The sequence below is a fragment of the Acanthochromis polyacanthus genome, chromosome 8 (assembly GCF_021347895.1).
Source record: "Acanthochromis polyacanthus isolate Apoly-LR-REF ecotype Palm Island chromosome 8, KAUST_Apoly_ChrSc, whole genome shotgun sequence".
In the NCBI taxonomy this organism is placed as follows: Eukaryota; Metazoa; Chordata; class Actinopteri; family Pomacentridae; genus Acanthochromis; species Acanthochromis polyacanthus.
In genome coordinates, this window is record NC_067120.1 from 35,052,567 (window position 1) to 35,196,745 (window position 144,179).

General features: G+C 37.6%; 4 protein-coding genes across 5 annotated transcripts in view; 2 read left to right on the forward strand and 2 right to left on the reverse strand.

Moving 5' to 3' along the window:
* Positions 1-463: 463 nt before the first annotated feature.
* Positions 464-64,005, forward strand: fa2h (fatty acid 2-hydroxylase). The gene is made up of 7 exons (XM_022202613.2): positions 464-851; positions 43,864-43,995; positions 52,585-52,727; positions 54,309-54,409; positions 55,698-55,870; positions 57,714-57,966; positions 62,194-64,005. Exons 1-7 carry the CDS (start codon positions 570-572, stop codon positions 62,259-62,261), a joined length of 1,152 nt encoding a protein of 383 aa, XP_022058305.2. The 5' UTR covers positions 464-569; the 3' UTR covers positions 62,262-64,005.
* A 15,346-nt stretch (positions 64,006-79,351) lies between these two features.
* ano10b (anoctamin 10b) lies at positions 79,352-104,566 on the forward strand. Of its 2 annotated transcripts, none has more exons than XM_022202614.2 (16): positions 79,352-79,487; positions 79,559-79,621; positions 84,906-85,141; positions 88,546-88,719; positions 89,212-89,349; positions 90,037-90,153; positions 90,341-90,457; positions 91,463-91,801; positions 91,893-92,075; positions 93,331-93,386; positions 93,466-93,540; positions 95,363-95,527; positions 96,534-96,725; positions 96,815-96,952; positions 98,471-98,587; positions 98,671-104,566. In XM_022202614.2, the coding sequence occupies exons 3-16, from the start codon at positions 84,913-84,915 to the stop codon at positions 98,692-98,694; spliced, it is 2,064 nt and encodes a 687-aa protein (XP_022058306.1). In that variant the 5' UTR covers positions 79,352-79,487; positions 79,559-79,621; positions 84,906-84,912; the 3' UTR covers positions 98,695-104,566. The 2 variants fall into 2 exon arrangements, with proteins under 2 accessions (XP_022058306.1, XP_022058307.1); XM_022202615.2 differs by having other exon boundaries at positions 79,562-79,621.
* Positions 104,567-105,792: 1,226 nt separating this feature from the next.
* Positions 105,793-134,373, reverse strand: snrkb (SNF related kinase b). Its single transcript, XM_051951652.1, is given in 6 exon segments — positions 105,793-109,985; positions 109,988-110,126; positions 112,637-112,778; positions 128,286-128,680; positions 131,694-131,997; positions 134,148-134,373. Coding segments are annotated over 5 exon segments (1,695 nt in total). The 5' UTR covers positions 131,930-131,997; positions 134,148-134,373; the 3' UTR covers positions 105,793-109,202.
* Positions 134,374-139,763: 5,390 nt separating this feature from the next.
* LOC110956874 (probable E3 ubiquitin-protein ligase HERC4) overlaps positions 139,764-144,179 on the reverse strand; it is a 22,675-nt gene continuing 18,259 nt past the window's right edge. Inside the window, exons 16-23 of the mRNA XM_022202617.2 lie at positions 144,008-144,163; positions 143,788-143,928; positions 143,533-143,702; positions 143,062-143,125; positions 142,902-142,972; positions 140,575-140,758; positions 140,238-140,340; positions 139,764-140,166 (exon numbers count right to left, since the gene is read on the reverse strand). Of these exons, the coding sequence (XP_022058309.2) occupies positions 139,949-140,166; positions 140,238-140,340; positions 140,575-140,758; positions 142,902-142,972; positions 143,062-143,125; positions 143,533-143,702; positions 143,788-143,928; positions 144,008-144,163 (1,107 nt within the window). The 3' untranslated portion in view covers positions 139,764-139,948. The remainder of the gene's footprint in view (positions 140,167-140,237; positions 140,341-140,574; positions 140,759-142,901; positions 142,973-143,061; positions 143,126-143,532; positions 143,703-143,787; positions 143,929-144,007; positions 144,164-144,179) is intronic.

A 144,179-nucleotide genomic window follows, 5' to 3' on the forward strand; every position in this document is an offset into this window, starting at 1 on the left:
GTTTTATTGATCAGGAAGTGATGACGGACGACATGACAGAATCTTTAAACAAACAATGAAGCAGTAATGTCACCGTTTTATTGACATTAATGTTAATTATCTGCGTTGACAAGTGTTGATCTGAATATTTAGTGTAAATAAAGTTAGTTTCTGTTGTGTCGCTCGGACCTCTTTTCACTGCGACAGGTGGATAAGACGGTGCGTTCATTGCACAACTAGAAAGTGGGGAATTATGAACGTCTTATGTAAATGTGAAATTTTCTCGCATAACAGAGTAGGAAAGTAGCTAAGATTGACTTTGTGTGAAGAAAAAGTTCATAAGGAGTGTATGTTGTTGAGTTTTTAAGAGGTTTTGGAGCTAACTGAAGTGCCTATACCGGGGATTTCCTCTTGCATTATCTGTTTTCCGAGCTATTGAATGCCCCCGCAGGCTCCGCCCCCCTCTCCGGACTTTTACAGTCTCCGGGTGTCAACGGCAAAGTTCAAACTTTGAGTCCCGCATTCAGGCACCGGACGTCCGAGGAGTCTCTCTGCTCGTCGCTCCATACTTCCGTAAGTCTTTCGGGAATATGTCTCCTTCCACGTCGCCCCGGTTCTTCACGAAGCGGGAGGTGGCCCGGCACAGCACCCCGGACTCCTGCTGGGTGCTGCTGGGGACCCGGGTCTACGACGTGACCGCCTTCCTCCGGATGCACCCTGGCGGCGAGGCGCTGATACGCAGCCGCTCCGGGAAGGACGTGAGTCGGGAGATGGAGGGACCCCCGCACCGGCACTCGGAGAACGCCCGGCGGTGGATGGAGCAGTACTACATCGGGGAGCTGGACCGGGACAGCGGCGCCGAGGAGGCTCAGGTAAGGGCCGGGGAAGGGACACACCTGCCGGGCTAATCTAGCTGACCGCTCCGGAGAGGCGGAGGAGGGGACACACCTGGAGCGACACCTGGAGGTGTTCAAAACTAATATCTAGTATTAATTTAAACAGTTTCTAATTATTTTAATAATTAAAAAAGAACTTTTATTGTTTATTTAACTCACCCTGAGGCTGCAGAGCTGTAGGAATAATGTCCTCCAGATAAGACTTTGGCTCCTTTGGGATTTAGTCCAATAAAATTACACTATTTACAGAGATAACTTTTAATTTAAATATTAATTATAGTCCCTGGAAAGAAGGATGTAGGTTTACTTTCAATATTGGAAGGAGAAATAGTTTTTGCATTGTAGAGCATCTGTAAAAAGTAGTTTCTTATATACAAAAATGCAACAACAAAAAAAGGATTTCATAACATTTTTTAGTGTGTAGTTAATGTTAGGCTGTTATTGTATCACAAATAAGCAAAATACTGTTGATTTTACTGCATTTTTTTTTTTTTTTTTTGCATTTAGGCCATGTTGGATAAGGTCCAGATGTAAAACCACAGTATATGGACAGGCCATATCTGGATTAGACTGAGGCTAAAATGTCTTTTAAACACAGTAAAAGTGCAAAAATGAAGATTTCCTTACATTTTTTTTTGCATGTACTTAGTATTAGACTAGTTTTGTATCTACATCACTATATATAGATGGCTTTAACACTTAAATAGTTCAGCACAGATGGGATTCTAGTTTGTAAAATCTTTATTATATTGGTGGAAAAGCAATGAACTGGACAGTTTAGTGCTTTTTTTGCATGTAGACCACATTTGATAAGGTCCAGGTGTAAAACCACAGGTCATATCTGGATTAGATCGAGGTTTAAATGTCTTCAAAACATGGTAAAAATGCAAAAAAAATAAAGACTTCATTCCATTTTTTTGTATGTAGTTAGTGCTAGACTAGTTTTGTATTTCTAACACTGTATATAAATGGCTTTATCGTATTTACGAATAAGCTAAAAACTGGAGAGTATATTTGCAAAAATGCAAAAATCTGTTGACTTCACTGCTTTTCTTTGGCATGCAGACCACACTAGACCAGATGTATGTGTAAAACCAGTTTATATAGATGCTTTATCACAGTCTCTGACTTGTAAAATCTTCATTATATTGGAGAAAAAACAACTGTTGATTTTACTGCTTTTTTTGCATGCAGACCACAATAGACTAGTTTGATATCTAAAATGACTATATATAGATGGTTAAATGCAGTCTCTGATGTTTCGAACCTTAATTATTTTTGAAAAACAGCAATAAAAAAGGTGATTTTTTTTCTGCTTTTTTTTGTCATGTAGACCATTAGACCTGGTCCAGCTTTAAAACCTTTGCACACTATTCATCCAGACTTGGTCTAATGTGATCAACATGCAAACAAATTAAATGAAATCTCTCTTTTGTGCACCTTTATAAAAAATACTGTGTTTTAAATACATTTTAGCCTCTGTATGCAAATCTAGTCCAGATGTGAGCAGTTAGTAAACAGCGGTTTTACTTTAGGACCTGGTCTAATGCAGAAAAATCCAGTGAAATGTCCCTTTATTTCAATTTTATTAACGGAATAAAGCTTTAAAAATGTGAAAGAAGGTTTCAGGTTGTATCTAAAATGTCTAATGTGGTTTTACATCATTAAAATATCGAGAATCAGTCGATCAAAAGTGAAGTTTCCCTTGACTTATCCCTTAACTGCTGAATCGTTGTACCAATTTGCACCTTTTCTGCATTGATTTCTGGGTAAACTATCTTTATTTACGTAAAGGAAACCGTCAATTTAAGCATCAGTTGACTCTCCGTAATAAACATGAACCTATGTTGGCATTTCACAATAAATTCAGTGTTTGAGCTCAAAATTCATATTTTAAGAGTGAAAAATGACCCGGTGCTACAGAATTATTGTGATACCTATACAAACACAAATGAAGAACCTATTTTAGGGCTTTTTTTGAGGAGAAAAAAAGCACAGAAAAAGCCCTTAAAAACTGCTGTGTGATTCTCAAACTTATGTTGATAATTGATTTGTCATCAACTATTAAATTAATTGCTACTTTGTTGATAGATTAGTTGATTTGAGTCATTTTTGAATAAAGCAAAAGTCAGTATTCTCCGATACCAGTTCTTTAAATTTGAATAATTTCCTTTTTTTTCCTCGACTGTGACCATAAACTCAATATTTTCCCAAAAATCTCACTGAACTGAAGCTGATATCTTCAAAAGTTCTATTGTTTGAGCAAAAATCCCAAAAATATTCAATTAAAAATGATTACGGGACAAAGAAAAGCAAACAATCTGTAGATATTTGGCATTTTTTCCTCTATTTTGGGTTTTAAAAGAACTGGACCTACCAGTTAAACCAAATTAGTAATAAAATCAACTTATTTTATCAGCTTAAAATGTGAATATCAACACATATGAGCTTAAATCTTGTATTCAGTAGAGCAGCAGTGATTAATCACTTGACAAGTAATAATCAGCAGTTATTTTGGGTTTGACTAATTTTTAGAAAAAAGAAGCCAAAAATTCTCTGATTGCAGCTTCTTAACTGTGAATATTTTTGTGTTGCGGTGACAAGAAGAAGGATTTTTTTCACAGTTTTCTGACAGTTCACTGCCACAATAGGTTATTAATGAACAGAAAATGACAATAATTATTAGTTGCAGCCCTGCAGATGATTTGTTTAAGTTGGAGATCACAAAAAGTGACAGTTTAAAGTAAAATTCACCTCATAAGATCATATAAAACACCCTGAACGGACTGGAATTGCGTCCAGTATTTAGTATTTGTTGAACCGAAGTAGAAACAGAAAGCAGCGTCACGCCTGCTTCAAGTTCCTGCAGTGGAAACTAGTTTTTATAATACGATGATTTATTAATCTCACAGTGTGGAGCTTTGCTTTGTTACAGCAGCTAAGTGCAAACATTTAAGAAATATCAGCAGAAAACTAAAAATAAACCCCAAAAAATCCATAAGTTCTAGTTCAGATTGTTCCGTACACATGGAAATAAGAATATTGCACATTTATATGCATGTTTTAATGGAAGAAATCAATGAATGAGCTCTAATGTCATCTATAGCAGTCCTGTCAGTGCTTTAATACAATCAGATGACAGTTATTTTTTCTAAAAAACTGCAGCGAGAAATGTGCAAATACAAAAACATCGTAAAAAAAATAGTATGTGTGGGTGTAAAACCTATAAGAACAGGAAGATTACAGCTTACTTAGTGTGAAAATGTTCATATTTACACGTTGCAGTTGAATAAACGTGTGCAGCTTCAGCATGTATGAAGAATCTCCAAAAACTTGCAGATATTCATTCTAACAGAAGATAAACTGCTGATCGACGCTCTGGATGTGGAAATAACAACATCACACTGTTTTAGTTCAGTGCATTAGTACAGCCAGACAGCAGCTTTTTTTAAAGAACTACAGTAAGAAATGTGTAATTATTAAATGGAAAAATCTAGTATAAACTGTATTTGCAAGTGTGAAACCTATAAAAACAGCTTAAAAACCACTAGAAAAGCAGCAGTTAAACTCATGTTGCTGAACTTTTATGGAAAACAGTGGATTATATTAATGCAAAATGTGCAGATTTACAGGAAAGAAATGTGTAAATGCAAAAACTCTAAAAAAAAATCAAAGATAGAAGTATAAAAGCTATGAAAACTGAGATTACAGCTTACTTGTTGCATTATGAATGGTGTAAAAGCAACAGTTTAACTGATGTGGCTAACCATTTGCAGAAATAAAATGACTCATAGTGGTGAAAAATTTGCAGATTTGCAAGATGCGGTTGTGTAAGCGTGTTTCCAGGCAAAAGTTGCTAAAAATGTAAAATATTTCCAGATTCTTTTCAATCTAAAAGCCGCTAAATTACATTAAACAGTCCGACACAGTTTTTTTTAGTTCAAAAAAGTGCAGAAAGAAATGTACAATTCTAAAAATATAGTAAAAAATATTATGTACACATGTAAAGCCTATGAAAACAGTGAGATAGCTAAAAAGAAACGCTATAAAAACAGTTGTTTAGTTGATATTGCTGAACATTTCTGAAGAAATAATGATGTATTTGTACAGATTTGCAAGCTGCAGCTGTATAGACATGTTCCCAGGCTCGATGTATGAAGAAACGCTGCTAAAAATGCGGATATGTCCAGATTCTGTCCAATTTAACAGCCAATAAATTTCATTAATACTCTAAGATGACAGTTTTTTATTCAAAAAAAGTGCAGAAAGAAATGTGCAATTATAAAAATATGGTCGATTTGTTCCACGTCCCCACAGTAAGTGGTCGTGAACGCGGGCCGGGCCGCCGAGGCACCCCGCCTCGACCGCCGCCCTGTCCACTTTGCACCCGACCCCTACGGAACCCTCTGTGAGTGGTGAGCCCACAGGAGGGAAAATATTATGTACAGGTGTAAAAACTATTAAAAACAATGAGATTACAGCTTATTTGATATATTAAGAACAGCATAAAAGCAGCAATTTAACTGATGTTGACTCATAGTGCGGAAAAATGTGCAATTTGCAAACTACAGTTGTATAAACATGTTCCCAGGATCGATATAGAAAGAAACGCTGCTAAAAATGCGGATATTTCAAGATTCTGTCCAATTTAACAGCCAGTAAATTTCATTACTACTATAGGATGACAGTTTTTTATTCAACAAAGTGCAGAAATAAATGTGGAATTGTAAAAAAATATCATGAAATGAGCAAGTGTACAACCTATAAAAACACTACAATATCTTATCTGGTGTGTTAAAAGCAGCATAGAGACAGTAGGTAACTGATGTTTCTGAACATTTACAGAAATATAATGACTCATGGTTGTGAAAAATGTGCATATTTGCAATATATGGGTTAATATATAAAGAAAAGTCGCTAAAAATGTAAAATATTTCCACATTCTTTGCTGCTAAACACTCTGGAGGTGAATATAACAGGATTGCACGTATGTATGGATGTTTTGAAGCTGCTGCTAGACGTTCCTGAAGTCTGCAGCGTGTTTGAAACGTCTCTTGGTTTTCGTCTCGCTGTGTTTGGGTTTTAAAGAGGAGATGAAGCTGCTCCTGGTGAGTTATTATCTGTCAGTCGTGACAGGATCTGGGTTTGATGAGTTCATTCCAGACGTAGCCGGTCGAACGGGGTTTAATCTCTTCAAAGAGAAGCTGAATGACTCGTGTTGATTATTAGAGAGGATTCCCTGTGGAGGAGCTGAAGCTGCAGGTGATCCGGTGGACCAGGTGTGCGTTTGGAGGTCTGACCTGTTAATAAATGATGCAGGAGATGAGAGAGATCAGGACAGAAGCAGAAACTGGTTGGTGTCGCCCCAGCAGGACGAGAAACGGGAGAATCTGTGGGAAACTCCTGAATGAATCCACGCCCAGCTTCAGCTCTCTGGGCTGCAGCACCGGGTTTTGCATAAATCTCTTCCCGCCAGAGTTCATATTTACATGGCTGCCCACTTTCTGTCGCCTCCTTTACGCTGCTGGTCGCATCTCGGAAAGTTTGACCCGCTGCAGAAACAAAATCCTCCTCCACCCTGCACTGTAGACAAACAAATGCTGCTTTATTTTAGGGTTTTAAATCAAATTTGATGAAAAATTTACTGTTATTTTGTAGTTTTTCAGATAATAACTAGTTAAATTGCAGAAAGAGCAATAATTTCTATTCATCATAAAAATAAAATAAAAAAAGCAGACCAAAAATGTCAAAATAATGTCCACAATTATTACTTTATGTAATTAAAACATGTAATTTTTTTCATTTTATTTTTCAATATTTAAATTAGCAAAAGAGAAAAAAGTTATCTTACAGATATTTGTGGAAGAAAATAATTACAAAATAAATATAATACAATAAATAGTAATTTCACAGTGAGTAACGGTGAAAAGAAAAAATAATTAATTTAATTAATTAATCCTTCATAATAATATTTTTGTCTGATTTAAATGCAGTAAAATTGTGTAATTTTATGAATTTTATGATCAAAATTGCAAAAGAACAAAATTATTTATTTATTTAATTAAAGATTATTTTACAGACTGAAAGAAAAACTACACATTTTAAGGACTGAAAAATGGTAAATATTTGAAAAAAAATCTTTATTGACTGGTTTTCCTGTTTTGATAAATTCCAAAAACTAATTTACATGTTTACTATACGAAAAAGGTTAAAATTGTAAATAATCTCCACATCAAGAATCTGTATTTTCAATTGACTAATTTGTTGTTTTATGTTGTTTCGCCGTAAAATCTGCTTAAATAAATATATTTTATTTATTTATTTTATTTGACCGATTTTCCCTGTTTTGTAAAATGACAAAAAAAACATTAATTTACATGTTAACTGGAAAAAACAAAAAACAAAGCAGGCCACATGTAAATAATGTCCACAATTAATTATTTTATTTAATTAAAACACTATTTTTTGCTATATTTAAATCAGATAAAAATTCTGTCATTTTACAGATATTTGCTGTTAAAAAACCCCAAAAGAAACCGGCCACAGTTAAATAATGTCCACATCAGAAATCTGTAATTGTTATAAATGATAATCTGTCTTTATTCAATGTGTGACTGTAAAAATCACGTAACATTTACTGTATTTTAATCGGTTTTAAAATAGATTATTTTATGTATTTTATTTTAAGATTGTAATTCCAACAAATTTTCCTTCTTTTATTAAGTTACAGATCAATTATTTGTCAAATCACCGTCAAAAAATAATAATTTATGCTTTAAATGTAAAAACGGAAACGGCCAAATTTGTAAATAATGTTTACATTAAAAAATTTCATCTTTAAAAAAAGCAACTTGTTTTTTTACAACGTGTGACCATAAAATGACTTTCATTTAAATGAGCTACAAACATTCTTTTTTAGTTATTTTCCACAGTTTTTGAACATTTCTGGCACCTTTCCTGCCAGATTTTCACTTTTTTTTGTTACAGATTAGTTTTTTTTAAAGTGTGAAGCTTCTAGCTGCTAATGAAGCCCCATACACTCTTTTTTTCTCTGTCAGCTGTTAGATTTGTGTTTATTCGTGCCAGTTTTTGCGTTTTGTGGTGAAGATGTTAAATTTCTCACCTTGTTTCTGGTCAGAGTTTGAGCCGTTGGTGGTTTTTCTTTCTGGAACATCAATTTTTCCCCCTTTTTACTGAACCTTTCTATAAATGAGTCAGCGCTGAGGTCATTTGGTGTTTTTCATCAGACAACAGGTTAAAAATGTGTCACTGGGATCATGTTCTGATGATTCCATTTAATCTTAAAGGCGATAGACGTCGTGTTGACTGATGCCGGGTGTGAAACTAAAACATTTCTGAGTCACCGGGACATTCTTAGTGAAACATCAGCTTTATGTAATTCCTCCTCCAGCTTTGTCTGCAGGACGAACAGCAACTGCTTTCTGTTTCTAGTTTTTGTTCTCCGACTCCTTGACCTCCCTGCAAACATTAAACCGGCTCCTCGTTTTGCTCTTTAATCATTGGCCTGATGGCTTTAAATAGAAATGTCAGAAACAGGATGTGAGTTTGAGCCACTCTCTGTTTGTTCTCGGTTTTCATCCAGCAGAAAGGTCAGCTCCAGGGCTTTTAATGTAAAATGTTGTATAAATGAACCTGTTTTGCATCAGATATCTAGAGTTACAGCAGATAATAGTCCAGTGGTTCCTTCAGAGGATCGAGTTTCAGCCGAGATTTAAAACGTCATCAGTCGTTAAATCTCTGCGTTGCGGTGAATCGTCACCGTGTTGAAGTTATTTTTGCAAATCAGAGGTTTGTAGTTTCTCTTTGAACTTTTTCTGTTTTCCAGGCATTCAGATGTTTGCTGCTTTAAAGCTGTCAAACATTTGAAAGAGCTCATATTGTAGTTCATCTCCTGTCTGCTTTGCATAAACACGGCCTGCAGTTCAGCCAAAAATCGCTGAATAATTGTTGTGTAACTGTTGGTCGCAGATGAGTCAGTCATAACTTCTTGGTTGCGCTGAAGAGCACAGAATTTTTTGTTTTTACCGAATCTAGTTAGTAGAAAATGTTTATTTTTCGTGAATTTTTAAATTGAGACATGTAGAATAAAACAATTTTAATGAAATATGGTTGAATTTGGTCGACTTTGCTACATTTTAAAGCAAAATGTGCTTGAATTCTACTTTTATCTGCAACAAATGTGGAACAAAAGTAACATTTCTTTGATTATTTATTTTGAAGATACTGAAAAAAATAGAGTCAGCATGTACAACTGTTTTGCAAGTGTCCACTGGTGTTACCAGCTCTGGAAAATACTGTAGATATTTAACGTTTTTTATTTGTTTCCATACTTGTCCCATATCTGCTTTGCAGAAACACTGCCTGCAGTTCAACCAAAAATTGCAGAATTTTTGTTGTGTAACTGTTGGTCGCAGATGAGTCAGTCATGGCTTCATGGTTGCGTTGAAGAGCACACAATTTTTAATTTTTTACAGAATCTCGTTAGTATAAATAATTTATTTTTGTTAAATTTTTAAATTGAGACATGTAGAATAAAGCGATTTAGATAAAATGTTATGATTCTATGGTTGGATTTGGTTGACTTTATGAATTCTACTTTTTGCTGCAACAAATGTGGAACAAAAGTAACATTTATTGTTACTATAACAGTTATTTATTGTACAAATATTAAAAAAACATCTAGAAATTCATTTTTCAAATGGCCACAGGTGTTACCAACTCTGGAAAATACTGTAGATATTTAACATTTTTCATTTCTTTTCTTGCTCTATGTACTGTAAATACTGCCTGCAGTTCAGCCAAAAATCCCTGAATTTTTGTTGTATAACTGTTGGTCACAGATGAGTCAGTCATGGCTTCTTTGTTGCGTTAAAGAGCACAGAATTTTTTGTTTTTTATAGAATCTGGTTAGTAGAAATAGTTTATTTTTGGTGAATTTTTAACATGAGGCGTGTAGAATAAAGCGATTTTGATGAAATATGGTTGAATTTGTTCACCTTACTACGTTTAAAGAGGAAATATGCTTGAATTCCACTTTTAGCTGCTGCAGATGTGGTTTTAAAGCAGTTTTTAAAGCTTTATGATTTTAAACTGATGTGTATGCAACACTTTTCTCCAGATATTTAAGGGAAAGGCAGATTTCAAAGTTGATTATAAACGTGTAATATCTAGAGAACCTGGTGATAGTAAGGATTTATGCAGCATTTTTATTTAAGATGCTCAGAGTGCAAACAGCAGGAGATTAAATATGACACTACAATAGATGCTATCATAGTAGGCAGAGTGAAAAGGAGGAATTTGACATTTTTGGAGCCATTGTTTCCTGCTCCAGATTTTCCTGGAAATAGCAAATCTTTCCACAAGAGTGAAGGAACAACTGACAGACAGAGAAACACTAGGGGCAGGAAATAGAGATGAATCGGTCAGTTGTTTAGTCAATAAAATGTCAGAATATGGTGAAAAATGCGTCTTATTTTGTTTACAACTCAAACATCTTCAGTTTACTGTCAAAGAAGAGGAAAGAAATGGGAAAATATTAACATTTAAGAAGCTGGAATCAGAGAATTTAGACTATTTTTCTTAAAAAATGGAATCCGAGGATTTAGACATTTTTTTGTGAAAATTACTCAAAACGGATTCAATAATTGACAAATAATTGATTAATCATTGCAGCTTTAACTTATCCTTCCTCATTTTCTTATTTTTCTCTTAGTTTTTGCTTCATAGTCACAGCTGGATGCATAAAAACTCAATCTTGTGTTCTCTTTAATTGGTTTAGAGACAGAAATGACATTCTGCTGCTCATACTGGATATTTAGCAGCTCTTTATACCAAAAAATACCAGAATTGATCTGGTTTAGGCAGAAATCTATACATGTTCTAGGCATAGTAGACTGTTTGTGAGCAAAGATGTCTATTATTTTTGAGTAAATGGCTCCAAAATCAACAAAGCATTGACTTTTTCTCACTTTCCATCATTTTGCCACTGGTGTTTTTCCTCTCAAACCCCTTTAGGGTCCAATAAGATCTCCTTTATGCAGAAACCTGATCTGGAGAATCAAGCAGAGCTGAATTTACGACGTGCATCAGTAGAAAAGGCCTCAGCTTGTAATGTGTCTGAGGGCAGTTTACAATCAAACAGAGCTGCTGTTTACACCGTCAACAGTCAGCTGGTTCCTATTCGATGCTGATTGTCTCCCATTCTGCACCACATTTTAAAAACTGGGAAAACGAAGCCGAGATCTGCTCAGTTTGTCCTTTAAATAGACATTTAATCAGTATTCAGTGTGACCACAGAAAACCAAAGTGTCATACGCTTTGTTTTAGCACATATCGTGTTATATTGGTTCTAAACTCAGCTGGTTTTAGTGAGACTTTTTCAGAAATGACAGCGTATGTAATAAATTATATATTCATTCCTTGTTTCTACGCTTTAATTTGCTAGGTTCTGTTTTATTTCACCTCTTTATTCTCTTTTTATCTTCCCTGATGTTTGCTGCTGCAAAGTTTTTGGGTTATTTTCTCCAATTTGGCACAACATAATCCAACTGTTTTAATATCCTGAGCTGTTATTTCTGTAGTAAACTGAAAAAAATCTTGGTTTACTGAAATCTTTTAGCTGATCGATTGGTTGTCGGGGGAGGGGGGGGAATCTGCATATTATCTCCAGATAAACTAACTTTAACTGATAAATTCAGTTAAAATCCACTTAAAAAGTGAATATTTGCAGCATTTTATGTCATTCAAACCAGATTATTTTAGACTGAAAAGACACCAAATGCGCATATTTGAACTAAATATACAATAATTGTTCTATTACAATAGAAAATAAGTAATACATTTTAAAAAATACATTTAAATAGATACATGTAAATAAATAAAACATAAGTATATTTAAATAAATACATTTAAATAAACAATAAGTAAATACATTCAAATAAATAAATGAATTTGAATAAATAAAATAAATGCATTTTTAAAAATAAATAAATGCATTTAAATGAACGAATAATACAGTTAAATAAATAAATACATTCAAGTAAATAAATCTGTACTTTTAAATAGATACATTCAATTAAATAAGTAAATTCAAATAAATAATATAAATACGTTTAGAAATAAGTAAATACAATTTAGAAATACATTTAAATAAATACATGTAAATTAGTAAATATATTGAAATAAATCAAATAATAGATACATTTTGAAAAATACATTTAAATAAGTGCGTGCAAATAAATAAATACATAAATCCATTGGAAAAGAAATCAAATAATTCAATTTTTGGAAAAGAAATTGAGCAAATAATTACAGTTAAATAAGTTAATTGATTGATTAATTTAAAAAATAAATAAATACTTTAAAAATAAATTTAAATAAATAAATAAATACATATTAAATAAGTCAATAAATAAATACATTTAAAAATAAATACATTTAAAATATATTTAAATAAATACATTTAAATAACTAAATAAATAGATACATTTAAAATAAATAAGTACATTAAAAATACATATAAAAATAAATACACTTAAATCAAGGGTAAAAGGGAATAAAACAAACAAAATAAATAAATAAAATATATGTAAAATAGGTTAATATATCACCACAGTGATAAATACTGTTTGTTCAAAACTGACCTGAAAGTAAAGGAGGTCATCCTGTATGATTTCTCTGTGGACTTTATCTTCTGTGAGTCAGAGTGTTGAAGGTGTGCTCTGGGTTTGTAAGTTAAGTAAAGAGAAACCTGCTTATCCTCGTCATCAGTGTCACTGTAAAACCTGCACCTTTGTTTGCTCTGCCTTCGAGCCTCTTTGTCCTGAAGGAATCGAACCGACGCTGCACATCTGGGATGCAGGAACGCTCCGCCACATTCTTTGCCTCGTCTCCGACTTAAAATGTAAACGAATTCAGCAGCTTTGGCCGCATTAACGCGCAAGAAGAGCGGTGGTGAAGCGGAGGAGATAGTGGACGTATTGTTGAGTCACAAATGAGGGAATGAATGAACAGCGGAGGCTCAGCAGGACTTAAACGTATGGAACATTTAGAGCAGCAGACAGCGGGGAAATGTGCAGAACGAAGGCAGAGAGAGGAGCAGGACGGAGGCCGTGATGCTGGCGCTGATACTTTCTGAGGATGGAATGCTGGAGGGCGAGCGGGCCGGACGGCTGCAGCTCAGGAATGCAGACTTTCATCAGCGTGGATCTTTCTGTGCTCAATGATCGGATTGTCCTGATTTTAGAGGGCAGAAGAAGAAGGAGGAGGACTTTTAGTGCGACGTCAAGTTCAATATTAACACCAGCTAACTGCCGCAAAGCAGTAAAATGAGGTTGTTTATTAACCGTCTGAGCCTCCAAGCACTTTCTGGGCGTTTTCCTTTTTATCGCTTCTGTCATATTTTCATTCACCGTGACCTCAGTTTCCTCTGCAGCAGAAAGTCCAGCAGCTCTGTGGAAACAGAACAATCAGGGCTGGAAGTAGTGGAAGATTTGTGCTGCAAAACAAAGCAATAATGCCACAAATCACACAAATGAAAGTTCAACTTCTTTGATAATTTATTTTACAAAACTGTGGAAAAAACAATGTACATTTACATCAGTAAAGTTAAATAAGTAAATTTAAATAAATAAATAAAATGTAAATTTAAACAACTAAATAAATAAATATAAACAAATAAATAAGTACATTTAAGTAAATATATAAATATGTGCAATTACATAAATAGATAAATAAATGCATTTAAAAATACAAAACAACATACAAACAAAATGAAATGAAATAATTACTTAAAAAATAAATGGATTCAAAAAATAAATAAATGTCGATAAATAATTGAAAAAGGAAAGACATTTAGGTAAATCAAAAATAAATGCGTTTAAATAAATAAGTAAATTTAAGTACTTACATATGTAAATTAATAAGTACATTTATATAAATAAAATTAATATATTTATAAAAAATAAATGCATTTAAAAAATAAATAAATGTAGATAGAAAAATAAATACATATATTTGATTAAATAAATGAATAAATAATAAAGACTTTTAGGTAAATACAGTTGTGCTCATAAGTTTACATACCCTGGCAGAATTTGTAAAATGTGCTCCATTCTTTAATGAAAACATGAATGATCAGAGCAAATACAATTGCATGACAATAAATAGCTTTGTCTGATCACCAGCCCTAAATGAAAGAAAATGTTTCCATTGACAAACACATTTGCTAAAAAATAAAGGACAATATTTCACAAATTTGGCCAGGGTAGTAAACTTATGAGCACAACTGTAGATAAATTTTCTTTAAAGGTAAAATAATTAAAAATAGAATTAAACAAACAAAATAAGAAAATCAATAAAATATATAAATAAAGTAAAAAAGTTTTTTCAACACTGGAAAAATGGTGATGCTACATACAGTAGTTATTTAACAACTTACATTTTTATATTTATTTCCATCCCCATCTCTGCTGTGGTCTGTGTAAACACTGCCTGCAGTTCAGCCAAAAAACGCTGATTTTTTTTCTCATTACTGTTGGTCACAGTTGAGTCATTGTGGGTTCTTGACTGTGCTGAAAAGTGCAAAGCTTTATGGGTTTCTACAGAATTTTGTTAGCATATATTTTTTTTTATTTTTGGTGATTTTTTTATTTATTTATTTTTTAAAAAGAAGAGAAATATTGTGAATTTCAGTTTTGATCACAGCATGAGTACTTCAAGGACCGTTGGAAAGTTGAAAATTGGTAGATTCTTCCGGTTTGTACAGCTTCTAGCTCTGATAAGTGGTGTAATTTAGGTGATTTTATTTAAAGATGACACACTTTTGAAGCCCTCTGGTGGGTTTTTGGGGTCAGAGAGTTGAGGTTTTTGCCCCTGCAGCTAATTACAGGCTTGGACTCGGCGCTATCGAGGAGCTCCATCAGAGCGAACACGTATCGGAGTGTCTGAACTCTGAATCATCAGTTTGTCCTGTTCAGGTGAACCGCCGGTTTTACGGCTCTTTAGGCTCTGCTCTCGGTTTGTCGCCGTGGTGACACTTTACCCGGCGCACTGTTTACCCTCGCTGCCGTGGCAACTGCAGACACTGCAATTAGCGCTCAGGTGCAGGCCGCAGGTGGCTCCGCTCATTGCCACGGTAACACCTGGGAAAGAGAGGGAGGGAGGGCGAGGCGGAGGGGAACTGGCTGGACTGTCAGAGAGGACGGAGCTGATTGTGGAGCAGCGATAAAGTCTCGTTATTAGTTTCTGTCATTGTTCGTACAGAGATAAACCCAGAGGCAGCAGCTTGTTTAGTCATCCTTACCCAGAATTCATTTCACCGCCGTGTTTTTTTTCACACCTGCTGGTCTGTTGGGGGTTTAGGGTGTTTGCCAGAAGTCAAAACATAAAGTAACACTTCATTAAACTTCTGCTAATTTGTGTTTACAATGTCGTAGCAACAGGTAAACTAATAGATTCTTTTTACCATTATTTTTTTATTTAAATGTGCTTTGTCTGAATAAACAAGGAAGATAATTAGCTTTTTTTTTTTTTTTTACAACAAAATGGAAAAACAAACAATACTGTGTTGTTAATGGGAATATCCCAAGCAGTTTCTTTGCTTTTTTTTTGCACTTCTATGGAACCAGAACACCCATGAAGAAGTAGAGAGAACTCGGAAATGTCTTCTTTTTTTTTTTGCAGTTTAACACAATTATAAAGCCAGAATATTTTTTAAAGTTGAATTTCTTTAATCATTTACTGCAAAATGAAAAAAAAACACAGTAATCATCGTGTACAACATTTTCTAGAAGCGCCTACATATGTTAAGCTATTGGAAAAACACAGAGTGACTTTACATAGTACACATATTTACTACTTATATTTGTAATTTGTGTCCACACCTCTACTTTGTGTAAACACAGCCTGCAGATCAGCCGAATATTTGCTGAATTTTTATCACGTGACTGTTGGTTGCAGCTGAATTATTCATGGCTTCACGATTGCACCAAGGAGTGCAAAATTTTTTATTTTTTGCAGAATTTGAACAAAGCAAACTATATATTTTTAACTAATTTTTAAACTAGACATGTAGAATATTGTGGATTTTATGATGTTAAGCTTAGATTTGAATATTTCTTCCGACTGAACCTCAAACAGAAGTCAATCAAGGACTGTCTGAAATTGAAAAATCAAACAAATTTTAGTGTATTTATAGTTTCTGGCTCTGATGAATGATGTTACCACTACTAGAAAAACAATAGTGACTCTACATACATCTCATATAGATATTTTACTACTTACATTTGTGATTTGTTTCTATTCTGTGCTTTGAGTAAACACAGCCTGCAGTTCACCTGAATAGTTTCTGAATTTTTATAATGTGACTGTTGGTTGCAGCTGAGTCATATATGGCATCACTGTTGCAACAAGAAGCACACAATTTTTCATTTTTTGCAGAATTTGAATAAAGGAAATTGTATATTTTTTATGTATTTTTTTACGAGACATGTGAATATCGCGATTTTAAGCTAACATTTGAATATTTCTTCTGGATGAACCACATATCACACAGGATTCATTCAATGACTGTCTGAAAGTTAAAAACTCACCAATTTTTTCAGTTTTTACAGTGTTTTTCTCTGATAAATGGTGTTACCACTGCTATAAAAATATGTCTTACTACTTGTATTTGTGATTTGTTTCCATACTTGTCTCCAGTCTGCACAATGTAAACACAGTCTGCAGTTCAGCCAAGCTCAGGTGAAAATTTGCTGAATTTTTACTATGTGACTTTTGGTTCCAGCTCAGTCATTCATGGCTTCACATTTGCAACAAGGAGCACAAAATTTTTCGTCTTTTGCAGAATTTGAATAAAGAAAATTGTATATTTTTGATTAATTTTTTAAACGAGACAGGTAGAATATTGTGGATATCATGATTTTAAGCTGAGATTGTTCTATTTCTTCAAGTGGTAAAACATTTAAATTAATATTTACAAAGTTTTTATTATGTGACTGTTTGCTTCAGCTGAGTCACTCATGGCTTCACAGTTGCAACAAGGAGAACAAATTTTTTACAGAATTTAAATAAAGGAAATTGTATATTTTTAATGATTTATTTTAACAAGACAAGCGTAAAATTGTGGATATCATGATTTTAAGCTTGTTTTTCAAACTGATTAATTCAAAGACTGTCTGAAAGTTAAAATTCAACATGTTTTTCTGCTTTTACAGCTTCTGGCTCTGACAAATAGTATCACATTGGCATTTTTTAACAGCATTAACAGGTTTTGGGGGTTTGTTGGTGCATGTTTGTCTGAAAAACTGCTTTCCCAGCGAGTATTTCTTGGCGTGGCTGTTTGCATTCAGACTCGGTGGATACGACAGGTTGGATCGTAGCTCGAGGGAGGAAGACGCTGACACACACTCAGGTGTGCTGTTGCAGGAAAACAAACAGTTGGAAGGTGTGGAAGAAACAAAAAAGACACACCTAAAGAAAAGACAGGCAGCCTGGAGGAGGTTTGGCAGCCGTCTGTCTTCACATGAGTCTGGAGGAAAGCCTCGGCTGATGTAGGAGCTCAGAGGGAAGAAATAAATCAGCGTCTGTGGATACCAGGGGAGATAGTTGCTGCATTTTACCCCCCATTGGCCCTGCATGTTGCTAAAATCACCCCTTTGTATTGTGTTACCCAGCAAAGTATCGGATTGTACGTGCATTTAAAGCTGCAGACTGAGAAGATTAACGTTTCAAACATACAATTAGGCTAAAGTTAGCAAAATCTGTGCAACTGAGCTCACTTTTTTCACCTTTTTATGGTCAAAATGCTCAGCTAAAAGCACTAAATTCAGCTTTTTTCGTCATAATTCCTACAAATATGAATAAGAATGAGATAATACATGAAAAATAGTTGCTTTTGCTGCAAATTTTAGCACCACAGAAGGTTGGATTTGTTCTTCTGTTTTGATATTTTTGAGTTAAAGCACGTAAGGTTAATAACAAGAAGAAATCTTTATTGAAATTTCTATATTTTTGTCCTTTTTTCCCAGCAAATTAAGCTTATTTTTCAATTTTGCATCTCAAAATAGTGCAAAGATGGTTCATGTCAAGCTAGTAAGTTTATTTATATGTCACCGGATCACACACAGAGGTTATCAAAAAAATGAAATTAAATCAAACTTGAAGTAAGAATTGAATTAGTAAATCATCAATTGTGCAAACAGGTTGAATAAAGTGAACACAGATTTATAGAATAATTAAAACTAATTGATGAAAACAGTTATAAAAAAAGACAACAGATGAGGAAAAGTGGCCTAAATTACCTGAAATAAACAAAAGTGTAGACTAGTTTATTAAGCGTAAAGGCAGTTCAGACCAGACTTTATAATAACACTGAATACATAAAAGCAGTGTAAATATAAGCTTACTTCTTGAAAATATGGACATTTGGAGCAGCTGGTTCCAGCAACATAAAGACTGAACACCATTTCACTTTGTCTAGTCTGAACTCTGGACACCACTGACTGACCAGGTTTTAAAGATAAGACAAGAATTTATTGATCCCTCATTGGGGAAAATTACACATTACCTCAGCTAAATGCAAAAGAGGCTTTGAAGAAGCAAGAAAAGAATTACAAAAGTACAATAATCCTGAAATAAAGATATAATAAAGACGATGTACAGTTTCTGGGCAAACATATCCAAGCCTTAAATTAAATCCTGATTTTACCAGAACTGTGTAATTCCCTTTTCTAAATGAGCTGTTTTAGTGTCTGCAGCTTTAGATGCAGCTGAGTTGCTATTAGCCCCGCCCCCTTCAGGAAGAAAACTCTCTCTGTGCAGAGCAACAGGACTTTCCTTTGCTTCTCTCTGAAATATATCGACAATTTCATATCACAGCTGCTGCTTTTAGCTCGATTTGTGCCGGGAATAGACCCAAGAAAACTAGTGGTGCAACGGATCACTAAACTCACGGATCGGATTGGTCCTCGGATCAAGAGTCACGGATCGGATAATTTTTCGGATCAGCATGTCTATGACATATACACATGTCGAAAATATTCGGAGCACGTCTCTTCCCTTTGCCTTCGACCCACTTCGGCTCATCCCGTCGTGTTCGGCTCATCTCGGCTCCTCCATTCGTGTTTGTTACCACCACCCGAATGGCCGGGTTCCTGCCGACTCTGATGTCACGCTTCACTTCGTTGCATAAACACAAGACAAGATGCTGAAGACCTCCGCTGTTTGGGAATTCTTCAGTTTAACTGAAGACAAAACGAAGGCAAAATTTGGCCCCGTGACCAGACGAACAGATCCGAATATTAGGGCGGTCTCCGCCACAAGCAGCAGCCCCCGCTGCCGCCGCGGCCCCCACGGGCTGTTTCCGCCACAAGCCCCGCTCCCGCTCCCCCCCCCCCCCCCCCCCCCCCCCCAACCGATAACGATAATTGGAAAAATGGTAAATATTAGCCACGATAATTGACCAGGCTAATAATCACTTTATCCTTAAATATAGTTTGAATTTGATATAATTACATTGAAATTGTTACCTGTGTACCTTTAATAAATGGGCAATAATGGTGAAATCTGAAGTGAATCTTTTTTAAAAAATATACAATTAGAAATGATCCATAATTATCATATTGACTGAAAAGAAGCATTTTATCATGATAAATTTTCAAGCTACACCCACCAGCACTGCTGAAAGGTGATATTTGTTGTCTTTAGTGTCCACATCTCTCCTTTTTTGGTTTATCCTCGGTTTACGGCGTTTCGTCGCTACGCTGGAACTGGTTACATGGAACTGCTTGGCAAGCGGATCGTACAAATACATCGTCATGCAGCACTAAGACGGCCTTGTTTACATTCGCCAGTTGTACACCATCTTGAATTGTGCTACATTCACGAACGTTTTGCCCTTCATTATGGCTCCCAAGCATCAGTCAGACTCTTCTGATGGCAGTGCTTCAAAGAAAAGGAAAGCCATCTCCATGGAAGTGAAATTAGAGATAATAAAACGCTAAGAACAGGGCGAAACACTGACGAACACCAGCATTATTAGATCAAGTTGTAAAAAAAAGTGCAACCTATTCTGTTATCTTCTTGTAAAATGACTCTTACATGCATGAAAGTCGTTGGTATTCGTGAGTTTTCTGAAGAACTGATTGATGCCGTGATGCACGGAATGGCTTTGTTTACATTTTCGCCGGCGTTCCGACTTACGGTCGACTTACGGTCGACTTATGTTGATCTGTAGGAACGGAACTCCCTCCTAGTAATCTGCCACTTGTGATCTGCTTATTGCCTGAGAAACCTGAGAATCACACAGTTTATCTGCATTTGACCCCTACTAACCAGAGCTCCTTAAACACGATTAATTAATTAGTAAATGCACCTTTACGCTCGGGCTTGATTGAGTCTTTTAGATCAGATTAAAGAGCCTTTTTCTGGAGCAGATGTTGCAGAGGGAGGTCGCGGTGTGTTTACACGGCCCTCAGGTCACCAGTCAATGTGTTGAGGTAACACGACACTGGTGCACAAACTGGCTACGCACTGCCTCTGATTCTGGCACACACAGAAACCTACAACATCCAGACAGAAAGAGGAATCTTGGTCATTCTGGTTCGACTGGTTCTCTGAGCTGTTTTTTCTGCACACATTCACGTCATCGCCCTCACCCACCTGCTGCTGCCTCTAATCACCCCCCTTCCATGTTGAATTAAGCTCCTCCTCGTAGTGAAGCTTCCTCAGTGTTAAACATACAGATACGTACAGTTAAACCTTGTGTAACGTTCTCATCATACAGCCGAGGAGTTGTTTACATTCTGTCATTAGGACGGACGGCGATGACAGACAGGAAGTGATCTGCATGTCAGATCATCAAATCTGCATTTGTCAGGCTTTAGAGGAAGAAAATGATCGCTGAGCTACAAAACTTTGTGTTTACACTCTGTTACTCACTGTTTTCCTTCAGATAATTTGACAGGAAAATGTTTTTTCTCAGAGCAGAAGAAGAATTTGTGACACATTCGTTAAACGTCAGACATTAATCCAGGGCTTTTCCTGCAAAAAAAGAAGTTATTGAGGGTTTGGACAGCATTACAAATCATAAGAATTAAGAAAAATAAGCAAATATTAACTGTCAACCTGTCACATTTTCACTACAGTATGAAATCCTGCACCTCTATGGGAACAGAACAACCATGACTAGAAGGAGAGAAAACTCAAAATTAAGTTTTGTGCAAAAAAACAAAGCCGCAATCCCAAAAATCACACAAAAAATCAAAAAAGAAAAGTTCGGTTTCTTTGATTATTTATTTTACAAACATTGAAAAAGTCTAAACATTTTTTAAACATTGGAAAAAATGGTGACAAAAGATAATCTACTATTTTTGTTTACTTTTTGTATTAGCACTGCCTGCAGCTCATCCAAAAACTGACTCAAAAACACCTAAATTGACCACAAACTGACACAAAATGACTACAAACTGACACAAAAACACCAAAATTGACCACAAACTGACACAAAATGACTACAAACTGACATAAAAAGAGTACAGAAACACAAAATTGACCATAAAATGACTACAAACTGACACAAAAACACCAAAATTGACCACAAACTGACACAAAATGACTACAAACTGACATAAAAAGAGTACAGAAACACAAAATTGACCATAAAATGACTACAAACTGACACAAAAACACCAAAATTGACTACAAACTGACACAAAAACACCTAAATTGACCACAAACTGACACAAAATGACTACAAACTGACATAAAAAGAGTACAGAAACACAAAATTGACCATAAAATGACTACAAACTGTCACAAAAACACCAAAATTGACCACAAACTGACACAAAATGACTACAAACTGACACTAAACACCAAAATTGAACACAAATTGATACAAAATGACTACAAACTGACACAAAAAGACTGCAAAGACACAAAATGACCACAAAATTACTACAAACTGACACTAAACACCAAAACTGAACACAAACTGGTGCAGAACCACCACAAACAGATGTAAAATGCCTAGAAAGAGACATAAAATGATTATTTAGACACAAAAATGACCACAAATGAGCTCAAAATGGCCACAGATGCAGCAGATGGTGTTTCTAGTACCATTGCATCTCTAGTTTTTCCTCCTTAGTGTTGTTACATTCTGCTCTGGTGGGGAAATTGTTGGATTTATTTTATTTTTTGCATCATAAGCTCTTGACTCTGCTCTATGACGTGCACTCAGGTGACTTATCTTAGGATTTGGTGCTCTATAGACAGGATTTAATTAATTCAAATGACTAACAGACAGGGAAGCTGCCCTTTGGCCTTTTCCCGTCTGTTTCCTGGGTTTGTCCACATTCCTTCTAATCCTGCTGTGGCTGCTTTGGGAGCAGTGGAACATTTCATTGTGTAATAAGACGGATCACAGGTGGGTGCAGGTGAGATTGCGTCGGTGGTTCAACCCAGGCGGTGCGGTGGAGTAATCTCTGCCTCATCTACTGTGACAGAATTCAACCTTTACTCACAGTCAGGATCTTCCTGATGTCATCCTTATCCAATCTGAACAGCAGAAACTAATGAATGAGGAGCGTGATTGGATTTTTAGTGCTTGTCGAGAGCAAAATTGAGCTTTTTTTGGACGTTCTTAGCTAAAAATTGATCTATTTAATGAACTAAGCCTGCTGCTGCCGGCTGTATTTGTCTATCAGCGCTGCCATCGCTGTTTTAGTGCAGATAAGACTAAACATTGACAGGTGCAGATGCTGGTTACAGGCTGTACTCTGAGCACCTGATGAGATAAACAGGCTTCCTTATTGCACACAGCCCTGCTTTAAATGATTTAAAAGTGTGTGAAATACATCTGTAACCCTAAATAAACTCGCTTTTTGTTTAGAGAAATGTAGATTTTCTGTAAAACGTGTGATGAAAGCATGACATGTGTGAGCCAGCAACAGTTTTTAGCATTTCCAGTGTCATTGAACTCTCCGTTGAACTTCAGCCTGCTGTTTCCATGTTTCCTACTGACACACCCTCACAAACACACAATTCCTCACTCTCGGCTGTCACAGAGCCCAGTTTTTGTGCGTGAGTGTAATTTTAGATAAAGAAACGTTAGAGATAAAGGCTTATTCACGGTTTCTATGTCGATGAGGATCCAGAGACTCATCATCTGTTGCTTCATAACTCATTATTAAAGGAGCTGCAATAGAAGTAGCTGCTGCTGGACTTTAGAGAGGTTTTGGTTTGTGGACATTTCCCATTATTGGCAACCAAACACAGTGTGAAGTCCCTAAAATCTCCAGATGTCTTGTGTTATGTTCATCCACTGTGTTTGGGACAGAAATGCAACAAACTCTAACTGCAGACGGATTCATGTCACTATAATTAACTGTATTTAAACTATATTTTATGAACTTTAAAGATATACACAACTGTTCAAAAGTTTGGGGTCACTTAGAGCTTATTTTTTAAAGAAAAGCATTTTTTTTCAATGACGAAAACAATGACGGATTTACAACTTTCTGGCAATTCTTAAATCACTTACCATCTCCTTGGGAAAAATAACCAAAGTAAAAACTTTTAAATGTCATATTTAATCAAATTTAATCTGTGTTTCATGCTGTACTGTTAATTTAGTACCACGTTTACAGAAAAAAAACTATTTGCACAAAGTCAAAAATCTGGACAATTCTCGACCGCATTACCCCCAAAACCCACTGGTGGAACTGAAAGACGTCTTTTAAATATTGCTAAAGTTCTACCATTTATCAGAAACAGTAAAAACACAAAGAGAATTGTAGATTTTTTTTTCTCCTAAAAATGTGTCAAAATGAAGGGACACCAGAAAATGATCATTTAAGGAGCTGTAGTCAGAGAATTTAGACTTTTTTTCCTTTGAAAAGTCAAGTCAAGAAATCAAGTCAAGAAATCTTTATTGTCCCCGCGGGGCAATTTTTGGTGCAGCCAGCAGCAAAAACAACAAACAATCCAGCACAATTAAATCCAATATGCGACAGTAAAATACACAACAGGAACAACAAAATAACAGTAATCAGTTAAAATGACATAAGATGCAGAGATGAAGAGAAAACCCAAGGAAAGTTAAAATGACCACAATGCAAAGTGCATTATAAAGGTGTTAAAAACGGTTCATTATTGAGAAGGCCTTAAAATGCCTCAAAATGAAAGAAAAGCAGAACATTTTCAAATTTATTGAGCTGGAATCAGAGAATTTAGACTTTTTTTCTCCTAAAAATGACTCAAAACGAAAGAAGAATGAGAATTTGGCCTTTTTATTCTTTGAAAATTACTCAAAATGAAAGAAAACCAGACAATATCCATAATTGAAGCGTAATCAGTGAATTTTCTTTTTTTTCTCCTAAAAGTGAATCAAAATGAAAGAAAACCATGTTGCTCTTGTAAGCTAATCCACATTAGATGCTGGGATGTGTTTCGTGGAGCTGCAGCTTGTTATTGTGGACAACACATGGATATTTTAGTCACGCTGCGCTCGGACACGCCCGACATGAAACAAGAGCAGCGAATAAGAAACTTGAAACAAGTGAAACTGAAGCCGCTTTCTGGGTTTGAAGCTGCTGAATCTAAAATCACCAAGATCCTGAGTGAATGAAGCGTTGGAGACCAAACGTAGCGGATGCTCTGGCCTCGTCACTCTTACAAAAGCATCGTATCTTTATGGACGTAATAAAAGTTGGCTCAGTCGACCCTCCTCTTCTGTAACTGGAAACCAGACAGGGGTTATGAAAGCGTTTTTTTCCTGCTCTAAGGTCACCTGAAGCCTCCAAACCCATCAGAGAAGCTGCTTCGTCACTGACTGTCACACAGAAATGCAGGTTTGGCAGGTTTTGGTGCCAATTTAAGACCAAAATCCAGGAGTGGAGTTTGTATCGGAGCCAAAACCCAAATTACAAGCAGGGAGGTTATTTGATTTTTGAGGTTGAACCACCGCCCTCCTTTGATCAGAAAATCACAACCGAGCATGAGCTGGCCTGCTTACAAAGCAGCTAGGTGGAGGCTCGACCTTCGTCCCACACTCAGTCCGTCCACCTTTAGTCCCGACAATCTGCTGGCGATCGTAAACACTCAGTAATAAAATGCGGCAATGGAAGCACGTAGAGGCAGCTTCAACGGAAAACAGGCCGTTTTTATGGCGGGATGAGACACAGTTTGGTTTTTTATAGCAGCTTGGGGCACGAAATCGAAGCAAACGGCAAGGAAACGAATCGAATGGCGAAGAAAGTGAAGCGCTGAGAGGAAATTTTAAGTTTCAGTCCACAATGTGCCATTCTGTCAGGGAAAAATAACCAAATTAGAAACTTTAAAATGCCGTATTTAATCAAAATGAATCTATATGTCTCATTTAGTACATTCAGTTTAGTACCAAGATTGCCAAAAATAAACACAAGATTGTGTCAAAAATCTGCGCAGTTCTTGACTGCATTACCCTCAAAACCCATCAGTGGATTTGAAAAATGTGATGTCTTTTTAAATATTACCAAAGTTACACCATTTATCAGAGTCAGAAACAGTAAAAACACAAAGAGAATTGTAGAATTTTCCAACAGCCTTGAACCCTGTATCTGCGATGTGCCGTTCTGTTGAGAAAAATAACCAAATAAAAAACTTTAAAATGTCATTTTTAATCCAAACTATTTCGCATCCAGCTTCAAAACCCTCTGGTTTATTTCAAAAGGCATGTTGTCTTAAAAAAATCCCTCCAAATCCTGACATTTATCAGCGCAAGAATCTGTAGAAGCGCATAAAGAACTGTCGGATTTACAACTTTCTGACGATTCTTCAGCAACAATTTTATTCAACCTAAACGTTTACTGTCATTAAGGAGGAAAGAAACTAGAAAATACTGAACTTTAAGGAGCTGTAATCTGAGAATTTAGACTTTCTTCCTCCTAAAATGACTCAAAATGAAAGAAAACCACAAAATATTTCACTTTAAGGAGCTGTAGTCCGATAATTTGGACTTTCTTCTCTGGTTAATCTTTACAGATCTACTTCTCAGGTTTTTTGGTCCTAATGTGGACACTAATAGATAATAATGAGTGTAAATGAGTTAAATCCGTCGTCATCGTCTGACTGTGGCCTCAGTGTGTTTGGTACCAGGACTCTCAGCATCGCCTTTGTTTTCTGTCTCTCTTCTCTTTTTTTCTGCTCCTCGTTTCTCTGAAATAAGACGATTCAGTCGCTCTGATGTTTTGTCCACAGGCGTCTTTGAATGCTCAGTTTGAAGTGTTTCCATCCCATTGTAAGAAGCAGCTCTGAAGCAACAATCAGATAAATAAACAGAGTTTTCATGAATTTTCAGCTAGGAAATTCATTAAAACAATCTGCAACTGTTGAAATGCTTGTTTTGAGTCATTTTCTGTGAAAAGAACGTCTAAGTTCTCTGATTCCAGCTTCTTAAATGTGAAACCTTCTGGTTTCTTTCGTCCTCAGCGACAATAAAAGGCTTTACGTTGCATGAAGTAGTTGCTGTTCCCCTTTCATGAAGTAAGAAAATACATTTTTTTTAATTGTTTTTTTATTGCTATTAATATTTATAATAGGAAAAAAGGCTTGAGTGGACTAAAAAGTAGAGAGGCATTGAATAATCAAATAACATTACATTAATCTCCGATTATTTTAACAATCAGTTGGAGTGAATTTTCAAAGAGAAAAAGTTCAAAATCTCTGATTCCAGCTTCCTAAAAATGTATATTTTCTAGTTTCTTTCCGTCTCTATGACAGTAAACTGAATATCTTTGGGTAGTGAACATAACAAGGGTAATTTTTTTAAGAAAATGTGGAAATTTTATGCTTAGTAATCCTTAAATTTGAATATTTTCAGATATTTTTTTTCCCCATTTTGTGTAATTTAGTAAGAAAAATATTCCAGATTCTCTGAATGCTGTTTCTTCAACTGGAATATTTTCTAGTGTCTTTGCTTCTCTGTGGCAGTAAACTGAATATCTTTGGGTTGTGGGTGAAACGATAGTATTTCTTAAGATTAAAAAAGTCCAAATTCTCTGAAACAGTTACTTAAATTGGAATATTTCCTGGTTTTCTTTGATTTTGAGTCATTTTTGAAGACAAATAGTGTAAATTATCTGATTCCAGCTTCTTAAATGTCATTATTTTCTGGTTTCAGTAAATACATTTAATAGACTTAGTTCACATGATGAATGTACATTTACTCCTCCAGCATGTTTTTATGTTCATTTCAGCTTCAGAAGTGTGAATATTTTCTGGTGTCTTTCCTTTTCTGACTGTGAGCTGAATATCTTTGGGTTGAGGACAAAACAAAAGTAATTTTTTAGGACGGAAAAATCAAAATTTTCTGATTACAAAACCATAAATTTGAATATTTTCCGATTTCTTTTCTGTTTTGTGCCATTTAGTAATAAAAATAGTTAAAATTCTCTGCTTCCAGCTCCTTAAGTGTGAATATTTTATTTATTTCTTAATAAACTTCTTTCCTCCTCTATTTATTTATTTATATATAGATTAATACTGTTGAGAATGTTTTATGTGTGTTTTTCATTTATGCATTTAAGAAGCTGCAGTCAGAGAGTTTTGACTTGTTCTTAGAAAAATACTTAAAACGAAGGAAACCGGAAAACGCTAATTTGTAGAAAGATGGAATCAGAGAATTTTTCCTCTTAAAAATCACTCAAACTGAAAATATTCTGGGATTGTATTTTCAAACCTAATAAAAATGAAAAACTATTTCATGCAGCCCTAAAATCTTCAGTTTATTGTCACAGATTAGGAAAGAAACCAGAAAATATTCACATTTAAGAATCTGGAATCAGAGAATACGGACTTTCTCTCTTAAAAAAATGCCTCAAAACGAAAGAAAATACTGAAATTTAGTCGCTGCAGTGAGAGAATTTTCACTTTTTTCTCTTAAAAAATGACTCAAACCGATTAATTTAACAGTTAAAAACTACAGGTTTAATCTTCACAATTCTACTTGTCAGGTTTTTGTTTTCCTCGATACCATTTCAGACACTTAATTGATCATTAATAAATATTCCCTCTAACAGCCCTCTGACTTTGGATTTCAGTGTCAGCATTAAGACAAATCTTTACATTTATGCACCAGAACAGCTGCATGTTGTTGTTTAACTGACTGAATTCACATTATTAACACACATTTCCACCTCCGGCATGCTTTCTGTTCATTTTTAACAGTTTTTTTTAACAGCTTTTGTCTCTGGTGTTGTTGATAAGTAAAGAGGAACTCACCGTCCACATGTTCCTCTTTGCTGCTCCAGTTTGTCACATTTAGCCAAAGTCACCGTGAGGGCTTCTAGATTTTATTGATATGATTGAAAAGAAAACAGCATGCATGTTCCTTATTTCAGGGTAACAGAAGAGCTTTTAACGCTTTATTAATGCGACTGCTTCCACACTATAAACTCAGTTATAGAGAATATTTGTTATTTATTGAGATTTTTTCACTTATTGAGTGCTCTGTGAAGTAAATCCATTAAAACCACATGTAAGCTGTTGTTTCAGTGAAATGTTGTTAATTCTAAGAGCAAAAAAAATCTACATTTCACAAATTTTCATTCATTTATAATTGATCATTTACATAAATAATACTTTTACATGTTTGCTTTGCACTAAGTTGAGGATGCGACATGGCTCAGTGGGTAGAGTGGCCGTCTTGTAACTGGAAGGTTCAGTCCTCGGCCCGTCGTGCTCATGTCGAGGTGTCCCTGAGCAAGACACCGAACCCATAATTGCTCCTGGTGGGTCGTGGTTAGCGCCTTGCATGGCAGCTTCCGCCATCAGTGTGTGAATGTGTGTGTGAATGTGTGAATGTGACGTATCATGTAAAGCGCTTTGGATAAAAGCGCTATATAAATACAACGATTTACCATTTACCATTTAGGATGCAGTGAAAAAGTTAGTAGACGTGAGCATTATTTACTATTATTTTACAGATTGGGCCTGTTTTGTCAATAAATAATCTAAAAAATACATCTTCATACTAGGGCTGGGCGATATGACGATAGATATCATCTGGACGAGAGAAAATGTCTATCGTTTTATGTGAAGATCCTATTGTTTATATCGCAGTGTCGCAAAACACGCTTTATGGCAGTATTTTACGTCACCGACGTGCCTTACGACAATCCCATTCATTCATTGAATTTACCAAAAATATGCTATATCATGATGTGTATCGTATCAGGATATAAAATTTTGGTCATATCGCCCAGCCCTACTTCATACTATAAACAAAATATATCTTAACACTATAAACACTATATGCCTTAGAACTATTTTATAATGCATATTAATACTACGGGGCTGCACACTGGTGTAGTGGTTAGCACTTTCGCCTTGCAGCAAGAAGGTCCCGAAGGTCGAGTCCCGGCTTTCCTGGGATCTTTCTGCATGGAGTTTGCATGTTCTCCCTGTGCATGCGTGGGTTTTCTCCAGGCACTCCGGCTTCCTCCCACAGTCCAAAAATATGCTGAAGTTAATTGATGACTCTAAATTGTCCGTAGGTGTGAATGTGAGTGTGATTGTTTGTCTGTATATGTAGCCCTGTGACAGACTGGTGACCTGTCCAGGGTGTCCCCTGCCTTCACCCGAGTCAGCTGGGATAGACTCCAGCACCCCCCATGACCCTAATGAGGATAAAGCGGTGTATAGAGAATGGATGGATGGATATTAATAATACAAATTATGTGTTAATACTATAAAAGTGTGTACAAATACTGTAAAATACATGTTAAAACTATAAAATACATCTTAAAACAATAAAAAGTAAGTATTACTACTATAACATGCATATTTATACTGTAAAATACATCTTAAAACTTAAAAAGGTATGTCTTAGCACTATAAAATGCTTATTAATATAATAAAATGCGTCTTAAAATTAGAAAATACATCTTAAAACTATAAAATACAGCCTAAAACTGTAAAAATAAAGTACATCTTAACACTACAAATATATATTAATACCATAAAATACATCTTAAAACTATAAAATATGTCTTAAATCTATAAAATAGTATGTTTTCATGCTATAAAATACTTATTAATACTGTAAAATATGTCTTAAAACTATAAAATACATATTAATAGTGTACAGTGCATCTTAAAACTGTGAAAAACTACATCTTAGCACTATAGAATATGTATTCATCCTATAAAAATACATCTTAACACTATATAACATGCATTAATACTGTAAAATGCATCTAAAAACTCTAAATTGTCTTAAAACTTTAAAAAAAATACGTCTTAACACTATAAAATAGGTATTAATACTATAAAATACATCTTAATACTACAAAAAAGTAAGTTTTAGCACTATAAAGTATGTATTAATACCTTAAAATGCGTCTTAAAACTATAAAGCACAACTTGAAACTATAAAAAAGTACATCTTAACACTATAAAATATGTATCAATACTATAACAAATGCACCTTAACACTTTGAAATACACCATAAAAGTATAAAATGCATCTTTACACTTTGAAAAGTACATTTTAACACAATAAAATACATCTTTAAACTGTACAGTTCTCAGCTTTTCCTGCTTGGTTGGTGGAATAATGTTGGACAGAGGGACTTTTCAGTGTCAGGAGAAAAAAAGAAGAAGCTGGTTTTATTTCTGTTTGTTTTGTCTTTCTGTTTGTTTGACGTCTGCGTTGCTCTACATTTAATTTCCTCAGTGAAAATATGGAAGCCCACACAGAACACCACATCCAGTCTTCGTGTTGCAGCACATTCAAATCAGAAACTGGCTGTGGCGCTTTGAAGTAGGTCGAGGAACACGTTTGTTTGTTTGTTTGCTGCAGATACACGGCTCCTGGAGACGTTATTAATCTCTGAACCCGTGACCGGCTTCATTATGTTTAGGAATTAAAACTGAGATCTGCGCTAATAAATCGTAGTTAAAGATTGATTCGACATGTGAGAGTGGAAGCTATAACCTGCAGTGTTTGTAGGGGACTTTATTAAGCGCTTTTAAGGCTCTCATGTGATTTTCGGCACTAAATATGTGTGTTTTTACTGTTTAAAGAAGTTAAAATTCACTGTTTATTGTCACACAAACACAGAAGTCGCTTTGGATTTCTGCCAGAGCTTTTATTTCTGATCTTCTGATCACAGGTGAAGCTGTACAGCTGTAAATGAAAGTTTTTCTGAATCTTCCCAGTCGTTTGAGTTCAGCCGAGCTCTGATTTGATGAGGAACACTTTGTCCCGTGGCTTCGGATTTCCCTAATGAGCTTTTTTTCACCTTTGCATGCTCCATTTCCAGTTTAAAAATAATCAATGCAAATGCAAAAGCTGACGCGGAAAAGTTCACCTGCAGCTCGCCTCGCTGTTGATACAACAAGAGGACGTGTTTCATACGAAGCCCGCCTTAAAACTGTCATTACTACTTTAGATTTGTCCTCATTTGAGCATTTAAAAAAGACAAATGACCAGGTTTTCTCTGCAGATTTGAAATAAACTGATGAACTGTTGTCTTAAAATGGCAACTCCAGCAATAAAAAGTGTTCAGACCTCTAAACTAAATGACAGACAGGAGAATGAAACAGTTTTTTATCCATTAAACCTCGGAGATATCACCATATGTGGATGCAAATAATGAAATACACTTTCATTTACTAGAGCTGCATGCAGATAACTGTCTACTAATACTAAACAATAAAATATGTCTTAATACTATTAAAAAAACACATCTTAACACTATAAAATATGCAATAATAGTATGAAATACATATTAAAAATACATTTTAACACTATAAAATATGCAATAATACTGTAAAATATATCTTAAAATTATTAAAAATACATCTTAACACCATAAAATACATCGTAAGACGATAAAATATGTATTAACACTATAAAATCTGTCTTAATACTCTCAAAAATGCTTCTTAACACGATTAAATACATCTCAACATTACAAAATATACTATAGAATGTATATTAACACAATAAAATACGGATTAATAGTATAAAATCTGTCTTAATAATATAAAAAAATACATAATACTATAAAATACATCTTAAAACGATTACATTGTACATTTTAACACCATAAAATACATCTTAACACTATAAAATGCATCTTTATACTATAAAAAAAACATTGTATGACTAAAATACGTATTAATACTATAAAATATGTATTAATAATACAAAATACATCTTAAAACTATTAAAAAGCACATCTTAACACCATAAAATACATCTTAATACTATGAAAACTTCATCTTAATGTTATAAAATATGTCTTAAAATTGTACAGTTTTGAGCTTTTCCTGCTTGGTTGATGGAATAAGGAATAAAAGTCGGTCTGGATTTACAACCCAAACATCACTGCAGAACACAATGAGGCACAATATTCATTTTTTTTAAATATAACATTTGTAGGCCAAACTACAATAAAAATCCTTCCAGAGTCACCAGAACATAAATGGATAAATGGGTCATTTTCAAACTTCTGCTTTCACTCTTACACTTTAACAGAGTATGACATCATTACGCCTCAGTTTTAAAGGACAAACAATCTTTCTGGTTGTCCTCAGGAGCGGAAGATCATCTGTTTTATTACCTTTTGAACTTCTTCTTCCTCTTCCCAAAACCTGTCGATGCTCTGTTCTGTTTTGCAGAGTCACACAGTGTCAACACACAGAATGCACAGGAGACTATCTGTAGTTATGCTCATTAAGGACAAGAGAAACAAGCAGCTATTAAGTAAAAGTGGGGTTTTGAGCGTCATTTTTAGAAACTATGACGTTAGCATGCATCAGTTATGCATCTACAGCATGTAAACTGCACGTTTTTACCATTATTGTCACTGAAATGAACCCACAGCTGCTGTTATGAAGCGTAGAATGACGTTTTCTGCTCTCACATATGTGGTCTGAAGCTCGTTTAAAGCAGCATAACTGATGATATCTGTCTACTTAACACCATAAAATACATCTTAACACCATAGAATACATCATAATACTATATAAAATACATCTTAAGACTATAAAATACGTATTAACACTACAAAGTCTGTCTTAATACTATAAAAAAAGTCTTAGTACTATAAAATGCATCTTGATACTAAAAAATACATCTTAACACATTAACTACATAGTAACACCATAAAATCTGTCTTAATACTATAAAAATATGTCTTAATGCTATAAAATACATCTTAATACTATAAAAAATTACATCTTAATGCTATAAAATACATCTTAATACTATAAAAATACATTGTAAGACTGTAAAATACGTATTACTATAAAATATGTATTAACAATACAAAATACGTCTTGAAACTATAAAAACACACAGCTTAGCACCATAACATACATCTTAATACTACGAAAAATACATTTTAACTACTAAATGCTTATATAAGACTATACAGACTATAAAATCTGTAAATTCTATAAAAATGCATCTTAATACCATAAAATGCATCTTAGTACTATAAAGATTACATCTTAAGACTATTAAATATGTATTAACACGATAAAATCTGTCTGAATTCTATAAAAAGTATGTCTTAATACTATATAATACACATTGGTACGATAAAATACATCTTAAAACTATTAAAATGCACATCTTAACACCATAAAATGTGTCTTAATACTATAAAATACATATTAACACACGTAGGATGACCTCCAGTATGTTTTCTGCTCACATATGTGGTCTGAAGCTCGTTGGAAGCAGCAGAACCAATGTTCTCGTCCTCCGCTGTTGTGATGAGTTGATGCAAACCATGCAGTTCCTATTTACTTGTTTGTTTCCACTGTCAGCTCCTTGGAGAATAAACCTGGGAGTTGTCCAGCGGGTTCGATGAGCTCCATCAGGCCGTTGTGCAACGCATTCGTCTGTATTTAACAATCCGACATGTTTATGTTGCACCAACCACGGCTTCCAGAAATAATAAATGAGAATATTTATCATTTAAATCAGTTCATTTATCTGATGGTGTAAAAACGAAGCAGGCAGCAGCAGTTTCTTTCTGGATTTAGTTTTTTTGTTTGTTTGTTTTCTACATTTTAGCCACTAAAAGCAGCATCAAAGTGAATCCTAGTTGAGTTAATTTAGCCATAAAACACCAAAAATGTCCGGTGCTTTGTAGAAAAGACAAGTTCTTTGTCTGATACGTAGGCGAGGCAGCGCTTGTGGTCGAATGGCAGCTAGTTCAGGAACTACTAGCAGCTACAGCCGTGTTGGAGGTGTGAAGGAGTTTGTGGTGGATGGTCGCCTGCAAAGTACATATTGTTTCCAAAGGCGGCTTTTAAGCTGGTTCGTGTGGTGCATCGAGTTAATGCAAAATACTTAGCCCCAGTAAGGAAACGGGCAACAATCACCTTCAAGAACACACAATAAAAAAACTAAATAGAATCATTTTAAACAATAATAAACCAAAAATACAAGTGTAGGACATTTATAGTGCAGAAATAAACTCCGCAAAATGCACCAAAGGAGAAAAGTGCACTGGAGAGACATTTAACACTATAAAATACGTATCAATACGATAAAATCTGTCTTAACATTATAAAAAATACATCTTAACACTATAAACGACGTATTAATACTCTACAAAATACATCTTAATACTATACAATTCTTATTAACACTATAAAATCTGTCATCATCGTGCTCATGTCAAGGTGTCCCTGAGCAAGACACCTAACCCCTAATTGCTCCTGATGGGTTGTGGTTAGGGCCTTGCATGGCAGCTTCCGCCATCAGTGTGTTAATGTGACGTATCATACAAAGCGCTTTGGGTACCTTTCAGGTATAGTAAAGCGCTATATAAATACAGACCATTTACAAAAAAATACATCTTAGCACTATAAATTACATATTACCACTGCTCTTAAAACACCATAAAGTACATTTTTTAAGGCATCTCACAACTTTTTTAAAGCTGAGATTTAGTTAAAATTTGAACAGAATTTAATTGAGGAGTTTATGGGCTGTTGGAAAATTGAAAATCGGAGGATTTTTGCTGGGGTTTTTTTGTTTAGATGTGAAAGTGGCAAAGTTGGTTTGTCTTTACAAATATTAGGAATTTTTTGGTTTTTAAATCAAATTTCTTTCTTCTTGTTCTTCGAGATAAGAAATAAAGTAGTTAATAATCCATTTAATGATGCTAAATTCCTCTTACAGCTAATTCTTGCTATTGGTTCGAGATTATAAAATGTTGATTCAGTTATCGATGATCTGACACCAGGATTTGTACTTTAGCCTCATACCTTTATAATCAAATGGAGCAATAACTCCCTTCATGCTGCGTTCATTTGCATCTGGCTGTTTACTCTCCCTAAAAGGTGATAATGTGAGTTTATGGGACTGTAGCTGTTGAGGATGCAGATTTTTTTATGATATGACTTCCAGGGAGCATGTGCAAGTTGAATAACAGCGGACCCAGAATCGAAATCCGTGGGACTCCATAAATCTAAATATATTGTTGTATCATATGATTGCCACTGTGAGTAAGACAAAATCAGATTAAAAATTTGATTTGAACCAACTGAAGACTGGACAAGATAATCATACACATTTATTCTGGTTCAAAATAAGCATTTTAGACTTGACCATGCATGATCGTAAAAACAAAGGTGCTTATTTCACATAAATCAGTGAATGCGCCTTAATCTTTCTGACCATTTTATCATCTAAAATGTCAATACTGTTGGGTAAATACGACTTTAAAACTGATTAAAAACATTGAAATGTAATTTTTATTTTCAATATTTATCTCTTTGTTGCTGGCTAACACCTGTTTGGAGAGTGTCTGCAGGCTAAACAACAGCAGACCTAGAATCGAACCTTGTGGTACTCCACATCGCAGTACTCTGTTTAGATTTCTAATCACCACCATAAACAAGTTAAAATACGATTACAGTATGATATGAACCAACTAAGGACTAAACAAGATAATCCTACACCCTTTATTTTGTTAAAATGGGTCATTTAGAGGGTGACTATGTAGCACAGTTAGCATAATTCATCTATATGTCAAATGATCAGTGTGTGTACCCAGGCGGTCGCACATCGTCAACAAAGTCACCAACCTGGAGGTGACATAAACAGGACCGCTTTATGAAAAACCTCTTAGTAATTTAAATGACCCTCTGCAGAAGCCTGATGACGAGCTGATCATTTGAGTCAGGTGTGTTGGAGCAGGGAAGCATCTAAAACATGCAGGCCAGTGGGTCCTGAGGAACAGGGTTGAGAACCATTGATCTAAACAGACTACTGTGACGTGTAGGATTATCTTCTCCAGTCCTCAGTTGGTTCAAATCTAATTTTTAATCCGATTATAACTTGTGCACAGTAGTAACCACACGTCACGGCAATATATTAAGAGTTATGGAGTCCCACAAGATTCGATTCTGGGCCCCCTGTTACTCCACCTGATAAAGGAGGTAGTGTCATCTTGTCCAGTCCTTCGTTGGTTAAAATCATATTTGAATCTGTTTTTATCAGATTGTAAATGGCGATTATAATTCTAAACAGACTACCATGACATGTGGAGTTCCACAGGGTTCGATTCTGGGCCCACTTAACCTGCACAGGCTCCACCAAAGAGGTGCTAGCCAGCAACAAACGTACAAAAATTAAAATCAAAAACAACATTTCAATGATTTTGACTTGTTTAGTCTATTCAGTTGTTTTTAATTACTCAAACATTATTGACATTTCAGATTATAAATTTGTCAGAAAAACTGGGAAAATGCATAGATTTAGAGATAAAACATGCAGGACCCACTGTCCTGCATATTTTAGATGCTTCCCTGCTCCAACACACCTGACTCAAATGATCATCTCGTCATCAGGCTTCTGCAGAGGCTTGATGACGAGCTGATCATTTGAATCAGGTGTGTTGGAGCAGAGAAGCATCTAAAACATGTAGGACAGTGGGTCCTGAGGAACAGGGTTGAGAACCACTGGTTTAGATTAATAATCTTCACTGAAAATGCCTAGATTAAAAATGTGATTTAAACCAACTGAGGACTGAAAAAAATAATCCTACCATTTGTTTCTGCTTTAAAATAAGAGTTTTATTGGACGCTATGCAGAACAGTAAACATGATCGGTCAGGTAAAGGCAGAAATCCATGCATTTTGCTGTTATTTCTGACCATTTCAAGTGTCTATTACAGCTGGGTAAATGAAACCGCAGTTGACAGAACTGGTTACAAAAATAAAAATGCTCTTTTAATTGTCAATAACTGTCAGTATTTTGATTTGTTACTGGCTAAAACCTCTTACAGATACGACCAAATGGGGAAAAAAACAGCTACGTTTTGATTCACACTGGTATCAGCAGGACAACAATTGATGTTTTAAATGAATCAATATTCAGACAAATGTCATTTAAGTACATCTTAGTGCAGTATTATGTCACCCCAAATGCCTTTTTTTTGTTGTACTGCCTTAGTAGTTTGTATTTTGGCTCATTTATTTGGAGCATTTTGAAGTTTTACTTTGTGGTTGGGCTTCTTTGTAATCCCACGTGACTCATTTATTTATTTTATTCTTGGTCAGTTGGTGTATTTTCTGCCTCATCCAGACCACTGGATCTGTTTCCAAACAGGATTCAGGATCATTGTGCTTGTCGCCGCCATGCGTTGCTAAATTAAAACAAAACAAAACAGGTCGCTCCTCCCAATCTGACGATGTTGGGATTGTATTTACTCTCCCAATATGAACCACACCTTCATTGATGCCATGGACCTCGAGTATCCCCTTTGTGATGTCGTATGTATAAAGTGTGTCGAGGTGGAGCTCATTAAACATGTCGTTGACTCACGTAGGCCATGGCTGCTGCTGATACAGAGGGTGTGTTTGGTGCTGTAAAGCTCTATCGCTGCTTGTTTTGGTGTGTGCGGTCAGAAAAACTATTCAGTAGAAGTGGGTGATAGTAGATTATTCAGTGCTGCTTTGTGTTGCTAAGTGTGACTGATCCTTTTCTTATTTTTCTGTCTTTTTATTGCTTTTTATCCTTTTTTCGTCTCTAGTATTTAGTGAACATAAATTGTGAACATTTAAAATTATACTAAATCTAAAACTTGAGAAAGGCTTCGAACCCCCAGGCAGTTTCAGGACGCTTTATCGAATACAAGTAGAAACAAAAGTTGAATTTTGTTGATTTTTGTTTTATTGAATTGGAAAAAACTGGAATCAACACATCCAACGTCTTTTCCAAGTGCCCACATGTGTAACCAATACTGGGGGGAAGAAGTGCTGGCTCTACATATTATAGATATTTTAATATTTACTCTTCTCATACTTGTCGCCTATCTGCTCTGTGTAAACACTCCCTGCAGTTTAGCCGAATAGTCACTTAATTTTTGTGACACGACTGCTGGTCGTAACCAGGTCACTCCTGACTGAACAGTTGTGGTAATGAGTGTAGAATTTTTTTGTTTTCTACATTTAGTTTTTGACCAAAGGTGTTTTATTTTCGTGGAATTTTTAAATGAAGCATACACTGCCTGCAGTTCAGCCGAGTAGTCACAGAATTTTTGACACATGACTGTTGGTGGGGGCTGCATAGTGGTGTGGTGGTTATTACTTTCGCCTTGCAGCAAGAAGATCCCTGGTTCGAGTCCCGGCTTTCCTGGGATCTTTCTGCATGGAGTTTGCATGTTCTCTCTGTGCATGTGTGGGTTCTCTCCGGGTACTCCGGCTTCCTCCCACAGTCCAAAAATACGCTGAGGTTAATTGATTACTCTAAATTGTCCGTAGGTGTGAATGTGAGTGTGATTGTTTGTCTGTATATGTAGCCCTGTGACAGACTGGTGACCTGTCCAGGGTGTCCCCTGCCTTCACCTGAGTCAGCTGAGATAGGCTCCAGCACCCCCCGTGACCCTAGTGAGGATAAAGCGGTGTATAGAGAATGGATGGATGGATGGATTTTAAGCTAAGATTTGGTGAATTTTCATGACTGCACATCACACACAGTGAGTTCAAAGACAGAAAGTGGAAAACTGATGATATTTTCAAGATTCAAGAACTTTATTGTTATACACACAGCAGAAACACAGTGGTTACCCTGAATAGTGAGAAATAAAATAAGATGAAATTAAAAGAAACTAAAAGAAAAATAAATTAAAATACAAATAAATAAGATAAAAATAGTTAAAAACAAATTATTTATGCAAATGTTAGCATTTTCTGCTTCATAGATCAAAAAGAGCTATTATTTTTTTATTTTTTTTAATGAAAAATGTATGTATTTTATAAATTGATTTGGATGAAATATCGAATTTTTTTTGCTGCGATTCCGTTTGTGGTTCCATTTGTAATGTGACTGTTGGTGACCGCTCATGGTTTTTCAGTTGAGTCAAAAAGTGCTGAATTTTTTGTTTTTTTACAGAATCTGAATAGAGTAGACGGTTTATTTTTGGCGATTTTTTAAAAAAAATATTTTTTTCAGATTTGGTTTATTTGCACATAACACATGATTAGTTCAAAGACAGTCAGAAAGTGGGAAATCTGGATGGTCTTTTCTGCTGTATAAATAAAAAAAGTTATTATTGTTTTGCGTTTTTTTCAGATGAGACATGTAGATATTTTAAAAACTGATTTTGATGAAATACTGAAATTTCTAGCCAAGTTTTGGTTACATTTTCTACCACAGATGAGTAGTTCAAGGACTGTTGGAAAACTGAAGATCTAATGAGTTTTGCAGTTCCTGCCTCAGATTTTTGTTGTAATGTTGAACGTTGTTGTTTGTTTTTAAAGACAACTTACCTCTTTAGATTTCAAAATGTAATTAAAGACTGTTAAGACCTGTGGCTTCCTGTTCAAAAACTTATAATAACTACAGTATGTATAACTATATATAAACAAAACCTCCAACGATTGTTACCAGCATGACCGTTTTATAGCCTCTATATTTATAATCATAATATAATATTATGTATTCAGCTCTAACAACCTCATACAGCTGCAGTCATAAATGGATTCCACGGAGACTTAACGTCGACTTTATCAAGTCTCTGTGGGATTAAATGACGAGACTGATGACACCGAGTCGACCTGAATTTATAGAAGAGAAGTTCTTTTAAATGACCGGAACAACCTCCATGAAAAATAGATTTAAAAACTGTGCAGAATTTGACATATAGTAAGAGAATTAGTGCTATTTTAAGGTAAAAAGGGGACACAGTGGATGAGGTTAATTGATAAATACAACTATTGAGAGCAATATACTCATTATTATCTGTATCATTATGGCATAGAGGTACACGGTGTTCTTTGTGGTGATATTTAAGATGTTAACGGGTCACATAAGATCGCTCCTGTAAAAAAATAAAATGGGATTAAAGAAATATTGATCTCGTATTACCAGACGTCAGTTACAGCATCAGCTCTGTTGTTTCAGGAAGGATGAGACACTTTGTTTTTGTTTTAGTTCAGTGTGATAATGGCGGGTGTAACGTTGCCTCTGCAGGTGTTGGATTGCTGCCGTGATGTTAGCAACAAACCATAGCAGACGTCGCGTCTGAAACCGACCAGCTGATGAATATTTCACCACGGGACTCGTAGGATGTGCAGCAGCAGCCAGCTGTACCTCAGAGACGCCCCGGTGAATTATATTTAGTAGCTCTCATGATCCTTAAGACGATAATTATCATGGATGAAATTGTGATTCGTGATTTAAATGAATCTTTCTGTTCACTTTATGCCACTATTGGAGTCTTTGAACGCAACGTTTTGGCTTCAAGTTGTGCAGCTCTACTCTTTAATTTGGCTTTAAACCAAAACGGAGCTCTGAGGTTCGACATTAACGCCAGTAAACGCTCATCTAAACGCAGTCGGTTGGATTTTAGAGCTTAATTGCGTTGAGATAAACGAAGCAAAAATGATGGAAAACGTGATTTAAATATGACTTCTCTAATGGTTTCATCCATTTTTATGAAAATGTATCGAGGTCCGCTCAAATAATTATGAAAAACCTGCGTCTGTTGTGTGTTTAGTCAGACAAAATGTCAAATAGGGAAATATTTTACTGTTGTTTGTGTTTTTTTGTAAAAGAGTGCATCAATATTCACTTTGCAGTTGCAGCTTTGCCTTTAGCTGAAACGTTTCCCATTTTTCAGTGCAGAGCTGCATCGGTTCGTCACAGTTTGCGCCTCTTGAACTAGTTTTTGTTATCCCCTGCCTCCATGAAGTGGAAAAGGGGGATATAGGTTTGGCCTCCGTCCGTGCTTCCGTGCGTCCGTCCGAGATGAAGGGGACAGCTTTTCTCGGAAACTATTACAGCTAGCATTACAAAATTTAGTGTGTAGCTTCACACCATGGACACCTTGATCCAGTTAGAAAATGAGACCTGTGCGATAACATTTAACAGAGTTATGGCCCTTCATCACTCTTTTGGATATAGACTCATAGACATCACATGTGGCGGGGGATATTGATGACCATGTCGTCTTGTTTGTTCAGGCTTTGTATATTTTGTCTTTGACCAACTTCGACTTCATTTGCATGAAGGAAATTGTGATTAATGATTTAAATGTTTCTTTCTGTTCACTTTTTGCCACTATAGGAGGTACTGGAGTCTCTAAACGCATCTTTTTGGCTTGAAATTGTGCAGCTCTACTCTTTTATTTGGCTTAAAACCAAAACAGATGAGTAAACCCTCATCTAAACACAGTTGGTTGGATTTTAAGGCATAATTGCATCGAGATAAACAGTTAAAACTGAGCAAAATGATGGAAAACGCAGAAAAAGTGATTTAAATATGACTGTCTTATGGTTACATCCAGCTTTTTTTAATGCATTTTCATTAAACATGAAAACATATTGTGTGTTTGTCACAAACAGAAGGTCAAATAGGGAAGTATTTTACTGTAGTTTGTAGTTTTATAGCAAAAAAGTGCATGAGTACTCACTTTGCAGCTGCAGCTTTGCCTTTAGTTGACACATTTTCAGTACAAGCTGGACTCTCTTTAGATTTTATTCATGTGTTTCACTGCAGATCTGCATCCATTCATCACAGTTTGTGCCTCTTCAACTAGTTTTAATTTATTCAGGCTTTGTATATTTTGTCTCAGACCAACTTTGCATCATAAAACAATCAGACTTTGCATATTATATCATGCATTTTCTCTTCTCCTGTGTATTTTTGCATCGATATTAGGGATGCACCATAAAATCTGCATCATAAGGAAAGTTTTTAAAGTGAAATATCTAAAATATCAACCTAAAATGGGCATTTATAGACAGATGATGTCTGTCAGGCTAAAAGTGCTTTGCTTTGAAAATGTGAAATATAAATAAAAGTTTTCCACCATTATTTAGCCCAGTTAACGTGCACATGTAAGAACTGTCTGTCCGTGGACTTTCACAATAAGAGCCGGTATAATAATATTTAGGAGAGACTTGAAGCTCTGCCTTCTTAGTATGATGGAAAAAAACGTGCATATATCAACAGTGACCAAAAATTAGTTGGAAAATATGGTACAACTTTATTAGTCCTGAAGGAAGTTCTTGTTGCTCAGAATAAACAAAATGACCTAACATGAGAAATGGAATGATGAGAAAGTTGAAAAACGCTAAGATTTAAGTACGATATGTTCCTAAATATTTTTAAAAATGCTAAAATAAGACAAAAATAGAACATTAAAAGTAAAACTGGCAATTATATGAGGTAATAAGTGACATATTGCAGCAGAAAAATGACATGAAAATGAAAACAGTGAATATTAAATATTGTGCATTCCTAATGAATACAGGCAGCTTGCAAAAGTTAGTTTAATGCATCTGTTTTTGCATTTTGCATCCTTAACTATTAAAAAAACAACAAGCAAATCTAAATTACAATATTTAATTACAGCATTTTGTAGGTAGAAAAATAAATTATACATTTCTGTCATACATTTGAATAAAAATGCTTTAAAAATATCGATTTTCTTGAGTTTAACCGACTGATTTGTTATATATTCATGCAGATAAGTTCTACACAAAACACCGTATTGTCCTCTACTGAATCTACAGCCGGACAGAGGATCCTTTTGTGGGTTTACTTCACGAAAACAGTTGGATTTTTTGCACCATCATGCTCTGGTACTCGTTGCTGATGGTACACTGTGTGGTTTTTAACGTGGATCATGTGAATCTCGTATTTGTCATGTGAAGATATTAAAAAAATCCAGTCTTGACTTTCGTGCCATTTCTCCCCAAGAAAAAACCTGACATTAAATGTTGAATAGGCGATCTGGTGCAGCAGGTTTCCAAACTAAACATGGCGTCAGAGCGGCGGTTAGTGGATTAGTGATAAACAAGGTGAATAAATGGTGGCAGGGAGGCCGGCTGTTGGTGTTTTTTTTTAACCATATGGAGGTGGAAAATGTGTCACTATAACTAGAATAACTCGTTGGTGGAGCTTTTACTTTCAGCAGCTGGAAAATAAACACTAAGTGTTCTGTACTTGTGCATCTTAATGCTAATTTGTTGAGCAATATATGAACACATCTTGTGTTCATATATTGTGGCTCAGGTGGTAGAGCAGGTCGTCCAATGATCAAAGGGTCGGCGGTTCAATTCCCACTCTGACCTAGTCATGTGCTGTTGTGGTCCTTGGGCAAGACACTTTACCCACCTTGCCTCCAGTGCTGCTCTCACACTGGTGAATGTTGGGGTGGGTGTAGCGTGGCGTGGCGTGGCGTAGGTGTGGATTGGCAGCCACGCTTCCGTCAGTCTGCCCCAGGGCAGCTGTGGCTACAAATGTAGCTTACCACCACCAGAGTGAGAATGTGTGAGTGAATGAATGATGGATTCATTGTATGCCTGAATAGAAAAGCACTATATAAATCTAATCCATTATTATTATTACATCTTATCTTTCACTTTTGCAAACCAGAATGACTGCAGCTTTATTGTCTTGCAGAATCAACACAACATTTATGTTTTTGTCTCGTTTTTCCTGCAGACTCTGAGAGAGAGGAAGCAAACCAGCGACCAGACGGACGGAAAGACGGCAGAAAAGACGAAGCTGGACGAGGACGAGGACGAGGACGAAAACTCTCCGTACAGCCGCTGCAGCTCCGTGGATCTGGACAAGGTGTGTTGTGTTTCCACATCCAGCTGTTGAAGTTGGATTACGCTATGCAGTGGACAGGAATGAGAGCAAACATGCGAGCATGTTTGGGTGATCGGGAATGAAGGAAGAGCCGGAGTCCGACCGGTTGTTCACCCGCCTCGATCTGAAAAAAGTCCATTTTTGTTTGCAGACTGTGAGGTTCTCACCCGGCAGAACAAACGGGCAAAACACACAAAAGAAGACAAAACAACAATAGTGTTTCTGGGAAGTTTAATCTAAGCCAAATCCTAAACTGTCCCTGTAAACCTCTAAATCCCCAAATTCCACCAGGGCAGCTCTATTTTCTGCTAAAGAATCGAAAAAATTACACCATTTATCAGAGCCACAAGCTGTTAAAACTGAAAGAATTGTTAGATTTTCAACCTTCTGGCAATCCTGCTCATCTGTAAAATGATGTTCTACGGTGAAAATTGACCAAATCCAAGCTTAAAATCGTGATATTTCAGCAAAATCGATTATTCTACGTCTCATTGAAAAATTTGCCAAAATAAAGCATTTACTCTGTTTAGATTCTGCAAAAAACACAAAATTTTCCATTTTCTAGTGCAACTGGAAAGCCTTTTTCAACTCAGCTGTGTTCAGCAGTCACTTGACAAAAATTCAAGAACTTTTATGCAAAACTTGGTTGAACTGAAACAATTTGGTTTTTGGTTGATCCAAATTCTGCAAAAAAACACAAAAATCTGAGCAGCCATTGGATGTGTTGCGATCATGAAAACATTAATTGTCTTACAAGTAATGGTGATCTATTTCTGTTCCTATTATGCCTCTGTTGGATGTATTAAATGCCACCATTTGGCTGCCAATTCAGCAAATATTCTTCTCCCACTTATGCAACTCTACTTTTTGAAGTGGCTTAAAACCAAAAAGCGCCCACAGTGGTGCTCTCAGATTGAACCGTGCGACTAAATTCAGATTTTAAACTTCCCAGCAATCCCTGAACTGCTTATTTATGTAGATTGGTTTTAAAACTTGCTCAAATCCAAGCTTAAAATCGTGATATTTAATCAAAACTGATTAATTCTCCATGTCTCATTTTAAAAAAAATCACAAAAAAATAAAGTGTTTAGTCTAACCAGATTCAGCAAAAAACACAAATTTCTCCATTCTCTAGTGCCTTTTTCGACTCAACTGTGTCAAACAGTTATGGGGGAAAAGTTCAGGAACTTTTTGCTAAACTGATTTGAACTGCAGGAAATTAAAATCAAATTAAAAACATAAATAGTTAAATATATATATATATATATAATGCATAGAGTCACCGTTTTTTTCCAGTGTTGGTAACACCGGTGGACAATTGGAAAAGTGCTGTACATGTTGATTCCTTTTTTTTTTTCAGTTTTTGTAAAACAAGCTATCATAGAAAATCAGCTTTAGTTTTTTTTTCCTTTTATAATTTATGGTATTAAAACTGTGCCATTCTGCACAGACGACAAACTGAATTCTACTCTAATCCTAGTCATGGTTGCGCTGTTTGGATAGAGATATAGGACTTTATATTGCTGTAAAAAATGAGCCCACAGTGAGTTAAAATGTGACAGGAGCTTTAGTTTCAGCATAAATTTGAATGTACACATTTTTTTGGACAAACTGTTACATATAGGGGAAGACAATTAGAATAAACAGTAGCATGAAGGATTAAAAAAAACTCAGAAAAAGAACAATTACATGTTTATATTGCCGTGAAAATGATCCAACAGTGAGTAAAAATGTGACAGAAGCAAAAAAAAAAAAACGCCCATTAATAGTGTTCACCAATGCTAATTTTAGGATAGATTTGAACGCACACAATTTTTAGGACAAATTGTTAATTATAGCAGGATGAAAATCAGATAAATAGCAGCAGAAAAGACGAAAAACTACAAAAAAGAACAATTACATGTTTATATTGCAGTGAAAAATGATCCAACAGTGAGTAAAAATGTTTCGAAGGTTAGTGAAGCACAAACAATTCTTTAGTAATCTTTAGTTTGCCATTTCGTCCCTGTGACCTATACATTCTTCGGTGTCGGTTTAAGTGTTTATACGTTCCTGTAGGTGTAGAAATCTCACACATGCACAGTGACTCATTCATTAATTTCAATCCTTGTTGTGTTTTTCCACCATCAGGCCACATACCGGCTCTTTGCACGGCAACAATGTGCCGATGACAGATTCGACTCGTCCGTCTGGCTCAATGGGATGCCGTTAGCTTTTCAAACCACACCTTCTCTGCCCTGTTACCCTCACAAAGCCTCCACAGCTATAAAATCGATTTCCATCTCCATTTTTACACGTCCGGGTGTCGTGGTAACACAAATCCTTCACCTCGGACACTCCCTTCACGCTGTGGTTTGATTTCAAGTCTGTGTGGTGCTTGAGTAACTCAGCTAATTTAAAAACAAGAGACGAGACCGACTGGTAAGGCAGGCTCGTATTTTCCTCCTCCTGTGCATTTCACCACATCTCACCTGGGTTGTGTCACGCTCAGGTATGCCAGGTATGCCTTCATGAGAGCATGTGATCGACTTTCTTTTGTCTTTTGTCACATGGTAATTAAAAAAAAATGAAACTGGCATCTTTATCTGGCCTTCCTGTGCGAGCAGAGTTCAGCCAGAGACATTTTCAGGACAAATGATGACTTTAAATTACTGTATTAATATTTAGCAGGATTTCTTTTGCGTATTTATAATTTGGGACCCAACATTGAGCTCAAGAGGCTGAATTTTGAGGGGCTGAAACTGCTTAAATTAACCAAATCTAAGCATATATTTTATCAAAATACATTTTTTTCTATGTGTCTTGTTTAAAAATTTGCCAAAAATAAAGCTTTTGCACTACATAAATTCTGCAAAAAACACAAAATTCTACAATCCTCCATGCAACTGGGAAGCCATCATTGACTCAGCTGAGTCCAATGGTCATGTGGTAAAAATTCAGCAACTTTTGTGCTAAGTGGCTAAAATTTGAGAATTTTACACATTTTCCGACCTGGAAAGCTGTTTTAAGTGTTCAACATCTCCCGAAATAAACCTCCCACAGCCATGCAATTTGACAGAATTTTATCCGGTACATGTAAATTATTAAATGGCTCCAGCAGTAGCCCAAATTTTCATTATTGGCGCTTGAAAATGCAAAATTCTCAATCGAAGTTAATATTGGGGCCCCGAAAAGTTCCTATTAGTGTGTGTATGAATTTTTTCTACATGTGTCTTTTAAAAATTTTCCAAAAATAAAGTGTTTGCTCTAACCAAATTCTGCAAAAAACATAAAATTCTACAGTCGTCTGTGCAACTGGAAAGCCATCATTTACTCAGCTGAGTCCAATGGTCACGTGGTAAAAATTCAGTAACCTCTGTGCTAAGTGGCTGAAATTTTGAGAATTTAACACATTTTCTGACCTGACCTGGGAAGCCATTTTAAGCATCTCCAGAAGTAAAACTCACACAGCCATGAAATTTAACGAGGACACAGACAGAATAGCTTTCAGCTGATCTAAATTATTAAATGCCTCCAACAGGGACCAAAATTGTAATTTTTGGCTCTTGAAAATGGAGAAAAAAGTGCAAAGTTCTCCATCCAAGTTGGTATTGGAGCCCCAGAAAGTTCTTGTAACTGTGTATATATGGATGTTTGCATATTTTCTACTAAAAATGCAGCCCTATTTCATCAACTTTTAAGGTTTCCAGCTTCAGTAGAATTTGTGGCAAGCAAAGATTCAATATTTTTGCTTTTTATCTCTTTGTATATGCAAAATTACAAACTGTTTTCTTGTTGTCTTCATGTTGAACTTTAACAACATATGTAGCTGATTTTGTTAAACCAAACATTCCCATAAATGAAAACTTGTGATATTTCATCAGAAATCCCATGTGTATTGAGACACGTCATGGAAAGTGCTAGAACAATACAACACAAACAGGATATTAGTGGTGAGCTAAAAGCAGTTGGTACTGTGGTTTGTACTTCTGAGGTCTGAACTTGGTGTTTTCCTGAGAGGTCTGCATGTTCTCACTGTTCCTCTGTGGGTTGTTAATGGTTTTTCATGCACGGTGGGTTAACTGGTGATTCTAAATTGGCTACAGGTCTAAATGTGTCCCAGTCTGTACCATTTTTCTCCATTTTCCTGGATAAAGTTCACAATTACAAGAACATTAAAGTTATGAAAATCAAGCCAATGTCCTTATTTTTGAAAGAAAAGCAAGCATTTTTTTCAATGAAGATAAAATTAAATGAATTATAAATACAGTGTAGACATTGTTAATGTGGTAAATGACTATTCTAGCTGGAAACTAGAATTCTAGTTGATTTTTAATGGAATATCTCCATAGGGGTACAGAGGAACATTTCCAGCAACCATCACTCCTGTGTTCTAATGCTGCATTGTGTTAGCTAATGGTGCTGAAAGGCGGATAAGAAAACCTTATGCAGCTATGTTAGCACATGAATAAAATTGTGAGTTTTCATGGAAAACATGAAATTGTCTGGATGACCCCAAATTTTTTAACAGTAGTGTCTGTTGTAGATTAGCTGTAGCACTTTTTATGCTCTGACTGTTCAATACTGTAGTAACCAGAGGATTCGGTCAAACAGGCTATGGGCAGTTCTTCTTGGCAAGCAGAGAGCATTGTGGGGGTTTATATTGTAAAGGATCACCATGACAAAGACTTCTGTGGTGCTTAATGACCTCCACACAGAGCTCACGTGTTTAAACCCAACTGGGATCAAGCTAGGAGCTAATTTTTCCAGCAGAAATGATGCTTCCATTGACTAAAACAGCATTTACAGCACAGAAAAAATGTCCACTGTGCTCAGTTTTTGTTATTATTTTGACAGTTACTGATTGAAAATGCTGGAAAATGACTCAAAATTTGCATGGAAGCAAGCAAGGGATCTAATCTTTGAGATCTAATCAAAATCTCCTTATTGTTCCATATCAGTAAGTTACACTATAATCTGATTTTCTCTAGCCTAGCTAGACCCAGGTCTGAACTTGAAGACACAAGGGTCTAGGAACTCTCGACAGGGAGGGAGGCGGGCTAAAAGGTTGTCTATCAAATCACTCTGCAGCAGTTGGGTAGGTATACAACCAATCAGCGCAACGAATAGGCTGACGTAGTTCCTAGAGCGCCGGAAATCAGAGGATGCGGGAGTTCGGTGAAGCCTTATTTATACAGTCAATGGGTGAAGCTCAAGTATATTACAGACATGTTAACAGAAAGATTTTTCAGAATCGGTGCTAATGGAGCTAATGGCTGTGGCCAAAGCCGAGTCGAAAGATAACTGTTTATTGTGCGCAGCCATCTTCTTGCCTATCCTTGTTTCTATGGTTGTTTCCGGTTGTTTCTGTCAGAATCGTCGCGCCTCTGTCATCACTTAGTTACGCCCGCCTTCTGACTCTACACTTCATGGTGATTCGTTGGCCAGTTTTAGGAGCATCCAACCTCGAGGCTTACCGAGGGTAACTAGACCCACCCTGGAGGAGAATTAAATTCGTTGCCGTGGGTTGTCTAGCGCGGTTAGGCCAGATTTTCTCATGACTCATTTAAAAATTAACCAAGAATAGCACATGTGGCTGATCCAAATTCTGCAAAAAGCACAAAATTCATCATTTCTCTGTGCAACTGAGAAGTCGAGTGACTCAGCTGTGTCCAACGGTCACGTGACAAAAACAATCAGGAACTTTGATGCCAAACTCGGCTGAACTGCAGACAGTGTTTACACAGAGCAGACAAATACAGAAACAAATTAAAAACATAGTAAAATATATCTAATATGTCGGGTCACCATTTTTTTCCAGTGAAAAATGCTGGAAAATTACTCAAAATTTGCATCAAACCAAGCGAATCATCAGGCCTGGGTTCATGCAAGTCCAATCTTTGAGATCTAATCTGAAACTCCTTATTGTTTGGTATCAGTAAGTTACACTATACTCTAATTCTCTCATCTTTATCTGTTGTGTAACTGATGATAGCGCTTCAGTGTCATCTTCCACCTTATGTTTAGATACCATCACATGTTTTCCTGCACTGACCTCGCCATGTGACCGAGATGATTTTCACTTCTTTTTTTTTTTTCTTTCTTTCACAAGACCTCGTGAAGATGTAAAGGTTTCTCTCGGGTCTAAAAACAGACAGAGTTCAGGTTTACTGAAAAGCAGCTGCAGCTGATTTCCTGTTCGACCAATTTTGGAAAGTTTGGCGTCAGAATGAATCTGTAAGGAAACGTCAGCTGATCTAGATGCAGTTTTTGCTGCATTTTATTGTTCAATTCTAGAGTTTTTTTAGAATGTCAGTATGACTCTGATAATGGGATGTTATACTGCCATAACTATGCCTACATTTAGAGCTGTAATCAACCAAAGAAAAGTTGAAAAGGTACTTTCTCTTTAGCCATTCAGTTGTGTGTGTGTTTTTTTTTAAGTAAGACCACTAGATTAACTTAGCTGACCCCAGTGTGCTAAGTTCACTCTACTTGCAGCCTTATTAGCCTAAATTACTCATAAATCAACCTTAAACTCTAGTATTTGCAGAATAATCAATCATTTAAACCTGGTTGTTGTATACTGAACAGAGTTACATCAGACCAGCTGCACATTTTCATGCGACTTGAATTTGCAGAACCACAGAGCCAAACGTGTTGCCGAACACGAAACTGCAGCCCTTGCAAACTTGCAAATTGATTAACTTTCCAGCCAAAATCACAAATATTGTGAATAAGGTAGTTTCTTGTGCCACCACAAATAATGGTTTAAACCCAGAAAGCTGCTGATGTCGATCTTTTCTCCTCATGAAAGTTTTCATGAAAGAATTTCATGAACATGGGGAAAAAACTCTAGCATCTACGTTAGCCACCACTAGCATAACACACCGTCATGTTCCAACTGAGGTAGTTCCAAATGTCCAGATGTGATGTTTCCTTGCGATTTAATCTGCATTATAATCATTTTTAAAGGCATTTTTTTTATTATCCACAGTGTAATATATTTAAACCATGTGACGGAGCATTAGCGCATTAAATACTGTCGAAAGTGATGCTTTAGCACAAGGGTGGCAGCTTGAATTTGCAGAACCACAGTTTAAATCCAGTGCCAGACGTGCTGCCGAACTTTTGCAAAGTTGCAAATTGATTAACTTTCCAGCCAAAATCACGAATAATGTGAACTGTGAATTTGTGCCACCACAAATAATGGTTTAAACCCAGAAAGCTGCTGATGTCGAGCTTTTCTCCTCATGAAAGTTTTCATGAAAGATTTTCCTACGGTTTTTCAGCTTATGTGCTAAATATAAATGTTGTTAGTTTCACTTTCTCACAGTGTGTTTAATGTGAGAAGTCTTTGAATTTCTTAGGCTCAGTTGAACCTAAAGAGTTTGAAAATGGGGAAAAAAACTCAAACTAGCATCTATGTTAGCCACCACTAGCATAACACACCGTCATCTCCAATTGAGGCAGCTTTAAATATCAAATTGCAAAGTTTTTCCTGACAAATATTGCGATTTAATCAGCAATACATTCATTTTTAAAGTCGGGTTTTGGTTGATTATCCACAGTGTAATAGATTTCAACTATGTGACAGAGCATTAGCGCATTAAATACTATTAAAAGTGTTGCTTTTGCACAAGGATGGTGGCTTGAATTTGTAGAACCACAGTTTAAATCCAGTTAGATGTGCTGCCGAATATGGAACTGCAACATTTGTAAAGTTGCAAATTTCCAGCCAAAATCACCAATAATGTCAGTTTTGACTGGAGAAAATGAAAGCACGAGGGGAAAATGAGCAGATTATTTATATCTGGTTCAGTGATTTGCATTCTCTTTTTCTAAAATAACCACCTGGAATGTCACAAATCGACACCAAAACTGCTGCTAATTCACTCGACTGATCTCTCTCAGGGGTGTTATAATATTTCTACGACAGATTAAGCTGCCTTTATAACTTTGTAATGATTAAAAAGAGGCAATAAAAGCTCTGGGTTTGATAACCGTCACATGATAACTGTCAGTAGGAGCTTTTTACGTGATTCTTGCCATGAAAGTAAAGATAATCTGACTCATCTCTGGATTCCTCTGAGTCTAAACAAACGTTAGTGATCAACACACCTGTAAATCAGGTGAGTATGTCAGAAACAAAACCGTCACGCGGATGAGGAGCATCTTGTAGAGCTGCATTACATTATACGACTCCTGATACGTAAAGCAGTATAACTCATGTCTTTACTATCATCTGACTGGAGACCAGCTTCCCACCCAGAAACAGTCCAGTTAATGTTGCAAAACTGACTCTGGATCAGTCCTGACAGCCTCACGTGCTGCTGTGGCCATGACGAGCCTGTAAAGAGCTTATAAAAGCAGCTTCTGGCCTTTGGACTCGATGGAGATCTTTAATTGTGGCAATAACTCAGCGAGGGAACCTGGAGATGCTCACGCACTCACAAGTAAACTCCACATCCACACACTTCCTGGTTCCAGCTGGGTGGTTTTTTAACTCTCTGCTGCCACCTGCTGGACTGAAGCAACACTCCAGGTTTTCTCCAGGATGCCTTAAACTGAATCTGTTGTTTTAATCTGCAGGATTTGGTGGACTGGACGAAGCCGCTGGCCTGGCAGGTGGGTCACCTGGGAGAGAAGTACGACGCCTGGGTTCACCAACCGGTGGATAGACCCATCCGGCTGTTTGGGAACCCCTTCATGGAGGCCAGCACCAAAACTTCCTGGTAGGACAGGAGGCACTTTGTGTCTCTCTTAGTATTCAAATATTAAACTGGGATATATTTGTGTAATATTTGAGTATGTTGCATTTGATATCTTTGTCCATTCCTGCAGTTTCAACAAAACAAAATGTTTGATTTCAACTTTATCGATGCAGTTAAAGTGAAAAATTACTACTCACCTCCAAAATGAAGGTCACACATTTCATCTAGACACAGTGTTGCACAATTAAGCCTTTGAACGCCCTGTAGTTTCTTGTTGTTTTGCATTTTTCCTCACTGTCGGCTCATTTTTACATCCATCTAAAGTCCTGCACCTCTAAGGAAACAGAGCAACCACAGCTAGAAGTAGAAAGAACTCAGAAATGTCTTTGTGCAAAAATTATACGGTTATAATGTCATAAGAAACTAAAATTGAATATCTTTGATTATTTATTTTATTTTAATTGAAAATAAACTGGAATCAAGATTTACAATGTTTTCCAAGTTCCTACAGGTTCTGCCAATGCTGGAATAAAATGGTGACTTTACACATTAGAGATGTTTTACTACTTACATTTTTAGTTTGTTTCCACATTTGTACACTGCCTGCAGTTCAACCGAGTTTAGCACAAAAAATTCTGAATTTTTGCCATGAGATCATTGGACACAGCTGAATCAATAATGGCTTTCCAGTTGCATCGGGGAACACAGAATATTTTGTTTTTTGTTCAGAATCCAGACTGACCAAATTTTTTCTTTTTAGTAAATATTTAAATTATACATTTAGAATAAAACAATTTTGATGAAATGCCACAATTTTAAGCACAGACTTTGTCAAATTAAGGATTGAGAATGTCTTTTGTGTAATATGACACAGCTGTAACAAATTGGTGTTTTTTTAATTGTTTAAAGACAAGATATCTAATCTGTGTAAACGCTGCCTGCAGTTCAGTCGAGTTTAGCCAAAAATATCAAGATTTTAAGCTTAGATTTGGTTTTATAACCTGCGTCACTGATGAGTAGTTTGAGGACCTTCGAAATGTTAAAAATATGAGTTTTTAAATGGTGGAATTTTGGTGGTTTTATTTATTTAAAGACAAGATATCTAATCTTTGTAGACACTGCCTGTAGTTCAACCGAAAAATGTTATTTTTTGTCATTTGTTATTTCCTTTTTTTCATTGGAAATTGAAAATAAAACCATTTTAATGAAATATTGCCAGTTTCGGCTGACGTTTCCTGACAAGTTTCCCAAATAATCTGACCAGTCTTTGTGTTTTTACAGTTTCTGGTGGATTATTGGTCAAATTTTGGCAAGTTTTAGGAAAAATACGTGTTTTTTAAACTTGCAGACAAACTTTAGAGTCAGAGGATTAAAAATAACTAATCTTCCATTAAATTCATTAAGTTGTGAAGGTCGACTAACTGGAACAGCTTTTGGTTTTAGATTTATTTCAACAACACAGAACATCGTTATTTTTTTTCTCTTCCACTCTTATCTCTGAGCTGCATCCTGCTGAACATGATGCAGCAGAAAACAGCAGCAAAATGTGACATAAGTCTCGTTTGTTGTCATAAACAGAGCGACCGTGTTTTGTCTGTGCAGGTACTGGGTCCCGGTGGTTTGGCTTCCTATCGTCTTTTATTTCAGCTGGTATTGTTTAACCACGCTGGCAGAAGGAACCACCAGGATAGACGTGACTTCAGGTATCACAATAAAAACAGAGCCCTCTGCACGCAGAACAAATGCTATTCATCAGATTTATCACGTTTATCACAGGTAGAAGGTAAAGATTCCTCCTAACAACTTACAGTTGCATTAAGGCAGGATTTTAATGCTTTCTCTGCTGTGTTTGGTTGAAATTTGTATTGAAACTGTTTAAAACAAACCAGATAAAAGGTGTTAATTTTCAGTTTTATTTAAAATCCACGCAAAAATGTAGTTTAAAACAAATTTGTTTTAACAGCTGCAACAATTACTTGATTATATATATAATTATTCTTATTTTTATTATTAATATTTCAGTGACAATAATTAACTGATTAATTTACTTATACATTTAAATTAAAATAATTCTAAAATATTATTTTATTTTAGATTTTATTTATTCTATATCGTTTAACATAATTTAGTATAGTTTATTATAGTTGTTGTATAATTCAAGTTTAAATGGAAAACCAGCAGGGATAAAATAAATAAATGAAAATAAGTACAGTTAATATACGTAAACTATGTTTGTTCTTTTTTAAATAGCTGCAACCATTAGCTGATTCATTTACTTTTGATGGAAAAAAAATTACAGATTATTATTTAATTTAATTTTATATTGTATTATTTATTTTAAAGATGAATAAAGTTAAGTAGTAAAATCAAATGCAGTTATTATATGTAAGAAAGTTTTAATTAAATGAAACAGCTGCAGTAATTAGCTGATTCATTTATTTTGGATAGAAAATTAAATCATTTCTTTATTATTTTTTCGTATTATTTTTTCAATTATAAATGCATTTTATATAGTTTAATGTAATTTGATATAAATATTCAAATACTGAATATAAACTTTCATAATTTAGAATTTTTTAATCATTAATGAATACTTTTTTTTAAGTATCGTTATTTCAGGTACAAAAATGTAAAAATTATTGCACCTTAAGTTCTGAACTGATGACAAAAGAACAACGACCTTTTTAGAAACTACGTGTTTTAGAGTTTTTTAAGGAAGCTCAATTCATTTTTTTTTGATCCACGTTTTCATACATGTGTTCCTGCAGCATGTTTGTTATCATCGTGTTGATATCTGAAGTACTTTATTGATCCCTGAGGGGAAAGATAAAACATTACCATAAACATTAGCAGAAAAATACGTCCCAAAGCTATAAACATAAGCAGAAAATTACGAGCTTAAAATGTACAAATGTGCATTGTTCTAGGAAAATAAATAAATGGTACTGTGGTTATATTTGTAGTTATTGCATGTTGTGTTTGTGTCCTCAGACTTGTCCATCCCGGTCCATAAGTACATGTTCGTGCCTCTCTTCATGTTCGGATGGTTCCTGTGGTCCTTCATGGAGTACTGCATCCATCGCTTCGTCTTCCACATGAAGCCGCCAGCCCACAACTACTACCTCATCACGCTGCACTTCCTGCTGCACGGACAACACCACAAGGTAGGAGAGCAGCTTTATGTTGCTGCTTTATGGCCTCACAAAGCAGCAGTAGGTTTATATGACTCGCGATAAACCTCTTTTTTTAGTTTTAGTCAGACGTTATCAAACACATGGGGTTTTATCTGCATCTTATCGTGTCCCAGAGTGAAATTTAACATTCAGCAGAGAAAAACGGCTGCAACTGAGAGATTAACTGAGAATTTTTAGTTAGCGGTGGAGTTATGTGACGATCGGTGTTGGTCTGTCTGTCTGTCTGTCTGTCTGTCTGTTAGCAACATCACTCAAAAACAGACTAACAGATTTGGATGAAATGTTCAGGGAAGGTCAGAAATGACACAAGGACCACATGATTAGATTTTATCAGTGATGCAGCTTATAATCTGGATCCGCGTCACCGTAACCATGGCAACAAGTGAACACTACCTGCTGACGATCACATGATTGTGATCCTACTACAAATCCACCGCTGTGGACTTATCAGGACTTCTCCATCAGAAATCATACAAGGAACAACTGAATAAATTGTGGAGGTGTTTCTGAGTCCCATCAACTCCCGCCGCCTGCTACATATTTAGGTCACATGATTCGGTATCCGTACATAACGTACACATGCATAACACACGCCTGTGTTCAGTGCAAGGTCATTTTGTATTAAAGATTTCATCTGTTGGAAATCATGCAAGGACTGAACAGCCTTGGAGGAGTACTGAGCTCTGAGTGCTTTATTTGTATAATATAAGGTGTTTTTGGAGGCAGAAGAAGTGGCAGAAATGCATTGTGTTTGATTAATCCTCTTAACTGCAAGCGGTTTCTGGGTTTTTTGTTTGGTTTTTTTTTTTGCTCCTGTTGGCTCATTCTTCACTGCAGTATGAAGTGGAAACAGAACAACCATGACGAGAAGTAGAGATAACTCAGGAATGTCATATGTGCAATATTACAGTTATAATATCATAAATCGTTTAAAAAAAGGAAAATGAACGTGAGATTTATTGGATTATTTGTTTTACAAAAAAAGTAAAAAACCTGGAATAAACGTATAAAACATTGTTTTCAGATATTACCAACACAGGGAAAATAAAAAATAGTGGCTCTACGTACAGGGAGTCCTCAACTCAGATTTGTGTTCCTACGCGCGACGTAAGTCCATTTTCACCATAAGTCAGAACTCTGGCGAAAATATAAACAGCCGTTCCATGCATCACGATAGTTCTTCAGAAAAGTCATGAATACCAATGACTTTCATGTATGTATGAGTCATTTTATAAGAAGATTACAGAATACGTTGCACTGTTTTTGCAACTTGAGCATTTTACTTGATCTAATTTCACTTCCATGGAGACAGTTTTCTTTTTCTTCAAAGCACTGCCATCAGTAGAGTCTGACTTGCGCTTGGTAGCCATAATGAAGGGCAAAAAGTTAGTGAATGTAGCACAATCCAAGGTGGTGTACAACTGACAAATGTAAAAAAAAAGAAAAAAAAGAAAGGCGTCTTATAGTGTCATGTGACGACATATTCATCTGCTCCACTTGTTAACTACTTCTACGTAAGCAGTTCGAACATAACAACAAAACGGTGTAGGTCAAGGAAGTCTTAAACTGGGACCCTCTGTCCTATACAAGATATTTTACTTCTTCTATATCGAATTTTTTAGGATTTACGGCATTAAAATTGTCTTACAGCGCCGAAGACAATTCTGAGTTGTGAGTTTACAGTTGTTCTGTTGCTATTAACATACAGGACTTTATACTGCAGTGAGCAATGAGCCACAGTGATTTAAAATGGGACAGGACAAAGATTTTTAGGATTAAAAACTTGTCTTTTTTGCCATTTTTCCCCCCTTAGTCTCCGTTTGACGGCTCCCGGCTGGTCTTCCCTCCCGGTGTCGCCTCCATCGCAGTTGTAAGTTTCTACATGATCGTCTGCAAGATACTGCCGGAGATCCTCGGCATCTCGGTGTTTGTCGGAGGCCTCTGCGGCTACGTGGTCTACGACATGATCCACTACTACCTGCACTACGGATCGCCAAAGAGAGGATCATACATGTACGGCCTGAAAGCCTACCACGTCAAACACCACTTTGAGCACCAGAGAGCAGGTGAGAACTCGGAGACGTGACAACATATCGCTGCTAGCACAGGCGCTAAACATGTTGACAGTAGAAGTTACCGATGTTCCCTAAACACCTCACCGTGCAGGCTGCTCAGACAGGAGTGTGAGCAAACATTACTTTGAAAAAAGTCAAATAAGTTGTTCCAAGATGAGGGGTTTTACTGACATGCTGTTTTCCTAGAATAGAGCTTTTTACAAGTGGAGCGCATTTTTAAATGTTAATACCGAAGCTGAGCTATGCCAAAATTATTATTGTGATTAATAATTATTTGGACTGGGACTTAATTTAGATGAATTAATTACAGAAAAAAATTATTGCACCTTTCTCAGTTTCCTCATTTCTGTCACACCGGTAACACTGATGAACACTCCCGCCCAGTAGGTGGCGGTCATGAACCTAAAGTCTGTTTTCCAGCTGTGAAGAAGAAACACGGGAGACACTGAGTGAATCAGCACCATAGACATACACACGTGGACAAAATTGTTGGTACCCCTCAGTTAAAGAAGGAAAAACCCACAATTCTCACTGAAATCACTTGAAACTCACAAAAGTAACAATAAATAAAAATTTATTGAAAATTAAATAATCAAAAACAGCCATTACTTTTGAATTGTTGATTAACATAATTATTTAAAAAAACAAACTCATGAAACAGGCCTGGACAAAAATGATGGTACCTCTATAAAAGATTGAAAACTATTTGACCAGAGTGACATGATTAACTCAGGTGTGTCATTTAATTGACATCACAGGTGTTTCCAAACTCATAATCAGTCAGTCTGCCTATTTAAAGGGAGACAAGTAGTCACCCTGCTGTTTGGTGAAAAGGTGTGTACCACACTGAACATGGACAACAGAAAGCGAAGGAGAGAATTGTCCCAGGACATCCGAAAAAAAATTATAGACAAACATCTTAAAGGTAAAGGCTATAAGACCATCTCTAAACAGCTTGAAGTTCCTGTGACAACAGTGGCTCATATTATTCAGAAGTTCAAGACCCACGGGACAGTAGCCAACCTCCCTGGACGTGGCCGCAAGAGGAAAATTGATGACAAATTGAAGAGACGGATCGTTGGAATTGTATCCAAAGAGCCCAGAGCAACCTCCAAAGAAATTAAAGGTGAACTCCAAGGCCAAGGTACATCAGTGTCAGATCGCACCATTCGTCGTTGTTTGAGCCAAAGTGGACTTCATGGGAGACGACCAAGGAGGACACCACTGCTGAAAAAAACTCATAAAAAAGCCAGACTGGAATTTGCAAAAATGCATGTTGACAAGCCACAAAGCTTCTGGGAGAATGTCCTTTGGACAGATGAGACCAAACTGGAGCTTTTTGGTAAGGCACATCAACTCTATGTTCATGGACTCAAAAACCAAGCATACGAAGAAAAGAACACTGTCCCTACGGTGAAACATGGAGGAGGCTCAGTAATGTTTTGGGGCTGCTTTGCTGCATCTGGCACAGGATGTCTTGAAACTGTGCAAGGTACGATGAAATCTGAAGACTATCAAGGCATTCTGGAGAGAAATGTGCTGCCTAGTGTCAGAAAGCTTGGTCTCAGTCGCAGGTCATGGGTCTTCCAACAGGACAACCATCCAAAACACACAGCCAAAAACACCCAAGAATGGCTGAGAGAAAAGCGTTGGACTATTCTAAAGTGGCCTTCTATGAGCCCAGATCTGAATCCCATTGAACATATGTGGAAGGAGCTGAAACATGCCATTTGGAGAAGACACCCATCAAACCTGAGACAACTGGAGCTGTTTGCTCATGAGGAGTGGGCCAAAATACCTGTTGACAGCTGCAGAACGCTCATTGACAAATACAGAAATCGTTTAATTGCAGTGATTGCCTCAAAAGGTTGTGCAACAAAATATTAAGTTATGGGTACCATCATTTTTGTCCAGCCCTATTTCATTAGTTTGTTTTTTTAAATAATTATGTTAATCAACAATTCAAAAGTGATGGCTGATTTTGATTATTTAATTTTCAATAAATTTTTATTTATTGTTACTTTTGTGAGTTTCAAGTGATTTCAGTGAGAATTGTGGGTTTTTCCTTCTTTAACTGAGGGGTACCAACAATTTTGTCCACGTGTGTATATACGTAGACGCCTCATTGACTGCGGCTGCCCACTCGAGCGATGTGCCTGCAGCGCCGCCATCTTGGACAGGGGCCAGCCGAGGCAGCGGTGCATAGACATCTATGGAGGAGAGAGGTACTGCGGAATCTAAAAGTGGAATTATTCGCCGAATTTTGAACCGATTGCCAAACTATTTGATTTTTAGAAACGTCACACGTGTAGCTACTATACAAGGTGCTCGGATATTTTTTTACAATGCAGGTTTTGCCATACTGCTATTATTACTACTGTTAATAATAATAATTATTATTATTACTACTCTTAATATTATATCAATTATTACTATTATTACTGCTATTATTACTATTATTTTTATCATTATTATTACTGTTATTATTACTATTATATCACGTGTATAAATCACGTTCTTTGGGAAAGCTTAAACATGTGAGAAAAGTAGCTAAAGATAAAGAATTGTCTACAACAAAAATAGTTCCATCATAAATCAGGGCTATTAGATCAATCAGATGCTGTATTCTAACCCACCAATTACTGCAGTAAGTTGCTAGGAACGCTAGATTCATAACATCGAATTTTAAACAAAAAAATGTCTCAGATTAGTAATTTCACCGGTAAGCAGCTGTGTAATACACAGGATGATGCAGAGAGCTGGTTAGATCATGGGTAGTAGAAGCCAGACACGGAGCTGAGGGGTTCTATCCGTCTTCTCGGCGTTTATTTCACTCTAGCTATGACAACCTGCTAACAATATATTATTTCTTACATACATCTTACATGTGAAAAGTAATCCCACATGCTCTTGTTCCCTTACAGCGCTCATTAGAGCATCCATAGGCTGAACAGAAGTCCGGCATCTAAGTGTTGAGTGGCAAAACCAGCATTGTAAAAAAATATCCGAGCAGTTTGTATAGTAGCTACACGTGTGACGTTTCTAAAAATCAAACAGTTTGGCAATCGGTTCAAAATTCGGCGAATAATTCCACTTTTAGATTCAGCAGTACCTCTCTCCTCCATAGATGTCTATGCACCGCTGCCTCGGCTGGCCCCGGTCCAAGATGGCGGCGCTGTAAGCACGTCTCTCGACAGCCTATGAGGCGTCTACCTATATATGTCTATGATCAGCACAAGAAAGCTTGGTGAACGGTGAAGGAAGACGAGAGGCACTGAGCTTGTTGGGCAGATCTTTTAAAAATCTTCCTGATGGGAGCTTGGATAAAAGTGTGGTTGTGTGCAAACTGTGCAACAAAGAGTTTCCTGATCACCTCAATGCAAAACATGTTGCTGTTAGCATCAGAGCTAGCGTTAGCTACAACAGTCCTGGTATGGAAAGCGGTGTAGCCATCCCATAACTGAACACTTTTCAAGACATTTAAAGTGCTTGAGTTTACAAAAAGTCTTTAAATGTTGAATATATTCTCTATAGTTGCACTTTCAGTTTACAGTAATCTGTGATTGTAGTAGATTAATTTCTTTAATCACGTCCCACCACCAATAATTATTACTTTGCAGCCCTGCTACTGCGTTAGCTACTGTAATGTTGCGCTTTTCATCATCCTTCAATTCGCTCGCTATCTTCAGGTGTTTTTGAGTTGGACCTCCTTCTCCTCTGATAGGCCGATTATCGTGGTCATCATTTGGCATTTTTCCAATTATCGATATCTGTATTTTTATTTGCCGATTATTGCTAACTTGAATGCTACTCCAGGTCTGATGCAGCATCCTCTCTCTGTCTGTCATCGCTCTGCGGTCTCAGAAATGTCTCTCAAGCAGCAAAAAAACGAAAAAGAAACCAGGAATTAGCTTCTCTCAGAGTGGCTAAAGTTATGCTAACGGCTAAGTTACAAGGCAGCCACAGATGAACCTGAAACAGAGTCTGGAAAACAGTAGTGAATAATACTTTAAGATCTGGACCTTAGTGGACAATATAAGTGATAAAACAGTGAAAGATTAAAAAAATAGAGAAGAAGAGTAGACGGAAATTAAACTTAAAAACTATGGTTATTGCAGCCTCAGTTAGAGCGACACCAAAACGCCCTTTACTCGCACGAATGCAACCACCAACATTCTAGAGCATTCTACATTCTAACTTTGCTGTTTTTCTGTGCAGGTTTTGGAATCACCACCACGTTCTGGGACCACCCCTTCAATACAGTGATTCCCGATGAGAAGTTCTAATGTATGAACGGCTCTGCTAAAGGGCCACAGGACTTTTCAACCTCCTCCTTAGCAACCCATATGCTCTGTTTGCCTCTGACCAAACCAGGACGCCTCTCCCGGGCTGCCGCAGCTAATCACGTTAACCAGCGGCGCAGTAATCCTTCCGGCTCAGTCTGCTGCACTATCCACTCACTGTGATTATCCCCAAAAGGCCTCTCTGTGCCATTTCTAATCACCTGCTGCACTCTTCATCTGCCAAGATTTCGCCACTTAGAGGAAGAAACCGACAACGAAGCCTGTGGATCTCATTAAAACTCACACTTAAAGTTAAAAAAATAACATTGTAATCGTACACGCATGCAAAAATGTGTCCGAGATGGAAAAGCAAGTGATAGAAAGTGGAGTGAAAGTAGAGTAGAGTGATGCGAGAGTGATGTTTGTGTGTGAAAAACTCAGGAAACTCTTTATCTGCATATCACAGCTGATTGTTTTTCGTTTTTTTTGCACGCTGCTGCTGTCGACCGACTCAGAAAATGCTTTTGATTTCTCTCAGTTTTTAATTTATTAATGATCCTCAGAAGCTGCAGAGGCGAGATTACACTGTAGTTTATAGTTTGATGTACTCTCTGGAAACAAAGCCCACAGTGGAGATATATTTTTGCAAAGTCTGTTGTTATAATTGTTCTTTTTTTTCCCTCTTTAATGATATGACAAAAATGTAAAAAAGCAAAAAAAATCATTTTGTAAAAGATGCTTTGTACAGAAGGAGATCGGATTATGTAGAGAGACGGTGTCTGAGGATGGATTTAGATTTAAAGAGCGATGCGTTGTCATGGTGACGGAGGAGACGGAGTTAGAGGTATGAAGCCGGACCGTTGGACCTCCTGCTGTGAGGATCTCGGAGGCCCCAAAAGTCTGAAAAATATCGTAAAATTTTGCTCATTTTAGCCTCTGCTCTGCGTCACTCCATCCTCTGTTGCTGTTTTCGGCCTCCGTAGATCCTCTCGGGATGAAGATTTACCTCTGACTCGACAACAGGAGGTCTCCACGGTAACGGGCGGATCCTCAAAAACAAAAAGTCTCCTCGAAAAACACCCGAAAGCAGAACAAAACCTCCTTTTTACACAATTAACTAGAGCACAGAGAGGAAAAATGTACTCCTACTGCGAGAAATCTTTTATATTTTCTAGCTTGAATAAAGATTTACATCATCGTATAAACGTGTATATATAATCTCACACATCTGTTTGTTTGAAATAATGTGCAAAAATTGATGTTTTGAAGAAGAGGAAACTCCATTTTCAGCAATAATAATGAAGTGTCTAATATAAAAAGGTTCCAACAGGGCTGCTGGGTTGAGCAAAATTCCAAATGTGTCATTTTGTCTACAGATAATATTTGATATATTGATTATAAAAGATGTTTTTTTCCAGAAAGAACCAAATAAAATCTATATTTTTGATGCTTGTAATGATGTCAGAGACCAAACTAAAGTGATTGTTGACGGCTGCTTGGCTAAAATGATTCCAGCTGTTGGAATATTCTGATCTTATTTATGTGTATTTATGTGATGAACGATGAAAAAAAACAGCAGCTTGTGAGCTTTGATTCCGACACAAGGCGACTTTGTGCTAAATGACATAAAGAAATAAAATAATGTTTCCTAAATCTGTTTACTTAAATATCTAATAACTATATTTTGGAATTTTAAATGTCTATGCAAATGCAACGTATTTGTAAATAAATGTCTGTATATTTCTGATGTTTGGCTCCTCCTGTGTGTTTTTTTTTGTTTGTTTTTTGTGCAATACCTGGAAGATTTTACAGAAACAACATTGAGTTTGAACAACCTCCAACCACCAGGGGGCGACAGAGTGCATTATGGGAGGTGTAGGATCCACAACTCTTCAGATGTGTGGTGTTAAAATTATGCTTCTTTTTTGAGAAATACAAAGCCTACAAAAAGTGTTGACCCACCTCAGAGGTTTTCTCCTTTTATTACTTTAGAACATCAGTTTAATTAGACTTTTTTAAAACAAGAATTTACTCAAAAACCAAGACTTTAATGTGAGAACTGCTTTAGATTCTACTGCTGCAGGTCTTTAGTAAACTTTATGGATGAATATTGGAGCTAAATGTGGAAAAAATATTCTCTTTAATGCTTCATACAACTCAGAATGCTGTTTCTTGTGTGTGTCTACCCTGTAAAAATAATTTTTAAAATAGTTTTTAACCTTTTTTTAAAAAATTATTTACAGATTTTCTTTTTTTAACAGATCAAATTCAAGATTTAACATTCAGTAAAATTAGTTAAAAGAGTATTGTAGGGTTTTTTTGTTTGTTTGTTTATTTGCTTTTTTAGGACTGAATCGTGGTCAATTTAATTTGACTTTTTTTGACAAGAATTTATCCCCAAGAAAGTTTCTTTCATGTCAAAGTGAAACCTAGCCTAGCCACGCTAGACCCAGCTCTGAAGACACAAGGGTCTAGGAACTCTCGACAGGGAGGGAGGCGGGCTAAAAGTAGGGATGGCTTGATACCACTTTTTCACATCCGATACCAATATCGATACTGCAGCCTTGAGGATCGGCCGATACCGATCCGATACCGATATGATTCTTTTTGTCATTCTAAAAGTTGTTAATAATACATGGATGTAATTTGCTTGACACTGACATCTAAAAACACCACGTTCATTGTACAACACCTGTTCTGGTCCCCTAAAGAAAGAAGGAAAACATGTGACAACAAGTTATGTGTAACTGCTGTGGCTTTATTAAAACTTAAAGCTCACATCACTTTTAACAGCGTTCGTAAACACAACAGACCCAGCTGCACCATTCAGATGTTTGAAATAAAACTGCAACTTGGTGCACATATTTAAATTAAACTAAATAATCCCAGTGTATAAACAGAAAAGTTACATTATACCTCAATGGCATTGCAAGGCTGCAATAAATAATTTTATGAATTAACATAAAATAATAGCATCTCCACTAGAACAATGTAGGTAGTACTCAGTAAGTTACATTTGGCTTCTCAAGACACACAATCAGAACAATAAAATTCTAGGCTATACACCTGATTTGCTGCACCAAAACAAAAACAGAAAAACAAGGGTAAACAGTGATAGTGCAATCTAGTGTCTTTCTTCTTTTACATGCAGCCACTGATGTTGTACTGTATGTAAAACATTTATGAAACTAAATATTAGAATGAACACTATTCCAATACTCACATTATGTTCACAGAAAACAATAAAACATGCTAGCTGCCTGATGTTGAACTGAAAATACTTAAGCTGCCTTGTCTTGCAAGATGAGGGACAGATTTTTCTTCAGACAGATGAACATTTCAGCCTTCTCAGCTGTCAGTCTGCTCCTTTTTTCATCAATAATGTTGAAGGCTGTGCTAAAGAGCTTCTCAGAAAGGCCTGTCGTCAGTTTAGCTTTAGGAGAGAGGATTTTATTATCCAGCTTATCTGTGGTGTAATTTAAATGTCATAACTGTAGTGTTTATCATTACTTTGGACATATTGTGGGAGTTTATTTTTCCAATCTACACTTCAGGAATACGTACCACAACATGTGAATCAGTCATTAAACAATGTTAACGACTAGAGAGTAGATTTACTGTTTTCTCCAGTTTAACTTCAGAGACTCAGCAGATATTTAGGACTACTGACAACACAGAAGCTTAACCTTACTGTTTTAAACACATTTAGGTTTTCTAAATGTTACAGTAATGTGAACCAGCACCTCCATGAACAGTTTTAACTAAATGTACCACATTACACAAACACAACACACTTCAGCTGTTTACATGAAACTCAACACAAACATTGTTAGCTTAATGCTACTTTAGCTTTAATCAGGCTACGACTGAGCAGCTAGATCGGTTCGCATCGCCAACATTAAAGCTAATATTTACTAGATGCTAACTTTCTTCTCTGGTCAACACACACAGAAATAAACTCCACCAACATCTAGAGTGTATGGTACACATTATATCTAACACTAAAGCTGCATATAAAGTGCATTAAAAGCGGGACTGATAAGAAAATAAACACTTACCGACCAATCAGAGTCCTTTCAGTGTCTGCTGGTAGAATCAGCCGAAGGTAGAAAACTGGTTAAAACAAGCCAACAGGCAGAAAAACTGTCTGTGGAAAAGGTTCTGATGCTTCACCGATAAATAAACCAATAGTTATTATATCAGAATTAATTCAAAGGAGGAGAACAGAGTCTGGGTTGTCTCCTCCATAGGACCTGTCAATCATTCTACACCCGACTGTCAATCAAGTAGCCCCGCCCCCTGACTTCACAAAACTTTAACGTTCTATAAAAAATTCTATATTGACTTATTTTAAGATCGTCCACCTGATCTGTCATTTTGACCATGAAAACTAACGGGAAAAAAAATTATATACAGTCTGTGCACAGTACTCCGTTTGGCTCCACACTTGCTGATGACCACTTCCAGTCTCAGAAAATGAAAAAAACTGACCTTTTTCCGTTTCTGTCTCTTATGTACTATTCGCACGGAATTAGTAGTGGACCACTGGTAATTTGTGAATTACTCCAGGACATCTGTGTTTCTCGCAGTGCATTCACACGGGATAAGCGAACTCTGTATTTTACTTGAATTTACTGACATTACAGCCCGGATATGATGTAAAATGTGTGCAGGTCGCAACATCCGCTGTTGTCATGTCCATGGCAGAGCCTTAGAGATAGTCAGAGTTGCGACACTCATGCTCTCGCAGCGGGGCGGTCACGTGGTTCATGTAAGCCTGAATAGTTCCAAACAGCCAGCGCTGTCATTTCCTTCTATGGGACTGAGAGCGGCGATTTCACGGTAAAAAAGGAATAAAATCACACCTCCAAGTACTTGTTTGATTATTAATTCATTGGAGTATGTATGTAAATGTCAGTTTTACATTTTGAGCCGTAAGGTGACATATTAAAGACACTTCTGGGGTTTTGGAGTTTGGAATGTTTCACATTCGTGTTAGCATGGAAAATCGACTTTTACACAGAAATGTAAGATGATTGAAGATGTTAATTTTTGCCCAGCTGGATTATTGTATTTCCAGACAATGTCTATATTTCTCTGATTCACTTACCCGTAGTCTGAGAGTTACTGAAAAGCAGAGTAACAACAGTCCATTCAGCAGATAGTGTCCAGCCACTTCTGATGAGGCAGGAGTTGACTCACTATAACCATTTTAAGACATACACAAAATATATATTCAAGAATAACAACTCATTATGCTTTGATGAATGAAATAGTATGTTTTTATTGACAATGGGAGAAACAACGAGGGTCTTCGTGTCTTCAGTGAGGGCTCTCGGGATACTGGTGGATAGATAGATACGATAGATATTAATAAATATATTTGTTAAATACTTACAAGTATAAGTTTATGCATTATAAAGGGTCTCATATAAAGGACGTAGCCTTGACAATTAAAAAGAGGTAGCGATGTAGTTAGGTAGCTTTCAAAGAAGAGCTAACAAGCACATGGCAATGCCTGAAAGTCGGTCATCTGCTAATATTCACAAATACAGATAAATGTATGCACCACAAAGGGCTTCTGATATAATATAAAGACGTTAAAATTAAAAAGAGGTAGCGACTCATCAACAATTAATCCGTCAATATATCCCTGGAGATAACTTCACAGCTAACAGCAGAGTCGAGCTAAAAAAAAAGTAGCAGAAATTCGGTCATCTACCAAGATAAAAAATATATATATAATTACGCTGCGCAAATACAAATAAAGCTCAGCATATGCATCATAAAGAGCCTCTGATAAAATATAGGCAGTTGACAATTCAAAAGAGGTAGGCATTTCATCAACTTACCTCCACATACACTCAACAACCTGCAGTGCAAATGAACGGTGGCTATCACTGTCGAAGCGGTGCTTGGAACTAAACAAGCCTCCACAACCCGGAAGTAGACCGAAAGAAAGCGTACAACGGCACCCTATGGGAGTGTCGCAACTCTTACTATCTCTAAGACTCTGGTCCATGGTAGACATATGGTGTCCATCTGGAAAGTGGCCATCCGCTACTCGCAAGAAAAAAATAAAAATACAGACACCTGTTGCACAAATAAACATTAAAAACATTAAAAGCCTATGTTAATAATAATAATAATAATAATAACTTTATTTATATCGCATTTTCAAATCAAAGTGCTTCACAGAGCAAGCAACAATTAAACACAATAAAACTGATAACGGATAAAAACAATGGCTAAGAATATAAAAACAATGGCTAAGAACTGATAAGAACAATATCTAAGAACCCCACAGTTAGAATTCATACACAGCATGTTGTAACAACGCTATTGTTACTGGATCACGTTAGGTTTGGACAGAAAAACCACTAGTTTGTTTTTTTTTTGAACATCGGGCAGCATTGTCGGGATAACGGTCCGTCAGGGCCTTTCTATTCAGCCTGTTGAGAGATATGCTTAACGCATGCTGCTACGCATGTCAGCCATCTCAACATGGACAAGGTACGTTTTATCCGTTTGATTCCCGGCTGTAAAAGACACAAGCAGAAACAAAAAATCAAGCCGTTTTTTCGTTTTTTCGTTTTGAACAAAAAACAAAAAAAGAGGAAACGGTTGGTTTTTTCGTTTTTTCGTTTTCACCCCCAAAATGAAAATACGACTCCATATTTCGTTTCATTGGTGGGCGGGGTTTCAGAGCCCACCGGTGCACAATAAAGCTCCTGCCCATCACAATAAAGCTCCTGCGCTGGCAGGCATAGACAGACTGACTTTCATTGTATTGCCTGCCCCCACTGCACTTCCCCTAACTCTAAATCAAAGCAAGTCGTGTACACAGTAATGACAGTCATAACCAGTGGTGTAGTCTATTTTTTTCTAGTGGGTATACTCCAACCTCATAAACCAAAGCCAGGTCAGGTTCTCATATATGTGCGCGTGCACTCACACGTCCACACACACACACACACACACACACACACACACACACACACACACACACACACACACACACACACACACACACACACACACAGCTCCTTTATTTCAAACTACCAATTAGATACTTATAGACATTATAGCGTCAGCAGCTCCTCCTCCTGCCATCAGGTAGACCTGATGTTTCCTCTTCATCAGGTAGAGCTGATGTTTCCTCTTCATCAGGCAGAGCTGATGTTTCCTCTTCATCAGGCTCCCTTTCCTAAACGTTAACCTTAGCTCCAGCTGTAGTGTTCCCTAAAGTGGCAGTATTCACAGGACAAGCAACAGGCTTATTAAAACACTGAAATAGTTTCATTTAGCTTTGCTTTCTTTTTCTCCACTGACTGATGTTGGGTCATTAAAAGATGTTGTCACGAGTTAGCTAGGCAGACCCGAGCCGAGAGCCACTATACCAGAACCGGAGAAGTTGAAAAAGGGTTTTATTGTACAGGGGTGGATATGGCTGGAGTGCAGAGACCGGGATGCAGGAACAGGGATGCTGGTGGAGGGAGGATGTGGCCGGGTGGGTCTGGGGACGGGGATCGGCGGTTGTCCAAGGTCCGGGCGGGACCGGAGCGTCGCAGATGGCTGTGGGGGATCCCTGGCGGCCAGACGTCAAAGGGCTCAGAGTTCGATGGAGGAGGAGGGGTTCGGAGGGAACGAGACGTAGCACTCTGACGATCCGGGGGGCCGAGGTGTTGGACTGGCCGGGCAGAGACGGCGTCTCGCAGGTGATGTTCCGGGAGGAGCTCCGGGAGGCAGGGAGCAGTCGGTTGACTGCTGCAGCTCCAGCGGCCGGGAAGGAAATGGGTCGGGGGTTCCAGGAGGGGGTCCGGGCGGAATGGGGGATCCGAGTGGGGAGGAGACTGGTGGCGAATGGGTTGGGGGGTTCAGGTGAGGGTTTCGGGTGGGTAAGTTCCCGGGCAGCTGGGTCTGGAAGAAGGCAGGAGAGAGATAAGCTAGAAAAACGTCAAATTTTCAACAAACTTTCTGGAGGCTAGAGAGTGAACTGACAGCAGTCTATTTCAACAATCTGGCAGGGTGTGGAGTGTTGAGCCGGTACTTATTGCTTGGTGAGTAATCAGGATGATTTCTTCCAGCTGCCCGGGACTCGTGGAGGAGGTTGATTACCTGAGTGGAGACGGCTGTGAAGCCGAACTCCACTCAGGTGCAGTGCTGTGAGGGAAAGCAGAGGAAAAGGAATGGATGGGAGACAGGAGGCAAGACAGGGAGGAAAAGGATAAGGGAGGGGGTTTTGTTTGGGATGCCAGGTGGGGAGGGAATGAGGAGAGGACCCTGACAGTTGTAGACTCATGTCCCTCTTCTGCTAAGCCAGGGGTATTCAGCTAAAATTCAGAGAGGTCCAGTCAGCAAAGGTCCAGAACATCATAATGTCTAACTTGAGTTACTGTGATATATGCTGATGTAACCTGGTAGTTTTATTAGAGTCTGCCTGTTATCAAAAACTGACCGTCAAATAAATTCAGTACGGTTCAAAAACATTTAGACATTTATTATTAAATAACTTATATATAACAGTATATCTTAAAATAAACTGCAGAACTTAAAAAAGCATGACTGAACAACCTGAATCAACTTCTATACATCACCAATTATGTAGGAGTTCAGGCATCCCACGTGATGCTACTCAGCCAATGACGTCGCTGAATCGCATCGCAGTTCTGCCTTCAAAAAGCAGCTGAGAGATGAACGACAAAGAGGACAGTAGTGATGCAAGTTCGGCTCTTTTTTTAGAGAGCTTTTGGCACTGCTTCCAAAGAAAAGCCGGTTCTTTCGGCTCCCAAATGGCTCCTAATTTATTATTCTTTGTAGTCTCATGTTTTTGCCTAACCAGGCAAATATGAATCGTTTGTGTTTTGACAAACTCTTTTTCATTCAGTGTTTTTATGAGAAGCCTTATAATTGACTCATTTTGTACATTTGCTCTGTTACAAAAACAGGTATTCTTGCTTCTGTTTAATATTTCAATCAAAATTTTTTGCACAAAAATAAATGAACAAAACTCTGCACATGAACCCACAGAACCAGAACAGAACCAGAACCAGACTCAGTATTCAAACAGTATAAATGTCCTCAGAGCAGGCTGACATTCAGAAAAATCAGATGGCTGAGCTTGGATGGGCTGATACATTTCTTCTTTCAGTGAATATCTGCCGTGTTTTTGAGAAGATTCTCTCAGATGGAAGAAGTTGTCTCTCCTCCATCACCTTCACCAGGTGGGGCAGACTGAGGCCTTGTCCTGCTCCAGCTCAGTGGGTCGTCTGCTGGTTGGATGAGGGCTTCCTCTAGATATGATCCTCCATTACCACATCAGCTGTAGGATTTCTCCTGAATCATCTCCTGTAGCTCTTCCATCAAAGAGCCTCCACACAGCAGAAGTTTGAGGTTCCTCCTCCACTTGGTCCTCTAATGGTGGAGGTGTCAGGCTGCTGCTCTTATTCTCTGAAGTGTCTCATCAACAGCTCTGTTGTCACTGAAGGCAAGCTTCTTTAATCTAGGATCCAGTAACATGTTTTCTGTGAGGACAGTGTTAAACTCCATACTCCATTAAATAAGTTGGGTGTTGGCTCTTCAGATTCACTACAAAGCATCGGCTCTGAGAGTCGTATCTTTTGTGCCTTATACATCTCTAGAGGACAGACTGTGGTCACATGCTGACCATGTTTGGCTCAGCAAACAGCTGTAAGGCAGCTTTCTCAACTATGAACATAATCAAAATATGTTTTGAGAACGGCTCAAACAAGCAGCAGCTCAGTTCTCCCATTAAGCTGCAGAGATATTAGGGGAGTGATATGAGACAGACAAAAATGTAAAAGTGTTCAAATGTTTACATTTATGAGATTTAATTATTGTTAAAGATGTATAGAAGTTGATTCAGGTTGTTCAGTCATGCTTTTTTAAGTTCTGCACTTTATTCTAAGATATACAGTTACATATAAGTTATTTATTAATAAATGTCTAAATGTTTTTGAACCGTACTGAATTTATTTGACGGTCAGTTTTTGATTACAGGCAGACTCTAATAAAACTACCAGGTTACATCAGCATATATCACAGTAACTCAAGTTAGACATTATGATGTTCTGGACCTTTGCTGACTGGACCTCTCTGAATTTTAGCTGAATACCCCTGGCTTAGAAGAAGAGGGACATGAGTGTAGAACTTCTAATGACCCAACATCAGTCAGTGGAGAAAAAATAAGAAAAAGAAAGCAAAGCTAAATGAAACTATTTCAGTGTTTTAATAAGCCTGTTGCTTGTCCTGTGAATACTGCCACTTTAGGGAACACTACAGCTGGAGCTAAGGTTAACATTTAGGAAAGGGAGCCTGATGAAGAGGAAACATCAGCTCTACCTGATGGAGAGGAAACATCAGGTCTACCTGATGAAGAGGAAACATCAGCTCTACCTGATGGAGAGGAAACATCAGCTCTACCTGATGGAGAGGAAACATCAGCTCTACCTGATGAAGAGGAAACATCAGCTCTACCTGATGGAGAGGAAACATCAGCTCTACCTGATGGAGAGGAAACATCAGCTCTACCTGATGAAGAGGAAACATCAGCTCTACCTGATGGAGAGGAAACATCAGCTCTACCTGATGAAGAGGAAACATCAGCTCTACCTGATGGCAGGAGGAGGAGCTGCTGACGCTATAATGTCTATAAGTATCTAATTGGTAGTTTGAAATAAAGGAGCTGCTGCTGTGTGTGTGTGTGTGTGTGTGTGTGTGTGTGTGTGTGTGTGTGTGTGTGTGTGTGTGTGTGTGTGTGTGTGTGTGTGTGTGTGTGTGTGTGTGTGCACGCGCACATATATGAGAACCTGACCTGGCTTTGGTTTATGAGGTTGGAGTATACCCACTAGAAAAAACTAGACTACACCACTGGTTATGACTGTCATTACTGTGTACACGACTTGCTTTGATTTAGAGTTAGGGGAAGTGCAGTGGGGGCAGGCAATACAATGAAAGTCAGTCTGTCTATGAATGCCAGCGCAGGAGCTTTATTGTGATGGGCAGGAGCTTTATTGTGCACTGGCAGGCTCCGAAGCCCCGCCCACCAATGAAACGAAATATGGAGTCGTATTTTCATTTTGGGGGTGAAAACGAAAAAACGAAAAAACCAACCGTTTCCTCTTTTATTGTTTTTTGTTCAAAACGAAAAAACGAAAAAACGAACCGTTTCCTGCTTTTTTTGTTTTTTGCTCAAAACGAAAAAACGAAAAAACGGCTTGATTTTTTGTTTCTGCTTGTGTCTTTTATAGCCAGGAATCAAACGGATAAAACGTACCTTGTCCAGGTACGTTTTATCCGTTTGTTTCCTGGCTATAAAAGACACAAGCAGAAACAAAAAATCAAGCCGTTTTTTCGTTTTTTCGTTTTGAGCAAAAAACAAAAAAACAGGAAACGGTTCGTTTTTTCGTTTTTTCGTTTTGAACAAAAAACAAAAAAAACAGGAAACGGTTCGTTTTTTCGTTTTTTCGTTTTCACCCCCAAAATGAAAATACGACTCCATATTCCGTTTCATTTGTGGGCGGGGCTTCGGAGCCTGCCAGTGCACAATAAAGCTCCTGCCCATCACAATAAAGCTCTTGCGCTGGCATTCATAGACAGACTGACTTTCATTGTATTGCCTGCCCCCACTGCACTTCCCCTAACTCTAAATCAAAGCAAGTCGTGTACACAGTAATGACAGTCATAACCAGTGGTGTAGTCTAGTTTTTTCTACTGGGTATACTCCAACCTCATAAACCAAAGCCAGGTCAGGTCAACGCTGCTCGGGGTGCTGCGCAGCGAGAAATACGGCCGCCGTCTTGGTCCGGTCAGCCGCTCCACTCAGCGCTGTTTGACAGCGCATTTAATCCATCTTAACTCTGAATATTAAAATGATTTTCACGCGTTTTTTTTTATTTTTTTGCTACAAACGTCATCCATGTAGCTATGATCAGTGGTGTAGTCTACGTGATACGCAGGTATACACCCCACCACAAGAAAATTTTCCAAATTTCTGTATACCCACTTAAAAATGCGCAAAGATACGTATACCCAGGAGTGTAAACACGCAGGTATACGCCTTATACCCACTAGAAAACTTCCCGAATTTCCATATAACCACTTAAAAATGCGCAAACACATGTATTAGTATGTTTTTTGACATAACGTTCACTTTTCTCTGTGTCAGGAAGCGGTGAAGCTGTATGGGACGGGGGAAGGTGTCTGGCTGAGAACAGGGCTCACTGAAGGCCGACCGCGGTCCGGATCCGGACCCAGACGCCGTCTATACGGGTGTAAATTTGACAGGTCGCTTCTATTTTACCGGGGCAGCTTTCCAGTGTTTATCATTGGTCTATCGGCTCAGAAACGCACAGACCAATTATGTACGAGTTCAGGCATCCCACGTGACGCTACTCAGCCAATGACGTCGCTGAATGACATCACAGCTCTGCCTTCAAAAAGCAGCTGAGAGATGAGGGACAGAGAGGACAATAGTGATGGAAGTTCAGCTCTTTTCAGAGAGCTTTTGGCACTGCTTCCAAAGAAAAGCCGGTTCTTTCAGCTCCCAAATGGCTCCTAATTTATTATTCTTTGTAGCCTCATGTTTTTGCCTAACCTGGCAAAAATGAATCATTTGTGTTTTGACAAACTCTTTTTCATTCAGTGTTTTTATGAGAAGCCTTATAATTGACTCATTTTGTACATTTGCTCTGTTACAAAAACAGGTATTCTTGCTTTTGTTTATTATTTCAACCAAACTGTTTTTGCACAAAAAATAAATGAACAAAACTCTGCACATGAACCCACAGAACCAGAACAGAACCAGATCCAGACTCAGTATTCAAACAGTATAAATGTCCTCAGAGCAGGCTGACATTTAAAAAAATCAGATGGCTGAGCTTGGATGGGCTGATACATTTCTTCTTTCAGTGAATATCTGCTGTGTTTTTTGAGAAGATTCTCTCAGATGGAAGAAGTTGTCTCTCCTCCATCACCTTCACCAGGTGGGGCAGACTGAGGCCTTGTCCTGCTCCAGCTCAGTGGGTCGTCTGCTGGTTGGATGAGGGGTTCCTCTAGATATGATCCTCCATTACCACATCAGCTGTAGGATTTCTCCTGAATCATCTCCTGTAGCTCTTCCATCAAAGAGCCTCCACACAGCAGAAGTTTGAGGTTCCTCCTCCACTTGGTCCTCTAATGGAGGTGTCAGACTGCTGCTCATATTCTCTGAAGTGTCTCATCAACAGCTCTGTTGTCACTGAAGGCAAGCTTCTTTAATCTAGGATCCAGTAACATGTTTTCTGCTAGGACAGTGTTAAACTCCATACTCCATTAAATACGTTAGGAGTCGGCTCTTCAGATTCACTACAAAGCATCGGCTCTGAGAGTCGTATCTTTTGTGCCTTATACATCTCTAGAGGACAGACTGTGGTCACATGCTGACCATGTTTGGCTCAGCAAACAGCTGTAAGGCAGCTTTCTCAACTATGAACATAATCAAAATATGTTTTGAGAACGGCTCAAACAAGCAGCAGCTCAGTTCTCCCATTAAGCTGCAGAGATACACACGTGGACAAAATTGTTGGTACCCCTCAGTTAAAGAAGGAAAAACCCACAATTCTCACTGAAATCACTTGAAACTCACAAAAGTAACAATAAATAAAAATTTATTGAAAATTAAATAATCAAAAACAGCCATTACTTTTGAATTGTTGATTAACATAATTATTTAAAAAAACAAACTAATGAAACAGGCCTGGACAAAAATGATGGTACCTCTATAAAAGATTGAAAACTATTTGACCAGAGTGACATGATTAACTCAGGTGTGTCATTTAATTGACATCACAGGTGTTTCCAAATTCATAATCAGTCAGTCTGCCTATTTAAAGGGAGACAAGTAGTCACCCTGCTGTTTGGTGAAAAGGTGTGTACCACACTGAACATGGACAACAGAAAGCGAAGGAGAGAATTGTCCCAGGACATCCGAAAAAAAATTATAGACAAACATCTTAAAGGTAAAGGCTATAAGACCATCTCTAAACAGCTTGAAGTTCCTGTGACAACAGTGGCTCATATTATTCAGAAGTTCAAGACCCACGGGACAGTAGCCAACCTCCCTGGACGTGGCCGCAAGAGGAAAATTGATGACAAATTGAAGAGACGGATCGTTCGAAATTGTATCCAAAGAGCCCAGAGCAACCTCCAAAGAAATTAAAGGTGAACTCCAAGGCCAAGGTACATCAGTGTCAGATCGCACCATTCGTCGTTGTTTGAGCCAAAGTGGACTTCATGGGAGACGACCAAGGAGGACACCACTGCTGAAAAAAACTCATAAAAAAGCGAGACTGGAATTTGCAAAAATGCATGTTGACAAGCCACAAAGCTTCTGGGAGAATGTCCTTTGGACAGATGAGACCAAACTGGAGCTTTTTGGTAAGGCACATCAACTCTATGTTCATAGACTCAAAAACCAAGCATACGAAGAAAAGAACACTGTCCCTACGGTGAAACATGGAGGAGGCTCAGTAATGTTTTGGGGCTGCTTTGCTGCATCTGGCACAGGGTGTCTTGAAAGTGTGCAAGGTACGATGAAATCTGAAGACTATCAAGGCATTCTGGAGAGAAATGTGCTGCCTAGTGTCAGAAAGCTTGGTCTCAGTCGCAGGTCATGGGTCTTCCAACAGGACAACGATCCAAAACACACAGCCAAAAACACCCAAGAATGGCTGAGAGAAAAGCGTTGGACTATTCTAAAGTGGCCTTCTATGAGCCCAGATCTGAATCCCATTGAACATATGTGGAAGGAGCTGAAACATGCCATTTGGAGAAGACGCCCATCAAACCTGAGACAACTGGAGCTGTTTGCTCATGAGGAGTGGGCCAAAATACCTGTTGACAGCTGCAGAACGCTCATTGACAAATACAGAAATCGTTTAATTGCAGTGATTGCCTCAAAAGGTTGTGCAGCAAAATATTAAGTTATGGGTACCATCATTTTTGTCGAGCCCTATTTCATTAGTTTGTTTTTTTTAAATAATTATGTTAATCCACAATTCAAAAGTGATGGCTGATTTTGATTATTTAATTTTCAAAATTTTTTATTTATTGTTACTTTTGTGAGTTTCAAGTGATTTCAGTGAGAATTGTGGGTTTTTCCTTCTTTAACTGAGGGGTACCAACAATTTTGTCCACGTGTGTATTAGGGGAGTGATATGAGACAGACAAAAATGTAAAAGTGTTCAAATGTTTACATTTATGAGATTTAATTATTGTTAAAGATGTATAGAAGTTGATTCAGGTTGTTCAGTCATGCTTTTTTAAGTTCTACACTTTATTTTAAGATATACAGTTATATATAAGTTATTTATTAATAAATGTCAAAATGTTTTTGAACCGTACTGAATTTATTTGACGGTCAGTTTTTGATTACAGGCAGACTCTAATAAAACTACCAGGTTACATCAGCATATATCACAGTAACTCAAGTTAGACATTATGATGTTCTGGACCTTTGCTGACTGGACCTCTCTGAATTTTAGCTGAATACCCCTGGCTTAGAAGAAGAGGGACATGAGTCTAGAACTTCTAATGACCCAACATCAGTCAGTGGAGAAAAAATAAGAAAAAGAAAGCAACGCTAAATGAAACTATTTCAGTGTTTTAATAAGCCTGTTGCTTGTCCTGTGAATACTTCCACTTTAGGGAACACTACAGCTGGAGCTAAGGTTAACATTTAGGAAAGGGAGCCTGATGAAGAGGAAACATCAGCTCTACCTGATGAAGAGGAAACATCAGCACTACCTGATGAAGAGGAAACATCAGGTCTACCTGATGGCAGGAAGAGGAGCTGCTGACGCTATAATGTCTATAAGTATCTAATTGGTAGTTTGAAATAAAGGAGCTGCTACTGCTGCGTGTGTGTGTGTGTGTGTGTGGGTTGGTGTGTGTGTGTGTGTGCGCGCGTGCGTGGACATATGAGAACCTGACCTGGCTTTGGTTTATGAGGTTGGAGTATACCCACTAGAAAAAACTAGACTACACCACTGGTTATGACTGTCATTACTGTGTACACGACTTGCTTTGATTTAGAGTTAGGGGAAGTGCAGTGGGGGCAGGCAATACAATGAAAGTCAGTCTGTCTATGAACGCCAGCGCAAGAGCTTTATTGTGATGGGCAGGAGCTTTATTGTGCACTGGCAGGCTCCGAAGCCCCGCCCACAAATGAAACGGAATATTGAGTCGTATTTTCATTTTGGGGGTGAAAACGAAAAAACGAAAAAACGAACCGTTTCCTGTTTTGTTTGTTTTTTTGTTCAAAACGAAAAAACGAAAAAACGAACCGTTTCCTGTATTTTTGTTTTTTGCTCAAAACGAAAAAACGAAAAAACGGCTTGATTTTTTGTTTCTGCTTGTGTGTTTTATAGCCGGGAATCAAACGGATAAAACGTACCTTGTCCGTAATTTGAGAGGGAATCATTACTTTACCAGTTACCGACATGGAGCATTCACACTGAATTAGGATCACCGACCTCCTCAGCAATTATTACGAATTAACAGAGTTCCCCAGGTAATGCTATTTCTGTGCAAATAGGGCTTTACTGATGTTATTTTCTTGCTATTCTAAATTTAAAATGAAAATTAAAGCATTTTTTAAAATTTCGTATATCCCTTTTGATCATGAAAAGAAAAACGTCTTGTATTTCAATTTTAATTTTTGTATTTTAAAATGAAAATCAAATAACCACTCGTTTTTTGTTTTTCAATACCGGTTTCAGAACAGAAAATCCAATTGCCAGAAAAATACACAGACCACGGACCTGTTTTGTATTCATGTTGGTGTTTTATTTTGGTGTTTTCTATCAGTGTTGCTGTTTATTTTGGTGTTTTCTATGAGCGTTGGTGTTTTATTTTGGTGTTTTCTATCAGTTTTGGTATTTTATTTTGGTGTTTTATATCAGTTTTGGTGTTTTCTATCAGTTTTGGTATTTTATTTTGGTGTTTTCTATCAGTTTTGGTGTTTTCTATGGGTGTTTGTATTTTATTTTGGTGTTTTCTATCAATGTTGGTGCATTAGGACCCTGCAGCTCAGAGAAGCAGGCAGTATTCAGGAGGAGGAGTCTGATCAGAAGCAAACAGCCTCCACACCCTGCAGTCTGGAAGTTCCTCTGCATTCCTTCAACCCTCAACATAAACTGACAGAACGGTGGAGGAACCTCACTGAGGCTGGTGAGTGTCACCGACTACTTCCTGGTTGGTTCCTCCAGATCCAGATGTTGACGTTCCTGTGTGTGTTCCAGCAGGAGTTGAGCCGGGCCCAGCAGTAGGACCAGAGAAGCTCCTCATCCTCTACGCCTTGCCAGGTGCTGTATTTCCTGACTCATCCTGTGTGTCACGCCTGCTTCAACAACTTTATCTCCACAGGAACACGCTTCACTCTGACCTCTACAGCCGTGTTTCTTCTTACAAACACAGCTTCCTGTGAAACTGAAACATTTGGTGCAGTTTAATGTGTGAAAGCTGCAGCAAGAAGTTCAGACTCACACAATCTACTGTCATTGTACTGTAATAAAAGATGCAAATGCAGAATAAAAGATGGAAATGGCTGCAGAAACACATGTAAGAGATGCATTATAAAGGCTCTACTGCAGGACTTTAAACAGGGAAATGAGTTCTGACTTCTTCCTCTCAAAGGTTTGCTCATTAATCAAGCTGTAAAATGCTGATAGTGAAGTCACGACACCAAACTGAGTGTTTGTGACCAAATTTAGGATTATTTTGGAAGCATTTCTTCAGGTTTTTAGGAAGTAAGATAGTGTAGCTGCTCTGTGGTTTTCTTTCAACCACCACTGTCAAGTAGAAACAGGTTTAAAGTAAGAGTCTGCTGATGTTAAACAGCTGAAATATTTACCACTTTCACCTTAGTTTGACACGTTTGCATGTTCACATCTTCAAAGTAGCACTAAAATGTTGAACAGTTTGCTGAGAATGTCACTATTTTAGCAGATATTCATCTTAAATTACATATAAAATACATTAAATATGATATTTTAGCTGATTCAGTAGCTGAAATGTAAACTAAAGGTTTCTGTCAGTTGTAAGAGATTTGAAGATTATGACAGAATCACAAAAACAAAACAAGGTTACACTGTAAAACGTTTACTGCCATTTTTGTTTAACAATTCACTGCTGTTTTACAGATTTTCTCCATTTTGTTAAATTAAGGATAATCAACCCTAATCCAGAAAATAAGCATGAATTTTTATTTTAATTATAAAAAAGTCAACATCAAGAACTATTCTTTTTTAAGTCATAATTTGTTGTTTCACAACATTTAACTGTAAAATTGCACTAGTTTACTGTGTTTATATCAGCATAAAAGATTGTGATTGCATTTATAAAAGTTGCTTTTATTTGATTGAAAATTATGTAACTTTAGTTTTTATTTATTTTTATATTTATTTTTGTAATTCAAAAATGGTCAATAATTTGTCGACTTTAGACAAATTTTCCAGTTTTACTCTGTTAAATCATGAATAATAACTAGTAAAATAACATTTAAAAAAGTATTAATTTACACGCTGTCTTAAAAAACATTTTAAAAATGACCAAAACTGTCAATAATGACCAGTGTCATTTTCCAGTCACAAGTTGTCAAAGAATAAATTTCCTATTTGTAAAAATGTAAATTAAAAAAAAATTATTTTATTTTAATCCAATAAAAACAGCTTTATTTTTACAGATATTTGCTGTTCTTTTTTGTTTTCCACTATTTTTAAGCATGTTTTGCTTCCAGATTTTCACAATTTTTATGGACTTTTACGTGAAATTATTTCTATTAAAATATAAATTTACATTCAATTTTTACCGAAAACATTCATCAAAAGGAAGAACATGCAGCTGTTTTAAACAACATTCAAACTACTTTTTTCATGTGTAATGGTTAATTACTTTTACAGTCATAATCGTACTTAATTTTCATTTAGTGTCACTTTATTACTTGTCTTTTCTTGTTTTATGCTTTAGTTAAATTCACACTGCACAAGCAAAACATTCTTTAAACCTGTTTAATTTTGTCTGAAATTGGAATTATAATAAATATTGTGCATCAGGTTGACATTTGGGGAGGATTAGTAACAGAAACTTGAACATTTTCAGTTTTATGGAACTATGCAGCCATAAAAACGTAAAGCAGCGAGTTTGAATATTTCACTCAGAGCAAACATATATTTCAGTGTCAGAACAGTTAGTGCAGTCTGTAATGGAAGTAGGACAGTTTATTTCTGTTTATTTTGATAATTATGGCCATTCTTTCTGACTAGGAGTGGAAGTGAGGACTTTAGAAAGACTGAATTCCATATTTTCATCTGAGTTTAGCTTTATTAGCATCATTGACCTTTGACCTGATGGTCTGACTGTGAAGCAAAAACATAAACTGAAGTTTCATGTCGACTGTAAAAGATTAAACAGTAGTTTGATTCTGCAGCACAAAGACAAAGTAAATAAAAGGAGTTTATCTTCTGGCCCGGAGCTGCTTCAATCTACAGTAAATACTAATGTCAACATGCTAACAGCCTGCTGATAAGCAGGTACAATGTTTAACTTGTTCCTTTTAGCTTAGCACATTAGCATGCTAACGTTAGACGCTGAAGGGAACGTTTCTGTAACTTTCAACAACATTAACTACAAGTTCTAGTAATTCTTTACAGAAAATGTTATAATGTTCAAATAAGAATATTTTCAATTCCAGCAATGCCACAGTGAAGTTAATGTGATGTTTATAATGTAATATTGATGGAAAATAACATTTTATAAAAAAAAAATACTGTCATTTTCCAGAATTAAAATACTAATATGCGAGTAAATAATTTTCTAAGTACAGTGGGTACGTAAAGTATTCAGACCCCTTGAAATGTTTCACTCTCTGTGTCATTGCAGCCATTTGCCAAAATCAAAAAAGTTCACTTTATTTCTCATTAATGTACACTCAGCACCCCATCTTGACAGAAAAAAAAACAGAAATGTAGAAATTTTTGCAAATTGATTAAAAAAAACTGAAATATCACATGGTCAGAAGTATTCAGACCCTTTGCAGCGACATTCATATTTAACTCACATGCTGTTCATTTCTTCTGATCCTCCTCGAGATGGTTCTGCTTCTTTATTGGAGTCCAGCTGTGTTTAATTAAACTGATTGGACTTGATTAAGAATGGCACACACCTGTCTATATAAGACCTTACAGCTCACAGTTCATGTCAGAGCAAATGAGAATCATGAGGTCAAAGGAACTGCCCAAGGAGCTCAGAGGCAGAATTGTGGCAAGGCACAGATCTGGACAAGGTTACAAAAGAATTTCTGCAGCACTCAAGGTTCCTCAGAGCACAGTGGCCTCCATAATCCTCAAATGGAAGAAGTTTGGGACGACCACAACTCTTCCTAGACCTGGCCGTCCAGCCAAACTGAGCAATGGTGGGAGAAGAGCCTTGGTGAGAGAGGTAAAGAAGAACCCAAAGATCACTGTGGCTGAGCTCCAGAGATGCAGTCGGGAGATAGGAGAAAGTTCCACAAAGTCAACTATCACTGCAGCCCTCCACCAGTCGGGGCTTTATGGCAGAGTGGCCCAACGGAAGCCTCTCCTCAGTGTAAGACACATGAAAGCCCGCATAGAGTTTGCCAAAAAAACATATGAAGGACTCCCAGACTATGAGAAATAAGATTGTCTGGTCTGATGAGACCAAGATTGAACTTTTTGGTGTTAATTCTAAGTGGTATGTGTGGAGAAAACCAGGCACTGCTCATCACCTGCCCAATACAATCCCTACAGTGAAACATGGTGGTGGGAGCATCATGTTGTGGGGGTGTTTTTCAGCTGCAGGGACAGGACGACTGGTTGCAACTGAAGGAAGGATGAATGCGGCCAAATACAGAGATATCCTGGAGGAAAACCTCTTCCAGAGTGCTCAGGACCTCAGACTGGGCCCAAGGTTCACCTTTCAACAGGACAATGACCCTAAGCACACAGCTAAAATAACAAAGGAGTGGCTTCAGAACAACTCTGTGACCGTTCTTGACTGGCCCAGCCAGAGCCCTGACCTAAACCCAATTGAGCATCTCTGGAGAGACCTCAAAATGGCTGTCCACCCACTTTCACTATCCAACCTGACAGAACCGGAGAGGATCTGCGAGGAAGAATGGCAGAGGATCCCCAAATCCAGGTGTGAAAAACTTGTTGCGTCATTCCCAAGAAGACTCATGGCTGTACTAGCTGAAAAGGCTGCTTCTACTCAATACTGAGCACAGGGTCTGAATACTTCTGACCATGTGATATTTCAGTTTTTCTTTTTTAATAAATTTGCAAAAATTTCTACATTTCTGTTTTTTTCTGTCAAGATGGGGTGCTGAGTGTACATTAATGAGAAATAAAATGAACTTTTTTGATTTTGGCAAATGGCTGCAATGACACAGAGAGTGAAACATTCCAAGGGGTCTGAATACTTTCCCTACCCACTGTATAACCTTGAGAATTGTGTGTATTTGCTTTTGGGAGCGCCTTTTTATGCTTAATGAATGATATATACATGCATTAAAATAATAAAGTTACTACTATTACTACTACTACTAATAATAATAATAATTATATACAGTAATAATGATAATAAAAGCTGTTTTTGGCAGCAGGTTACCAATATTATTATTATTATTATACACAGATAAAAACTCATTCTACATTTTAATTGTGAAAACCTCCAGTTACACAAAATATTTCCCATTTAACAAACACATTTATGTAAAATTACAGAACCTATATTGCTTTTTTCTGTTAACTGTCACTATCTGATTTTATAAACATATTCACAGAATTAAACTTGCATTTAACAGTTTTGTATATTAAATAACAAGACAATACTTATTATATTGATATATATTATGGAATGCATTTGAACAGTCTTTTTATGTCAAAAATTTAAATTTTCTTTCAAGCTAGCTTACAGCTATTTTACATTATACACATAATTTAGATATATAAATTCACACTATTTTTTTCTTATTGTTTTTTTTACATATTTAATAAAAAAATTTTATGCATTTCAAAAATGCAGAAAAATATAAAATGCAAAAAATCTGGCAATTTACAGATGATTTAATGTTTGAATAGCCTCCAATTTTCTTTTTTCTTTTCAAACAGAGGTAACAATATGCATATACATTCAAAGCTATGGACAACATGCATAACTGGATCACTGAAGTTATGCAGATTTTTCACCTGGGAGTCAGTAAATATCTGGACAAACTTTTGAGCTCCTTTACAAAAAAAATAAATTAAACTTTGACCTGCTGCTGGGACCAGGTGTAAAGTCATTAGGATTCTTTCTCTGACTACTGGGATTTCCTGCACCAAATTTCATGCTGATTCATCCAATAAATATAAATGAATTTGTTAAATATTCACTAAAACGTCAGAGAAACAGAAGTCTACAAAGCTGTTGTTGAAATATGTCAGTTTAAACAAAGTGGTGACTGAGGAACTGCTCCAAAACTGAAGAAAAACTTACCTTTCTCTTTGCATTTTTCACCAGATCATGTCCGGTTCTTTGCGGTTGATGGATGTCCAGTTAAAGTTCTGTTCTGCTGCTTTTTGTTTCCAGTCTCACCATGAGTGAGGCCGGCAGTGATGAAGCTGGTGGAGACTCAGCAGGAGGAGAAAAGGTTCAGAGCAAACTGAGCGCCGCCTCCATCGGACCGGACTGGACCAAAGTCCGCTGTCCCTGCTGCGTCTCCGACCGGGTCGAGCCGCTGGTTCTGGTGAAGCTCGGCGAAAAGGTCGGTCCGGAGACGAAGAGATGGATCATCAGAGTGATCGGAGCTTCACAGAAAGATGGAGGTAAAAAAACAAACAGGAGTCGCTGCCTGGAAATGTTATTTAAACATTTGATTACAAAATACCACAAAAATCCAGTGGAAATTAAACAAAATACCACAGAAGTCAAAAGAAATATTTTAAAATTTGCTGGAAATCAGACGGAATTCTACAAACATCCAATGGGACTCCAACTAAATATTGCAAAAATACCACAGAGATCCAATGGAAGTTCAGCAAAATAGCACAAAAATCCAATGGAAAGCCAACAAAATACCACAGAAGTCAAAAGAAAATGTTAAAATTTGCCTGAAATTAGACCAAATACTTAAAAATTCTTCAAAAACCCAATAGAAATCTGTAAAATACTGCAAAATACCAAAGAAATCTAATGGAAATCAAGCAAAATACTGTAAAATACCCCAGAAATCTGATGGAAATCAAACAAAATACCACGGAAGTCTAAACAAATATTTTAAAATTTGCTGGAAATCAGACTGAATACTGCAAAATTCTTCAAAAATCCAATGGGAATCAAACAATATACTACAAAATACCACAAAAATCCAATAGAAATCAAACAAAATACCACACAAATCCAATGGAAAACAACAAAATATTGCAAAATACCACAAAATCAAACAAAATACCACAGACATCAAAACAAATATTTTAAAATTTGCCAGAAATCAGACCAAATACTGAGAAATTCTACAAAAACCAAATGGAAATCAAAATACTGCACAATAGCACAAAAATATAATGGAAATCAAAGAAAATAATGCAAAATACCAGAGAAATATATTGAAAGTCAAACAAAATATCACAAAAATCCAATGGAAATCAAACAAAATTCTGCATAAACACCACAGAAGTCTGATAGAAATCAGTTTCAAATGTTTTATTGGAGACGTTTCCTGATGAAGAAAAATCCACACATTCTTTGGTTAAATAATTCTTGTTCTCCAGTCTAGCTGTGAGCTTTAATTTAACACCAGTCGTACTCTACAGATAATGGCCAATGGAATGATTCGTCTTTTAATAAATATCTAGATGTTGTTTATCTTCAGACTAATCAAAAGATGGAGGTCAGAGCTCAGACATCAGTCACTGCCAGGAAATGCCACTTAAACATTTGATTGCATTTGCATTTTTGCGCCACACGGCAGACAAATTTAGTTAAATGATTCCCAAGTAAATTTACATTTACAAATTTAAATTGGGGCTGCACAGTGCAGTAGTGGTTAGCACTTTCGCCTTGCAGCAAGAAGATCCCCGGTTCAAATCCCGGTCTGGGATCTTTCTGCATGGAGTTTACATGTTCTCCCTGTGCATGTGTGGGTTTTCTCCAGGTACTCCGGCTTCCTCCCACTGTCCAAAAATATGCTGAGGTTAATTGATGACTCTAAATTGTCCGTAGGTGTGAATGTGCGTGTGAGTGTTCGTCTGTATATGTAGCCCTGTGACAGACTGGTGACCTGTCCAGGGTGTCTCCTGCCTTCACCCGAGTCAGCTGGGATAGACTCCAGCACCCCCCATGACCCTAATGAGGATAAAGTGGTGTATAGAGGATGTAGAATGAATGAAATTTAAATTGGCCCACATACCAATTCAACCTGAACTTTGCATGAATAAAAATCAAATTATCAAGCCAGTTTCATGAAGTTACCTCAACCTGGATTCAGTTTTAATTCACCTAAAGCAGACGTTTGGGTTAAAATGACATACAGTAATAAAATGTCTTTGCTGATGATGCCCAGCAGTATTTAACAAAAAGAAACTCCTCATTTTAACTTCCAAATCATTCAGACAAATCTCTCAGTTCTTGTCTGAATGTCAGCTGGTGAAAAAATGCTGAAGGCGAAAGAATATATTCATATTTTCCATGTCTGTTGTGAAACCTTCACTCATCCAACCTATTTAAACGCTCAGGTTTGAAGGCCTCATTTACAATGCAGTTGCCCTGGGAATGACAGCGAGTTTAACTTTACATTGTTTTGCAGGTTATTCCGGGTTATACGGCGAGTAAAACTGGATTTTCCAAGTTCATTAGAAACAGCTGACATCTGCAGTGTAGTCTAATAACAGAATTAAACATTAAAAGACAACAGTGGGGAGTAATGTACAAGAGGGGGAATTCTTATGTAATCCTTTATTTTACATTTTTACTACTTGGCATTAAGTTGCAGAAATTTGTTTTAACTTTGACTTTTGTCTTTTTTTTTGTAATTTCTTGTCAAAAAAGCAAAATGAAATTGACCAGGATTCAATGGTAGAAACCAATAAAAAGGGAAAACTTCAAATACTATTACTACTTAATCCTTGTGTCGTTCTGCGGGTCAAATTGACCCGTTTTAAAGTTTGAAAATGTGGAAAAAACATATTTTCACAGTGAAATGCCACAATTTCAACATTTTTTGGGAAATTTTTGAAAAAAAAATTTTGGGAAAAAAGAAATGTTTAAAAAATATTTCTTTAAGAACATTCACAAAAAATTAGGATTTTTTTGGAAGATTTTACTCATTTTTTGAAAATATTTACAAGAACTTCTTGCCAAATTTGGGGGATTTTTTAAAATATAACTTTTAATGAATTATTGAAATTTTCTTCCTGAAGGTTTTGCAATTTTTCTGAATTATGGGAATTTTTTTGCTGAATTTTTGGATTGTTTTTCAGACAAGGAAGCAATATTTTTGGTGCCCATAAGTGAAGACAACAAGAGGGTTAATACAATTTCAGCTGCAGGGGGTTAAAAAAACAGAAAGGACCTTATAAATAATTAAACCCACTATCTCTCTCCACCCAACATCAGCATGCAGCTCACACTGATGAACATTATATTATCACCAGTAATAAATCTAAATACAGTATGATCGACAGTGTCCAAAGGCTTTATCGCGTATAAAATGTCTCCATGATGCACTCCTGATAGAAAAGTCGTCTAGTTAAGCAAGTTTCTACAATGCAATGAAAAACATGATTAGTTTCTGTAAAATAAACTAATTTTTTGTTGTAATTTGGTCACCAGTTTGGACACATGATATTTAAATATCAGCTTCTCATCAATCCGAATTCCACAATACTTGTATTCTGTTATTCTCACTATTTTAGCAGTTCATTGTGGAGATTACCAGATTGTCATAGTCGATAGTTTTTGGCTCTGCTGAAGATCATGAATTTCATTTTTTCTGTATTAAGAACCTATTTATGCTGAAGGATTCAAACATCAGAATGTATAGTATCAACACTAAAGTACAAAGCGGGGTCATCTGCGTAAAGATGTATATTACAACCAGATACAGAGAAGGCCCCAGGATTGAGCCTTGTGGGACACCTTTGGTCATTGTCACTCATTTTGATGTAACTTTAACCATTTTCAATTACACCAATACTATGAAGCCTTCTTAAAACTTCCCTCTCCCATCCAGGTGCTGCATTATTGGCCCACCCAGGCGAAGACGCCAGTGGTGACATCATCGTGGTCTCGGCTCCTCGCTGTACGTTACTCCGAGCCACCGAGGAGTTGGGTCTTTGTAAAATTTACCGCAACGGAGACATGGAGGCCTTTTCCTACAGTGACAGAGACAATTTTAAAGATTCAGGTACAATGGTGGAGCTTTCACAAACACACTTTGATATACTAGTGTATGTTGTACTAATAGACACTGCCATCTAAAAGTTTGGGGTCACTTAGAAATGTCCTTATTTTTGAACCAAAAGCATTTTTTATTCAATGAAGATAACATTAAATGAATCAGAAATCCAGTATAGACAATGTTAATGTGGTAAATGACTATTGTATCTGGAAGTGGCTGATTTTGAATGGAATATCTCCATAGGGGTACAGAGGAACATTTCCAGCAACCATCACTCCTGTGTTCTAATGCTACATTGTGTTAGCTAATGGTGTTGAAAGACTAATTGATGATTAGAAAACCTTTGTGCAGTTATGTTAGCACATAAATATTTATTGAAAACATGAAATTGCCTGGGTGACTCCAAACTTTAGAACAGTAGTGTATATATGTGCTCACCAATGTTGTATCAATGCATCAGTGTTTCTGCATGTTTATGTGTCCATTTGCACATGACAGACAACATGGAGGAGTTTCTGACGCTGGCCGAGTGTCAGTACATCGTGAAGTACGAGCTGGATGGTCTTCGGGCTCAGAGGGATCTGAGGATTCCCGGCCTCCCCGACAGCTGCACACTGCACAACCGAGACAACATCTGTAAGTTAAAAAAAAAAAAAAAATTACTGAATAACAGACCTCAGATCAGTTCGGAGGACCAACATGAACACGTGTTGGTGAATCATTTAGTTGTGGAGCAATGTGAAGACAATCCAACAGTGTTCACTTTGATTTAAACGCCTCAGGACAAAGATGGACACAGCAGCTGAAGATCACACTTTAAAGGATGAGGCTGGATTTATTCTAGCTTTGATTTATCATCAACGGATCCCAGGAAAAGACCAAAAACCAACACTGTACTGGTCTGTTTCTTATGCTCTCTGACGTCCCTGCAGTGTGAAAATCTTTAAACAAAACAAAGCACCATTTTCAGAACTTCACAAAACTGCATTTGTTTGCAGACATTACTCACTATTTAGCCTTTGGGATTATTTTCAGCTGTGGATTAATACACATTTGGTTTTCTAGTGAGTGTTTCCAGCAGCAGGAGAGACGTTTGTGGAATTAACTGATCATAATTCAACAGTGCGTCTCATTGCTGTGTTTTTTTTGTTTCCATCCCCACATTACCATCCAGCTGTCCTGTGTTTCCTGCTGAGCTCAGCGGTTCCTCCCATGAATTTTCTTGACTCAGCATCAGCCTCAGTAGCTGCATATCGATTATTTATGGCTCAGTCAGTTTAGGTGCTGCTTGGATAACGCTGGATGTTGTTGTTGTTGTTGCAGGGCAGAAGCTCAGGTCGTTTGGTGTGATCGTGGACACGTTTCCTCTCCACAACCCGGACAAACTGAAGAACCTGAGTGAAGCCTGGTACTCTGGGAACCAGCTGGCTCAGCCTCTGGGTCGGTGGAAATACTAACCACACACATGCAGCTAAAAATCACCATAGGAGATTTTAATGCATTTATCCCTGATGAGTCACAAGTAACCCTCCTGGTTGACACTGCAGAGACTCCAAGTCCTCAAAAAACATGTAAACTCGTCTTTAAATCTCTTACACCAGACGTCTCTTTGTGTTTATTTATCCAGATTCAGTCAATGAGTATTTTGGAAGCTCCGTGGCGTTTTACTTCAGCTTCCTGGATTTCTACACCTGGTCTCTGCTCCCACCGGCGCTGCTGGGTCTGACCATCACTTACTTCTCAGGTAGGTGTGTGGATTTACTTTATTCTATTTCAAGACCATAATTCTGCCTTTAAAATGTTAATCAATTGTCCTATTATCCACATATCTACCTTATGATTTGCATGTCCAAAAATTACTCGATGTTTGACCCATGTTGCATATTAATATCACAATTTATTTAGCTAGGCTAGTGGTTCTCAATCTGTGTTTTCTTTTAAATTAGTCTTGTTTCTGATGATTTACAGAGCTTTATATGTTAAGAGACTTCAGAAGACAGAAGTTCTGTGTAAGACAATGTAGTAAGAAAGATGGAACATTGTGTCTGCATGTTTTCAGGATAAAGACCGAAACCAACAATCTTTGTCTGTTTCTTAATGTTTTCCGATTTCTCTGCCATCTCCATCTGTAAATCTTTAAAAAAAAAAAAAAAAAAAGCTTAATGTTCAAAATTTAACAAAATGTTGCTCATATTGGGCATTATTAGAAAATATTTTTCAAGAGTCAAACATTTTGTAAGGCTTTGAAATTATATTGTCTGTATGTGACCTAAAAGTAGATGGATCAGAGATAAAACCTCATTTCTGTTTAAAATGATCACACAGGAAGGAAGGATGGTCTGTATTCAACATTCAGAAAATGTTTCCCAGATGTTAGAGTCCTCAGACGACAGAACATTCTTCATAAAATGTTTTGTAATGGGATGTGCCAACAAAGGTGGAACAGTTTGGCTGCAATGTTTCCGACATTGTTGAGGGAACACAATATACAATCCAAGAAGAAACGTTCTTTTGTAAAACATTCCCACAATGTTCCATGATAACAAAGAAAGAGTGTTCTTGTAAAGTGTTTTCCAGGTATTATCAAGGCCATTTTTAATAGTTTCTGTTGTCCAGAACATCTGGGTTTAATTTGGTGGTGTTCCACTCACCAGTGTTGGGATCTCCAGGTTATTTCTGGCACTGTGGTGACAGGTTTTCTTTTTTTTTTTTTTAACAGTGTAGTTTAAGTTCTTCCTGCCCATGACAGGTGAGGTCCAGAAGGAGATGGTGGAGTCTGTGTCAGGTCCTCGGGCGACAGACATTGAAGGCGACTCGGAGCCTCCGGTCAGCGGTCACATGCTGCAGGCCGTCTTCAGCATGCTCTGGTCCACGGTGGTGATGGAGCTGTGGAAACGCCGGAGCTCCTCGCTGTCGTACCGCTGGGGGACGCTGCACCTCGCCGAGCGCTTCGCCGAGCCCCGGCCTGGTTTCCATGGCGACCTCGGGGTCAACCCTGTGACAGGTCGGGTGGAGCCGCTGTTCCCTGAATGGCAGCGGGACCTCCGGATGGCGCTGGTGTCGGTCCCGGTGGTCGGCCTGTTTCTAGGTAGGACTCTACTAAAAATCCAGATAATAGAGCATTGGCTGCCTTTCTTATGCAGTAAATAAAGAATAAAGAGTTCATTGTCCTCCTGCAGGACTGGTGGTACTGGGCATGATGTGTTTCTACTGGGCAGAGGCCCAAGTTCAACATCTGCACAACGACTGGGACTCCCTGCTGTCTCAGACTTTACTCTACATGCCCTCAGTGCTTCACATCGTCTACACAAACATGCTCGCTACTGTTTACAAGACGGTGGCGCAGTCTCTGACTGAATACGGTGAGTGAGACATGGCTGATGAGGTAGACTTCATTTATTGATCCAGTGGTGATATGTGATGTTAAGGATTATATCTACAGTATACAAAGGAAATGAATATACCACTGTGCAAAATCAGTTTAATGTCAAATGATTTCAGATTGTTTCACTGCTCAATATTTGCATTATTTCTGTGTTGGCAAGTAGAGTTTTTCATCCTATGACCAATCACAAACAGAAAGACTATATTCAAAATTTCGACCCCAAAGGACAAACTCAGTGCAACAAAATTAAATACACCAATGATCACTGACAAGTTAGAAAACCTGTCAGCAGTGGAACTCAGAGTTCACCTGTGATGTCCAACTAGTCTAGCTGCTTAAAAGAGAGAGTAAAATGCAGAACTTTTCAGTTTTGGACCGATCGATTGTGTCGATCTGCATGTCTTCATCATGACTCCACATGGAATATAACTGACAGAACCACTAAAAATCTTATTGTTAGACTTCACAAAGATGGACTATGACAGAAAAAAAATAAAAAAAAATCAGTGGAAACAGTTGCAGCAGTAATCAGGAGGACTAGACTGAGCTGTAGTACCAACAATCATGGCTGCAGTGGTCGTCCTTCTGAAACGACTACACAGACAGTGAACTACTTTCTCAATCTAGCTCTAGAAAGACTTTTAGACTTAGTGCAAACATTATTAATGGTAATGTTTCTGGGAGGTTTAGATGGTGTGAAAGACCGTTCATAGCATCAACCTCTATGGGTAGCATCCAAGGGGGGGGGGGGGGGGGGGGGCAATTTGACTTACTCACTGGCAAAACTTCAAGAAGAAACTATAGTAAAGAACACAAAAAGAAGCCTAATAAATGTTAGGTGCACATCTTTGGTCAGATGAAGATCAATTTGTTCAGCTCAGATGGAGTCCAGTATGTTTGCTGGAGAGTCTGACCAGGACTACCACAGTGAAGGTGAGTCCTGACAGTGAAGAACGGAGGTGGAAATGTGATATGTGGCTACAAAAGATGTTGGCGAGATTGTATTTATACTTGAATATATGAAAAAACTCAACAGTTCCTAAAAAAAGAACAAAATAGAATGTGTAATGTCCTGATTTTGTTGAACTGACTATGTACTATGGGGTCTGTGTCATTTAAATAGTTTGTGCAAATACCCTACTGTTCAACTCGGAAGTCATTCAGTTGTTAAGGTGGCACAGTTTTGCATCAAGTGAAATTCAAAAATCTAATAAACTCTTGTGTCCTCGTAGAGAACCACAGAGAGGAGTCGGCCTTCCAGAACCATCTGACAGCCAAAGTCTTGGTGGTTAGTTCCTCTTCTCTTGAACCATTAGCTCATCGTCTTAACAGCTTGCTTTATCAGCTTCTTCTCTCTCGTTCTTCAGTTCACCTTCTTCAACTACTTCGCAGTTCTCTTCCACATTGCCTTCTTCAAGCAGGATGTTCCTCTGCTTCGTAAGGTAACGTCTGGTCTCCTAAAAGTGTTGCGTTTTCAAAAAGGTGCTCCAAAGATTTACCACTGTACTTCCATTAGTCCTGCATAGAATGGTAGTGAGGTGCAGCAGCATGGTCTGACAGCACCAAGTTATCACTCAGCTGAAGGGGCACAAACACTGTAACCTGTTTGCATTTCTTTAAACCAATCACAGTTGTATTGGGCAGAGCTAAGCCAAGGTGAAACAAGCATTGGTGAGGACATATGTTACGTGGGAGTTTGGAGAACCCAGGCACCAATATGACAGATGGATGGTGACGGAAACAGGTCTTTATTTTAACCAAACTAACTGAACCAAGACAGAAAGGGGAAAACAAACTAAACCACATTTAAGACTAGAACAAACTATAAATGAGATCTACAAAAAACCCACAGCTTCAACTACAAAAACAGGACAGGGATACACTAAACCAGATAACAAAACAATGTGCTTACAAATCAGGGGAAACAGAACCGAGCAGGCGGGCTCGGGGAATCCAGAAGTTACTGGGGGAAACCAAGCTGGCAGACAGGAGGCTAGGAAATATCCGAGTCCAAGTGGAGGGAAATCCAAAGTGGGGAAAGCAGGAACAGAGTCTGTGATGACATGGGAGTTGATGATCCAGTGGGGTGTGAATGAATGAACAAGGCTAAAATACCTGGAGGTGAGGTAATGAGCAGGTGAGTTCGCTGATTACTGCAGCTGACAATCATTGTAGTAATCAGCAGGTAGAGTGACAGGGAGAGAGAGACATGAGGGAGAGGTGACAGACAGAGGGCGCCAAAAAGACAGGTCAAAACCGAAACAGATCAGGAAACAGATCAGGAAAGGGAAGAAAGGGGGAAGAAGGGCAGGGGCCGGAGCAGGATCCTAACAATATAACTGTATCTAAAAGTCTTTATGTTTTTGATCTATTTTGAGTAATATGTGAGTAAAAACTGTCATTAAAACAAAAAACTTACCCAAAACCTAGCGCAGCTGCATTACTGCACCATCAAAACCCTTCCCAAGACTTCCCAGAGGTTTTTGTTGATGTTTTTTCCGTTAGCGAAGGGGATTTTGAAAACAGTAAAGTGTCGATATCGGAAGTGAAGGGAAGAGATGTCAGTGTAAGGCTTATACCTGCAGTCTATAAATCAGCTGAGTCAGATTACACTTCAGTAAACTTAGGGAACCTGAAAAACATGGATTTGATAGATGTATGAAGTTTTAAACATCTCTAACTTGAATTTTTGTCCATTTAGTGCTTGTTTAGGAAGTTATGGAAAGTCTTTTTGGAGTTTTTTTTTGTTGTTGTTGTAACTAGAAGGAGAGATTTTACAGCATGCATAGAAGTTTCATGTGTCAGTTTTTACAGATTTTATTTCAGTAATTTACCTCATAACAACTTGTACGGTGGTGTGACGATGTAGTTAGATGGTAGAGGTTGACTGATGTATGTCTTTTCAAGGCCAAAATTGAGTTATTGGTAATCAAGGTGACCAATTACCATTATTTAGAATCTTTCCCTCTCAGTAAACAATAGCTCTCAGTGTTTATTGGCTGTTACTCCAGATGTGTAACCAATCAAACAGACAAAGTAGCACATTTTTTAATCATTTTAATGTATATCGGTATGGGGTAAATGCTAAGTATCTGCTTCCATAATCGGCCAGGTGATTTATCGTACAGCTCCTACTCAACAACTAGCCACTAGCCATAATGAGTGTCGGTTCTTTGGAGAAATCTTCCTGTATTTAGGAATTAATGTGAATCTGAAATGTGACCAACAATCAGGTGTTTGTTCTCCTTGTCCGTCTGTCTGAAGCGTCTGGCGTCTCTGCTGATCGTGACCCAGCTGATAAACCAGGTGACAGAAGTGGTCATACCGTTCCTGGTGGACCGATTCATCAGCGCCCCCCACAGGACTCAGAGCGAAGACGACCCACAGGAGGAAAAGTTTAGGAACCAGGGCACCCTGCCTACTTTCCCTGTGAGTGTCTAGAAAAAACACACTCAAAAACTGGGTTTAATTCAATTAAAGGGTCAAGATTTTAGAGTTTTAATTAGTCACAGAACAGGCAATAAAATGCAAAGTGACTGTTCCACAAAGCTGTGCAAAAACAACAAGACATGAGGAAAACGTTCCTTAAAAACAGAAAAAGTGTGTCCGTCTGACCATCTCATATTTGTCTGTTTTTTTAATGTACACATGAATATTAGTAAGCAAAACGTGTCAAATCTGGGCCGCTAGATAACATTCATTAGTTATTGAGGTAAATATTCTTAAGAAAGGTGGAATCATGCTAGTTTTTGCCAAGCATGGTGGTGGCAGTATCATGCCGTGGAGCAATGTTTGAAGTGCCATACCTTGTGAAGTAATGTAGCTAGAGTCCTGAAATTTTGTAGCTTCGCTGATATGTACATCTGGTCTTCAATGATATAACCCTGCTTTGGTAGAACAGACAACAAACTTAGTTTCAATATGTTTTTCTCATGAAGTACATCTCTGACTGGAGCCACACTACATTTTTAAACCTCCTACTGGTGAGAATAAAAAAAAATCTTCCTCTTAGGGAGAAAAATAAAAGTTAAATGACTGGTAGAATATCAAGTCGACAGAAACATGGACATTTTCTGACCAAAGTTGCACCATCACGTGACTGGTTTGTATTGTTCTATCAAAACTGGGGTGAACCATTGAAGACCAGATGTACATATCAATAAACCTGCAAAATTTCAGGACTCTAGCTGCATTACTTCTCTAGTTATGGAACTTTAAATAATACTCCACATCATGATACTGTCACCACTATGCTCCGAAAAACATCAACATGACCCGATCATATTTAAGAATATTTAACTTAAAAACTAATTTTATCTATGAACCCAGATTTTTCAATGCTCACCACTTCAAAAAATAAAAATAGTGTACTGCAGCTTGATGATGATTCAGACACACTATGCAGTTGTATGATGACTTCCTGTTTCTTCTTCAGGGCCTGTTTGCAGAGTACATCGAGCTCCTGGTGCAGTTTGGGTATTTGAGCCTCTTCTCCTGTGTGTTTCCTCTGACCGCCGTGCTGCTGCTCCTCAACAACCTGACCGAGATCCGATCCGACGCCTATAAGATCTGCAAACTCTTCCGCAAACCCTTCTCACCGCCTGCAGCTAACATGGGCGTTTGGCAGGTCAGCAGGAAACACAATTTAAATGAGACGCACACAGCATGTCACACTCAGCCGGTTAAGAGCCAACAGTTCATGTCATTGTCTTTCAGATTGCATTTGAGGTCCTGAGTTTTGTGTCCGTTGTGTCCAACTGCTGGCTGCTGCTGCTGTCGCCACGGTTACAAGACATGTTTCAGGAGGGCGGGATGAGCAGCACAAATGTTCTGCTGTTGGCTGTTTTGGTGGAGGTACGAGGGAGGATGGACAACTAATTACAGAGCCTATAAGATGTATTCATCCCCCTGGGAGGTTTTCCCCTTTCATTGCCCTTCAATGTTGTATCATGGTCAATTTATTTTGCTGTTTTTGATAATAATTTATTTTAAAAGACTCTTTATGTGGAGTATTTATTAGACACACCTTTGGCTGCAGTTACAGCATCGAGCCCATGTAAATAGATCTCAGCCCTTAACATCTGGACGATACACCTCATTCTTCTTTGCAAATCTGTTTAAACTCTGTCAGTTTCCACAGGAATCATGAGTCCAGCCAGATATTCCTAGTTGGTCTGAGGTCTGGACTCTGGCGTGGCCTTCAGAACATTCACCTTGTTGTCTTTAAACCATTTCTGTGTAGCTTTTTCTGTTTGCTTTGAGTCATCGTCTTGCTGGAAAACAAATCTTCTTCCAAGTCTCAGTTCTTTCTCAGACTACCTCTGGTTGTTCTTCAGGATTTCTTTAGATTTTCCTGCTTTCATTTTACCCGCTACCGTTACAAGCCTTCCAAGACCTGCTGCCAAAAGCATCCAAACATCACGACACTGCCACCACCGTGCTTCACTTCATGATGCTGCCATCTCCATGCTTACATCATGACGCTGCCACCACCATGCTTCACATCATGACGCTGCCACCACCATGCTTCACGTCATGATGCTGCCACCACCATGCTTACATCATGACGCTGCCACCACCATGCTTCACATCATGACGCTGCCACCACCATGCTTCACATCATGACGCTGCCACCACCATGCTTCACATCATGACGCTGCCACCACCATGCTTCACATCATGACGCTGCCACCACCATGCTTCACATCATGACGCTGCCACCACCATGCTTCACGTCATGATGCTGCCACCACCGTGCTTCACATCATGACGCTGCCACCACCGTGCTTCACATCATGACGCTGCCACCACCGTGCTTCACGTCATGATGCTGCCACCACCATGCTTCACGTCATGACGCTGCCACCACCGTGCTTCACGTCATGACGCTGCCACCACCGTGCTTCACATCATGACGCTGCCACCACCGTGCTTCACATCATGACGCTGCCACGTCCATGCTTCACATCATGATACTGCCACCACCATGCTTCATAGTGGGGTTGATGTGTTTGTGATGATTTCCAGTGTTTGGTGTCTGCCAAACATAGCATCTAGTCTAATGAAGAAAAATCTGTATTTTGGTCTCATCAGACCAAACAACCTTCTTACAGTTGACTTCAGAGTCTCCACATGACTTCTGGTGAACTGTAATCAAAATTTAATGTGATTTTTTAAAATTAATTGGCATTAGTTTGTAGAAACCTGTTTTCACTTTGGCATTAAAGAGTCTTTATTTTGGAAGTTTTTGTAAAAGAAAAAGGCTAATTATTGCTTTTCCATTTTGAAAAGCAATAAATGGGGATATTTTCAATGAGGGTAATATTATTTAGAGCAACTGTACCTGTAAAATAATTACTTGTGTGTTTGCAGCACGTGCTGATCTTAATCAAAGTCATCATGGCGGTTCTGATCCCAGACGAACCGGACTGGATCCGAAAAAAGCGAGAGCACATTGAGTACTCGTCCATGCAGGCCCTGAGACAGCAGGTTCAACTCATCTTACTTCATGCATTAGCAGTTTTTCATGTTCCTTCATCTGTGTGACACTTTCTGTTTTTATTTTTTTCCAGAAGCTGCAGTCTGAAGAGTCCTAATTCAGTTTCAAGTTGTTGAGGTGGTGCTTTATCTCAATCGAGAAACCCGAAAGGATAAAATCATGGGATCTCCAGCAGGGTCCAGGATGCACATTTACTGCTGTATACTTTGAAAGTGTTTCTGCTGCTCTCACTAATCGGCACGGCGCTTCTGCGATGTACACACTTAGAGACTAAGCGACTTCATATTGTCGTACACTGTGAGCGCGAGTGAAACAGCAGCTTCAAAAGTGTTTTTATTTTCCACTATTAGACAGCGAAGGGAATGTGTCGGTGCACAGACACCCTTTAAAAAGACTGTTTTATGATAAGGGAAGCTCTTTCACAATATGTACAATCAGTAATTAGCGAGGAACAGTCAGGGTTAAGTATGTGATGCTACTGGGAGGGTCAAATGTTTCTGATAAGCTGCAGTTCATGTTCAGGATTCATAATTATAGAAGACAGTGTCATCGTGGAGTTCATTTAGCAGTAACCAGAACGGGAAACAGTGTGGATGCATTAAAATAAATAACCAGGAAAAAATCAACAAGAATAAACAGAAGGACACAGAAATATAGAAGTTGTAGGCAATTATATAGACATTTATAGTAAACTGGGTTAAGACATCAGTGTCACGTTTTGTTTTAAAATATATATGTTGGGAAAATCAACATATAAACTGTATTTATACAGGGGGTCCTCGATTTACGACGTCCTCTACCTACAGCTTGTACGCCACCTTGGATTGTGCTGCATTCTCTAACTTTTTGCCCTTCATTATGGCTCCAAGCACAAGTCAGACTCTTCTGATGATTAAAAGCCATCTTTATGGAAGTGAAATTAGATAGAATAAAACGCTTGGAACAGGACGAAACACCAACGAACATCGGTCAAGTTATAAAAACAGGTCAATATATTGTAGCGACCCTCTGTGATGAATGAGTGAGACTTTATCTGGTTCTCTGACAGGTTATTGAACCTTCACACAGACTACTGTGAGCTGTAGCCAAAACAACTACAAACAACTTAGCTCCAGAATTAGTTTTCGCTCCACACACACTACTGCTGACTCTCAGCCAATCAGAGGTGAGCCAACTAAACATGGCATGTTCACTGACATTAGGTAAATCTGGAACTGAACAGTAAACATGAAACCTCAACATTCAAATTGTAGTTGCTGTAGTGAAATATTTTCAGTTCGGATTGATCCTGTCCAGTTATTCCCTGAGTTGTGTGTTTCTGGTTTCCAGATGCAGAATGAGTTCTATCAGTGAGTGTCATGGTTGCAGATGTTCTTGCTCGTTACCTTATTGTCCAGCTCATGATGATCACTGATATTTGTCCAGATCTGTGATGCTTCTGACCACCAGCACTTTAGCTTCCTCGGGGGTTCCATTTAGTTTAATGAATATTTTACAGTTTAAAGTCCAAGTGTTCTGTATTTTGTTCTGCTTCTTAAAGGCATTAGAGGAGATTTAATTTCCTACGACTTTGAACGTAGCATGCGCATGCGCACATACAACCTCTCCTTCACCCCCTCTAACCTCCCCCCACTTAACATTTACGAAGAAACGCCCCCCTCCAGAAACTTGCGTAGGACTCGTGAAGTTGTCTTTTACGGCTGGGTCCCCCTGGATCTTTATCTGCCATTATGTAAAAAAAGATGAGCAAAACAAGTCGCCAGCTAACTACGAAGCTATACCAAAGCAACACATACAGAAAACACGTAAGTCCAAGGCGTACGTAATCTACATAACTAGGCCTGAGCCGGAAGATTTTTGATTGACAGGAAAGGGAGCAAACCAAACGCCTCGGTCCGAGCGCATTGATTGGCTGATGTTTTTCAGGTCCTGCCATGTCCACAGTTTTTTATTTATTATTCTTTTAGAGACCGTACATACAAGTCCACTAAAGGTCAGTATATTCATTTTATGTGAATCAGACAAATTAAACAAAAAAAACATCCTCCATAATGCCTTTAAGGTATCGTGCTCTCCTGGCTATGTCTGCGTTGTTCTTGGTTAGATGCTCGTTTATGAAGACGTTTGTTGCTTTTAATTTCCTCCCCTGTTTCAACAGTACAGTTTTGTTTTTTCTGTTACTAGATCTCATTATAATTGTCGGTTTGTCATTGGCGTTCCTCTTGGGCAGAGGATGGCTTGCCTCCATGTTGTTACAGTCCATTTCGATTCCTTTGGACTGTAAAAAGGCCACCACTTGCTGCTTCGCGGAGCTAGCATCCATGTCATCCGACTCTAACCCCGTTGTTACCGGTCACAGCCCGAGTGTATGACCGGGGTTTAATCTGGAGTCCAGTGATCACGTCGTTCATCTTGGTGTACTGCTCCAAGTCCGCCATTCTACTCTTCAGGTAGCGGATCCGCTTATCCTTCTCTGCGTTCTGTAGCCGCAGAACTTTCACCTCCTCGATCATGTCCAATATGCTCTTTTGCTGCAGTCTGACAGCAGAAATTTCTTCAGCTAGGAAACCGAGTGACTTTTTAATGTCCTCGACTTCCTCTGCCGCCAAGATCTTCCTGGGACCCATATCGCCCGGCGTGGTGACAGCCAGCTGTTTGCTCCTCAGCTGTTTGTTTGACAGCGAGTTCGCCAGTCGGGTACTAGCTCTGCAAACTGTCTCAGTCCGTAATCCAATTCACTGTCGAAAGCCAGGAAGGGCTAACAAATTTACCAAGGGTCTCAGCAGCCAAAATAAAGTCCTTAATCCAAAATCAGCGGTCGATAAATCCAGAAAACGGTCAAAAAGCACCAAAACACAACGGGCGCACTGTTCAAACTGCACCGGAAGCGGAAGTGAGATTAACATTAACAACAATATCAGTCCTACAATATTCTGTTATCTTCTTGTAAAATGATTCAAACATGCATGAAAGTCATTGGTATTCATGACTTTTCCAAAGAACTGATGATATCGTGATGCACGGAACGGCTTTGTTTACATTTTCGCCAGAGTTCCGGCTTATGGTGAAAATCGATTGCGGAATTCTGACCTAAGTTGAGGAACCCCTGTGTATGTACGTGTATTTTTATATATATGCACACAAGACGGTAAATAAATCCTAACCGACTCCAACTTCATGTAACATCCTAAAAGGGAGGATTTATTTAACACTCAGATTTAAAATTTTGTCTTTTCTCCAACTTTAACTGCATCATAAATGTTCGATACCACACGAACAGATTGATTATTGCCCGTTATGTAGAAATTTATTGGCCTTGGAGGCAATTTTTAACATGAAAACCCAAGAAGAAAATGTTAAACTATAAAGTTGTCATTTATTTTTTAAAAATTCGAGATCTTGCCCCAGTTTACCCAGTTTGTACTCACATTCAGTTCAATATGCTTTATTGGTTAATATCAGGTTAACAGTATTGCAATAAGTATATTTATTGTACTATAGATAACAAAATAACACCCAAGTGCAAAATTGTGTTTTTTTTTTCTAGCCTACCAAAACTGCTAAATAGATCATCAGTGCTTGATTAGTTTGGTCTGGCCTTCTTCACTAATTTCAGATTCACTGGATGTAAAAACTATGGAAAACTACATTGCCTTTTATGCTGTTAAATGTCAAAAAAATCGTGCCTTTATAATAGTTATTTAAATAGCAGTCACTGTTGACTTACACCAAAACGATGCTTTTTACGCTGTCTAAAAAATGTCTCTTGTTTACTCCACTCTTGTGCTCTGTCTTTTCCGCCGCCTAGAGCCAGAAAAAATCCTGCTTTTCATAGTTCTCTGATTAAAATGCTGCTTTTTACACTTTCCAAAGCCAACAAAACTCCAGTGTTATGGTGATTTGCAGTAAAACGCTGCTTTTTATCGTGCATTAATTAAAAGCCGCCCTTTTTCATGTCATCAAACCCACCAAAGCATCAGTCCTATGGTCACATTATGCTATTTATGGCTGCCAAAAAATACACTTTTTGACAATAATCCAGTGACATGGATTCAGATATTACTGTAAGTCACCAGAGTGTGTTTGGAGTGTGAATGTTTTGGAAGCTTTAGAGCGATGTTTCAATAAAAGCATCATAAAAAGTGATATTTTCAGGCCCTTAAAACCACCAAAAGCCAGAAAACACCATTAAAAAGGGTATTTTCTGGAAATTTTCTGTTTTCTATATATAAATCTAAAACTTTATGACACTGGCACTGACTTAGAGTAAAATGCTGCTTTTTATGCCGTTAAAAATGTTGCTTTTCTTTACAATACTTTAGCGAGATTTAGTAAAACGCTGCTTTTTTTGCCAATAAAAGCCAGAAATACACTGTTTTTGGGGGGTTATCTGATTAAAACGTACTTTATTAAATTATTTTAAGACCAATTAACTTGTTAAAACTGAATAAGATGCTCCTCTTCACGTAATCAAAAGCACTTCATTTATGCTGCACCGGCTAGAGAAGAGTAAAGCCAGACCAAAGCAATCGATCGATGAAAAGTGCCTGCCTTTGTTAAGTGTTTGTTCAGTGTTTTGGATTGTGTTTTGGCTAACTGTCTGTCTTTGTTTGCTGTAATTTGATGGTATTTGTACAGTTTACAGAGGGTCAGATGTTGATTCACCTGAGAAAAACCTGTGTTAATCCATTTTTTTGTGAAAGAGCAGAAAAACGGTACACAATACACTTTTTTTTTAGACAAATGTGTTGGAAAAATGATGGTATATGGTATTTTTGGCTTCTTTTAGTGTCTTTTATGGCGTTGTTTTGGTTTCACAGTCCGTAACTTTACTGTTTGGTTCAGTTTTTCCAATCTCATGAAGCTTAAGAGTCTAATATTTTCATTGGAGACTAAAAAAGACACAAAAGGAGTTTGAAATTGAAATGTAGTTGCCAGAAATACAACCCGAAATGAACGCTATTTTAGCTACATGATTATAAATCAGGGTCTTAACCCTCATGTTTTCCTGCAGGTCAAAATCGACCCGTTTCAATGTGGGGAAAAAAGTAATTTCACAATAAATGATTTTTGGATTTTTTTTTAGACAACTAAACAATATTTTTTGGTGCCCATAAATGAGGACAACAGGAGGGTTAATGCTGTCTTTCAGGTTGTTGTGTTGCCCCCAAGTGGTCAAAAATGAGATTATTGCAGCTTTAATATCATAAAAGTCAGGAATTTTCTCCACCAGATGGCGAAAAACCGCTTGTATTAGAATCCTAACACTTGAACCTGCTGTTTGTATTTTGAAATGTGGTGCCAGGTGCGTCTAGAGCTCAGAGTATTTTACACATTTATGTATAAATTATCTACACAGCGTTAAATTTATGGTGCCTAATTCAATGTCTTGCAAAAAAAGTAATCATAAGAAGAGCTTAAGTCTTTATTTCCTCTCCTGATGATACTGTCTTCTTCTAGCATGAGATAACCAGTGTGCCAAGTTTTCATTTGCAATGAGGATCAACCAAAGAACTCACAAGTGCTTTGTTACCATACATATGCTTTTATTTTGTGGGTTTTATTTGCAAAATGTGAGTGTAACATGAGTGTTTATTGCACCATTTGCGCTCCACTGCTGCCTGATTTAATAGAATTAGTGACGCAAACGGGGAACTCCACCATTCCTTTCACATTTGCTGAACGGCGTTTTCTTGTTTGTTATGTAAGTTATTGTTTTCATGAAGTTAGTCGTCTTTCCGGCCACCAGGAGGCGCCACACACGGTTGTATTTTATTCCTCATGCAGCTGCAGAAGCCTGATTCAGCAAATGTGTAGGTCGATGGTGAGGCTTCCTCAACTAACCACAGAGCTGAGAGTGTGAAAGAGGCTGTGTTAATGAAGACAAACTTGTAGAATATCTGGTCCAAGGTTGAGGATTTCAGATCACGACGATGTTTGTTGTCTCAGAATAAACTCACAGAAGGAAACTGGTTGGTTGTTTTTTTCAGAAATGTTAGTGGGTGAAAGGAATTAACATTTTAAATCCAGTGCAGTATTAAAATGGAGAAAAGTAACCAGCGCAGTTCACCAAAAGGCCACGCCGGACTGTCTTCAGTTTGACATTTTTTCATTTAAAGTGGCAAATATTGATTGAGGTATAAAATCTGGGTTCATAAGTAGCATTAGTTTTTGACATAATAATGTAGGTAAAGTCCTGGAATTTTGCAGGATCATTTAAATCTATATCAGGTCTTTAACAGACTGCTGTTGTGGTTTCAGTTCTGTGAATTTTTTGAAAATCATGAGTTTTTCTTTGTCTAGAGCAGGATGTCGCCCACTTTAAATTCTGACTAGTTTTTTTTTTTAAGTGCAATTAACGTCATCTTCTCACAATTTCTACATACAAATGTAGGTATTTTTGTCCTCTTTCACCCAGTGTGAGTCTCATTGCTGTAGAACTTATAATTTCACCTCAGAGCTCAGAGTGCGTGATCAAAACTCTCACTGACTCCCATTATATCCGAGCTCCAAAATCAGAAAGGTTCAGTGTCTTTAACCTGCCACCAAATCTGTATAAAACACAGTACGGACATGAAAACACATCAAAACGTTCAGAACAAAACTGTGCTTCATACGATGGAAGAATTTTTTCGATATGACTTGTAGTTTTTGACCTGAGTGTTTATTCGAGGGTCTAGTCTGCTTGCTCTGCTCACTGCAAGGAACCGGTGACTCAAAGCTGATTGGCTGATTGATGCACTTTCAAAGTAAAAGCTCAAAGATTTTAAAAGGTAGTGATGACACTTTATGACACATGCTAGCTTATAAAGATTAAATGCACTTATATAAATTATATCTTCTGCTTTGTATGATTATAACAACACATTAACTTTCAAAAACTGCTTTGGCACATGTAAAATTTCTTGAAAAATGTTAGTTTTGTTTGGGCTCCTTATCTGATGATAGTCGGTTGATTAACTCGGTTTTTCTGTGTGGTGTGGATCTGTTCTAACTTCCTGGTGGTCAGTGAGGTGATATAACCAGTTTAAATGGTTTTGAAAGCTCGGAATATTACAGGAAAGCTTCACTGTCGGCTCCTTTACGTGGACGACAAAACATCCGATCCGTTGGAGGTTAAGCCTTGTCCAGACGGGGACATTTCCTCCCCAATGAGTGCCGCTGCAAAAGAAACACACCGCACACAACCACCCGCTCGATTTAATCCATTTTTAATAAATAAATACAGAAAAATAAGTTCATGGCTCCGAACAGACGTGATCCTAGTTACAATGCAGGTCAGCGGACAGACGGGCTGCAGTCAAAACAGGCGATTTTATCCCCTTTTGCACAGATTTTACGCTTCCACGGCTGATGAGATGCGAGCGATAATCAGATTTCACGTGACGGTCGCTGCTCACGCACACCGGAAGTGAAGCGATCACAGGTCACGAGTTAAAAAAAACAAAAAAAAAATCCGATTTATGAAAGCGGCGGCGAGGACGGAGCTTATTGTACAGCTTTGGCCTTTTGTCGCTCTACAAAAACGTGGTGTCTGAGCTTCGAAAAAAAAGAGGAAAAACCTAGAGCAACACGGAGCCGATATGTGATGAAGTAACACCGATAACAAGTCGTTGTGTTCGGGTCTAAATCTCCCCTTCAGTCCCTGGAAAAGTGCTGGTTTGAAGCCACCAGCTGCAGTAGTTTCATTCAGTGGCTGCTTCCACAAGAACCAACGTCCCGTCAGGTCCAAGACACATGGAGGTATATAGACGATCAATAACAACATGCACAGTCACACATCTCTGCAGAGAATTAATATCTTTGTCACGTTTTTAAAAATAATAATAATTAAGCTTTCTATCTGCACATCCAACCCCCTCACAAATAGTCATGGTTAAAAAGAACAACGGAAGACCTGCATCCCAGTCGGTTTCACACAGTTTGTTAGGACAAGCGAGGATAAATTACATCATACAGTTTCATATATCTTATCATATAACAGTCTTTCTTTATAGGAGCTTTCAAACTGATGTGCGAAGCAGCTTGTGCAAAAAGAAAAAGTCTCAAAATAGAGCCAAAGAAATGAACAGAAAGCAACTATTTGATTATTTTTAAAGCAAAAAATGGCAAATATTCAATGGAAAGTGTCTAAAAGTCACAATTTTCTGCCTTTAATCGTGGTAAATTTAATACTTTGGGGGTTTTAGTGGCACTAAACGAGATATTTAAGAGCAATTTCTGTTTTTGATTATATTGGAGAGAAGACTAAGCAGTAGGGACGTCCTGATACGACAAAAATACAGTAGGAAACTATAAGTACTGAAGGAACTGTTTAATTATTTAACGTAGAGCTGCCCTCAAACTTTACAGCATAACATATGGATATTAACAGCTATCTTTGAGTTTTTAGCTTGACATATCAAAGAATTTCTTTAAAAAACTGCCCATTGACCCACTTTCAGGAGTCTAATCCAAAGATTCTCCATGTAAAACTACAATTTCTGTACATTTATTTCATTATGGTCATGTTTTTTTCATATTCTGTCTTTAATTTGTAGACTGGAGAAACAGAGTGAACTGTTAAATTACATATTATACTTACAGAATTCATATAAAAGGCTAAAATTTCAAGCTAAAAATGCCAAATGTTCAATGGAAAGTGTCTGAAAGTGACAATTTTCTGCCTTTAATGGTGGTAAATTGAATATTTTGGGGTTTCAGTCGCACTAAATCCAACATTTAATCATAATTTCTTAGTTTTTATATGATATTTGAGAGAATAATTAGCTATAGGGACGTCCTGATACAATAAAAGCACTTTTTAACTGTTAGAACTGATCAGGAAACTGCAAATACTGAAGGAATTGTTGGATTTTTGAACGTGTTTGTTCTTTACCGCATAAAATATGGATATTAACAGTTATCTTTGTGTTTTTAGCTTGATATATCACGTAAAATTTCTTTTAATAAACTGCCCGTTGGCCCACTTTCAGTTTTTTTTTTTAAATTTGAGGCTGTTTGAGCAACAACATCTCAGAAACTATCAAAGATTAAAACCTGAATTTTTCACTGTTTTTCCTCCCTGAGGTTGCTTTGAGTTTCTTACTGGTCATTTCTGCAGGTCTTTGCCATCATTTAGTCTCTTTTTACAGCCGTTTTCTGCATCTGTGGTTGTTCTAAACTAAAAAAAATGTCATTTTATATCTGTCAGTGCTTGTTTTAATGTCTTCTTGCACGTCTTTATGGTCATTTTTGGTCTATAAGCGACTGTTTAGCATCTCTTTGTCATCATTTTGTCCACATCTTCGCACTGCTTTGTGGTCATTGTGAGTCTTTTGCCAGTTTGTTTGCATTTATTTGTAGCTATGTGGCAATTCTGCAACTACTTAATATATCTTTAGAATAGAATAGAATCACTTTATTCATACCCGGAGGGAAATTCAGTAGGATAATTAGGATAATTTATTTTTAACACATTTATTTTAGGATAATTATTCATATTTGTGGTTGCTTTGTGTCTCCATTGGCCATTCTGAGTCTCTCTTTAGTGATTTTGCACATACTTGCAATCCTTTTATATCTCGTTTTAGTGATTTTGCACATATTTGTAGTTGGTTCATGTTTCTTTTTAATCATTTTGCACATATTTGTAGTTGTTTTTGGTCTATTTTCAGTCATTTTGCACATATTTCTGACCTTTTTGCATTTCTTTGCAGAGATTTTGCTGTTTTTCCAACTGCCTTGAGTATCTAAAGGATCATTTTTCCTCTTAATATGGAAAATCTGGTAGCAAAAATTACTAGAAATAGCTCTTTTTGCAGAATTTCATCACTGATAGACCACAGAAACAAAAGCAGTGGTAGAAAGTCTAATCCAATGGTTCTCCTTACATAACTCAGGTTTTTGATTTTATTTTTTGTGACCTCATTTTGTGGGCTGAAGAAACAGTGAATTACTATTTTATATTAAACTTACTGAATTCATTTACTTCTTGGAGAAATAAAAGAAAAATTCTGGCTTTAAAAAAAATAATCCTGAAACATTCAAATAGCTTCAATTTTAATTTCTAAAAAAAAAAAAAGGTGAGTTGCTGGACAGGTTTTTTTTTAAAAGTATTGGAGATATGAAGCTAAAATTTCACAGATTCCACTTTAAATATTAATACTTTATGATAAAAAAATAAAGTGCCGAGTAAATGAGAGGGTGTTCAGTTGCCATGCATGAACACTGAATTAATTATGATAACTTTAACGTCCTGTAAAGTGTTTAAATATCCAGGAATCTGCAGATATTAAACATTAAATGACTCATTTAATATCTGGGGACGTCTCTAATCGGGTGAAAGCAATCATTAGCTGCAGCTCTAGTTTAATATTTAATCTTATTTCTATCTATATAATAAAAGCTGTAAGGATCTACTGAGTGCTGCAGTAATCACTGATCAGAAGAGGCACCTTCAAACAAAACGTAGCTTATTCAGTAAAATCTGTTCAGTCTTCCTCTGCAGGTCCAGTTTAGAGTTCTAGCTACAGATGTGTGGTTCTGCTCCTGTACACAGCAGCATGGACGATGAACCTCCCCGTCCTGTTCTGTCTGCGGCTGAAAGGCCTGCGGTGGCTCCCCCTACAGGACGTGGCAGCAGTTGTACTGCGCCAGCGGCAGGATCTTGGGCTTGTTGTGCGCCGGGATGTTGAAGGCCAGAGCTTTCTCGCACAGCGGGAACTGGAAGAGTCTCTCTCGGAGCTTGATGCTGTGCCGCTTCTCCGTCCTCGGAGCGCTGTCCTGGTTCTGGGGTCGGTCCGTCTGGACGTCGTTCTGGACTCCCGGCCGCTCGTCCTGCTCCGACTCTTTGGGCGATTTTTCCGAGGAGGAGACGGAGGAGACGGAGGAGTGCTGGGAGTCAGACGTGGGGAGGAGAGGAGCCGGTTTGTTGGTGTTGTTGTTGGGCTCCGTCTCCTCGTCGTCCTGCTGGAGGTCCGGCTGCCCCTGACAGCACCGGACCCCCAGAGCAGGAGGCGACGACGGAGGAACCTCAGGAGTCTGACTGAGCGGCTGGTCAACATGACCCACCGGCTGATCTGAAATCACCTCTTCATCATCATCATCATCCACCTCCATCTCTGCTTTATCCTCCTCCTCCTCCACTAGCACCTCCTCTTTTGCTTCCTCCTCCTCCTCCTCCTCCTCCTCCTCCTCCTCCTCCTCTTCCTCCTCTTCCTCCTCTTCCTCCTCACAGATCTGCTGCAGAGCCGGCAGGTTCTTGGCGGCTGGAGGCTCTTCAGCCGGAGCCGGACGGAGGCTGAAGCTGAGGCTCGGCTGCCAGACTCCGGGGAACGTCAGCTGGGTGGGGGGCCTGGCGGCCAGCAGGTCCCCGCACTCGGGCAGCCCTAAGCGGGGAGAGCTGGGCGACAGGGCCCCCGAGAGCCAGTGTGGAGGAGCCTCGGGCTGAGCAGGGCGTCGTCCAGCCCCTGCAGCCAGAGATGGGCCTCGATCTCGTCCAGAGAGGCCCGACGGGACGGATCCTTCTGCAGCATCCTGGAGATCAGACTGACAGAGGAAAAGACGGTTTATTGTTTTGTTTCACTGGACGAGATTTAAGTTGTGCTGCTTTATAAAGATTTAGATATTTGTACGTAACTCAGCTGTGACAAATAGTGAAAAAGACAAAAATTCTGACTTTTCCACTGAACTGCAGGCTGTGTATTTCTGTTCTGAGCATTTATAAAGTTCAACACCTCATTTGCATGTTTAGACATAAAATTTTAGGAAAATTGCAATCAAAAAAAATGATTGTCTTCATGTTAGCAATCAGATTTGGAAGATTCGTGTTAACATCTCAGTAAATCTGAAGTATTCTGGCTTAAAGTGCATTTTAAACCACGGATGCACAGCGTCTATTACAGCAGACAGTTGTGTGTTTTGCTCTAAATAATACTGTTGGATATGTTTTAGTATTTTATTAACTCTCTGTACTCCAAAACCTGTTGACGGGTTCAAAAAATAGCCAGAATTCATTTGCGAAAAATACAAAAATGTAAGCACAAATTCATGACATTTCATTACAATCGCTTTGTTCTACTCGCTGCATTGAAAACTTTGCTGAAAATAAACCATCCGCTCTAAATGGATTCCATAAAAAACAAAAAATTCTGCACTCCTCTGTGCATCCATGAACATATTTGTGATTTGGCTGCGACAAACAGTTAAAAGATAAAAATTCTGCTACTTTTCGGCTGAACTGCAGGAAGTGCATCTAGTCATTTATGCAAATTTCAACATTTTCATGAGATAACGCCTCATTTGCATGTTTAAACGTAAACTTGCAATCAAAACAATAACTGATTTCATGTAAAGAATCGGATTTGGAAAATTTGTGGTAGCATCTCTTAGTTAATCTGAAGTATTTTAGCTTAAAGTGCATTTTAAACCTTTAATTTTCAGCATCTGCTACAATGAACGGCTGCATTTTGCTCAAAGTAACCCTGAAAAGAATCCACTGCAACGTGTTTTAAGTCCCGTTCCAGAGCACTAAAATACATAAAAAATCTCACTGGGTTGGTTATTTAATAATTGATGCCTGAAAGGTTGAGAGCAAGTCGTTGTTCAGCCTCAGCAGGTTTTATCCTCCCGAGCCGAGGACGCTGAAGCGAAGGTGAAGTGAGGAGAGTTTCTACTGAATTATGGTTCAAGGTTCAAAGACTCACGTGTTTCTGCATTAGAGGGGAATAAAATGAGACGATGACAGAGATGCTGTTCATATTTAAAGCAAGAACGAGGACGCTGGAATAATCCACTGACACTAATGAGATGATTTTTACGGTCAACAGCTCCGAATGACCTGCCGACTTCACTAAACATCAGAAAACATCCAGCACAATCTTTTACTCCCTGAATCCCAAAAACACACCAGCAGCTTTTCTAGAGGTGTTTTTTGAAATAAATCACCTAAAATAAAATGTTTCTCAGCGGAAGAAACTGTAAAAGCACAAAGAATCTGTCATGTGCTGCTTAGAATCTTTTTTTTTTTTAAAAACGTTGAGGTGTTCTGAGAGTTTAGTGAAACAATCACTTCAGAATCAAGGAATAAATCATGCACACTGGAAAAAATGCCCCTCTCAAAACAAGAAAAAAACTTATTTCAAAGAACTTTTACCTTGAAATAAGTGAGAAAATCTGCCAATAGAACAAGCGAAAAATGGGTTGGTAAGATTTTTTTGAAATAAGATATGATATTTAGACTATTGAGATTTTAAAATTAGCTGGGAATTTTTTTAAGCTATATTTGACCAGGATTGACAAGCTTATGTGTCTTACCCCTCCTGTTGTCCTCATTTACAGCACAAAAAAATATTGTTGCCTTTTCAGAAAAAAAAAATCATAAATTCAGCAAAAAATTCCCCAAATTTATAAAAAATTGAAAAATTCAGGAAGAAAATTCCTTAAAAGTTTTCCTTAAAATTTTATTCTACAAAATTTATTTGGCAAGAAATAAAAATTTGAAAAATAAAAATTGTAAAAAAATTTTTTAAAAATGACTAAAAAAAATCTTCCGAAAAATCTTAAAAATATCTAAAGTGATTACATATTTATCAGTAAAACTTCTCAGATTTTCTTTAAGAACATTCGTTAAAAAAATTAACCAAAATCCAGCGAAATTCGCTGGATTTTGGTTAATTTTTTTAACGAATGTTCTTAAAAAAAACTTTTTTTTAACATTTCTTTTTTCCCCCCATCAAAAAATGTCCAAAAAATTTCCCAAAAAAATTTGAAAATGTGGATGTTTTCACTGTGAAAATACTTTTTTCCACATTTTCAAATTTTAGAATGGGTCAATTTGACCCACAGGACGACACAAGATTGTCTTAAAACAAGTCCCTCCATCTGCTGAAATGTCACTAGTTAAGTGAATTTATCTTAAATCAAGTGGGATGAGACATTTTGACTAAAAATAAGACAAACAGACTTGGTAAGAGTTTGAGTTTTTTCCAGTGCAAAGATGCTAAAATCTCTCCCCGCTGTCACAGAGGCTTCTTAGCGCGATGTCCGTCGGTACTTACTCCCTGCAGTCGTCTGAAACGTGTTCGGGGACGGAGTAGCGACAGTCCAGGATCATGACCAGAGTCTCGCTGTCGTTGGTTTCCTGGAACGGAGGAACTCCACAAACCAGCATGTAGAGAATCACCCCCAGAGACCAGATATCTGGAACACACAGCGCCACAAATCAGCGTCAAAGAGAAAACCAGGCCCTGAAGCAGCCTCAGAGCCTCTGCTGTCTGATCACGTTCACACGCTTCATCTCAGGCGGTTTAAAACAGGGGCGTCAAACATGCGGCACGAGGGCCAAAACCGGTCCTCCAGAGGGTCCAATCCGACCCCACTTTGTAAAGTTTAAAAATTACAGAGAAGACATTAACTGGGAATTGTAAATGTGTAAAACTATAAATTTTAAATAATTTCTAGGCCATGACATGTTTTGATCAGGAAGTAAAATACTGGATTGTTCATTGTTCTTTTGGCATTTTGCGTCTCATTTTTGCAACATTTTGTCTTTTCTTTGTTGCTTTTTCTGTCTGACTTTTGCTGTTTGTCTCACGCTTTTGTCATTTTGTTTCCTTTTTGTCTCGTTTGTTTTTGTCATTTTGTGCTCACTGTTTTATGTTTCATTTTTGTCATTTTGTTTCACGCTTTTGTCATTTTGTTTCCTTTTTGTCTCGTTTGTGTTTTTTGTCTTATTTTTGTCATTTTGTGCTCACTGTTTTATGTTTCATTTTTGTCATTTTGTTTCACGCTTTTGTCATTTTTTGGTCACGTTTGTGTCGTTTCTCCATTTTTTTGTCGCTTTCTAACTTTTTTGTCAAATTTTTTCTCTTTTTTGTTTTGTTTCATCTCGTTTGTCTCATTTTTGTCGTTTTGTGACTCGTTTTGTAATGTTTTGTCTTGTTTTTGTGGTTTTTGATTTTTATTTTCTGACTTTTGTTGCTTGTCTCATGTTTTTCTTGTTTTGTTTCTCATTCTTGTCATTTCGTGCTTCCTTTTGTCTCGCTTTTATTGTTTTGTGTCTCATTTTTGTTATATTTGTCTTTTTTTGCTTGTTTTTTTGTCTTTTTTGCCTAACTTTTGTCATGTGTTCCTCATTTTTGTCATTTTGTGTATCATTTTTGTAGTGTCTGTCTTGTTTTTGTTGCTTTTTGCTTTTTATTGTCTAACTTTTGTTGCTCGTCTCCTGTTTGTCGTTTTATTTCTCAATTTTGTCATTTTGTGTTTCCTTGTTGTCTCGCATCATTTTTCCATTTTTTTCTTGCTTTTGTTATTGTACGTCTCACTTTTGTAATATTTTGTCTTGTTTTTGTGTTTTTTTGTCTGTCTTTTGTCATTTTTATCATAAAGTAAAATACGACATTGTTCAGTTCCAAATGACTGAATATTTTGTGTCTTTGTAGACACTCTGTGTAAAATGTAAAAAGCAAATTAAAGAAGCAGAAAAATGACCCTGAAAAATTGTAAGAACGCAGATTTCTGTAAATTATGCAGAATTATGAGTCCCCATCATCTCAGAAATGCCTAATAAGGGCCACAGTTATCATAAAAAAGCTGAATATTGATGTCTATAACTGGATATCCGCTGATCCCAGTCGGTTCTACATTAATTTGTTCCTCAATGACGTGAAAAAACCCAGAATGAAGTTTACGACCGACAGCTGGACATCCGGTTTGTACACAGAATAAAGTGTGACTCAAACTCACACTTCCTGCTTCTGACCGGCGATGCTGACTCGGTGTTCTTTTCCCGTCCACTCCCTTTCCTTCCCCTCCGCCTCCCCCGTCCTCCCCCGTCCTGAAGCTCAGAGAAAAGGGCCGAGAACAGCCTGAACCAGAGCCGGAGGCCACAACAAACACTGGGCCTGTTGTGATGCGTCTCACAAAGATCTTATTGCTTCTGTTTCTCCACAAACACTGGAAATAATCGGAGCATGTTATGTGTTTAATCCCACAGACTAAATGAGAGCAGCAACAAAACGCTGCGTCTGCTGATTCGGTATTCGTTCGAGTTGTTTCTGCTTGTTTTAAGTCCAGTTCTACGATATTTAATCCCTCAGAAAACACTTTTTAATAGTTATTAAACCTGCTGCCTGTTAGAAAAGCATCTTATCCTTTAAATAAAATCAAGAAAATAGCACCATTTACTGCAATGTTTCTGAGTTTTTCTCTTCACACTCCACACGTCTAACTTTGAGTTCCCTTTAAATTTGGACAAAAATCACCCTTCTACACAAATCTTGTCATTAAGTTAAAATGAATGTTATCTGTTTAAAAAAACAATCACCAAAATTACACCAATTCTCAGAGCGAGAAACTGTAAAAACTAAATATTTGTCAGATGTTCAGCTTTCCGACAGTCCCTGAACAAATCCTGTGTGATTTATGGTTCTGTTTGGAAAATTCCTCAAATCTAAGCTTAAACTCCTGATATTTGGTCAAAACCAATTTGTTGTACATTTAAAAAACTGCCCAAAATTAAACAGATTCTGTAAAAATATTAATAAATCTGTGTCTCTTTGTGCAATAACTGCTGGTAAGGTGAAAATTAGAGGATTTTTTGTGTTTTTACAGTTTCTGCCTCCGATAAATGGTGTAATTTTGGTGATTTTTAAACACATGACACGTCTTTTAAAGCTGCTGGTGGGATTTGGGATTAAAAGGGTTAACCCTTTATGCTTCAGTGTGTCGTAGGTGTACCGCCGGCGGTACACCTACTAATTTGCATAGGAATTTCAAGAATGTCCGACGGCTGCAAACCCGATTACACAAACACTATACACCGATGGAAAGCTTAGATTCTCATGAATCCGCCGGTATAAACCACTTTCAGATGCGATTACCACAGCGGGTGAGAAAAACACATTTGTCCGACAAAAACGAATATTCATCCATCCGTTCTCTATACACGGCTTCAACACACACAGCGCGACTCACATTTCCGGGTTTATTATTACACACAAAAAAAAAGATTCCATAAAAAACGGCCATAATCCAACCTTTTACATCCAGACAACACAAGCCAGTAAACTATTTTATCCAAAACGTCCTGAAGTCGGTATAAAATCCACAAATCGGTCATTTTCAAGGAAATGCACCTCGCGATGCGCGTCCAATATTCCCTGTATTTTTCGTCATTTTTTTTATTTAAAAATAGAATATTAGCGATTTTTTGTACTGAAAACGGCTGGAATTGACTGAAGCTTAAAGGGTTAAAAGATTATGTAACTTCATGCGTCAGGAAAATGTTGGGAATGTAATGATCTGTATTTCTGCACATTAAACAGACTTTGTGTTTAGTGCTAATGAGCAAATATTAGCATTCCAACATGTCAAACATTTAAAAGATACACAAACTAAACATCAGCTCGTTAGAAAAGAAAGAAAAGTCTCAGGGGAAAGTTTTACTCCCTCTGACCCGTTTCAGTTCATTTAGGAGAACAGGTCGAGCATAACTCCTCGCTTTGACGTTTATTATCCAAGACAAAGTGGAAATCCTGTTAGAAGAACCTTGACGTTCTCTGCTTTTAGAAACTGTTGACATCAACATCCTGTTTCAGAGAATTTATGCACGTAGCATCAGATAAGGCTGGAATGCAGCACAATGCAGCAAACTTCCTGCATACTTTACATTACTTTAAACAGCTCTTATAGACGCAAAATATCCACCAGGTTTAAGAATGCAGGTAAACTATTGCATTGCAGAGATCTGGTTTATCTGCAGCTTCATTAAACCTCACAGTGACATGAACTCTGTGAACCCAAAACCTGATGCTGGGATTCAAATGTGAGTTATCTTTCTAAAAAAATACAGAAGCCCTAAAAACAGGAAGAATTGTTTGATTTTGAACTTTCTAACTATTCTTGAACTAATAATCTGCAGCTCCATCATGAAACTCCACTAAATCTAAGCTTAAAACTGTAATATTTCATCAAAGTCACTTTATTCTACGTGTCTCCAATTTAAAAAATTACCAAAAATCAACACTTCACTCAAATGAGATTCTGCAAAAAACAAAAAAAATTATGATCCTCTGTACAACTAAGAAGCTTTGAGTGACTCAGCTGTAATTAGGAAGGACATGACAAAAAATCTTTGTTTTCAGCTGAACTGCAGGCAGTGTTTCCACAGAGCAGAGAGAAAACAAGTACAGAAACTGATTAAATATGGAACTAGTAAAATATCTATGGTTTGTAGAGCCACTGATTTATTTTCCATTTTTGGAAACACCTGCAGGCACAAAATAATCAAAGAAATGTAACTTACTTTCTTCTTTTTGTATGATTTATGGCATTATAACTGTGTCCTACTGCACATTGGGAGCTCTCTCTTCTTCTAGTTCCATAAAAAAATAACCAAATCTCAGGTTATTTCATCAAAATTGTTTTTTTTTTTTCACGTCTCAGTTAAAAAAAATTGCCAAAAAATAAACCGTTTGCACCTAACAGATTCTGTGAAAAAGAAAAAATTCTCTGATCCTCTGTGCAACCAGGAAGCTTTGAGTGACTCAGCTGTAACTGACACGAAGGTGAGAAAAATTCAAAGAACTTTTGGCTGAATTGCAGGTCGTGTTTACATAAAACACGTTCAGTAAGATAAGTCTGGAAAATGTGGGCAGCAAAACATCTTCAGTGTGTAGAGTCAGCATTTTGTTATTAGTAACACCTGTGGACGCTTGGAATAATGCTGACTCCAGCTTTGAGTTTATTGTTTATTCTTATAATAATCTTATAATAAAATAAATCCAACTTTCTATTTTATGGTTCAGGTTTCATCCTGCTGATGGTTTTCTAATTTTCTTTCCGTCTAGTCTTGGTTGTGCAGGACAATGAAAGTTTAAAAGGTACGTTATCTTTTTAAAACAACACTGAGATTACACCATTTATCACAGCTGGAAACTGTATAAAAACAAACAAAAAAATCATCCTTTTTTATCTTACCAGTGGCCATCAAACCAAACAACTTCAGTTCAAACAAAAACTTAAACAAATCTAAGCTTAAACTCTTTATATCTCACCTTTACACTCGACATGTGCCACTTTAAAAATTGCCAAATAAAGTGATTTCACCTATTAGATTTGGCAAAAAGCAAAAAATTCTGATCTCCTCGACACAACTGAAAAACTATTCATTATACAATCGTGACGAAAATTCATAGAAAATTCTGCTAAATCACAAAACTTCACACAATCTAAGCTTAAAACTGCGATATTTAATCAAAATCACTTTTTTCTACACGTTGCCTTTAAAAACAATGAAAAGTTGTCAAAATTTAAATCTTTAAACAGATTCTGTAAAAAAATAAAAATTCTGAGCTCCTTGAAGCAGCTGAGAAACTATTATTAATTCAGCTGCAACCAACAATCCTGTGGTAAAAATCCAGAGAACATTCAGCTCCATCAGGACACTTCACCAAATCAAAGCTTAAAAGTGTTACATTTCATTGGAATCACTTTATTCAACGTGTCTCCACTTAAAAAAAAAAGGCCAAACTAAACTCTAAACAAAATTAAAAACCAAATTTAAACAAAAAAACAAGAAGCCATCAGTGACTCAGCTGCAACTGGGAATGACGTGAAAAATAATGCAGATTTCAGCTGAACTGCAGGCAGTGTTTAAACAGACAGGAGATGAGTGTAGAAACGGATTAAAAACAGTAAATAATAGTAAAATATCTACAGCACATACGGTCAGTCCTCCACCATTTATCCAGGTTGTTTTCTCCTGAACAGATCCTTGCTTGTGTCGTATCTACTCTCAGATGTACGTCGCTTTAGATCCATTCACTTTCACCTTGTATTTAATAGGGCTGGACCCGAATATCCGAATATTCCGTTCGCTACGACGCCCCTCCGTTGGACGTTACGGAGCGGAACGAATATTCGGATATTCGTCTTTAATAGAGCGCAAATATCCGGAGACCAGAAACCCCTATTCAGGCCAGCCCTAGTATATATTCTATTTGCTCTGTTTCACTTTGATTTATATATTTATTTAGCTAATTTCTATCTGTATATATGCTTGTGTAAAGGTGGTGATGATGTACAGGGTGTCCCGAAAAATCTGACATCATTTCGCAGGCCCATAATTTTGGCAATTCTTGTTAAAATAACCTCAGATTTTAACAGAATGTATACAAACAGATCAAGATTTTATATTTAATGTTTTATTTGTGTTCTGTTTTCAGGTTGAGCCGTTCACTCCCACAGAGAAGTCATTTTGCGTCTTGGAATCTGCTGATGTTGACGATGGTCTACCCGATCCTTTAGCCCTGCAGAAGCAGCCTTCCTCTACAAATTTTTGGTACCAAGTCCAAATTTGTTTGCCAGTTGGTGAAGTTTTCCCAGATTTTGCATTGACGACACGCTGCACAGTCTCGGGTGACTGTGTGCGAGCATATTCTGAGACCCAAAATGACTTATCTTTGGGAGTGAACGGCTCAACCTGAAAACAGAACACAAATAAAACATTAAACATAAAATCTTGATCTCTTTCTAAACATTCTGTGAAAATTTGAGGTTATTTGAACAAGAATTGCCAAAATTGTTGGAGTGTGAAATGATGTCAAATTTTCTGGGACACCCTGTATATACACCCCCTGTCAAAAGTTTTGAGACAGGTTCTAATTAATTTGAATGAGAAAGTGTCTCAAAACTTTTGACAGGGGGTGTATGTGTGCATACATGTATACATATACATATTTCTTGGGTGTTTTAATTCTGTATTGTTGTTGTTTCAGTCTGGAACAGGTGCACAATGCATTTCACTATGTATAAATGTGTTGGTGGCAAATAAAGGTCTTGAATCTTGACCTTGTATAAAATGTGACAAGAGCAAAAAAAACGAACACAAACTGCTTTGAGTTCAGAGGGTTACTAACATTTCTCACACCGTTTCAGCCTAAAGTGGCCGTTAAAACAAAACCTCTGCGAGCACAGAACATCTCCATCTCCTCGTCTGTCGTCTCCCCTCATCAGCATTCTTACATCAGAGCTGATAATCGAATCAGAATAATGAGATTTGCAGTTGTGGCTTCATAATTGGTTCATGTGATGCGCTACAACCCCGAGGGCTCCGTTCACCGCTTCCAAATGTGGGCAGGAATAAGAGGGCTGCACATTTTTCTGCCTGAACTCGGAGCGGCTGTGTCGACCTTTCGGTGCCGTCCTCGCTCCCCGAACGTTCGCTCTGCTCCTCCAGCTCCCTCCACTCTGCTGCTACATCTGGAGTTTGTTTGTGCTGCCGGCGGGCCACCGGCACGTGGTGAGAATGTGCGATATTCCCCAGCGAGCAGAGAAAAGAACACTCCCCGGTTGCATAACACCGTCTGTGGAGAGCGTGCCCGTGAGCGTGCACGTGGGAGGACATTGTACGGTGGGAACTGAGGGCCGTTGTTTGGACCATCATGAGAATAATGCGGGACAATGGCCGAATGTTTCATCACACACGGCAGCGGGGAGGATGTGAATGGACTGCAGTGTTCAGACGTGTTCTAAACTAAAAATACATTTTAAAAAAATCACATTTCTGAGTCCTTCTGTATCTAATCGGCTTAAGATACTGTAATGAAGTTTATTTTCAAACGTCGTTTATTAGCTTTTTAACCCTCAGAGCCACAAACAGTTTGTTCCTGACACATTTTTCCTCACTGTGGGTTCATTTTTCACTCTAATTTAAAATCCTGCACCTCTATGGAAACAGAACAACCACGAATAGAAGGAGATCAAATTTAAAAATCTTCACTGAGCAGTTTGACACAGTTATGAGGACAGAAATCACCAAAAAAACAGAACTATTTTGATTATTTAGTTGACAAAACAGGAAAAAGAAGCCAATACTGACTGTAGATGCTGCAGATATTTTCTATTTACATTTTTCCATTTGCTTCTACACTCGTCTCCTCTCTGCTCCGTGGAAACACTGCCTGCAGTTCAGCTGAAATCTCTGAATTTTTTGTCACGTCATTCCTAGTTACAGCTGAGTTTGTCTTTTAGTTTGTCATCTTGTTTTAGCTTGTTTTATTACTTCATGTAATTTTATTTGCTTTTTTGAAAGTGATTTTGCAGCTGTGTGACGGTCAACACATCAATCATTTGGTCAATTCTGCTTGTTTGTAAGCGTTCTACATGAATAAAGTTGATTTAAATACTGCAGATATTTAACTATTTGTATTTTTAATTTGCTTTCATACTCGTTTTCCACTGTCAACACAACCTGCAGTTCAGCCGAGTTCAGCTGCAAAGTTCATGAATTTTTGTCACAAGATTGTTTGTCACATCTGAGTGAACAACGGCTTCGTTGTTTCAAACAATTTAATTCATGCCAACGGTTTATTTTTGGCAGATTTCTAAGCGAGACATTGCTGCTGAAAAACTCCAGTTTCAAACTTTGATTTGGTTCATTTTCCTGATAGAACAGCAGAGCACAGATGATTAGTTCAAGGACTGGTGGAAAGTGGAAAACCCGATGATTCACTGCGTTTTTGAAGTTTCTTGCTTTTAAAATCTGTCTAATCTCAGTAAAGATAAGTAAAATCACAGGAAACGGCATTAGAAAGTACTGCATTTTAACTTTAAACCCAATAAAATGTAAAGTTGCAATACTTTACTATGAAAATGTCATTATTTTATAGATTTCTGCTGTTACTTTAGAGGAAAATGATCTATATTATGGACTAAGCTGCCATTTTAAAGTAATAAACAACAAATTTACAATTAAAGATATAAATACGGTACAAAAATGGCAACTACATAATGGGTATTGTCAATTTAAGTGCTTAAAATTCTAATATTGTGCAGAAAAGACGGCTTGAAGTGAATTTCGACACAACATTCCACACTTGCAATGTTTGAATTGTGGGTTTTAATGCTTTTAAATGATGCGTAATTTGTCAAATTGGAACTAAAACAGGTTAAAGCACCACAAAACTGTTGCATTCAGCCTGTATTTCAGCCTTTTGGGTGTTCAGGGGTGAAAGAAAGCAGCCAAAAGTGCTCCTAAAAGCAAATATTTGGAGAATATTATGAAACTGTCCATTTTATGCGTCTTCAGAGTCTCTTTATGCATCAGGACAAGCTGTGCCCAGAATGACTTTTATCCTCAGAGTTGCACAACGTTCCCCCATAGTGATGCGTCTGTTTTGGATTTTGTTGCTAAGAGGTTTTGTTTTGTTGGCGGCGCTGTTTAACTTCCAGTATGTGTCGATAAAAACAGTCCTGCAGCCTTCAGGTTGATATAAAAACCACAAAGACAAAGACGGTTTGTGTCTAAAGTTCTTCCTTGATCTATAATAAGACGTTTAATGGGGGGGTTCCACTCTCTGCTTCTGTTTCTACATCAAACTTTATATTCACATCACACCATTAAACCAGTTTTATGGTATTAAAGAGCAGCTGTTTCTTCCATCGTATTTCATTTATTCATTCTGCTCTGAAAAGACTTTTCCAGCAGGAGCTTCAGGGCTTCAACTACACGTAGAACCGTCACTTACTACTAATATTAGGAAAAAATTCAGTGTAAGTTGTCTTAAAATGCCTTAAACTGACTTTCTACACAATATTAGACATTTGCAATGTTTGAATTGTGAGTTTTAGTGCTTTCAAACGATGCAAAGTTTGTCAAATTTGTATCAAAACAGAGCAAAGCTTCATAAAACACCACAGCAGTTTTATTCAGCTTGAATCAGGACCGGTGGGTGTTTAGGGGTCAAATAAAGCCTTGGCTCGACGTTTTTGACACCACACATCGCTGTTATCTGACAAAGTTAACACACTTGAGTGAATCTTTCCAGACGATGCTAATTACGGCTCGTTGTGACTGAACAGATCTAAAACAAAAGACATGGTTACCGATTTATAAAACAACACGACGGGCACGGAGTCATTTCAATTAAAGGTCAGAACATAGACCCAGTTTAATCATATAAATAAATACTTTGGGACCATAACTGAGGAAAAACTGAACTTTGATGAAAACTGCAAGTCTGTCTGCAAAAAGGTCAATCAGCGCCTTCACCGCCTCAGAAAACTCACATCTCTACATCGACTGAACAACCTTGACTCTGTTTTATCTTTAATTGAGTCTATTATCTTTCAGTGACAGTTCGGTCAGACCTCTGCTAAAGAGGAGAACTCACTGAACCACATACAGGGGGTCCTTGACTTACATCGGGGGTCCGTTGCTACAGATCAATGTAAGTCGATTTTCGGCGTAAGTCGGAACTCCGGCGAAAATGTAAAAGCCGTTACGTGCATCACGATATCGATCGGTTCTTCGGAAAAGTCACGAATACCAACGCATGTATGAGTCATTTTACAAGGAGATAACAGAATACAGTTGTGTTCATAAGTGTACACACCCTGGCAGAATTTATAAAATGTGTACCATTCTTTAATGAAAACAGGAATGATCAGAGCATATAGAGGCTAAAGCTTGAAGACAATGAGGCTCACCGACAAACTTTACCGCATCAATAATCTGTCCAATAATCTGTGCATTTATTGCTCCAAACCAATTGAAATCCAACATTCTTCATTTCAAACAAACAATTCACCTTAACCGTTTTACCTTCTAGTAGGACTAGACCCGAATTTCCAAATATTCGGTCGTAACTGAGGTATCCGAACATTCATTTTAAGATCCGAATATTCGGATCCCATCATTAATTGGGGCCAAAAATCCTAGAAATCCCAGAAATTGCTATTCGGGTCAGCCCTACCTTATAGACCCAACTCCTGCCCGGACGCAGACTGGTTCCTACTTATAACGTCGCGCTCATCGGATCCTAGAGAGCAAATACAATTGTGTGATAATAAATTGCTTTGTCTGACCACAAACCTTAAATGAATTCCTCTCAGGTTTCTCATTGTGTTTTATTTCTATTTATCTTGATCTTATTTATTTCATCTTATCTTGCTGCTATGCTGGTGAACGGCGGAACACTGAGCACTTTCTTGTCTTGTCACTCAGGTTCAGTGTGTGTTTTGTGCAACCATTTCTTCTGCAAAACAAATCTACCCACCGGTATAAATAAAGCAACCTTGAACCCTTGAACCTTGAGTTTAAATGTGCAGCCACTCAGAACAATCTGTGAAAAGCAGAAGTTCCTCCAGTCCAGCCCTTCCTGTCGTCTTATCTCACATTTTCTTTAGCCGTGTTTAGGTTTGTTCTCCACAACTTGCTCGTGTGAACTAGAATTTGTGGCTGATTTTATCGTCGGCAGAGCGGCCGTCCAAACAGGCGACGACCTTCCTGACGTTCTCTCATGTGTGAATCCAAACACAGCGTTCTCACACATGCATGCAGATGTTACATAAGCGCAGACAGTGTTTATCTTTGTGAGGAGGCTGGAGGCCCCGTGGACTTTCCCGTCTCTCCTCCGCATCACATGACGGTCATCAAACGCACCGTGTCCTCGAACACAACACGGACAGGCAGCGAGGCGGCGGTGGTGAATTAATAAAGGGTTTATGAGTCTCCTTCAGCTAATCTGAGATCGCTGAGGGTCAATCTCTTCTCCTTCTTGTGCAGGATTATAACTCACAGGTCCATAAATACATCAGAGTGTTAGTGAGGCGACGGTACGATCACAACGTCCACAGGTGGAGTTAAACAGGAAAGTGCACTTCAGGGAGGGAGGTAATAAAATAATAAATAAATAAATGGACACGTTTAGAAACAGGAACTAAAAATAAAGGAACTAATGCAACTTGTGCTGAACTTCTGGCTGCATGTGTTTCTTCATCGCTACGAGTTTTTGTGCACGTGAAGCAGAAAACCTCCAGATCATCAAAAAGCAACTTAACCTTCAACATCTTCAGCTTCTAAAAGGACATTATCTGTTGTTTTGACCCATTTGCAGCTCATGTTTTAGCGCTACAATAATGTTTACTTCACAGTTTCTACTGTATTCAAATAATAATCCAATAATATCATTGTTTTCAGAGTAGTATCTCACATCATCTTGCACTGATATTTTTGCATCTTTTTGGGGAGTTTTTGCATCTTTTGTGTCATTTTTGCATCTCTTAGTGACATTTTTGCATCTTTTTGGATAATTTTTGATTCTTTTTGTGCCATTTTTGCATCTTTAAGTGACATTTTTGCATCTTATAGTAACATTTTTGCATATTTTTGGATAATTTTTGAATCCTTTTGTGCCATTTTTGCGTCTTTTAGTGACTTTTTTGCATGTTTTTGGGTCATTTTTGAATCTTTTAGTGACATTTTTGGATCCTTCTTGTCATTTTGCATCTTTTTGTGACTTTTTGCATCTTTTAGTGTAATACAGATTATTTATCTTACTAATTACTTTATTTTAGATTTGTCCTGTTTTGCTGAGTAACATATAATACAATCACAGAAAAAAATAATTTATATAGTTTTTTTAAAATAAAAAAACAGGCTAAAACTGTACATGTCTACATCAAAAATCTGTTGCTTTACATACAGCAATTTATTGTTTCATAATAATTAAAACTTTGTGTATTAAGATATTTGTCCTGTTTTATTAAAGGACACATAATATCTAGCAAAATTAAAGAAATACTGTTAAAAAACCAACAAATTAAAAAAAAAACAGGTCAAAACTGTCAATAATGTGCTTCACAATGAGTGACTGTAAAATTATTATATTTTTTCTGTATTTAAATCAGCTACAAACACAAATATTTTGCAGGTATTCGTAGATATTTTCACCTTTCTTTCCACAGTTTTTTAATTTTACAGCATTTCACCATTTTTCACAGAGGTTCATCTTTTCATTACAGGACTTTTTATTTATTTATTCATCATCTAAGAAGCTGCAATCAGAGAATTCTGATCGTCTTTCTCAAAAATGACTCAAACCAATCCTCTAATCTATTAACAGATTGATGGTTTGCAGCTCTGCGGACATAAATCAGCAGAAACTAACTGCAGTTTCATTTGTATTCGCTGCAGATTCATTCGTAGCTGCGAGAATACGTTGTGCCCAAACTGCAGCCAAAATCCGGCCTCTCGTCCAGCTGAGCCGATAAGACCACCGACCTCCTGCAGCAGACAAATCCCTCATCCGTCTGGTCTAACATCACACCAAACCCAACCACTACGGCTGATGCTCCTCCTGCTACGCTAACGCTCCGCTCTGCAGCGTTTGGTTCCACTGCAGAACGTGAGCGCTTGGCTCATGACCGACTGGGAATGACCCAGATACACACATTAATCCTGAGCCGACACGCAGACACACACACTGATCCATACATAGACACGGAGGCTAACACATACTAGCACATAAATACAGCAGCAGCTACACAGAAACACCTGCACAGGGTCACACACGTGCAAACACACTTGGAATCTGGACTGCTGCTCACGTCAGCAGCTCCATTTGTTTAGTTTTTGCTGCAGAATAACCGCTTTATCGCTTCTTTTAGCGTCTTGTTTTGTCCACAACCAAAAGATGCTCAGTTTTCTGTCACAGAGGAGCAAATAAAACACAAAATATTTAGATTTGTGAAGCCGGAATCAGAGAATTTTGTTCATTTTTTTTGACAGAACGGTCCAGAACAGCTGCTCGTTTTGTCATTTAATGTATTTTTATTTACTAGCAGTATTTCCTCTAGTATATTCTTTTAACCAGCAATGCTTCAGTGCATTAAATACTGGTTAAGTTGCATTTTTGGGTCTATTACCCAACAAACGAACATACGGTAATAAACAATGTCCACAGGAAAAACTCTGCAGTAATTTCTTCTTTCACTATGTGTGGCTGTAAAATTTGACTGTTTTACTGCATATCAATGAGCTAAAAGCATTATTTTGCAGATATTTGCTGCTATTTCCACCTTTTTTAAACATTTTTTTCTATTATGAAACTCTGTCCAGTGTGATAACTTCTTGTTTGTGTTTGTTTTGTAATATTTCTGATCAGTTAAAGATGTTTCCTTAACCGATTTGAAATTCTGGTTACTCATATATGTATTTTCCTTCATAAATGTATGACTTTAAGCCGTATTAAAGGCTCTTTTTGGGGGATTTTGTAGCACGTGCAGTTATAGATCCACTAGTGGGACGTTTGCCATCTTACGTTGTGCTTTGTTTGCTATTAAATAAACTCTGAAGTCACACTGTTTTATCAGCTGCTTTATCTAAAATAAAGAAACAAACCGTGAAACTCAACGTGCATAAAATGTCCTGAAACTACTGAGAAAAAAAATTACAAATTCGAGGTAAAAGGCTAGAAAAGAGAAACTAAACAGACCCTGAAGTCAGACTAAATTTATATGAAAGTTGCACATTTGCAAGTCCATGGTAGAAAACTCCAGAACAAAGATCAAAAAACAAACTCTGAAACCCAACATGACTCCCAAAAATTCAAATCTGAGGGTAGAATTCATGGTAGAAAGCGCCAGAAGAGCTACTAAATGGACCCTGACATGAGATTCTTTTATCTGCAGATTTATCCAAGATCAAGAAACAAACGCTGAAACCCAACATGCAATAAAAGTCCTGAAGTAGTCTGAAAAATGGAAATATGCACATTTTTACACAATTCAGTGGTAGAAACCTCCAGAACAGCAGCTAAATAAACCCTGATCTGAGATTGTTTTTATGAAATTTATATGAAATTTAGTCCACGGCTGAAAGCTCAGGAATGAATATAAACTCTGAAAGACAACATTAAAAGGAAAAATCGGAAATTTGCACATTTAAATTTCCACAGCAAACTCCGATGTAAGATCTGATCTAATCAAGCTGCAACGTTTAATCGATTAACGGGTTATCAGTCAACTATTAAATTATTTTCAATGAAATAGTGGAAAAAACTCTGAATTCTCAGATTTCCGGCTTCCTAAACGTGATTACTTTCTGGTTTCTTTCTTCCTCTGTGGCAGTAAACTGAATATCTTTGAGCTGCTGTGGATAAAACAAGACATTTGCCACCATTTTTTTGGACATTTTATCAATTATTAGTTCAGAAAGGTCTGTATCTCAAAGCTTTATTAATTATTGTTTTCCAGACTCCGTTTCAAGTTCATCTGTGGCTGCCTTCTAACTTAGCAGCTCGTCCTGCTGTCAAATGCTGTTTGACATTTATTGTTTATCAGTTCAAACCACAGTGGTCCTCCACTTATGTCGGGTTCCATTCCTACAGATCTATGCCAGTCGATTTTCACTGTAAGGTGGAACTTTGGTGAAAACGTAAACAAAGCCGTTACGTGCACCACGGTACCAATCAGTTCTTTGGAAAAGTCACGAATACCAATGATAATTTCATTTCCATGGAGACGGCTTTCCTTTTCTTCAAAGCACTGCCATCAGAAGAGTCTGACGTACGCTCAGGAGCCACAATGAAGGGCTAAAAGTTCGTGAACGCAACACAATCCAAGGTGGCGCACAACCGGAGAATGGAAACAAAGCCGTCTTATAGCGCCGTGTGACAAGATATTTTTCCGTTCCACTCGTCTGCTAGTTCTACGTGACCAGTTAAGACGTGACAAAGAAACATCGTAGATCGAGGACGTCGTAAACCGAGGGCCTCCTGTATTGGTTATTAGTCTTTACTGATGACCAATAATCAGCATCAGCCCTAAAACACCAACAGCACCGAGCCCTGACTCCCAGATACAAACCAACATTTCAGCTTCAACAGCCCTGGATGTAAAGTAATAAAAGTTTCTGGTTCTCACCCACAGCTGGAGCATCATACTCTTCTCCCAGCAGGATCTCCGGAGCCGAATACGCCAGCGACCCACAGCTGGTGGCGAGCATCGTCCCCGGCTGGAACAAGTTGCTGAAGCCGAAGTCCGTGAGCTTCACGGCGCCCTGCTGGGGGAAGAACACCACGTTCTCGGGCTTCAGGTCGCGGTGCACCACGTGGAGCCGGTGGCAGTACGAGACGGCGCGAACGATCTGGGCGAAGTGGCGCTTGGCGGTGCCCTCGGCGACGCCGCCCTCGTGGCGCAGGATGTAGTCGTAGAGGTCGCCGCCCTCGGCCAGCTCCATCACCAGGTAGAGGGTGGTCGGCGTGTCGATGACCTCGTAGAGCCGCACCACGTTGGGATGCTGCACCAGCCGCATGCACCTGAAATTATTATTAGAGTTATTAATCATTACTAGAAAATACAGGGAGGATTTTAGTTTCTAATAACATCTACAGTAAAGTTGGATCCAGTGGTGAAGTTCCTTTTAACCCAAAATCTGCCAATGAGTTCAAAAGTCAAGTTATTGTTTTTAGAAAATAGCAAAAATGACACCATTTATCAGAGCTAGAAACTGTAAAAACTGAAAAATTTGTTGGATTTTCCACTTTACTAATTATGTGTTATGTTTAGTCGAGAAAATTAAACCAAGCCTAAAATTGCTAAATCTAAATAAACATTTACTTCCACATTTATTTAGTTTCATAAAATAAACCAATACATTTCTGCACAATTTATAAATTTGTTTTTATTTTTCTTTCTTATAACCCAAAATTACAAAAATGTAAAAATTTGTTGGGTTTTCAACTTTCTGATTGTACCTGAACTAATTAATCCAAGCCTAAAATTGTTAAATAAAAAGAACACTTTTTTTCTACATATATTTTGTTTCATAAAATATTTCTTTTAAATGCAACTCATTTTATTTTTATTTTTTTTCAGATTTATACACAATTTTTTTTCTTACAACCAGAAACTACAAAAACTAAAAAATTAGCTGCATTTTCAACTTTCTGACTGTAGCTGAATTAATTATGTGTGACGTGAGGTTTAGTCGAGAAAATTAATCAAGTCCAACCTTAAAACAGTTCAGTTCAAACAAACACTTTATTCTAGACGTATTTATTTTTAGTTTGTCAGTTTTTATTTCATTCATTGACAAAATTTGCTAAATCAGGAAACTTCACCAAATCCAGGCTTAATTTTTTTTCTTCAGACATTTAGGCCATTTATCAAAACCAGAAGTACCATTCAGTTTGGAAAATAATCCAAATCTAAATTTGAAATTATGACATTTAATCAAAAATCACTTTGTCTCATTTAAAAGTTCACAACAAAGAAACCGCTTGCTCTAACCCGCAACTGTAAAAAACAAAAATTTTGCTCTCCTTGGTCAGATCATGAAGCTATGAATGACTCAGATGTGACCAACACTTAATTAATTAAAAACGAATAAATATATATATATTGAGAGCTAACAATTTTATTTATAGTATTAGTAACACAGGTGGACATGGACATGTATCCAACAAATGCAACTTTACTTCTTTTTTATGGCATTATAAGACATTTTTTATAAGAATTCTCTCTTCTTCTTTGTGGTTTTTCTGTTTCCACAGAGGTGCAGGACTTTATATTCCAGTGAAAAATGAGCCCACAGTGAGTGAAAATGAACCAGGAGCACCCAGAAGCTGCTTGTGCTTCTTTTGTTGCTCAAATGGATCAAACGGTCTAAAATCAGCGCTTCAAATCCCATTAATTCTGACCTACAAAAAAATAGCTGCTTTGTTTTTCAGTGTTTTGAATGTTAATGGATCATCCAGGAGTGGAGGACAGTCTACGTCCACCCATCAAATCAAAAATAATCCACGGACAAAATACTAAAACATGCAGACCAAATCTAAAAAAAAACACTGGGAGAAAAGAATATTTAAAAATATTTTTTTAAATACCAAATAAATCTGGAGTTCCCTTAAAATGTCATTTTTCTCTTGTCCCACCTCCCTGATGGAGAAATTGAAACTCAAATAAACAGTTAAAATGAAACTTAAATCTCCTTTGTTTGGTGTTATATTTTTTTTGATGGTTCTTGCAATTACGGAAAATTGTTTTTAATCAATATAATATTTTGAACAGTAATTATTATACATGGAGCATGTGTCCCACAACATACACTCAACCCCACTGATGACGTTTTATGTTTCGTTTCTGTCATTTGGTGTCTTTTTTCTGTCATTTTCTGTCTTGTTTTTGTCATTTTGTGTCTCATTTCTGTCATTTTGTGTAATTTTCTGTCTGGTTTTAGTCACTTATAATTACACATTTTACATTGCAAAAACTCAAAATCTTACAAAGTCTGTTTGTCTTATTTTTAGTCAAAATGTCTCATCCCACTTGATTTAAGATAATTCACTTCACAAGTGACATTTCAGCAAGACGGAGGGACTTGTCTGAAGACAATGCATCTTAAATATTTTGTTAAGTCAAACAATCTTGAAATGATCTTGTTTTGAGTTGCATTTTACAAGAAAACTCAAAATAAGTTTAACCCTCGTGTCGTCCTGTGGGTCAAAATTGTACCGTTTTAAAGTTTGAAAATGTGGAGAAAAAAATATATTTTCATAATGAAACTTCTGATGTCCACATTTTTGGAAAATTTTTGAACATTTTTGTGGAAAAATAATGTTAAAAATGTTTCTTAAGAACATGACATAAAAATCAACCAAAATCCAGCGAATTTCACTGGATTTTGGTTGATTTTTTGTGAATGTTTTTAAAGATAATATTCAAAGTTTTACTGATATAATGATTTTAGATATTTTTAGGATTTTTGGAAGATTTTTACTCATGTTTGGGAAATATTTACAAGAATTTTCTTGCCAAATTTTGGGGATTTTTTAAAAATCAAACGTTTCAGGGACATTTTTAAGGAATGACTGGAATTGCCTTCCTGAAGGTTTTGCAAATTTTCTGAAATTTGGATTTTTTTTCAGACAAGGAAACAATACTTTTTGGTGAAGATAAATGAAGACAACAGGAGGGTTATACATCTTAAATTAGAAGGTTACATGAAAACAAAAATATGTTTTTGAGTGAAAAACTGTTTTGTTTTTGTTTTTTTTAGCATATCTGGCTTATTTTAAGACACCTAAGCTTAACAATCCTGGTAAAATAGAGCTTAAAATAAGTTTTCCCCGCTAATGTTAAGATCTCAATATTCTAAATATCATATCTTATTTCAAGAAATCTTACCAAGCCATTTTTCACTTGTTCTATTGGCAGATTTTTTTTTCACTTATTTCAAGGTAAAAGTACCGTGAAATAAGTTTTTTTTTTCTTGTTTTGAGAGGGGCATTTTGGCCTGTGTGGCCCAAATCTCCAGCTGTCAGTTCCTACCTCACTTCCTGTAGGAGGTGACTCGTAGCCATCACGTCCAGCTTGGTCTTGTCGATCATCTTGACGGCCACCAGTTGCCCCGTGTTGACGTGTCGGGCCAGTTTAACCACGGCAAAGTGCCCCCTGCCCAGTGTCCGACCCAAGTGGTACAGTCCGCTGAGGTCCGAGCGACCCGGGCTGCTCCGGGGCTCCAGGTGTCCGTCCTGGGTCGAGGTCAGATCCCCGGAGGAGTCCATGATGTTGGAAAACGAAGAGTCGGGACGGCAGCTGGAGGTGGAAGGCGTCCTCAGTGCTGGGAGGTCGCCTGGCAGCACAAAGAAACAACAGCACAGTGAGCCACGGTCCCTCCAGGCACCGGCCCAGAAATAGAGCGATGCCACACATGATTTAACACTAACACGCTCGGCTTCTGGAGGGAGAAACGCTCCAGAGTCTCGGATAACAGTGCAAATGGCACGCCGGATCAATACGGTAACCGGACGCCATGATGTATGTCTGCGGGCGTGCACGTGGGAGCGTGCGTCACCCGGTTCGGTTAAGAGGGTCAGAAGGTGGCATTAGGCCCGATGATGTCACCGCCCAAACGCCTCCCCAGGGTGACGAGTTCAGACGCCATCGCCGTCCTCGTTATCCTCCACCGCTGTTCTGATTTACTGGTTTATCTGGCAGGAAACGGTTCAGGTCAAGAAGAAGCTGCAGCACAACATCAAACGCACACTTTGTGTAGAGCTGAGACACAATTTTACCAACAATATGAGCATCGATGGTTGTTTTGTGTCTCGTTGTCGTTGTTTTGCATCTATTGGTCGTTATTTTTAGTGTCTTTATGGTTGTTAGGAATCTGTGGATGGGGTTGCTTTGTGTCTGTAATTGTTGAGTCTTTATCTGGTTGCTTTCTCGATTTGTTGTTGTTTTGTGTCTCGTTGTGGTCGTTTTGTGTCTCTTTGTGGTTGTGTTGTGTCTCGTGGCTGTTTTGTGTCTCGTTGTGGTCGTTTTGTGTCTCTTTGTGGTTGTGTTGTGTCTGTTGTTGTGTGTCTCATTGTGGCTGTTGTGTGTCTCGTTGTGGCTGTTGTGTGTCTCGTTGTGGCTGTTGTGTGTCTCGTTGTGGCTGTTGTGTGTCTCGTTGTGGCTGTTGTGTGTCTCGTTGTGGCTGTTGTGTGTCTCGTTGTGGCTGTTGTGTGTCTCGTTGTGTGTCTCGTTGTGGCTGTTTTGTTTTGTGTCTCGTTGTGGTTGTTTTGAGTCTATTGGTTGTTAGAGTTAGGAATCTGTGGATGTGGTTGTTTTGCGTCTCTTTGTGGTTGTTTTGTGTCTATTTGTGGTTGTTTTATGTCTCTTGGGGGTTGTTTTGTGTCTCTTTGACATTGTTGTCAGTCTTTTGTGGTTGCTTTCTCCATTTGTTCTTGTTTTGTGTCTCTTTGTAGTTGTTTTGTCTTCTTGTGGTTGCTTTGTGTCTCTTTGTAGCTGTTTTGTTTTTATTTGTTCTTTTTTGTAGTTCTTTTGCTTTTTGTGGTTGTTTTGTGTCTATTAATTATTTTTCACCTCTTTGTGGTTGTGTTGAGTTTATTAGTTGTTATTGTTTGTCTCTGTGGTTGTTTTGTATCTCTTTTGTAGTTGTTTTGTGTCTATTAGTTGTTATTTTTAGATTCTTTGAGGTTTTTTTGCGTCTCCTTGCAGTCATTGTGTGCCTCTTTATCGTTGTTTCAAATCCATTTGTGGTTGTTTTGCGTCTCTTTGTAGTTGTTTTTTGTTTCTGTGGTTTTCTTTTTTTCTGGTTATTTTGTGTCTCTCTGTAGTCATTTTGTGTCTTTGTGGTTGTTTGGTCTCTCAGTGGCTATTTTGAATCTTATTTTGGTTGTCATGAGTTTCTGTGGCTGTTTTCGGTCTCTCCGTAATTGTTTTGTGTATCTTTGTATTCTCATAACTATTTCACCACCACTCTGAACATCTTTTGGAGTCTTCTCTAGGTTGTTATACATCTTTTTGTAGTCATTGCAATGCCTCTCTGTAGTCGTTTTGTGCATCGTGGTAGTCACTTTGTGTCTCTCCCTGGTTGGTTTGTGTTCATTTGAAGACTTTCCAACAACAAATGTTGCAGTCATTTGAAATCAGAAGCCTTCAGGCTGCACTCAGAGCGAAATACTCTCATCAAACGACAACACTTCATCCTGCTCACATCAACATATCAACACTTCACCACCTACAGCTCAGGATCACAGCTGTGCTTAAACACACAGCAGCCTGTCTGGGCCACCGAACCGGACCACCGGGCCAGGCCTGTCCGAGCTAACCACCTGCTACTATCGGTATCAGGTCCACAGCTGTTCTCCACTTGGCCTCAGCTGCAGTCCCGAGTTGGCTCATACTAGTCATGCTGCTGCTGCTCGACACCTCCGAATCCCTCCGAACGTTTCCGAACACAGCCGGAGCCGCAGAACACAGAAAACGGAGACTCACCATCATCTGAGCGGAGAACCGGAGCGGCTCCGGTCGCGGCGGCGGTCCTCCGGTCACTGCACGGCCGCGGCGTCAGACGCAGGAAGCGGCTCCTCTCCGCTCCATGTTACCGGAGTCTCGAGCTGCTCGGTAGTTGGTCTGTCTGTGTGTCCGCGCGCCCGCTGCCCTCCGCACCGACTGCGAAGCAGAGGAACATTCTCGTGCACGTGCAACCAGCCCGTGCGTCCGGCCTCCCTGTGACGTCAGTGCATTCCGATTCGCTCCCACGGCGCGTCATCGCCAGCCGGCGGCCGCGCGCAGTCCAGAGAGGAAAATAACTGAATGGAAGAAATTATATAAGAAGAAGAAGAAAAAGAAGAAGAAGAAGAAGAATTCCATCCTGAAAGCTTCAGTGTGGTACATAGAACATGGAACATTTGATATAGAATATAGAACAATAAACAAGGAACGTATAACATGGAACAAGTAACAGAACAATAAGCATGGAACATGGAACGTGTAACATAGAACATGTAACAGAGCAATAAACATGAGATATAGAACATGGAACTAGGTACATTAAACATTTAACATGGGACATAGCCACATGTAATGCAGAACAATAAACACAGGACATAGAACATGGAATATAGAACACTGACCATGGAACATGTAATATGTAACATACAACATAGAACTCAGAACAAAGAACATGTTGTCAAAGAACACACAGAACATGGAACATAGAACATGGAACATAGAATGAAGAATGAAGAACATACAACACGGAACATAGAACGAAGAACATAGAACACGAAACATAGAACAAAGAACATGAGACGCAGAACAGTATAATAAACCTGGAACACAGAACATGGTACGTAGAACATAGAATTTGGAACATATAACATGGAATTTAGAGCATGGAACTAAGAACATAGAACATGGAACATAGAACGTTAAACACAGAAAATGGAATATACACTATGTAACATGGAACATAGAACTTTCACCACAGAACATGGAACATAGAATATGAAACAGAACATGGAACATAGAACAATAAACATGGACCATAAAACGTGTCACATGGACCACAACAGTAACATAGAGCATAGAACGTTTAAAATGGAACGCGGAACAATGAACTTCCAAGAGGAAACATGAAATAATAAACATGGAAGAGCAAAGATGGAATGTAAACCATAGAACACAGAATATGTAACATGGAACATAGAACATGGAACATAGAACCTGGAATGTGATGACTCAGAGGAGACACGTCAGCTGTCTGTTTCCACTCACTTTACGTCTCTTTCTGTTTTGTTTTTTCTTTCCTTTTCATCTCATTTTGTTCTTTTTGTGCCTCTATTTGCTCATTTTATCATTTGTTATCATTATTATTTTAGATATGCTTTTGCTCATTTTGCTTTTCTTGTTAATGTTCCACCTGTTTTTGTTCCTTTGGCGTCTCCTTTCCCTAATTTTACGGGTCTTCTTGTTTATTCTACATGTCCTTTTGTCTCTCTGCTCCTGTCGCAGATCTGTTTGCCAGTCGTACGTCTCTTTTTGTTCTTTTTGTGTCTCTTTTTTTCTCATTTTGCATCTTTTTGCTCCTTGTGTCTTTAGTTGACATCTCTTTGTAGTGCTTTTATGAAAATCCTCTAATGGTGGTAGTTATTTTTATATGTTCTCTTCTCTCTTCTGCTTTGTTGGTTGACTTTTGGCTCGTTTTGCGTCTCTTTCTGCTGATTTTTCTTTTTGTTTTTGCTCAGTTTGTGTCTCACTGTAATAATCTGGGTTGTGCTCATTGTGCAACAGTTCATTTATACTTATTTAAACTCATTTTGGGTCTTTTTGTTCCTGTTTCTTCCTCCAGGACGATTTAATGTGGAATTACAGTGTGTGAAATGGCATTAAATGATGCTTCCGTGTGTATGTATCCATGTGTTTGATCACATGTGGCTGCATCTGGTGTGTTTCTGTTATAATCAGCTGGTTTTAGATTTCACTGTGAAGCTGCATCAGCCTGCAAGATGATCTCATCCCTTTGTTTCAGCCAAACCTGCAGAATAACAGGGCCATCTAGTGGTTCACTTCTTTCTTTTTTCTTTTTCTTTCTTTTTCTTTCTTTATGCCTACACTTATATATACCACATATACACCCATTTATTGACATGCAAAACAGACAAAGGATTTTGTTTCAATCACACACACACACACACACACACACACACACACACACACACTGACCAGACCCATCTATGACTCCATCACAGGGTTTAATTTCATCATTCGTTCCCTCTCAGCGCCACACAGTTCATGTGATGCCAAGCTGCTGTTTTGTCACGTTGTTTTATTTATTTACTTATTTATTAGTGTCACAGCGGGGAGAAGTGGACGAGGCACACACTGAAGAAATATCAGTGGGAAAAATTAAAACAAATACCAGAAATCCTAGTTCAGATGGTCCAAACTGCTCTGGATGTGGAAATAATATTTCACAGAGTAGAAATACTCACAGAGAAGTGTTATGACTGCACAGATCATAAAGATCATAAAATGTGTAGAAATTTCTTGTCGTCTTTTCTGCTTTCCTCAGCTTTGAGTTCAGATTCATCTGATCAATCAGAGGGAACAGGTTGATTTGTCTACAGAAGGAATGTTTTTGTTTTGTAACATTAGAGGTGTTGAGTTTGACACTGATGCCATCTAGTGGTCAAACTGAGAATCACACTGAGTGACTTTAACCCTCCTGTTTTTTTCATTTATGGGTACCAAAAATATAGTTTACTTGTTTGAAAAATTGCAAAACCTTCAGGAAGAAAATTCCAATAATTTCCTAAAAGTTTCCCTTAAAAGTTTTATCCAAAAAAAATCTCCCAAATTTGGCAAGGAAATTCTTGTAAATATTTTCAAAAAATGAGTAAAAATCCTCAAAAAAATCCTAAAAATATTACAGTATAGTAATACAGTATAATATTACAGTATAGTAATTACATATATATTAGTAAAACTTATAATTTTTTCTTTAAGACCATTCACAAAAAAAATCAACCAAAATTCAGAAAATTTCACTGGATTTTGGTTGATTTTTTTGTGAATGTTCTTAAAGAATTTTTTTTCCTAGCATTTATTTTTATTTCCACCGAAATTTTTCCAAAAATTTTTCCAAAAATGTTAAAAATGTGGGCATCAGAAGTTTCACTGTAAAAATATATTTTTTCTCACATTTTCAAACTTTACAACGGATCAATTTGACCCGCAGGACGACACGAGGGTGAAGACACCTAAAGCTTAACAATCCTGGTTAATTATAGCTTAAAATAAATTTCCTCAGCTAATTTTAAGATCTCAGTATTCTAAACATCATATCTTATTTCAAGAAATCTTACCAAGCCATTTTTCACTTGTTCTATTGGCAGATTTTTTTCATTCATTTCAAAGTAAAAGCTCCTTGAAATAAGTTTTTTTTTCTAGTTTTTAGAGGGGTGTTTTTTCCAGTGTGCTCTCTGAGTGCTTTTCTTGTTTCACAGATTTTACCTGTTTTGTTAAATTACAGAAAAAAATGTAAAATCGCACAAAAATATGTTATTTTCCAAGTCAGAGGTAATGCAGTCAAAACAAAACAAAAAAACAGGCCAACATTGTAAATAATGTAAACATCAAAAATCTGTATTTTGACAAATTGTATTTTTTCATTTTGCGATGTATAAAATTACACTTTTTTTCTTCTTTCTTTCTTTCTTACTCTAATTAAAACAGGTAAAAATATCTTTTTTTTAAATAGCAGCGATTCATCAACACCAAACGTGCAGGTAAATAAAATTCATTGCACCTCAATGAAAAGACAATTTGACAAATACAAGACTAACATTTTTAGTGTTTAAACATTTTAAACAACAAATCTTACATGTAGTAAATGTATGTTTTTACCCTGAGCAGCATAATTTTGGCACCCTTCTGGAATTCAGCAAAAAAAAAAAGGATAAAACTTGTACCAGATATTGATAAGAAAACAAAATGACATGAGAAATAATGCAGTATGACACACTACTAAAAATGAAAATAAATATGTTTAAGCAGGACCAGAAAAGTCAGAGATAACGCTGGCAATAAATTACATAAATACAGGCTGATTATTCTTTAAGAAGAATCACATCTAATAATAATTTAGTGCAAAACCACAAACTGGAAACTCAAACGACCACATAGTTAACAGAATAATAATAAAAAAACTTCCATAATCATAATGAAGTTTCCACTTCATACAGGAGTGTTGTGTTGGATTCATTAGATGCAGTAAAGTCCCATTAATAAACAGGAAAACATTATTTCTGAATGCTTCATTGTGATCTGAACATCATTTATCACACTGGAATCCAACTTCATACCTGAGAAAACTCATCACATAAACATGAATAAATTAAATGTTCATTTAACTTAAAGTATATTATATTCTGACGTAAACAAAAGTCCCTTAGAATAAACGCTTAAAGCCCTGAGTTCTGCTGCTACACACTTCTCTACATTTCTATATCGTTCCATAGATTTAGTGAAAAATGAAAGGTTTTTAACTTTAAAATTCACTGTCACTACACAGATTTTTTGCTTTGTTAAATTCTGGATAATATCAGAGAAAATCATGGAATAAATACAGAAATTTACATATTGACTTTTTTGCTAAAGGTCAAAATTACAAATAATGTCCACATCAATAATCGGTATTTTTAAAAACTACAATTTGCTTTTTGCAATGTGTAAAATTACCATGAAATTACACTTTTACTATATTTAAATCAGACAAGAATGTAATTCTTTGATCAATATTCACCGATGTATAAAAGAAAGAATATATTACAGACTCAAAATGGTAAATAATTTTTGTGGTATTTTCCAGATTTTTCCTTTTTTCCCATTTTCTTGGATAAACTGCAGAAAATATTGAGTCAAATTAAAGAAAAAAAGTATGATTTTATATGTTAACTGCAAAAAGGACAGAATTGAACATAATGTCCTCATAAAAAAATCTGTATTTTTAAAAACTATAATTTGTGCTTTTGCAATGTATAAATTTACACCGTTTTACTATATTTAAATCAGATAAAAATGGAATTATTTGACAGGTGTTTCTTGATATGTGAAAGAAAAATTACCTGTTTTAAAGACTCAAAATGGTAAATCATATTTGGTCATTTTACAGATTTTTTTCATTTTTTGCTGTTAAATTACAGATAACATCTAGAAAAAACATGAATTTATATACTGACTTAAAGAAAAACAGGTGAAAGTTGTAAATAATGACCACATCAAAAATCTGCATTTTTACAAAAGTACACAATATTACTATATTTAAATCAGCCAAAAAAGCACTTGTTTACAGATATTTGCCAATGTGTGAAAGAAAAAAGATATATACTAAAGTAAATATCTTTTAAGTGGAATTTTTCAGATTTTTCCCTTTTTACTGTTAAATTACAGATACCTTAAAACAAAAAATATGATGGATACTGACTAGAAAACAAAATTGTAAATGATTTCCATATCAAAAATCCAGCATTTTTATTATATATATATATATATATATATATATATATATATATATATATATATATATCAGATCTTTTGGTGTAAAATTATCAGAAAATTACTTATTTTACCGTATTCATATCAGATAAAAAAGACATTTGCTGGTTTTTTTCCACTGTTTGTGAATGCTACAGTATTCCACTGGGGTTTTTTAAAACACATTACTTCTGGCTGTTTCTGTGACATTTTCACAGGTTTTTGTTTTGTTTTCACAGTGTAGTCCAGGAACCACATCAGCCTGAGAATCCTCTGTCTGGGATCAGAGCGGATATTAGCCGGTCGCGCATCACCTCCTTGGAGGAGTATAAAGGAAGCTCCAGAATAGAGTGACACGTCAGGGACTCGGGGCGATGCTCGTCGTCGGAGCCTTCCTGGATCAGCTTCACTCGGACCAACATGTTCTTCTGGTCCGAGCCCCGAACAGGAAACCTCCTGAACCCAGTCAGGAACCCTGAAGAGGAGGGAAAAGTGGTTTGTAGGTCTCACCAATGATAAGCTCTCAGAATTTGGGATGGCACTTACAAAGGAAATCCTTCTTCTGGTCTTCAGTGAGTTCATCAAAAACCTCCCAGAACATCTGGATGGTCGGGTGGTGAGGATGGAACTCCGGTTCATACAAGGTGTTCTTGATAGAGATAGAGATAGAGATAGAGATAGAGATAGACAGAGACAGAGACACAGACAGAGACACAGACACAGACAGAGACAGACAGACAGGCAAACAGACAGACAGACAGCAAACAGACAGACAGACAGAGACACTTTATTAATCCCGAGGGAAATTCAAGCCAGTGACTGACATCACATAGACATGGGTAATGTTTTCAGTTCCAGAAACAGCAGGACATGTGGACTGTACCTGTTTGAACTTGGCCCAGTCGTACTGGTCTCGACCAACCAGAACGCCCTGAAGCTCCTCCGGTCGAAACAGCTGCACCAGACGTCGCTCACACACCTGGAAGAAGCCTCGCTGGAACTCCTGAAAGGAACTGTCTACGGACGTGTTGAAGGCGAGATTCACACAGGCGTCCACGTACTCCCTCCTGTTCAGCAGATAGAAGTCTGAAATCAGCAAGTGTTTCCAAGAGGCCACCAAGACACCTATGACTCCCCTGAAGGAGAATACACTTTTAATGTCTTTTTGCAGTCTTTAGTTTCCAGTGATTCCTATACCTCTTAATTTTAGATGAAGGAATCAATGAAACACGTGTTTTTGTCACAAAAACACAATCATTCAATTTGGTTCTATTATAGACTTATTAAAGGTTTTCTGATGATTAAATCTGCTGTGTCAAATATACAGACACCGATCAGGCATAATATCATGACCACCTGCCCAATATTGTGGGGGTCCCATTTATGAGGTCAGAAATGCTCTGAACCATTGGCCAGAGGACCTTACAGGGCATCCTATGGGGTCTGGACCAGGACATTGGCAGTGGATCCTTTGGGTACTCTTAGTTGTGAAGTGGGGGTTGCTCAGAATCAGCCACAACGTTCTGACCACTGATAGGTGAAGTGAATAACATTGATCATATTGGTACTATGTGGTGTTCTGCTGGAATACCTTGGATTATGGTGTCTCTGTTAATGAGACTTACATATTAAAATAAACATTGTCCCAGAACAAACACACTCCCTCATGTAAATAGCAGTCCTAAACGTCACTGGCCTGCCATCACAGGAAAATACACCCCACCACATCACAAAAGCATCAACCAATCAGGATCATCTTGGGGAACCTGACAATCGAACAAGATGTTGATTTGACCTCCAAACTTCCAAGACCCCATTCTGATGAAGCCCCACTGCACAACCCAGAATACCCAAAGGATCCACTGCCAGTGTTCTGGTCCAGACCCCACAGGGCACTCTGAGAGCTCCTCTGGTCCAGGACCAAATGTACAGAGCATTTTTAACCAGACAAGGGGGACAAACACAATATTAGGCAGATGGTCATAGTGTTATGCCTGATCGGTGTATAGAACTGCTAATATTTGGTTAAAGTGTACTTTGTCCATTTTTATCTCTACTAGGTTTGTTTGGTTTCCATCAACTTTGTGGTTGTATCTTTGACTCCTCTGGACAGAACTGTTGTAGTTCCACTAAATTTGTTGACTTACTTCTTCATCAGTGTACAGGTCATTGATGGGCTTCAGTCAGGACTTTGGGGGGATCCAGTCTAAAACTTTCATTCTAACCTGACTGAACCCTCTCTTCCACTTTTGATGTGTGTTTGGGTTCGTTGTCTTACTGAAACACCCAACTATGTCCAAATTCCAACCTTCTGACCGATGATTTTAGGTTTTCCTGTAGAATGTGAAGATAATCCTGCTTCTTCATTGTTCTGTTTGCTTTGTGTAAAGCTCCAGTTCCACAGAGCATAATACTGCCACCACCATGCTTGATGGTAGGTTTGGTGCTCTTTGGGTTAAAGGCTTCACCTTCTTTCTTCCAAACATGTTTCTGGTCACTTTTTGTTCCATCTGCCCACAGAATGTTCCTTCAGAAGGTCTTTTGTTTGTCTATCAGCAACAAACTTCAGAGGAGCTTTCTGCTTCTAGAGGAAGAACTTCCTTCTTCATGGAGCTCTCAGCTCATGTTGATATAAAACACTGTGAATAAACTTTATGCTGATTCTCGGTTGACTCTTGACCATCCTGATCAATTGTCTCTCACCAGCAGGCGTTCATTTGTGTTTTCTTCCTGATGGTGGCAGGAACACAACTGGACCATGAACTTTATACTTACACACAGATGATTTTAGGATCCAAAGTTGCTTTGAAATGGCTTTAAGTGACTTTACTGACTTGGTAAAGTCAATTACTTACTTTTTGAGGTCTTTGCTGAGCTCCTTAGACTTCCCTACTGTTATGTTTGTGTCTGCGTCTAATGAGTGGATCAAATACCAAATTCTTCATTGGCTCAGAGAAGTCAGCAGCTGTAGTCAATTCACGAAGAGAATTTGATTAACAACTTTCTGCCTCAACAAAACTAACAAGGGAAGTTGCTGTATTATATTCTTGATCCGGCAGATTTTGTCATATTTCCAGAAAACTTAAAATAAACCTAAGAAAGAATCAAATTTCAAAGCTGTCATGATTCAACGTTGAAAAGCAATTAAAGGTGAAAAAGAGGGGTGAGTACATTTTTTGTAGGCACTTCAAACATCTTAAATGTTCTTACTTATTTTGACCCGTCACTGTCTTTGCGGGGTTTTCAGGGTCCAGGTCGACCGCTGTCCCATCCCAGTGGAACTGTTAGTTATAAAGCAGATGAGATTAGTGGTTTTACTGCGTATGCTTTAAGAAAAATGTAAGAAAAATTTGCGAGACAGAACACCAACTGAAAATGGCTGTTCCAGGTCTTCTAGGACATCGTCTTCATAGGTCAGAAAGCACTGCAGAACCCTTTGTAAAACAAACAAAAAACATAATTAGAAAAAATGAATCTCACACTTCATTACTGTGTGGTATTAACTGCACTGTAAAAGAAAAAAATGACATCACAAAATCACACAGTCAAAAACTGCTCGCAGTGGTGCCAGAAAATATTCTTTTTGAAAAATATAGTTATTTTTTCCTTTCAAATAAAACTACTGATGTAAAAATTTATGTTAATATTATTCACAATTTAGTTTTTTTTATAGAGTTGGCATGTAAATTAATATTATTTTCTATGATTTTCTTAGCTTTTATCTCTAATGTAAAAAGACAAGAAAAATCCTGTCAAATAACGCCACAACAAATTACAGTTAAAAGGTGTTTTTAAAAGGTTCCTGTAAAACTTGTGTCAGTAAATTGAAACCCATCCTCACCGTCCATAATCTGGACTGAACTCCATCATGTCCTGCAGCGTCGGCTCCACACCCAGCAGCTTCTTGAACAGAACCAGTGGGAACGGTAAGTAAACGATGCTCTGGTTGTACAGCGCCAGTCCACACAGAACCCCAAACAGGTAGATCCTTTCCCTGCTCTCCTCCGTCACCTGTAATGGTAAAATTAAAGACTCTGAACCTCTGGAGATGCACATTGTTACACTACTGCAGGAAATCCAGAATGAAGTGAGCTACATTGGAAGAGAACCACGCCAGCGTTCCAGTGTCGTTCAACATGAACATCCCCAAGTCAGCCGACATCAGGTCAGGAAACAGATGGTGGAAAAAGTCTCTCTTGTAGACAGCAGTGACCTTCATGTCTCCATCAAAGTAGACCTGTAGACATGAGCAGCTCTTTAGATGAGTGCAGCTTCAAAATTCAACTTCAAACATCGGATCAGAGTCCAATATTCACCACAAGTGGCTTCTCAAAGCTGCTGTGCTGAGCGGCGTTCAGCTGCATGAAGGTTCCCTCCAGAAGAGACGCTCGCTTCAGGTTCAGTTCAAAGTATGAACTCGGATGGACAACAGTTCCAAGAAGTGGATCATAACGTTGTACCTGGTGTTTTAACTGTAACACAATTCAA

Bases quoted from the DNA above. Each gene is read 5' to 3' on its own strand.
- fa2h (XM_022202613.2), top strand. From the start codon at position 570: ATGTCTCCTTCCACGTCGCCCCGGTTCTTCACGAAGCGGGAGGTGGCC. The intron at 852-43,863 runs GTAAGGGCCGGG...TTTTTCCTGCAG, and splicing joins GCGGCGCCGAGGAGGCTCAG to ACTCTGAGAGAGAGGAAGCA. The intron at 43,996-52,584 runs GTGTGTTGTGTT...TTTAATCTGCAG, and splicing joins GCTCCGTGGATCTGGACAAG to GATTTGGTGGACTGGACGAA.
- ano10b (XM_022202614.2), top strand. From the start codon at position 84,913: ATGAGTGAGGCCGGCAGTGATGAAGCTGGTGGAGACTCAGCAGGAGGA. The intron at 92,076-93,330 runs GTGAGTGAGACA...GTGTCCTCGTAG, and splicing joins GCAGTCTCTGACTGAATACG to AGAACCACAGAGAGGAGTCG. The intron at 96,953-98,470 runs GTACGAGGGAGG...GTGTGTTTGCAG, and splicing joins TGTTGGCTGTTTTGGTGGAG to CACGTGCTGATCTTAATCAA.